Source organism: Acipenser ruthenus, chromosome 3 (assembly GCF_902713425.1).
Source record: "Acipenser ruthenus chromosome 3, fAciRut3.2 maternal haplotype, whole genome shotgun sequence".
Classification (NCBI taxonomy): Eukaryota; Metazoa; Chordata; class Actinopteri; order Acipenseriformes; family Acipenseridae; genus Acipenser; species Acipenser ruthenus.
In genome coordinates, this window is record NC_081191.1 from 50164467 (window position 1) to 50308645 (window position 144179).

At 41.2% G+C, this 144179-nt stretch overlaps 2 protein-coding genes across 5 annotated transcripts; both read right to left on the reverse strand.

Annotated features, from left to right (window-relative positions):
- Positions 1-2623: 2623 nt before the first annotated feature.
- On the reverse strand, positions 2624-102786 carry kiaa0319 (KIAA0319 ortholog). Of its 3 annotated transcripts, none has more exons than XM_034058904.3 (21): positions 101732-102784; positions 88717-88868; positions 76882-77612; positions 76503-76686; positions 76296-76394; positions 75614-75711; positions 74733-74820; positions 72967-73059; positions 71010-71142; positions 69693-69921; positions 65386-65509; positions 60589-60721; positions 55594-55742; positions 52960-53111; positions 52537-52675; positions 39080-39239; positions 37638-37774; positions 23974-24096; positions 5165-5255; positions 4185-4276; positions 2624-3677 (listed from the first exon to the last, which is right to left on the reverse strand). In XM_034058904.3, the coding sequence occupies exons 2-21, from the start codon at positions 88766-88768 to the stop codon at positions 3499-3501; spliced, it is 3186 nt and encodes a 1061-aa protein (XP_033914795.3). In that variant the 5' UTR covers positions 88769-88868; positions 101732-102784; the 3' UTR covers positions 2624-3498. The 3 variants fall into 3 exon arrangements, with proteins under 3 accessions (XP_033914795.3, XP_033914794.3, XP_058869408.1); XM_034058903.3 differs by having other exon boundaries at positions 76864-77612; positions 101732-102783; XM_059013425.1 differs by lacking the exons at positions 2624-3677; positions 4185-4276; positions 5165-5255 and having other exon boundaries at positions 37638-37769; positions 76864-77612; positions 101732-102786.
- Positions 102787-118466: 15680 nt separating this feature from the next.
- On the reverse strand, positions 118467-130476 carry LOC117394911 (uncharacterized protein C6orf62 homolog). Of its 2 annotated transcripts, XM_033993633.3 has the most exons (5): positions 129110-130473; positions 128499-128675; positions 124418-124543; positions 120370-120504; positions 118467-119715 (listed from the first exon to the last, which is right to left on the reverse strand). In XM_033993633.3, the coding sequence occupies exons 1-5, from the start codon at positions 129236-129238 to the stop codon at positions 119590-119592; spliced, it is 693 nt and encodes a 230-aa protein (XP_033849524.1). In that variant the 5' UTR covers positions 129239-130473; the 3' UTR covers positions 118467-119589. The 2 variants fall into 2 exon arrangements, with proteins under 2 accessions (XP_033849524.1, XP_058869428.1); XM_059013445.1 differs by lacking the exon at positions 124418-124543 and having other exon boundaries at positions 129110-130476.
- Between the last annotated feature and the right edge of the window lie 13703 nt (positions 130477-144179).

A 144179-nucleotide genomic window follows, 5' to 3' on the forward strand; every position in this document is an offset into this window, starting at 1 on the left:
TAAATACCGTGTTTGGTTTTGATTTTACACCACATTGTTTGACGGGTGTGTAAGTGAATAAGTTCACCATCAGATAGATCTGTCAACGCATCAGCATCTTTGGGTTGGTAAGCATTCTTGATTATGTAAAAGCAATTGAGTATGCTCTCCGGTAATGCTGCGCTTTAAAATCATGGTATACGGTTATCTAAACCTAAACCTAACATACTGAAATGCTGCACCTCATAATAAAAGGTACCACTATTGGCTTGGGGCTTTAGTGAAATGCATTTTGATTGGAGAGTCATCCCTGAAGTTTATCCTACGAATATTTCATTAGTTAATATTTTGTTAATTTCTTTTTGGGTTTATGAACATTTTGGACGATTTAGTATGATTTCTGGATGCACAAAAAATAAAGTTTTAAAAAATAAAAACTCACTTGTCTAGCTTTCTGTCAATCTAACTTTAATTTAGTTTTGAAAGTATGGTTATTGAAGCCTTTGGAGATGTCAGTCATTAGGTAAGCAACCAATGGTTGTTTAAAAAGCCTTAAAATGGGTGTCTAAACATTACCATTATATCATCGTTCATATATGAACGATTTCTAGTGTCACCATAGTGGAAGGGTTAAACAAACACATTTACTGTATCTCAACCAATAATCTTAGTTTCAATTGCTAGTAAATAGCAGAAGGATTAAACATGTAGGATTTTATGAAAGTTGCCAGTATTGACCAAACTAAATCAGGAATAAGCACAGCCTTTGTTGTATTTAAATTCTGCTGACAACTTTGTTTATTGTATTTTTGATAGTTCTTTATTTTAAAACTAAGATCATAGTGGACAAAGAATGTGTTACAGAATATGACAAATAAGGGTAAAATCTTTTTGTGAATCTTCACTAGGTACCTTTTAATGATGACTTGAATTATGTCAAAATTAAAGTAAATGTTAAATGAAACTTCCAGAATTCTTCTGAATAAATTTAAACCATAACCCCCCCCCCCCTCACCCCCCCCGATCTTCTCATCAATAGTATTGCTATTTCAGAATAAAACACCATAACTGACATGTATGTATGAAGGATAAAAAAAAGGTTAAGAGTGTTGTCTACAGCATGTGCTACATCTGAACTGCAGTGTTGCCAAATTAAATTAGTTGTTGTTTTGAAAAGATGCCCTACAGAGATTTTGTGGCAATAATGATGTTATTCTTGACTATCATAGTGTTTGCTGTTTTTATGTTGTAAAGAGATTTTACGTGAAACAAAAATAAATATTAGTTTTAAGAGGAGAGTACAGTCTTCATTGAAAGACCTGACATTCATTGGCTGCAGAGATATAACTATGAGAACATTCCCTGAGCCATATACTGTATTTCACCATTACAGAATGCAAGTGGAATGGGGCAAATTGGATTCCACTGTATAAAGGGCCCCTAAAAACAAGGGAACACTGGCTTTTGAGAGGTAACTTTGCAGTAGAGTCAAAATAAGACATGGGCAGCACATGACTAGTCCTCTTTTAATAACTGAACTCCAACATGTATTGCTAATTAGGAACTAATGCTAACAGAAAGAATATCCAAATAATTGTGTTAGCACTGTAAATGGAAACCTTTGTCAGTCACCTTCTGCATCTTAACGCTTTTGTGTTATGGCACTTTTGCATGCGTGTTGGAGACTGGTAAAGTAGAAACAAACGTCTTATTTAATACTGTTTTTATCCGATCTCAGTGTTTACCTTCCAACTGATTTTCTCATTGTTTTTGTGTTGCAAATGGTTTACGTCTGATCTTAGGTTCACAATTTTCAATAAGGATGAAATTTGAGCATGTACATTTCCTACCGGTCCAAGCAATTGCTATAAAAGCAGATGCACAGTATGGGAGTTTCCTGTGCATTTAGCTTAAGGCTGTACCAAATCCACTAACATTGATATTGGGATACAGGATGAATACTGTAAGTGGTTGAAAGTGTAAAGTTTACTAAAGGAGTCATGGACTTGGGTATGGAATTTATTTAATGTTTTTTTTTGTTGTTGTTAATTTCATAAACATTCTCATACAGCATAGTCTTCTTATAATTTCAAACTTTCTAACACACAATTAAATGAAGACTGTTCAATGAAGACATGGATTTTAATTCCAACTAGAAGCATGAAACAATTTTAAATAGCTGTATAAGAGTGATACCATTGCATACATAACCCAGCTACCTAAACCCCTCCCCATCTAGTATCATGATGGATTAGGTATTTATTTTACCAAGTAATTAAATAGACCATCTATTTAAATAGTAGAATAAACTCTTGCTAACCCAGACCTCAAATTGAAATGCATGCTGATCAATTAAAATATTACTGCAAACATCAACCCAACACACACATGCACAGTATACTGTATGTCAGCATTTCAAGGTTAAATAGCTAAGAGCATGTTAAAGTTACAAATAACACTTACATACTCCCCCAAAGGTCTATTGCTGATTTTTGATCAAATATAAATTGGGAAATTCTAAAAACAAACTAGAAAATGCATTTTTAAACTGGTACAGATTATAATTAGTACTCTGAACAAGTGTCCAGTCCCAAGTGGTTTAGATTAGCGAGAGTCTACTGTAATATAATAAATGTACAATGCATACATCACCAACAGGTATTTTACTGATGCAGGAGTTTCACAGGAAAACAAGACAAAAGTTTTCTGCAGAGAAATATAACAAGTCATGGCTTACAAGTGTGCAGTGCTCCAAAGACTTATTTAGTTTGTCACAAAAATGCAGCATTTCAATAACCTATGCCAATGCATCAACTGCCAAATCATGGAGTTAAAGAATTATGAATGATTCTAATGATAAGGCAATTTCATTTTTAGCTGCTATAGAGTAATATGAAGTACATTGATAGGACAGGTCCATTCCTGTTCATGCTTGTCAAGAGAATGCTTCTACAACCAAGCCCTCTTCAAATAACATTTTCTAAGTATGGATTCATATGCTATAAAAATGCAGATGACTGTTCAAATGTTTACAGAAACTTAAAACTATAAACCACATCTACTGATGAGTTACAACTCAGGCTACTCTAAGGGAAGTCATTGTCGAAGTTGCTGCGGTGCCTTGTTTACAGAACATTCTGCCTTTGCTTGCCTGAGTGGTACCACTTTACAATCATGAGATCCACCACTTGATAATAAACATCTCAATTAGCAGATCTTTAAAATATGGTAAGCGAGGTGTCCATGGTTGACAAAATAATAAGAATTGTATCTACATTCCCGTTTATGTGCTGTGTAATAAAAGTGGTCTGTTCATTTAAATGATTGGCTTGGCAGTTTGCTAATTAGGGGAGCCATTTCAATCAAGACATACAAACCTTTTTTTCTGATATCGAAAACCCTTTTAGAACTAATCCAGTGACTCATTAACCAAATTGCTGGGAAAAAAACCAAAATGACATCTAAAATACATTTCCCCTCATTCAGAACTGCATCTTTGTAACATGGTGGTACATCTATCTATCTATCTTTGGGACGGTAACTGAAGGCATCTCCATTTTTGACAGGGCTATTCACACGGTTCTTGGGGTTTCCCTTGCTGGTCTTCTCCCGGGTGAAGATGGTGTCCTGCTCACTTTCAAACTCAGACTCCGACATCATCAGGCTAGAGTTGTGATCTGTGCTTCTGTGCTTTATACCTGACGACAGCATAACAGCACAATCAGAACATCAATTGGTTGCCATTTAGATTAGGGGTGTATAATGATTTTTTTATTTTTTTATTTTATTCGCTGGTGCGCAATTCTAGTCCTCGAGGTCCAGAACCCTTCCTGGTCATTTTTCTACCAGTACTAAATTACTCTGTTGATCCAATTTAACCTCCTTCCAGGCCTTAGTCAGTTATTTATTGAATGATACCTATTAAACCTCGAGGACTGGATTTGTGCATTCATAAGTTAAAGGTTTGTGAATTGGGCCCACAATATAACATAACAGTGAACACACTGACTGGGCAGTCAATTGTATTGCCATGGTCAAAATGTTGTATAAATGCATTATATCTTAGGTTTTGTAACAGTATCTGAGAAAGTACAAACACTCTTGTATGAGAGGCAGGGCAGTCTGTTTATTATATCTGAAAATTACTGGCCAATAAAATCACCAACAGTCAAAACCAGAACAAAAAACAAAATGGTTTAACTTGCCATATTTAGGCCTCGGCTCCATTCTTTCCTGTTCATCGATGTTGTCAAGAATTGTGTATTTGTTTTTCTTCTTTACTTTCGTTCGCCTCTTCCTTGAAATACAACCCCACCAAAACATTAAATAATAAGAAAAAAAAAACAGTATATACATTATAAAGTCACTTGGGCACTTCTTATTGCTGTAGTAAAAAGCATTCATCGCCTAACTATAACAGTTGACAGGTGGAGGCACCTGATAGTAGGATTACCACCATAGCTCCTAGCTTACTGGCTGATATGAAATGGCATAAACTGCTTGGTGCAGCTCACAATAGAGACAGCACAATCCTTTCAAACTCATATATTTTTGCTTTACCATTTTACATCTAACAACTAAATGTTCTAGACTGTATAAGAGCTTGTGGCAATGTGCCCCGCCCCTGTGTGCATGTGTGTGTTATGTGTTGTATGTTGCGTGTGTTAATGTTGGTGTATAGACATTGGTACACGGAATATCAACACGGAATGTCTGTGTTTCACGTGTGATTTAAATTGTATATTTGTATTTAGGCACGGGATTGCACATCACTGCACGTGCATACAACACATAACACACACATGCACACAGGGGCGGGGCACATTGCCACAGAGTTTTACACAGTTCAGCTCATTTGCATGCCATTGCCTCATGATGTGCCTTTGTAACAGTTACTGTAATACTTCAATAATAACCCTAATCTCCAGTGACTAAGTCTTCAGTAGACAACACCACAAGAAGTGGGAAAAAAAGGTTCATGTTTTACACTAAAAATAAACATTACGATTTGGGAATGATCAGTTTTTATTTCAATTAATAGTTTTTATGCTTTGAAATGTCTAAATACACATTAAACATGTAAATCTGTATTGATCACATTTTTGCCATAAAACAAAACTCATAACATACATTTTCTTACAATGCTAAAAATTGATATGTGTGTGATGAAGTGTAAGAAAGGTACCTTTTGCAGCAGCAGATGTAGACCCAGCCAATTGCTATTATGAGTACAAGTACAACAAAAGTAGCAACGACAACGTACAGCACACTCCATTCTAAAGATCAGGAGACAGGAAAGGACATTTAAAATAGGATTCATTTAAAGATGAAGAAATATGTTAATGAATACACTGGCAATCAAAGCATTTATTCTGAAGTACAGCATGAATAATTGTTGGTATTTGCTCCAATTACTGAAGCTATTATTGCTTGTATATCATGTTATTTCAAGTCATCTGGTAGTGTAACTAAGAGGCTTACATTGTAGGCACATTGTAGTAACCCCTGTCACTGTCAATACATCAAACCCCTCATGTCTGTGGTATCTTCTCAGAGCAAGAACCTGTTAATTCCTATTGAAGTAACAAAATGTCAGAAACATCACAAAATTTGCTAGGATGTCTTGCAGTTGTTACAAAAATATGGGACTGACTGTTAAAAAATCTGTGCCTGGAGGGCGCTGTTGAGCATGCCAGCCGAGTAGTCATGCTTTGAGGAGCTCCTGCACATCTACTCATTTAACTCACCTAAACTGCCATTTTTATTTCTTTGTAAACGTAAAATTTGCTTTATACTTGTTTCCGAAAGTATATCGCTATGTCCAAGCCAAAAAGTAAACGACTGCAACAGACAGACTCTTCACTCGAATCAACCCTGTCAGCTGCAGAAAATGGCAAAGGCCAGAGCATGGCCTCTTTCATATCAGCAATCACGAAGATTTCACTCCACTATCGAGTCATTCAGAACCGAAACTCAATCATCAATCTGCACTCTGCAAGCTACACTTGAGACATACAACAATCATCTTCGGGAGGTGGAAATGTCTGTAAAGGATATAGATGCCAGGGTCTTGGCGCTAGAATCTCTATGCACAAATTTATCTTCTGAAAACAATACACTGAAACACAAAGTTGATGACTTAGAATGCAGAAGTCTGAGACAGAACCTCTGTATAACTGGAATTGCAGAAGGGGCTGAGGCACCGAAACCCACAGTCTTTATCTCAGAGTTCTTTCTCGAAGTTCTTGGGAAAGAAAAGTCAGACTCGCCCCTCGTGATTGACAGAGTGCACCGCTCCTAAACCTTGACCCGGAGAAAGACTGTGGCCCATGATCGTCAGGCTTCATCACTACCAAACCGAGGAGCAGATACTACGTCTTGCCAGAGAGAAGGAGCCTCTTACTTTCCAGGGGAAACGAGTCTACATATTCCCTGACTTCAGTGTGAAAGTATCAAGACGTCGGGCTGCTTATGGCAATGTAAAGGCACAGCTACGGGAGGCGGGTCTGTTACACCCTGTCAGGCTTCAGATCACTTTTAACAGTGTCTGGCAGAGCTTCAAGACCCCGGAAGATGCAGCCGCTTTCTTCAGAGACCGTATTGCCACTCCTCAGCAAAATCCCAGGCCATCCAACGATGACTGAGGCAGATAAGTTTGCTTTACTGGTCAACAATTGCTTTTCTTTTTGCTCTTTAATTCCGACTTGAGAAAAGGCTAAGTTTTCTGATGTTACAGTTATAATGCAATGTTTTATACTGAACACTGACATATTTTCTTATTTTACTCCAGTAAATTTAATTTTACTATTCGACATGCTGGGAGAAGAACTTGCCTCAAAGTAATATACATTGGTCTTGTCTTTTCTATTTGCATTGCTTGACTAAAATTTTTAAGTTTGTATTTTTATTTTTTTAATTTTTTGCTATGGTTACTATTATTGTTGATAGACACCTGGCTGTGCTTATATACCCGATCAGTTAGAATTTTAATGCTTTTAAAAAAAATATACAGACCAATGTGTGCCATTGCAGTGCGTGCGTAATAACAGAAAGTATGCACTATCAGAGTACATACTAAAAGGAGAATTTAAACAGGACTTAATACAATTTTATTCGGTTCAATGGTACTGGTTTTTTTATATCAGTGTGTACGTTATATCCCAGGTTCATTGTAAATGGGTTTGACTGTAGTTGTAAATTCTGTAACTGTGTGTGTGCAGGGCTGCAAGGTGCGTGCTGTGTGTGTGTGCAGGGCTGCAAGGTGCCTGCTGTGTGTGTGTGCAGGGCTGCAAGGTCTTGCTGTGTGTGTCTGCAGGGCTGCAAGGTGCATGCTTTGTGTGTGTTCAGGGCTGCAAGGTGCGTGCTGTGTGTGTGTGCAGGGCTGCAAGGTGTGTGCTGTGTGTGTGTGCAGGGCTGCAAGGTGCGTGCTGTGTGTGTGCAGGGCTGCAAGGTGCGTGCTGTGTGTGTGCAGGGCTGCAAGGTGCATGCTGTGTGTGTAGGGGTATGGGCTGCAGGAGTGCCGCGAAAGACGTGGGGAGCAGGGGTCTAGCATAAGGGGTGGGGCCGAGGGGATATAAGGGTGTGCGTGAAAATAACAGGGAGCGTGAAGAGAGTGCGTGGATGGAGAGGGAGAGTGGGAAAGAGAGAAATAATTGAAAGAAATAATCATTTTATTTTCATTTTTTCGACTCCCAGTTCCCCCTTCCCCCTTCTCCCACTTAATGTTTTTTTATTTTCATTACCACTGTTGTAAAGAAATAAATGACTTAATCCTTTCCATTCAATTCAGCCTCCATCTGATTTCTATCCCAAGAACCCAAAATGTTACAATCTGTTAGTTTAATTCCATTTTATACTAAGAATTAGATAAAAGCAAACATTTTAGCAACCTGTGAAACTACCAAAGCCTGAATGCTTATATAGTGTAGTTACAAATAAATGAAATGTCACTTTTTGATTGTTTAAGAAGTACTTAAGTTAAAATACCGAATAGTAAATAATTTTTGATTGTGGGTTCATTATTTCTGTGTTCATTTGGGTCGTCAATCAAAAGGTTTGGGAAACACTGCTCTATTGGATACATTGAAAGCCTATCTGTGAGGGCAGATAATCTCTTATACAGCCCAAATTAATAAGAGTCGCACTGAGAGGCTGTCTAAACTGTGAGACCTCATTTTGCAATTGGATCAAAGATATGCTGTTTCTCCCACCCGATTTATACAAGGAGTGTGACGTTACAGACTGAATTTGACCTTTATCCTTAAGACAGAACAACTAGGGCTAGTGGCACATCCGGTAAAGGTGCTCCACGTGGAGTGCAGGATGTGCTTTATAGTCTGGACGTCGCGAGTTCGAGTCCAGGCTATTCCACAGCCGACCGTGGACGGGAGCTCCCAGGGGGCGGTGCACAATTGGCCAAGCATCGCCCGGGGGCGGGGGAGGGTTTAGGTCGGCCAGGGTGTCCTTGGCTCAGTGCGCACCAGCGACCCCTGTAGTCTGTCCAGGCGCCTGCGGGCTTGCCTCTAAGCTGCCTGAGAGCTGCGTTGTCCTCCAACGCTGTAGCTCTTGGGTGGCTGCATGGTGAGTCCACAGTGTGAAAAAAAACAGTCGGCTGACGGCACACGCTTCAGAGGACAGCGTGTGTTCGTCTTCGCCCTTCCGAGTCAGCGCAGGGGTGGTAGGGGTGGTAGCGGCGAACTGAGCTTCAAAATAATAATTGGCCATTCCAAATTGGGAGAAAATAATAAAAAAATAATTGGCAACGACTAAATTTATAAAAAAAATTAAAAAAAAGACAGAACTGTTATTAAAATCACGACAAAGTATGAATATGGTGACAGAGCCCATAAGATCCTAGCTTACCAGCTTTGCCAGTCCTCTGCCTCTCATCTGATTCCTCAAATACATACTCAGTCAGGTGAGGTAACTTCAGACCATTTTGAAATTAATGAAGAGTTCAACATTTTTTATGCAAACTTCTATAGATCAGAATCTTTAGCTAAACCCTCACTTGCAGATAATTTCTTTGATAAATTTGATACCCCAACAATCGATTCTGAATCGAAGGCACACCTGGAAGAACCCTTCTCTCTAGATGAGATATCCAGAGCAATCAGCTTGTTACAAAGTGGCAAGTCTCCTGGGCTGGATGGGTTTCCCATCAAATTCTACAAGACATTTTATGCTTAACTCTCCCCTATACTAAGCTCAATGTTCTCTGAATCATTAACATCTCGCTCTCTTCCTCCAACACTTTGTCAGGCATCAATATCTTTGATTTAAAAAAAAAGAATAAGGATCCTTTGGAATGTGGAGCTTATCGCCCAATTTCCTTCCTAAATGTGGATGTAAAAATCCTTGCCATGGTATTAGACATCACCTTGAAGCTGTAGCTCCTCTTTAATTTCCATTTTATACATGATTTTATACAGGATAGACATTCCCTTTCTAACCACAGAAACCTTTTCAATATCATTTATACACAGTCAACCTCTCCCACTCCAGAGGTGGTTATTTCTCTCGACGATGAGAAAGCATTTGACCATGTTGAACGGGACTATCTGTTTACTACTCTTCAGATGTTTGGATTTGGCCCCAACTTCATTGCCTGGATCAAACTGCTACATACATCTCCATTAGCTTCAGTTCGTACAAACACCTCCAGTTCTACTTACTTCCCTCACATCGTGGCACTCGGCAGGGCTGCTTTTATTTGCTATCATTATTGAACCACTCGCAATTTGCTTACGCAATGACCAGACAGTCCAGGGTGTGGTTCGGGAAGGCCGGGAACAGAAGATTTCTCTGTATGCAGATGACCACCTTCTTTACATATCTGACCCCAACTCATCCATCCCTCAGGTTCTTTCAATCCTCAATGAATTTGGCAATTTTTCTAGCTATAAACTAAACCTCAATAAAAGTTAATTATTTCCTGTTAATTCTGCTGCCCAACAATATCCTCTCTAACTTCCAGTTTAAGGTTGCTACGGACGGCTTCACATACTTAGGCGTCTCAGTCACGCGGTCGTATACTAATCTCTTCAAATCCAACTTTTTCCCTTTAGTGGAGCGCTCAAAACAAGACTTGACACAGTGGTCTGCTCTGCCTCTCTCCCTCATTGGACGTATAAATTCAGTAAAAATGATTATACTACCCTGTGGCAATGAGCCCCGCCCCTGTGTGCATTTATGTGTTGTATGTTGCGTGTGTAAATGTTGGTGTATAGATTGGTACACGGGATATAAACGGGTCTGTGTTTCACGTGTATTTAAAAAGTGTAGATTTGTATTTAGGCACGAGGAGAGCACAAATCACTTCACGTGCTGGTTAAATGTAATATGTGAGCATGGGGTTGCACAGAATTAATTCACGTGCTGGGATTCAAGTGAATAATTAATTAGTAATTGAATCCCAGCACAATAGTATATATAGACGCACATTTCTTGCACTCAGGGTTGGGTGTTCGAGAGTGGAGAACGGGTGAGAGAGAAGGAGAACGTAAAGTAGTAAAGTAAAAATAATATCTAGAAGTGTTTGTACTCACCGTGTTTGTTTGTCTTTCCGTGCACCGTTTGTTTAGTGTTTAGTCCGTTTTGTATGTCTATTTATTTTGGCGTGTAGTGCCGTGTCCAGTGTTTTGTGCTGTTTTCAACCCTTTTATTTGTTATTAAACGCTGAGTGCAGCCATTGCACTCAGCTCATCACAACCACCGTCTCTGTCTGTTTACTCCCTGCTTCTGGTCTGACGCCACCCACTCTGGCCGTCTTTGTGACACGTGGTGTCATCGTGGGATAGCCGCGCCTCCAAGCGTCAGACCAGGAGGGGTTTTGTTTAAAAAAAAAAAAAAATATATATATATATATATATAATGGCAGAAGACGCCACAAAATGGCGGGACTGGTTCCTGGAGAATGCTGGGCTGGAGGCCCAGGCTCTGCCCATAGTCGTTCGGGCCCTGTGGATGATGGACAGTGAGAGATGGGAGGCCTATCAGCAGGAACACACCCCAAACACCTTGGAGGAAGGTGTGGAGTTTCTCCTCAGCTACCTGGAGGCAACGATAAACGGAACAGCAGCCCAGGTAACAGGACCACCAGCAGAGGAGTACCTGCTGTCCCCATCTCCACCAGCAGAGGGTGAATGCCTGCTGGTTTTGCCTCCACAGCCCAAGCGGGAGGCAGAGACAGATAAAGAGGTGAAGGACAGGGAGGAGGAGTGCCGCCTAAGGGCCAGGCATCCACGGCGATGTAACAAGCCATCGCCGGGGTGCCTCCTCTGCGACCAGGATCACCTGTTCGCCCACTGTCCCTTCCGCAGTTATGGGGAGGAGCCTGAGCGTCCACAGCCCAAGCGGGAGGAGCCTGAGCATCCACAGCCCAAGCGGGAGGAGCCTGAGCGTCCACAGCCCGAGCGGGAGGAGCCTGAGCGTCCACAGCCCGAGCGGGAGGAGCCTGAGCGTCCACAGCCCAAATGGGAGGAGCCTGAGCGTCCACAGCCCAAGCGGGAGGAGCCCGAACGTCCTACGCCTGAGTGGGAGGAGCCCGAACGTCCTACGCCTGAGTGGGAGGAGCCCGAACGTCCTACGCCTGAGTGGGAGGAGCCCGAACGTCCTACGCCTGAGTGGGAGGAGCCCGAACGTCCTACGCCTGAGTGGGAGGAGCCCGAACGTCCTACGCCTGAGTGGGAGGAGCCCGAACGTCCTACGCCTGAGTGGGAGGAGCCCGAACGTCCTACGCCTGAGTGGGAGGAGCCCGAACGTCCTACGCCTGAGTGGGAGGAGCCCGAACGTCCTACGCCTGAGTGGGAGGAGCCCGAACGTCCACAGCCCAAAAGGGAGGAGTCGGTGCGTCCACAGCCCAAAAGGGAGGAGTCGGTGCGTCCACAGCCCAAAAGGGAGGAGTCGGTGCGTCCACAGCCCAAAAGGGAGGAGTCGGTGCGTCCACAGCCCAAAAAGAGGGAAGTCGGGGCTTCCACAGCCGTAGGACCCAAGCTGCCAGCAGAGGGAGAATGCCTGCTGGTCCCACCTCCACCAGCAGAGGGTGAATACCTGCTGGTGCCGTCCCAAGAGCCAGAAGGGGAGGAGTTACAGGCTCAACCCCCTGAAAATTTTTGGGGGGGAGAAGGGCAGGATGCTGGTGTCCCCCAGCAGCCTCTAGATATGCTGTCGAAGGCAGCACGGCGCGCACATGCCCAGCCGCCACAGCAGAGGGAGCCAGCACCGCCACAGCCTCCCTCTGAGTGGCCAGCATCAGCCCCATCGCCTCTACCTCCGCCACCTCCACCAGCAGAGGGTGAATACCTGCTGGTTCCACCTCCACCAGCAGAGGGTGAATACCTGCTGGTTCCACCACCGCCAGGAGCAGAGGAGCTGGAGCTGCCTCTGCCTCCACCACCGCCAGGAGCAGAGGAGCTGGAGCTGCCTCTGCCTCCACCACCGCCAGGAGCAGAGGAGCAGGAGCTGCCTCTGCTGCCCGTACCTCCACAGGGAGTACGGTGGCCGGAGCCCCAGAAAGGGGAGCTGCCGGCCACGAAGAAGGGGGACGAGGTCTGGAGACCACTTTCCCCCGCAGCTTTTTCGCTGCAGGACGGGACCAACAGGCTGTCAGCCGTGCCACTACCGGCAGGGGTGCTGACAGCATGGCCAGCCATGGGCCCACTGAAGCCTCCCTTCCCAGCCCGAGACTTTGTCCTGGACTGCTGGATTTTTAAGGGGGGAGGTGGCCGTTGAGGCCATGTGTGCTGCGCACAAGGGGGGGTATATGTGGCAATGCGCCCCGCCCCTGTGTGCATTTATGTGTTGTATGTTGCGTGTGTAAATGTTGGTGTATAGATTGGTACACGGGATATAAACGGGTCTGTGTTTCACGTGTATTTAAAAAGTGTAGATTTGTATTTAGGCACGAGGAGAGCACAAATCACTTCACGTGCTGGTTAAATGTAATATGTGAGCATGGGGTTGCACAGAATTAATTCACGTGCTGGGATTCAAGTGAATAATTAATTAGTAATTGAATCCCAGCACAATAGTATATATAGACGCACATTTCTTGCACTCAGGGTTGGGTGTTCGAGAGTGGAGAACGGGTGAGAGAGAAGGAGAACGTAAAGTAGTAAAGTAAAAATAATATCTAGAAGTGTTTGTACTCACCGTGTTTGTTTGTCTCTCCGTGCACCGTTTGTTTAGTGTTTAGTCCGTTTTGTATGTCTATTTATTTTGGCGTGTAGTGCCGTGTCCAGTGTTTTGTGCTGTTTTCAACCCTTTTATTTGTTATTAAACGCTGAGTGCAGCCATTGCACTCAGCTCATCACAACCACCATCTCTGTCTGTTTACTCCCTGCTTCTGGTCTGACGCCACCCACTCCGGCCGTCTTTGTGACATACCCCCATTTTTTATTTTTTTCACTGCATCCCAATCTGCATCCCCAAATCCTTCTTTTATATCCTAGATGAATTAATTTCTTTCTTCATTTGGAATAATAAAAAAAAAAACCTTGCACATGGATGGCTTACCTCCAGAGATCAGGCCCAGACTGGCCATCTGGCACTACTGGCAAATTCTAGAGGGGCCGGTGCATTAGTGAGCCGGTGATTATGAAGAAAAAAATAAATAAAAAGTAAACCTAATTTTTTTATTTTTTTTTGCTTTTGCTATTGTGTACGTGTAGATTAATCAAACAGAAAAGACTTCAAATGACTTACTATATTAAGAACTCACCTAAAATAATGTAATTAAATACAAATTGAGGGAACTTCCCTCTCAGCAACTTTATTTAAAAAACACTGCGATACACACACACACACACACACTCACGCATGGCTTCTCCCTAATCCTGAGCCAATCAGTGCAGAATGTTGGGTCATCATGGGTTGATGGGAGGGGGGGGGGAACAGAGACATCTAAAATTAGTAGGTCTGCACTCCCTGCTAGAAAGATGGATAAATCAAATAAACGAAAAGTCGGAGCTGAGAAAATTAGAGAAAAAAGCAGAAGATTCTAGAAGCTGAAGAACAAAAATGTGTTCAAATAACTGATTTGTTTAGTCATCCCGGCCCTTCTCGACCACCGTCATCAACTTCAACCTGGAAATCATGATCGTGGTGCGAATGAAATGCTAGTAAATTATATTCTTCATCCTGGGGCAGATATTCTTGATCCTGTGGCAGCTATTCCTGTTATTGAGCAACAATTTGTAGAATTAGGCGATTCAGCATCTAATGTAACTGCCGATCGAGGAGAGCCAGCAGTAGGTTGATCCATAGTTCCTCTTTAATATTATTATTTAGCCTGGGCCAGTAGACATAACTACACATTTACAACTGCTTATTATTTGAGGGTAGCCCTTTTATTTCATGAAACAGAAAGTTAGTAGAAAGAAGAGTAGTGAAGGTAGAAAATAAGTTTATCTGTATGTTCATCGCGAGAGGAGAGAGGAGTAACTGTTCAATTGTATTGCTGTGCAGGTGTTGGCCTTTAGCATTTCAACCAATTGTCACTAAGCAATAATGTGGAAGGGCGGGCGTTGTTTTCAAACTATCAGTGATCGTATCAGCACCAGGCGCTGTGAGAGACAGTGTTTACTGTACTTGATGCTTTTGCAAAGTGTGATGTAGGATGGCAAACTTTAAAAGTAAATGTCTAACTTACAGAACGCCATATTTAAAACAATCGCACACGTGCATAAACTCTAGGTCGGAGTACGCAGCACTTCGGGTGAGATTTTGTACAAACAGCTGATCCCTACAAGAAAATAGTTTGAACACTAATTTGAAGAAAGTATAGTAATGCATGTTTTTATTTATTCCACACCTAATTAATGCAGTGGTTTCATTTGCATGGTAGTTTCTATACTGTCATTTATAAATTATGTGACATGAATAGAAAATATGTTTTAACATTGAAGCTACGTATTTGTCCCAGAGTTAAACCAAACAATTTTGTTGCATGTTCGGTTTTGCCAAGATCGTAATATTGCTACTGCATCATAAAGAAAATACAGCTGCATAAGATTATACTTTTCTACCACAGAATATGTTAATTAAAATTGCGTGAGAGAAGTGGCTTATGAACAGTAAGTACACAAGTTTCTTATTATGTATATTATTTAAGTCAAAGCTGCCAATTGTCCTGGGAAAATATAAACCAAATTCTGTTTTTACATAGCAAACTGTACCATATTAATGTATTACTGAGGGCTAAATATGAATTCATTTAACTGATTGAAGTGTTTCATATGCAATATTAAGCAGTGTACATTTTAAAACAAACTATTAAGTTCATTTTAGAATGGATGTCACCAAGGACCAAAGATGAGAGTCCCTGTCTTAAGCAATGACCTAACACACCACCTGGAAAGCCTCTCTTTGGCCTTGAATCTCACTCTTTAGGACAGCCAACCCTTGGCATCTCTGTCTTGCAAAAGCGTGTTAATATTACCTTGGATATTACCTCCTAAATGTCTGCAATAATAACATATTAGGCTACCGAAATACATAAGCAAACCCATTGTACACTTCCAAATGTGGTTTATGTATATTTACAGCAAAAGGTAAAACAGTCCCGTCACAAGATAGTCTGTTTTTAGTTCAGTAATAGAAATTTGCTAAACGTCGTATGTAATTCTCTGTCAGAATGCAAATCCTGCATTTTATTCTTACTAAGTATCGTCACAGCCTCAACGTGGGCCTGTGCACTTTAAAATGCTAGGGCTGATTTTTAGTCCCAGTCCGTCGCTGCCAGAGATCCAAGCCTCAAGGTAGTTTAGCATTATTATTATTATTATTATTATTATTATTATTATTATTATTATTTATTTCTTAGCAGACGCCCTTATCCAGGGCGACTTACAATTGTTACAAGATATCAGATTAAACATTATTTCACATTATACAGATATCACATTATTTTACATACAATTACCCATTTTTACAGTTGGGTTTTTACTGGAGCAATCTAGGTAAAGTACCTTGCTCAAGGGTACAACAGCAGTGTCCCCCACTGGGGATTGAACCCACAACCCTCCGGTCAAGAGTCTAGAGCCCTAACCACTACTCCACACTGCTGCCCTGCATTACCACATTTTATTTTCTATTATTGGTCGGCTAATATTCGCAACCTTTCCATCTGGTTACATTCTCACCTTCAACAAAGTGGCCCTCAATGGCTCTATATGGAGGCAGCCTCCTGTAGGTCTACTTCCTTACCGGCCTTGTTATGTTCCGGCCTCCCTCTCTCTACATCCCGCTTCAGTTCTAACATTCTAGTCCTTAGGATTTGGGGTCAATTTAGGCTTCACTTTGACTTCCAAAATCTGCTTATGCTTGCCCCTATTGACACAAATCATCTCCCCCCCATATAAGAGGAGCATATAAGAGGCTTGTAAATTGCCCAAACCCTCACAAGAAATTGTTCTGACCAACACAAAAAAAATTTGTGAGAAGATTGATTATTTTTTTTTTCCCACAAGCGCGCAAAGCATGTCTAACAAACATATTTCTCATTTTCCTACTGCGCAACCACCAGACCGCTGGGGCAGCTGGGATATCAAAATCAACACTGTAGACTGAGATACATGATTTACTTGCATTTCGATGTCACTGGAGGAGACAATGCTTGGCTTGTTAATGTCACAGGGTGACGAGTTTAAGTGTTGTTTAAGCCCTTTATTATTATAATAATTATTTATTGGTATTTGCACTTTATCTTTTATTATTTTCACGATTTGAGTTTTGAATTGCACATTTTATTTGATTTATATTTATTTTGTGTATTTTTTATATATGGATTTATTTGTATGCACTGTTTGTGTAGCACAAGATTGTTTTGTTGATGTACACTCTCTCTCCGCCAACCCAGACTGACAGTTATGGCAGAACCTTGATTCCAGGAACTGTAGCGGTGGATGGGGCGAGGCAGTGTTTTTTCCCGCCCTCCAAGCTATTTGAGTGGACCCTTAACATCCTTAACATGGGGAAGAGGGAGCAGAGCAGAGCAGAGCAGAGCAGCAGGAGCGACAGAGAATATAGACAGAGGACGCAGCCAAGAGCGGAGGCAGGAACCAGGAGTAGAAAGAAGCTGTGGCGGATCGGGTGAATTGGGCGCGGTGTCTGAGCGAGTGTAATGAGTATTTGAGAAGAGCTGACTGGAGGATTCAGCTGGTGTGGTGAAGCGGCGGATTTGAGAGGAAGGCGAGAAACTACAATAGGAAGGGTGGGTCGACTAGCCCTTCCGGAGAGTTAAGTGCCTCTCAGATTTCTAACCTTTGTTTTGGTGTTTTGCACCATAGAGGAACACTGAAAAGAGAAACCACTGTGAATTAGTATTTTAGATACCCACTGCATCTGGTTTTAGTGTGCTGTGCACTTACTCTCGTACCCAATTTTATACTCTGGTCCCGCCTCTGCTGTAGTCGTAATATATGCATTGATTTGCTGCTGTAGTTGTAATATGTGTATTGTATTGATGCTGTAGTTAATATATTTATTGATTGGCTGCTAGTAGTTATCTATTTTGGTCTGAATGTTTTAGCTTTGTATAAATATACTACCGCAATTCTGTCCTGAACTTCTTTTTTTAAACAGTACTTGCCTGGGTTTTTATTCTTTTAAGAAAGATTGACTGTGTGTTTTGTTTTATTTGTTAGTTTATTGCAAGTTTGCATAGACAAGATCCTTTGGATTCTGACGTGACCGGCAGCTATTCAAGTCGATTGGAACCAGTGGCTTGCAGAACCACGCAACATACCGACTCTCTGATCCTAACAAATGGTCCTGGCCTTGTAACTGACGTTTCGTCATTTGGACTGTGTGGTCTTACTGGATAGTGTGTCTAATTATTGTAATAACCCTGTTGTATTTTGTGTGTTTGATTTAAATAGTTTGTTTTGTTCAGATTTTTTCTTTTGTTATCTTGCTGTTTTGTTTTTGGTTTTATTAAATCGCTTCTCTTGCTGTTAGTGGGTTTTAATAATTGTTGCATATAACAAAATAAAACTGCTGTCCACTAATTACAGTTTTTGGTATGCTGTACATTCCTGGGTATTGGTTGGTCGGTGATGTGGCTCCCCTCCAGAATATAATTGAACCTGTGTTGCTCTCTTTAGCCTGAATTGTTTAGATATTCAAATATACTTCTGGGGTGCAAATCCCCAGTGGCGTAGTCGGAACCTGTACAATAGCGTGCCCTGTGACATTAACGTCAATTCTTCCCGTCTGAGCCCCCCATACCGGTGCAGGAGGCATTCGATGAAAACTCAGAATCCTTTTCGCTCATTCCCTTGCCTGGAACATCCTCTTAACAATTTCTACATTTATTCGAATTGCTGTTATTTATACAAACAGCTTGATCCGAATCTGATTTTACAGAACTTGTGAAAAAATATTTTCGTAGCATACTGTCCGTTTTCACGCACCATCGTTTTGAGAGAATTTGTTAACTGTGACGCTACAGTCAGAACAGTCTAAATATTAAAACTTATTTTAATATTCTGATGAAAATTTATGGTTTTGCTTACCAAAGACAGTTTTCGGATAAACAGGTAAACAAGGCTATGACGGTCCTGTTGCAGTATCACCAAGGTCCAAAATACAGGATTTCGTTGCATTTCAATGAAGACAATGCTTGGCAGGTTTAACGTCCATTCCGAGCCCCATATAGATTACGGTAAGAGTGCAGTTATTTTTTTGCAAATATACCTTATGAAATACGTTGAATGCCCCTTGATTATAAGTATGATAGTCAGTATTAATAATTGATTTAAATTGGTGTGAAGTGATGGAAATGGTGTTTGAAATTGGTGTAGGTACGTAGGACTGCAGAACAGGTTAACGGATTTAAAGGTTTTTAAAAAAAAAAACAGTGCAGCTTGTTATCCTGACTTTTTCTAATTTGCTTAAATAGGTATAACATGTTTTAAAGTACAAGCTAGTGCTATGTTAAACTTTATTTATTTGGCCGCCTTATGTTGGTGGGGGGAGGGTCAAATATATATATATATATATATATATATGTGTAGCGTCCCTGAGTGGTTTCGGGGTCTGTTTTGTGCTATAAATTATTATACAGTACAAGTTCTCAAAAAGACACAGGAGAATGAATCCGGTTTACAGCTTTTATTTGTGTCAGTCTGACTATTTTTCAAACTGAACACAATGAATGATACTTAGTATTCAGACTCACTTGTAACAGAGTAATAAAAAAAAAGAATGCAAGTCTTAATTTATATATATATATATATATATATGTGTGTGTGCGTGTGTATATCTTACTGTACATCGTTGGGTTCAATAAATGCAAGGGGAAAAGTGTGGAATAGCCTCCCCAGACGAAAGACTCACGCGCCACCTATGGTCTTACCACTCTCAAGGATTTATACATCGATAAAATGTTTTGCTTCCTTTGAGCAACTCTCGAATAAATTTAAATTTACCCAGATCTCATTTTTTTGTTATCTACAGGTCAGGGACTTCATGCGTACTAGACACCCAGTTCCCAATCTTGCCCCCTGATCCTTCTGTGGAGCCCGTCTTTAACTCCAACCCTGGGTGTAAGGGCTTAATCTCCAACATTTCTAATCATATTTTATCTCTCTCTTGTCCCTCCCTGACTCCACTGAAATCTGCTTAGGAACAGGATTTGGGCCTGGCTATTTCTGAAAATGACTGGAATTCCATTCTTTTGAGTCCATTCTTCCTCCGTCTGCACCCAGCATGGGTTAATTCAGTTCAAAGTTTTACATCATATTCACCTATCTAAACTGAAATTGGCTAAGATCTATCCAGACTTAGACCCGACCTGTGACCGACGCAAACAAGCTCCAGCATCCCTCTTGTCCCAGGCTGGGTCCCCTATGGACTTCTATTTTTAAGACATTCTCTAACATTGTGCAGACACATATTGAGCCTACCCCCCTGAGTGCACTCTTTGGTGTAATGGCTAATGATGTCCCCCTGTCCAATTTGCAGAGAAACACGCTGGCCTTTGCGTCCTTGCTGGCTAGATGCAGGATACTATTGAACACACACACTCACTGGATTAGAGATCTAATGTACTTTCTAAAACTGGAGAAAATTAAGTATATACTGCGCGGATCCACTGGCTCCTTTTACAAAGCCTGGCAGCTCTTTCTGTCATATGTTCATGACCTGGAGCTGTTTTCTTTACCTTGATCTCTCTTTTCCTATACTGATGACTCTGTGACCTACATAGTTATTCTTCTGGTTGCTTACCTATTATATTTTCTTTCTTTATTTTTTATTATTATATTATTTTTATTTTTATTTATTTATTATTTCACCCCTCTCTCTAGGTGTTCTTATTTGTTGTGTGGGGGAGTAGGGATAAAAAAAAAAAAGGAATGCAAAATATGCTGTATTGTTCAGTCCCACTCAGTACATTGTTTCCTGCTTACATGTATTATGATCTCTGTAAACAATTTCTTTCCCAATAAAACAAAGTTTAAAAAAATCTGTGCCTAATGAGATTCATTTCCATGAACTTCAAGCGAATAAATCTGAAATGTAAGTGTGGAGGAAAGGGAGGGGTTTTTACTTAGTTTTTTTTTTTTTTTAACACCCTGTCGAAAGTACTATACAAGGAAGTTGGCAAAGTAAACTCTACACGCAACCAAACTGATATTGTGGTTATGTATTTAAAGTGGGGTGAGTGTGCTTTGGTCATGTGTTTACTTCACAAACGCGTTTAGTAACCATTCCATTGTATGTGGGTCAGCATTATTGGGTCTTTTCAATTGATCTGAAAACAGTTGCTGCTTAAATAATCAATACAAGGTCCTTTTGAGTACTATAATCATAAAAACAAAAGGGTCTATTAAAATTATCTAAACAGTGGTAAAGCTATATAATGCCACTAGTGCACTCCAGGGAAGTATGCAAGCAAAAAATAAAAATGATGCAAAATATCTTGTATTTGTTAACATTTAAAATGGAGGATTATACAATGTAACCTATTTAGAAAGATATGGAGGCCAGTTTTCATTAATTTTGTATTGATATAGCACATTTTATCAAAAAAGCTATCAAAGTGCTTTGTCATGACATGTGTGATTTATAAAACTAAATATAGTTGTAAAATATTGACTACTTAAATGAAGACTATTTTTATAATGAATTAGTACCCAAAAATAGTTTTTTCTACAGTGTTGCTACAGCTGTTTAAATAACGTACCTGTAATTTTTCTTTTCATTGTTAACATCCTGACAACTTTTTACACTTAAAACTTTAACGTTGGTTTCAATGCTCTTTTCAAAATATCTGCTCCAGTACACTGATAGTGTAAGGATTATTGCCCACACTGTAACACAGGAATAACAATCCATGATGTGGTACGGAACAGAAAAGCCAGAGCACTTGTTTTTATTTTCTTCTTCCTGCAGTGATTTAGAGGACAGTTTTTAAAATGCAGTGATTTAGAGGACAGTTTTTAAAAGATCGCTGGACGTGCATGCGCGATATTTCTGTGCCCGAGCCCCATTGTGTTCTCCATTGAGTTCTATTGTAGGTTGCAACAAACATTGTAAACAAGACAAAACTAATTCTGCGATAACATAAAACAGCACATTTAACACCACTGGTTTTCTAGACATACAGTACGTTCAGCCTCCTGCGTTGCTCAATACACAAAACCTTTGATTAAAGTAAACTTATACAACTTTTTTTTTTTCTTTTAAAACACATTTTCACTGTATTACATGTAAATACTGTTCAGAAACATCAAGCTTTCAATGCATCAATGCAGCTGTGTTGGCGTGGAATCATTAAGGGTACAGAATTCTGTAGGGTACAGACATCTACCATATGTAACACCTAAATTTACTTGTATGCCAAAACATCGGCGATTTCTCTGCTCTTGAGAAAAGGGCATTTTTTTTAATGAAGCAAGTCAAAACCCTCCCAATCAACAAAAAAACAAGGAAACATTACTGACGATGCAGTAAACTGTAACGTATTTGACTACAAAACAGTGTAAAGGCATGTTTGTTTTTTACTATTTATTTTCGTGGACTATTGTGGAGCTACCGTTAGTGAAAAAACTTTGAGCACCCTTCTATATATTACCTTTTTCAACTTCATATGGTGTTCCTTGTTTGTTTGAACTGTTGCCTTTTTATTCAGTAAATCAGGAAAGGTCGTTGTCGAGCTGTGCTACAGGATTTAACGTAGGCTTCAGTTTTTCTGGTTTTATTCTTAAATGTATTTATACCCCCTACAGTTTAATTTTCTGTCAGATTCATTCAGTCGTTCATAATAACTTCAAACTGAGAATTCTATCTGTTGTAAAAGGGTTAATTATAAAGGCTATAATGTATATAGAGGTGTGTGTATGTATGTGTGTGTGTGGCTATTTCTTCAGGGGTAAGGGGCCTGCAAGTGTATACTTGCCTAGGGCCCAATGATGGGTTAATCCGGCCCTGGTTGTTCCGATGAAGGAGAGAAAAAAGGGGATAAATGTGGGTTCACTATAATAAAATACCACTGACCTGTGTTAAAAATACCAGTATGTAAAATTATAAATAATAAAATTAAAGCAGAGGTAGCCAATTTGACCTAATTTCATTAAACCACAATACTTCACACTGCAGTTTACGTCGTTTCTGAGCTGCAGTGTTTACTGAAAGCGGATGGATTTATAGTACCCTTCCCAGCAGAGTATCTGCTGCCTCTGCAATCAGAGCACTATCAAAGACCAGGCAATTGTGCTCTTAACAGCAAAACCTGGCCAATGGCCAATTTACTTCATTTCAACCCATTGGTGGTAATTCTGCTGATAGAAAACACAATATACAAGTAGGTGTTTTGTTTCAACAGTAAAACTTATATATATATGTATTTTTTATTGATGGTATGTCATACCTGCTATTTGTTTTTACCGCTACTCAAACCGCCACACTTTAACCTGTTTGTATTTAATAATACAACGCATTTTCACAGGTAAAGCAATTTATTTATTTTAAAATTAAAATAGTGTTAACTGTAATTTCGATTTCCTCACACATTTTCCCTTATTTTCTGTTTGTTTTGCATATCAAGATGTGTATTGTGCTGCTTATAAAGAACAATGCACTGCTAGAACCAGGCAATCCAATGGTCAGTTGAAGAAGAGAAAAACACTCATGTGAATACAAAAATCACCGCGAATCAACTGGCGTAAAAAACACAGCGAATAAAACGCTGTAGTGTGTTTAGCCCTTTACTCTATATTTTTCAGAACCCCGATACTTAACTCTAAGTCCTTGCAATACCTCTATTCAAATATATGCAACACGGTATTGAAATGACAGACACATAGTGCCTTTCTTTCATACCAGATATCAAAACACTTACAAGCAGAACTACTTCTTACTGCAGCACAGAAAGTAAAAACCAGAAAAACTTCTTCTGAACCCTCCTTACACTTGCTCAAGACAGAAGCAGACTTGCCTCTGTTACAAAACGAGATGCTGCACTCAACCTGAGACAAAAAGAATAAACAGCCACACAAATACAAACAGAACTGGCTATTACAATCTTTAAAATCTTTTGCTGATATATTTGCAAGGTGAGACCTTTGTCGTCGTGTTTCTTGGCAAAATTGTTTAATGCTACCTCTATCCCCAGCTACCTCTATCCGTAATTTTACTATCTCCTTACGGTTGACAGCCATACTATGCATAGTAAAACGTATTGGGTGTGTAATTGCATAATTCACTGGGGTGTACACTGGCTATGAAAACCAATAGATCCAACCATGAATTTGGACTTCTAGTTTATTTCCATATGTACAAATATGTAAAAACACCAGGGCTATTTTAATGATTTAAACAAAGGTTTAGTAGATCAAGTGAATTATCCTTATATATCTAACAGTACACAGGAGTTAGTACATGTGAGGTCCCCAATTTATATATTTTTTAACAGAACCCTAGGGAGGATTTTGGACTTCCAAATACGCTAAAAAATATATAAATGTTACACCTGTTACACGTGAGACTCACCACAGTTACTCGCCCCATCACCAAAGTAGCGCCGAATCAGATTCTCCATCCAGAAAGGGTAGCACACACATCGCTTGGTGACGGGATCACAGTGCCCGTGATCTGAACACACAAGCAGACAAACTACAGGAAGAAAGAAGACATATGAGCTGCAATTCTACACCAAGAATCAACCTACGGATCTACCAGAAACGTCTTGTAACCATCTGATGTTTTCTCTATAGCTGTGGATCCATGTGAGCAAAAGGTACATTTAAAGCAAGTTTAACAAAAAAAAAATAAATAATAATCATTGTAAAAGTAGAACTACCTGGAGTCAACAGAGTTGAAAAATCACTATCACATGCTTTCTAAAACCCAGGAAATCGCCATTTTGAACTGTGGGGTCCTTCTCTAGAGAGGTCTGCCGTCCAGTTCCTCACCTCTGGCAGATGAACTGCTTTTACTGAAAGCAAGTGGTCGTGAGCCCATAGCAAAAGCTCCTGGGCAACACGATTGAGAACGGAATACCGGAGACCCCCCCTGTTCGTTAATGTCTCTGTAAGTTGCCTTGGATAAAGGTGTCTGCTAAATAAACATAATGCAAGACACCACTATTGTGTTGTCTGTACAGATCGACAAGTGTCTCGCTTGTATCTCTTGAAAAAAATGCTGCACGGCCAGATTAACTGCCCATAGCACATATTTATGTGGAGACCTACCCGGGTTTTCCCACACTCCCTGTACCCCCAAGCCGTTCCAGACAGCGGCCCAACCAAGGTTGGAAGCATATGTGGTCTCCACACCTGTCCTCGTGACACTGCCCAGAGCTGTGCCCAAGCAGATGAGCTGGTTGTTTCCACCACAAGAGAGCCTCCATACAGTGATGAGACACTGTGAGTAAGCGGTGGCATTCTAAGATGGTGCCGGACCCTGTGGTTGAACCAGGCTTGGAGAGGGCACATGTGTAAGCTCTAAGGGGAGGATCTGGGATGCTGCTGCTGCCATCAGGCCCAGAAGTCTCTGGAAGGCCACTAACCTCACCGCTGCGTTCAACTGAAACAGCTCCAAGCAGACAGTTAGCCTCTGGATTCTGTTGTCCGACAGACTGGCGATCATGTTTCCGGAATTAAGGCTTACGCGATAGACAGCCCTTTGAGAGGACGTCAGCTGGCTTTTTTGGCACATATCAGCCAGTCGTCCAGGTAATTGAGCACTCTGATGCCTTTGAGTCTCAAAGGGGCCAATACAGCATCCATGCTAGGGATGTGGATTTTGGTACATTTTTATGAACATTTAAATGCTATGCAGTGTCAGCGTTTAAACCATATCTACACACACACACACTCTTTATTACATTCTGATGTGTACTGACAGGCCTGGTTAGTATTTTCTAAGCAAATGAACCCTAAATAAGCAAATAATGTTTAACATTGCAAAGACTTAACTACAAAGTAAGTAAATAAATAAATAAACAAATAAATGTACTCACCAAAGTATATATTGAAATGATTACATTTAAATGTCCAATTTCATCAAACAATGGCTGTAATTAAAATTGTCAGTGGAGATTGAACTATATACACGTTTGGATAGTATAATGTTTTTAGAACAGTTTGTTTCTTAAAGGTTCATTTAAAAACGTGTTAGAACCGACTTTATGGTAAAGAATGTTTTATGTTTAGACACTAGTATGGTGATTAGTTAGCTAGTATTGGGTAAGTCTGGGATGTTAGCAGTATGTAATAGGCTATTGCCTGTATAAAAAATAAACTGCTTTGGGAAGGCCCTTTGTAATCCTCAGTGCTGTTGGAGAGTTCCCCAGTACTGTATGTTTCATTGTACTGTAATGCTGTGAAGACTTCTACTTTTTGGAGGAGGGGAGGCCTGCGCCGAGATGCTGTTGGAAAAGATCCGAACCTAGCAGCGCTCTGGAAGACGCCATCTACTAGCCAGGTCTGTACCCCCCCCCCCCCCCCCCACTGCTCCTACTCCCACTGTGCCTATTTGTCTTGCCTGTCCGCCTAGGACTGTCTCTCACGTCCCTGTTCTGTCCTCTCACTCTCGTCCTCTGCCCTCTCTCCGCTGCTGCTCCTCCAACCCCTCTAACCTCATCCCTCTGCCTCTCCCCCCCTCTAACTCTCTCTGGTGCACTCTGGAACTGTCACTCTTCTGCTAACAAAGCTGATTTCATCTCTGCCTTTGCCTCCCACCTCTCTCTCGATTTCCTTGCTCTCACTGAAACCTGGCTGTCCCCTGATAACACTGTAGCTCCTGCCGCCCTGTCCTCTCTCTACGTCCTATCCCATACCCTGCGTCTCACTGGACGGGGAGGTGGGACTGGTCTTCTCTCCCTCCTTACTCTTTTCTGTCCCCTCCGACCTCTCCTCACTCTCTGTTTACACCTTTGAATTTCATGCTGTCCAACTAACCTCTCCCTGTCAACTGCTAATTGTAGTGTACCGTCTCCCTGGACCTCTCGCTCACTTTCTCGATGAACTCGACTATCTACTCTCCTCCCTCCCCTCTCTGTCTACCCCAACTGTCCTGTTAGGTGATATCAATATCCATCTCTCCAACCCCAGCCACTCTGCCAGATTCCATTCTCTCCTTCACTTCTTCGACTTCTGTCTCTCTCCACCCCCCCTACCCACAAAGCTGGCCGTCAACTGGACCTTACCTTCTACAGGGCCTGCTGCCCCTCCACCCTCTCTGTCACCCGCTGGACCTCTCTAAATCACTATTTCATCTCTTTTTCTCTGTCTCTCCGGTCTCCCTGCGCCTCCTACCCCCACTGTCAACTCTCGCCGTAACCTCCGCTCTCTCTCCCCCTCTGTCCTTGCCTCCACCGCTCTCTCTCACCTCCCTCCTATCGACTCCTTTTCACAACTCTCTGTAGACTGCTACCTCCACCCTCTTCTCCTCCCTCTGTCCCCTCACCTCCCGACCTGCTCAACCCCATCTCCCCCAAGAGCTACCGTCCTGTCTCCCTCCTACCCTTCGCATCACCTCAAACTCAACCTCTCTAAATCTAACCTCCTTTTCTTTCCCTCCTCCTCCTCCTCCCCCTCCTCTGATCTCTCTATATACATTCCTCTGGAATCTACCACACTCTCTCCCTCCTCCTCAGCTAAAAACATTGGAGTCACCCTGGACCCCTGCCTCTCTTATTCCCTCTGGCATCTCCACTCTGGCGCGCACTTGCCGATTCTTCCTGAGCAACATACGAAGACTCCGACCCTTCGTCACAAACTACGCAACCCAGTTCCTGGTCCAGGCCCTGGTACTCTCCCGCCTAGACTACTGCAACTCCCTCCTGGCTGGCCTCCCTGCGTTGGGTGAAATTTTATCTTGCTCTTAATTGTATTAATACTTGTACTGTGATTCTTGAAATGTATTTTTGTTCACAACTGTAAGTAGCCCTGGATAAGAGGGGGACTGCTAATAAATAAATAATAATAATAATAATAATAAAACTACTCAAACATACTTCCATATTTTAAGACAGACATGTAGTGGACAAAAACTTGTATTAAAAATATATTTATTTTGCAATTGATGATTATTGGGATAATCTTACATCGATTTCAAAACTGCTGCATTCTTGATTCACACACACTGTCCTCCTAGCCCTGTTCCGCCCATTCTATAGCAAATGTTGTGATGGACGTTTGTTTTTTACTGCCATCAGTAGCTCCATCCACAGTAATGCAGCAGAGGGAACCCTATCAAATAAAGAGCGTTTGGTCTCATCTTCCGTTGGCCAAGGCACCTGCAGCCCATGGTAGCCATCTGATAAGGACGGTGAGCTCCTCTGACAAGGAGGAGCTTACCGTGGGAGCCAAGATATCAGTTTCCACGTCCTCAGAAGGGAAGATTAATTCTTCGGTGTCCATGTCCTCAGATACAGCAAGGGAAAAGGGACAGGGTGTCCTCCTGCGCTGATTCTAGGTCATACAATGGTGCCTGAACTGTGGGGATTGAGACAACGGAGGGCCTTGCAGACTCTTGACTGCACTGCAGGGGACGAATGGGGCGAGTCTGGATGAAGCACTGCTGTCCTCTTTACAAAAATGAGCACAAGACGGGCAACACTGCTCCCTCTGCATGCTCCCGGCCCAGGAAGTGGGTGTACCTGTTGTGCTTATCCTTTACTGTAATGTTTCTCTTGCAAGCAGCACAAGGGTGAAAAGGGTGAAGGCATGGTGCAAGGTTGTATAAACAGTTCAGCTGTGCAATGTATGCACACAAAAACAGACAGCTGACTGGTTCTGAGAACTGTACACAGAGTGCACACGAATGGAGCACTGGTAACCGTCTTGGTGCCGAACCACACCGAACCGAGTCACTGGTACTGATTCTGGTATGAACCAGATGATTGGTACCAACCACGGTACCAATAAATGCAACTCGTACCGGCCAGGTCAATGGTACCGGCTCTGGTACTGCGCAGGTCAATGTCACAGGGTCTGGTACCAGTTCTGGTACTGACTGGTACCGACTCTGGTACTGAGCGGTCACTGGTACCGACTCTGGTACCATAGGATTGCCCTGGTACTGACCTTGTTACCAAATGGGTCACTGGTACCCACCGCTGTACCGAAACGAGTCACTGGTACTGGCCCTGTACCGAACGGTATTACTGGTACCAACCTTGGTGCCGAGCAAGGTGCTTGGTACCAACTCTAGAACCAAACCAGGTCACTGGTACTGGCTCTGGTACCGAGTGGTACTGGCTGTGTACCACAAGAAGTGGCGTGCAGGTGAAGACCTGAAAGAGCCACTGCAACTGCTGGCATGCACTGTTAAACAGACAGGGGCTGCAGATCGCCTGCTAACTAGAAAAATCTAGAAATATCAACTGATCTTCGTGATTCTGACTGAAAAGTCAGAGCTCACTCCTTACTCAGGCAAGCTGGAAGAAAAACGGCACTGATCCCGGTGCAACAGCTGTTGATATCTCCTGTGGCGGAGTCAACACCTGACACAGACTGGGCTCTTAAAGGAGCAGCTTTGATATAACTGAGCAGGTCATATAAGAGAGACATCTTGCTCGGTTCCATTTGGTAATGGTTACATTTCGTACTTGAAAGGGAACGATGACTAATTCTCTGTTGAAGGAATGGAAAGTAAAAGATGTTTTTTTATACATCTGAAGTAAGTTTACTATTATGACATGTTTAATTTAATCTCCTGATATATATATATATATATATATATATATATATATATATATATATATATATATATATATATATATATATATATATATATATATTTGTGAACCGTCTGCACTCTCTGCGGTTTGTTGCCCCTTTAAAAAGCAGACCCAATACACAGGAATGGAGGTTTTAAAGCGCTATTACACTATTTTTTTAATAACAAAAATAAAAAACACCTAGCTCTAATGAGCACTAACTAAACACAACACAAGAACCTAACTATAAAACAGGACAGCTAAGCTGTTTACCTGTAACACAAAACAAAATAAACACTATATCAGGTTGCACACTACCTTTCTTTTTTTTGTCTTTATGATTGAACACACTCCCAACAGGACTCTTCACTCTTCAGCAGCCTGGCTGCTTTCTTTAAATACCCTGCACCTGGCTCTAATTTACAATGATAGCCAGGTGCAGGGGGATAATTACTAATACAACAATTAACAAATGTAATTAAACAATTAAAGACATTAAGGCTTTTCATCCGTGACCTTCTGGGAGGTGTAGTCTTTTGCTACCCAGGACTACTGGTGACCAAATAATAAACTCCAGTTATACACAGAGATGCGTAAAACACAGAGAACAGTAACAGGGATTGCAGCCCTAAACAATAAACATATTATCTCTCCCACAATATACAACCACGGTCACCAGCCCTGGGTGCGTGCTGTAGTGGTCATGGTGGGTGATACAGTTTAAAGAGTGACAAATAGTGCAGTGCTGTTCCGGGTTCAGTGCTGGCTCTTAGCAACAGCTCCAGAATGTGTTAGCTGTCTACAAGTAACAATTATAAACAAGACAAACAAACAAACACTCATGATACTCTTAATACACAGTGCATGGGTCCTTCCAGGTCTATTTCGAAACCAAAAGCGAAGGAAAAGATTTACAATTCTCCAGCCCCTTTCATGTGATTATGCATGACCCCTTGGTAAATGATTGCAGCTGATTCTATTGCCTGCAGCTGCTACCTCGTTTACCTTCCAGGTCAATACATTCCCGCACTGGAGTCTTGTCTTTTTCCAGGCTGACTGACTTCCCAACCCAGGGAACGAACTGTCAGGACAACCTGTCCAAAGCCTTTCCCTTTCGCTACTTAGTACCCTCACAGGTCGAGAGGAGGATTTACAACCAGAACTCATTATATTTCCGTCACATATCCCACCCTCCCCATCGTTTTAATCTTCGCCGTCTTCCACGGGCAGGATTGAGGGTAGGTGGGACGGCTTGCCATGGGCGATTGTAGCGCAGGCCGGTGACCGGGAGCGAGGAATGGCAGGCAGAGGTGTGTGGCTGTGGACCGGCGCAGCGACATCTGCAGCCTCAGGGTGAACACAGTGGGAGGAAGGGGGAGTACATGTGCCGTCTGACTCCCATGATGTGATGTCTGCAGCTTCAGGGGGAGCGGAGCAAGGGACCAGGCAGGCAACTGTGCCTGGCAGTGCTGCGACCTGGGAGCAAGGTCAAGTGGAGGGAGGTCCGGGCATTCCGGCAAAGTGTCCACGATGCCGGGACAAGGAACCGCACCGCAGGGGTGGTGTCTGGGGCTGTGATGGAGGTGGGTGTCTCACCTCCTCCCCCTTGCTTGCAGCGCGTGGCTCCAGAGACGGCCATAACTCCACTTCCTCTGGCTCCGGGAAGGACTCCTCCTCCCGTCCTTGATTCAGCACCAGCTCCTCTGGTGCAGGAGACTGTTGGGCTTCTCTCGCGGACTCCAGCTCCCACTTTTGGAGCAGCAGCTCCAGCTCTGTAGGCTTCCGGTCTGGCAGCCCTAACCACTCTCCACCACTTGTTCTGCTCTAACAGAGCAGCAGTGTTCTTGTTGATCCTGGTGATCAACTCTTCTATGTTTTCCATTCTCTCTTGGTCTTTAGGGGCGCCCACACACGCTGCCACCATATGTGAACCATCTGCACTCTCCGTGGTTCGTTGCCCCTTTAAAAAGCAAACCCGGTATTCCTGAGTGGCGCATCCAGTAAAAGGCGCTCCACGTGGAGTGCAGGATACACTCTACAGTCTGGATGTCGCAAGTTCGAGTCCAGGCTATTCCTTTGCCGACCGAGGACGGGAGCCTCCAGGGGGGGCGGCTCTCAATTGGCCAAGGACCGCCCGGGGGGAGGGAGGGTTAGGTCGGCCAGGGTGTCCTCGGTTCACTGCGCACCTGCAACCCCTATAGTCTGGCCGGGCGCCTGTGGGCTTGCCTGTAAGCTGCCCCGGAGCTGCGTTGTCCTCCGACGCTGTAGCTCTTGGGTGGCTGCATGGTGAGTCCCGCAGTGTGAAAAAAAAGCGGTCGACTGACGGCACACACTTCGGAGGACAGCGTGTGTTCATCTTCGCCGTCCCGAGTCAGCGCAGGGGTGGTAGTGGTGAGCTGAGCCTAAAAATAATTGACCATTTCCAAATTGGGGTGAAAATAATAAAAATAATTGGCAACGGCTAAAAATTAAAATAAATAAATAAATAAATAAATAAATAAACAAATTGAAAAACCCAGCAGCGTTGCAGTTCTTGACACACTCAAACCGGCACGCCTGGCACCTACTACCATACCCCGTTCAAAGGCACTTAAATCTTTTGTCTTGCCCATTTACCCTCTGAATGGCACACATACACAATCCATGTCTCAAATGTGTCAAGGCTTAAAAACCCTTCTTTAACCTGTCTCCCCTTCATCTACACTGATTGAAGTGGATTTAACAGGTTACATCAATAAGGGATCATAGCTTTCACCTGGATTCACCACGTCAGTCTATTTCATGGAAAGAGCATGTGTTCCAAATTTTTTGCACACTCAGTATATACAGTGCCTTGCATAAGTATTCACCCCCCTTAAACTTTTCCACATTTTGTAGTGTTACAACCTGGAATTAAAATGGATTTAATTGGGATTTTTACCATTTGATTTACACAACATACTTAACACTTTGAAGGTGCAAAATATTTTTTATTGTGACACAAAAGTTAATTAAAACAAAAAAAAGACATTTGTTGGTTGCATAAGTATTTACCCCCGAGTCAATACTTGGTAGAACCACCTTTGGCAGCAATTACAGCTGTGAGTCTTTTTGGGTAAGTCTCTACCAGCTTTGCACATCTGGATCCTGCAATGTTTGCCCATTCTTATTGGCAAAATTGCTCAAGCTCTGTCAAGTTGGAAGGGGACCGTTGGTGAACAGCAATTTTCAAGTCTTGCCACAGATTCTCAATCGGATTGAGGTCTGGGCTTTGACTGGGCCATTCTAAGACATTCGGGTTCTTGTTTTTAAACCATTCCAGTGTAGCTTTGGCTGTGTGTTTAGGGTCATTGTCCTGCTGGAAGGTGAACCTCCGCCCCAGTCCCAGGTCTCTTGCAGACTGAAACAGGTTTTCCTCTAGAATTTCCCTGTATTTGGCTCCATCCATCTTGCCCTCAATCCTGACCAGTTTCCCAGCCCCTGCCGATGAAAAGCATCCCCATTACATGATGCTGCCACCACCATGCTTCACCATGGGGATGGTGTTCTCAGGGTGATGAGCAGTGTTGGCTTTGCGCCACACATAGCGTTTTGTGCTAAGGCCAAAAAGTTCAATTTTGGTCTCATCAGACCAGAGAACCTTTTTCCACATGTTTGCTGTGTCTCCCATATACCTTTTGGCAAAATCCAAACGGGATTTGATATGTGGTTTTTTCAGCAATGGCTTTCTTCTCGCCACTCTTCCATAAAGCCCAGCTTTGTGGAGTGTCCGGGTTATAGTTGTCCCATGGACGGTTTCTCCCATCTCAGCTGTGGATCTCTCCAGCTCCTTCAGAGTTACCATTGGCCTCTTGGTTGCTTCTCTGACTAATGCCCTCCTTACCAGGTCAATGAGTTTTGGTGGACGACCTTCTCTAGGCAGAGTTGCGGTTGTGCCATATTCTTTCCATTTTTTAATAATGGATTTAACGGTGCTCTGGGGGATGTTCAAAGTTTGGGATATTTTTTTATAACCCAACCCTGATTGGAGCTTCTCCAGAACTTTATCCCGGACTTGTTTTGATAGCTCCTTGGTCTTCATGATGCTGTTTGTTTAGATATCCTCTCTAACAAACTCTGGGGCCTTCCAGAAACAGGTGTATTTGATCTGCGATCATGTGACACTTTAATTGCACACAGGTGGACTCCATTCAACTAATTATGTGACTTCTGAAGGCAATTGGTTGCACCAGAGCTTATTTAGGGGTGTCACAGCAAAGGGGGTAAATACTTATGCAATCAAGACTTTTCAGTTTTTTATTTGTAAATAATTTTGAAAAATATGTAGATTTTTTTACCCACTTCGACATTATGGATTATTTTGTGTAGATCAGTGACAAAAAATCCTAATTAAATCCATTTTTAATTCCAGGTTGTAACACTACCGGTCAAAAGTTTTAGAACACCCCCATTTTTCCAGTTTTTATAAAAATTTAAGCAGTTCAAGTCCAGTGAATAACCTGAAATGGCACAAAGGTATGCAGTAAACTGCCAGAGGTTAAAAAAAAAAAAGTTTAGGTTACCAAAAACTGAAAAATAATGTACATTTCAGAGTTATACAAAAAGGCCTTTTTCAGGGAACAAGTAATGGGTTAACAACTTACAGCTGTTCTGCAGCAATGGAAGTAAATTAAGCCTTGAAAGTTGGTGCTAACAATTCCTACAGGTGTCCCAACTTTTGTTGATTACTTACAAACCCTCTGTCTGTATAAAAGCAGTGTTGGAACAGACGGTGTTACTACACCCTCTTAAGCATTATTTGGACAGTATTGTACTGCAGGAAGTAGTATATTGCTCTCATAATGGCGAGAAAAAGGCAATTAACAAAGGAAGACAGACAGACCATTATAACCCTTAAAAGTGTAGGTCTTTCCTTTGAGAAATTGCAAAGAAAGCCAAGGTGTCAGTGAGTAGTTTCCTACACCATCAAAAGGCACTTGGAAACTGGAGAAAACTCTGACAGGAAGAGGTCTGGCAGACCCAAAGCAGCGCGTGAATCAGAAGACAAGTTTCTGAGAGTCAACAGCTTGTGTGATAGGCGGCTCACAGGACAACAGCTTCAAGCACAGCTTAACACTGGTCGAAGTAAGCAAGTCTCAGTTTCAACTGCAAGTTTGACAGGTCGAGTGGCAGTAAGAAAGCCATTGCTAAGATGGCAAAATAAGAGGCTTGCCTGGGCCATGAAGCACCGCCAGTGGACTACTAAAGACTGGAAGAAGGTCTTATGGACCGATGAATCAAAATTTGAAATCTTCGGTTCATCACGCAGGGTTTTTGTACGCCGTCGAGTAGACGAAAGGATGGTTCCTCGGTGTGTGACACCAACTGTCAAACATGGAGGAGGAAGTGTGATGGTCTGGGGCTCTTTTGCTGGATCCAGAGTCGGCGACTTGCACAGAGTGAGTGGCACCCTGAACCAAAACTGCTACCACAGCATTTTGCAGCGCCATGCAATACCCTCTGGTATACGCCTAGTTGGTCAGGGGTTCATCCTACAGCAAGATAATGACCCAAAACATACCTCCAGGCTATGTCAGAACTACCTTAGAAGAAAAGAACAAGACGGTAGGCTTCAAATCATGGAATGGCCAGCACAGTCTCCAGACTTAAACCCCATCGAGCTGGTTTGGGATGAACTGGACAGAAGGGTGAAAGCAAAGCAACCTACAAGTGCAACACATTTGTGGGAACTTCTGCAACAGTGTTGGGAAGAACTTTCCGAACAATATTTGATTTCCATTGTAGAAAGAATGCCACGAGTGTGTTCTGCTGTTATATCTGCAAAAGGTGGCTACTTTGATGAGTCAAAAATTTAGATTAAATTTTGTTAAACAAAACAATTCCATGATTTCTTTTTTATCTCCAATTGTTTATTTGTTTTATGCTTTAATTTCAGAGTACATTGAGACATTAAACTGCGTAAATTTCAATAAAAACTGGAAAAATGGAGGTGTTCTAAAACTTTTGACCGGTAGTGTGTGTGTATATATATATATATATATATATATATATATATATATATATATATATATATATACACATATATACACACGTGCTCAAATTTGTTGGTATCCTTACAGCTCATTGAAATAATGCTTCATTCCTCCTGAAGAGTGATGAAATTAAAAGCTATTTTATCATGTATACTTGGATGCCTTTGGTATGTCATAGAATAAAGCAAAGCTGTGAAAAGAGATGAATTATTGCTTATTCTACAAAGATATTCTAAAATGGCCTGGACACATTTGTTGGTACCCCTTAGAAAAGATAATAAATAATTGGATTATAGTGATATTACAAACCAATTAGTTTCTTTAATTAGTATCACACATGTCTCCAATCTTGTAATCAGTCATTCAGCCTATTTAAATGGAGAAAAGTAGTCACTGTGCTGTTTGGTATCATTGTGTGCACCACACTGAACATGGACCAGAGAAAGCAAAGGAGAGAGTTGTCTGAGGAGATCAGAAAGAAAATAATAGACGAGCATGGTAAAGGTAAAGGCTACAAGACCATCTCCAAGCAGCTTGATGTTCCTGTGACAACAGTTGCAAATATTATTAAGAAGTTTAAGGTCCATTGAACTGTAGCCAACCTCCCTGGGCGCGGCCGCAAGAGGAAAATCGACCCCAGATTGAACAGAAGGATAGTGCGAATGGTAGAAAAGAACCAAGGATAACTGCCAAAGAGATACAAGCTTTACTCCAAGGTGAAGGTACGTCAGTTTCTGATTGCACCATCCGTCGCTTTTTGAGCAAAAGTGGGCTCCATAGAAGAAGACCCAGGAGGACTCCACTTTTGACAGAAAAACATAAAAAAGCTAGACTGGAATTTGCTAAAATGCATATTGACAAGCCACAATCCTTCTGGGAGAATGTCCTTTGGACAGATGAGTCAAAACTGGAGCTTTTTGGCAAGTCACATCAGCTCTATGTTCACAGACGAAAAAATGAAGCTTTCAAAGAAAAGAACACCATACCTACAGTGAAACATGGAGGAGGCTCGGTTATGTTTTGGGGCTGCTTTGCTGTGCCTGGCACAGGGTGCCTTGAATCTGTGCAGGGCACAATGAAATCTCAAGACTATCAAGGCATTCTGGAGCAAAACGTACTGCCCAGTGTCAGAACGCTCTGTCTCAGTCGCAGGTCATGGGTCCTCCAACAGGATAATCACCCAAAACACACAGCTAAAAGCACCCAAGAATGGATAAGAACAAAACATTGGACTATTCTGAAGTGGCCTTCTATGAGTCCTGATCTGAATCCTATCGAACATCTATGGAAAGAGCTGAAACTTGCAGTCTGGAGAAGGCACCCATCAAACCTGAGACAGCTGGATCAGTTTGCTCAGGAAGAGTGGGCCAAACTACCTGTTAACAGGTGCAGAAGTCTCATTGAGAGCTACAGAAAACGTTTGATTGCAGTGATTGCCTCTAAAGGTTGTGCAACAAAATATTAGGTTAGCGGTCCCATCATTTTTGTCCATGCCATTTTCATTTGTTTTCTTATTTACAATATTATGTTGAATAAAAAATCAAAAGCAAAGTCTGATTTCTATTAAGTATGGAATAAACAATGGTGGATGCCAATTACTTTTGTCAGTTTCAAGTTATTTCAGAGAAAATTGTGCATTCTTCGTTTTTTGTGGAGGGGTACCAACAAATTTGAGCATGTCTGTGTATATATATATATATATATATATATATATATATATATATATATATATATATATATATATAAGGATGGAAATAGGGGACGGGGACTTTGAACTGAGTATCTTTTGAACATCATTAAGAGTATCTCGTCAATGCGGTCAGGCAATTAAAAAGGCAAACAGAATGTTAGGCTATGTTGCAAAAAGCGTGGAATATAAGTCTAGGGAGGTTATGATAAGATTATATAATGCCCTAGTTAGACCCCACCTAGAATACTGTGTGCAGTTTTGGTCACTACAAAAAATACATCATTGCACTCGAGAAGGTACAAAGAATGGCAACTAGGCTGATCCCAGGACAAAGACATGAGCTATGAGGACAGGTTACAATAATTAAATCTCTTAGACTAGAAAAAAGGAGGGAAAGAGGGGACTTGATTGAAGTCTTTAAAATCATAAATGGCATAGATAAAGTTAACGAAGACACTACTTTAAATTTAGCACAGAGAGGAGAACAAGAGGGCATAAGTGGAAGCTGAGTAAAAGTACGTTTTGAACAGAAGGTAGGAAGCACTTTTTTACACAGAGAGTTACACATGTTTGGAATAACCTACCAGGTGAAGTTGTAGGATCTAAAACTGGGAACATTTAAAAAAGGACTAGATTATGTGCTTTTAAATTAGTTCCCCCCCCAAGTAGGGGAAATGGTGTGGTAACAAAGGATGGGCTCAATGGCCTTTTCTCGTTCTCAAACGTTTCTTATGTTCTTATGTTTCCTGGGAACACTTAAAGCAAGATGTCACAATACATTACTTACGGACAGTGTCAACCCTCAGGACTCTGCACATAAGAAAGTCTGCCTTCTCCTTCATGAGCTGTCCCCGGAGCGTGTGTGCCAGCTCCATGCCCTTTAACACCTGCTGTCCACTCAGCACGTAGAAAGTCATGACTGTACTGCAGCAACACAGGAAAGAAGCACAACACTCAGAACAATACAGTGCTCCTCCTTTATAGTGCTATAATCGGAAGCCATGTTTATGTGACTGTGCTATGTGTGTTATACCTTAGAACGAGAATGAAGGTGGTAATGGAAGGGCATTATGTGGTAAATGGGAGCCACAGCCATACCGTCTTCTTCCGTGGTACAAAGGGTTGCCTTATCTATGTTTAAGTGACCGGTGCACAAGATGTTGCAGTGCAAGAGGAAGCAGAGCCAGGAATTGCTTTTCTGCCAAGTTGGCAATAGTTTTATTTGTCAGGAACTTAAAGAACAGTTAAGAACTGAAACTGAACTTTTTACAGTAAGCTTGGATCCAAAACAATAACAAAATAAACAAAAACAACAAATCAAAACCTCACTTTTAACAAATACTTGCAAAATAGAACAGAAATGTCCACAAGCTAGCAACTGCTATAAGTAACACTAATTACCCCAGTCCCACACTACTTTTTTTTTTCAAGTGAGGTCTAGTACCATATGTAAATACACACACACCACCTGGCCCCTCCCCCAGAATATACCTTTACTTATCAATTCCTAGAAGAGATTACAACAATAAGTTAACATCATTAAAACAACGGGCTATTTACTTCAACAATGTATAAATATACATTTAATTTAAGTACTATTGTGGCATTACAATTAACATATTTACCACTTCTACTTCCCCCTTACATAAAGCAACATTAGGCACCTAATACTTTTTAAAACCAAACGCTAAACAAATATTATTTGCCTATACCCATTTAACAAATAACTATTTACTTTGTTTTTTATTTTACTTTAACCAGAGATGCTACGTATTTACTGAGTGTGTGCACAACAAATGCGTCTCCCTCTGCATTAACTGGGAACAATACTCTCATCACATTATTAATTCTTTTTTTCTCTTTTATTTTATTAGGTACCCATCTCTCACGCCACACAGACCCCGGACCCCAACCAACACCCCGGTAAGCATTTTGTATTACGTTTCAATATTAGTTTGTTTACATTACAGATTAACGTCCATTGCTGTAATTTAGTAAGGGAGGGATTTCACTGTTACACTATGTTTCAAATCATGTTCTGACCGCATCTTTTATTAAAGGGGAACAATCGCCTTTTAAAAAATAGTACCACAGTTAACTATAGACTGGAGTAATCATACCCGTAGTTTTTTACAAACTGCAATTAATGTATTAAAAAATGCAATCTATAATAGACTTGTTTAACAAAGAGATATCACATGTTTTTTAAAACTTCTATCGTCTTTGTACCTTAAATCGGAATGTGCTTGTATTTTTTGCACTTTGATGTCTGAATCCAAGACGTTGAGCAGCACCGCCAGCTGCCTCACCAGAGTGTCTTTCTGCTGTTCAGTCAGCTGGCTGGCCCCAACTTGAAGTTCCATCTCCACCAGATCCTTCTTCCGAGGGTCTGCAGGACACAGCAGATGAAGACAGTTAGTATGATGCCTTCTCCACATCTACAATACAGATTTCTCACTGATAACGGTCTAAAAGCCAAGGGGACACTAGTCAACATGTTGCTAGAAAATGTAGAATGAAAGCTGTTGCTTCTACATTGTTGCTTCAAATTTCAGGGGACACTATTCTACAGTTTGTAGAAATTGTATATAGAATGTTGATGGACAGCACTGAGAAGACAATACATAGATGATATTTCCTATCAAAGTTTATTGGTGTTTTTTAGTGTCCAAATAACTGACCAGCTTTTTTTTTTCCAATATAATAATCTTTATTCTTAAATATGTACTGTACATATAGGATTGTATAAGTAATATTTACCATTACCTCATCATTTTCATTTTGAATGTGTTATTTTTGGCTTGAAAGTTTTGCTTGAATGTTTTTCATTTTTTTGTGTAAATAAAACAACAGGTTACGGATGTAACCCTGGTTCCCTGAAAGAGAAGATGACCGGCAATTATACTTTTGGGATATGCCTGCTTGTCACGTATTCGCTGAGCATTTTATATCAAAGCTGCCGATAGGCCCCTCCACAGAGTGACATCCTCGGTCCCGCCTCACCGAGTTAATAAATAGTCACTGCGCAGAGACGTCAGTCTCTTTTGAATTGAACCCGCGAATGTGAGTGATGCAACCCCATAAGGTTGGCGGTCACCTTCTCTTTCAGGGAACCAGGGTTACATCCATAACCGTTCCCTTTCAATTAGGGAGGAAAGCAGGGTTCGTGCACAACGATACTGTTTCCATCGTCCTAAACACGCATATAGGAACTGTGCATGGACAATGCCTGTAGCTCACTTAGCGGAGGTGATAGCTAACAGAAAGGCTGTCTTCATAGAGAGATATTTCAACTCTATGGTATCTATGGGCTCAAACAGGGCCGTAGTGAGAGCCTCCAGTACCATGTCTAGACTCTATTTGGGGAAAACAGGCTGCCAGTATATGAGTGCCCGGGGATCGATGGGAACATGGCAAGCAGATATGGCTGCTAGGTACACTTTCAACATAGAGGGGGTTTACCCGCCTCTAGTAGATCTTGCAGAAACTGTAAAATAACTGCTATAGGGCAATATACGGGATCATGGCCTCCCGCCATGCACCAGTTTTTTTTATTATATTATTTTGAACAGAATTGTTAATTATGCCAGGTGAGGATTTTTTCTTCTACAAATCAGATATCGGTAACTGTGTAACAATATTTGCAAGTTGCGTCTGATGAACTGCAATGTTCAAACGGCTTTAAACAAAAAGTATAAATTACTATGAAGTTGTATCAAACGAAAGCCTTTACTTGAGACAAAATGTCGACTGAAAACACAACTTAGGAACTTAAACGTAACATACCGTTACACTGTTAACATACCATTACACCATTAACATACCGTTACAAAGTTACACCGTTAACATACCGTTACACAGTTAACATTCCGTTAACATACCGTTACACCGTTAACATTCCGTTAACATACCGTTACACTGTTAACATACCGTTACACAGTTACACCGTTAACATACCGTTAACATACCGTTACACTGTTAACATACCGCTACACAGTTAACATTCCGTTAACATACCGTTACACCGTTAACATTCCGTTAACATACCGTTACACTGTTAACATACCGTTACACTGTTACACCGTTAACATACCGTTACACAGTTACACCGTTAACATTCCGTTAACATACCGTTACACCGTTAACATACCGTTACACCGTTAACATTCCGTTAACATACTGTTACACTGTTAACATACCGTTACACAGTTACACCGTTAACATACCGTTACACAGTTAACATTCCGTTAACATACCGTTACACTGTTAACATACCGTTACACAGTTACACCGTTAACATACCGTTACACAGTTACACCGTTAACATTCCGTTAACATACCGTTACACCGTTAACATACCGTTACACAGTTAACATTCCATTAACATACCGTTACATCGTTAACATACCGTTACACGGTTACACCGTTAACATACCATTACACAGTTAACATTCCGTTAACATACCGTTACACAGTTACACCGTTAACATTCCGTTAACATACCATTACACCGTTAACATACCGTTACACTGTTAACATACTGTTACACCATTAACATACCGTTAACATATTGTTATTATTATTATTATTATTATTATTATTATTATTATTTGTTTATTTAGCAGACGCCTTTATCCAAGGCGACTTACAGAGACTAGGGTGTGTGAACTATGCATCAGCTGCAGAGTCACTTACAACTACGTCTCACCTGAAAGACGAAGCACAAGGAGGTTAAGTGACTTGCTCAGGATCACACAATGAGTCAGTGACTGAGGTGGGATTTGAACCGGGGACCTCCTGGTTACAAGCCCCTTTCTTTAACCACTGGACCACACAGCCTTAACATACCGTTACACCGTTAACATACTGTTACACTGTTAACATACCGTTACACAGTTACACCGTTAACATACCGTTACACAGTTAACATTCCGTTAACATACCGTTACACTGTTAACATACCGTTACACAGTTACACCGTTAACATACCGTTACACAGTTACACCGTTAACATTCCGTTAACATACCGTTACACCGTTAACATACCGTTACACGGTTACACCGTTAACATACCATTACACAGTTAACATTCCGTTAACATACCGTTACACAGTTACACCGTTAACATTCCGTTAACATACCGTTACACTGTTAACATACTGTTACACCATTAACATACCGTTAAACCGTTAACATATTGTTATTATTATTATTATTATTATTATTATTATTATTATTATTTGTTTATTTAGCAGACGCCTTTATCCAAGGCGACTTACAGAGACTAGGGTGTGTGAACTATGCATCAGCTGCAGAGTCACTTACAACTACGTCTCACCTGAAAGACGAAGCACAAGGAGGTTAAGTGACTTGCTCAGGATCACACAATGAGTCAGTGACTGAGGTGGGATTTGAACCGGGGACCTCCTGGTTACAAGCCCCTTTCTTTAACCACTGGACCACACAGCCTTAACATACCGTTACACCGTTAACATACTGTTACACTGTTAACATTCCGTTAACATACCGTTACACTGTTAACATACCGTTACACAGTTACACCGTTAACATACCGTTACACAGTTACACCGTTAACATTCCGTTAACATACCGTTACACCGTTAACATACCGTTACACAGTTAACATTCCATTAACATACCGTTACACCGTTAACATACCGTTACACGGTTACACCGTTAACATACCATTACACAGTTAACATTCCGTTAACATACCGTTACACAGTTACACCGTTAACATTCCGTTAACATACCATTACACCGTTAACATACCGTTACACTGTTAACATACTGTTACACCATTAACATACCGTTAAACCGTTAACATATTGTTATTATTATTATTATTATTATTATTATTATTATTATTATTATTTGTTTATTTAGCAGACGCCTTTATCCAAGGCGACTTACAGAGACTAGGGTGTGTGAACTATGCATCAGCTGCAGAGTCACTTACAACTACGTCTCACCTGAAAGACGAAGCACAAGGAGGTTAAGTGACTTGCTCAGGATCACACAATGAGTCAGTGAGTGAGGTGGGATTTGAACCGGGGACCTCCTGGTTACAAGCCCCTTTCTTTAACCACTGGACCACACAGCCTTAACATACCGTTACACCGTTAACATACTGTTACACCGCTACCATACTGTTACACCGCTAACATACCGTTACACCGTTAACATACCGTTACACCGTTAACATACCGTTACACCGTTAACATACAGTTACATCGCTAACATACCGTTACATCGTTAACATACCGTTACACCGTTAACATACCGTTACATACCGAACAAGAGGTGGGAATACTGGAGATGCAGTACTGAGTGTCCTGTTGATATGCAGTGCCTTTTAAACCTGTTTTACTGTGAAAAAAATACTTTTAAACAGCACGTCTAAAATAAACTGCACATGTGAAAATAAATTGGACCTGACGCGCCTGAGACGCGCTGAATAAATGGACCGCAAAGAGTTAAAATGGTTCAAATAGTAAACGTTTTGTTTTTTTTTCCAAGGAATATAATATTCATAATTTTGTCGACTTTAATGCTAATCCACTACATCTCGTGGCATTAACTGACAAATTGGTCGTTAACTACCAGGAATTGACCGATTAACACTTATTTACTTGCCTATACCACCTGTAAAAGAGAAAAAAATAACATAATTGTTAAGTTGGATTGATTGTTCTGTAAAACAGTTTTTGGTACTCGTTCATTTATATCCTGACCACAGCTTATGCAATCTTAAACTGATGACCGCTCTGCAAGTGCTCAAGACTTAAAACAAAGCTTCTTGCTTATTTAACATTCACTCTTATTGATCAATTCTGTTGTTACTCTTCTGTGATATATAATGTAATAATCAAATGTAGAAAGTAGGGAATGATTTTGTTTTATATATATATGCATATGTAGTGAATTTATTTAAATATAAATTAGTCTCTAGTCACCCACTCGTCAAAATGTGATAAATGAGATATACCTTATTTAAGTTTGGGATCATGTAGAACTCGGATTCCCTTGACAATAATAATCGACATTCACACAACATGTCAGAAAGATAAAACAATATTTTATTTAAGAATAAAAAGGATGGGAGCTCCTGAGTGGCACATCCAGTAAAGGCACTCTCCGTGGAGTGCAGGATGCGCCCTATAGCCTGGAGATTGCCGGTTTGAATCCAGGCTATGTCATTGCCGACTGTGACCGGGAGTTCCCTGGGGGCGGCGCACAACTGGCCGAGGAATTAAGTTGTCAGAGCAATCCACGGTTCATCGCGTACCAGCGACTCCTGTGGCTGATAGGGCGCCTGCGGGTCTGATGTGGAGCCATTCAGATCTGTTCTGTCCTCCGGCACTACAGGTACTTTACAACACGATATGATACAAGCTTGAAATGAGTAGCTTACAACGGACAAAAATGGGAAATAAATGACAGTAATAAAAAGTTAAACAAAATTTAAAGAAAAAACGAAACTTAGATAAAAACATTGATAATAATAATAATAATAATAATAATAATAATAATAATAATAATAATAATAACAACAACAACAAGAAGAATGTTTTTTCTGTATTCCATTGCTAGCAAGACAGGGAATACTGACACTGTACTAAAGGCTTCAGAAAAGGCAGCAGAAACGCCGCCTGGCCAATGGTAGTTGAGACAGAGGTGATTCTGGCCAATGGGAGTGTAGAAGAGGCGGAGACAGCCTGCCTTGTTTGTTGTGGCCAGAGAGGAATCAGGAAGCGAGCAGTGTCTGTAGAAACTCCCTGCTATGACTGTCATTTTACTAAAGTTACAAGTTTTTGTATTCAAATGCTATATATTTTTTGTCTCCTTTTGTGAGAAAACATTTCATTTCATATAAATAGATCGCTATATGTTTTTCTTTTTCATTTTACCAGTTTTAATGTATTGCTCTCCTTTTAATGCATCCTAATCACAATCCAGTGTAAATGATTTGTTAATATATATACGAGGAAAGTCATTTGTGAGGCAGGTCAGGCTGTAAGAATTTTTTGCAGCAAGAACGTTTCATGTTTCCTATAAAGCTGTTTATTATAGATGACAAAACTGCTTTTCTTACAAGTTTTATTTTATATTTGCTCACCTTTCAGTGCGCCCTAATAATGGTTTTCATTTGGTTGAATGATCCTTAAACTTTGATTTGGTTGAATATGTTACATTCTTTAAAGAAATGTGTTAATCATGACGAAAATAACTTATTTAATGCTAATTTTATCATTAATTTTAATCTAATAATTACAATTATTTCTAACCACATTTAAAAACACCACAGTATAGAATAGTATATTAAACAAAATAATATATTCAACCTTAACTTCAAAGATACAAATACTTAGTGATAAAATGTATGGTATAACAACAACAACAACAACAACAACAACAACACATTGAGTTAAAGTTAAGTATGATTCAAGCAAAAACGCTGATGTATTTTTTTTTTTTTTTAATATTGAAATTCTTATTGATTAGACATCACAACTTAATGCTGAAAAACTTCATATTTAGATTTTTCTAAAGAAACACATGACCAAAGTTTGCACTTTAATAGTTATCAAACACATTGCTTAGTATTTTTTTCCTTTCTCAGAAATGTGGGAAGAAGATTTGGTTAATTCAGCTAAAATGGATATCCCAAGAACTCTATTTGACATACTGCTTTGTATTTAAATTCAAACTAGTGGTTTACTGCTTTGTGGGAAATAAATATAACTTATTTTGAACTGAATTATTTTCAAGTCCGTCAAGTAGAGATGAGTTTTTCATTAGTATCGCGATACGTATCATATCGTGGCTTGTGTATCATGATACGTATCGTATCGTGACCTTGGAGTATTGTCTCATCCCTAGTGAATAATATTCAGTTCATTGATTTCTTAGTTAAATGATTACAACAAACACAACATTATTAGCATACATGGTTAATATACTAATATTAATTATGGCTGATCACACAAAGTGTCTACTTTGCATTAGTATTTTCAATACTCGTTTCTCGTTGATCATGTTTCATATCAAATGCACGAGAATTAATTCAACCTCCCATTCAGAATGGAATCCAACATTTCAATAAATAATTTATGAAAATAGTTTTACCGTGTTAATTTAGTTTTGACGTGATCTACCAAACTAAACAATATGTTATTAATCTCAATTGATTACTGTGATAGAGATCGAATGATTCTTGGTGTTAGATCTCCCCTCCGACCTGTGACAGCGCTGTGTAAAGGGAACAGAGTACCTTGGACTAGTTGGCCCGACAATTTATTCCTATGGTTCAGTGGAAGTCGGCCATCTAGAAAGGGGGCAGAGCTACGGTACACAAATTCAATGACCCAGAAGGTTAACAGCGTGGCATCTGCGAATTGTAGGAGCGGCTGTGCTAGTTAACCAAGGGTCAATGGTTACGCTGAAAACTAAAATGACAACGGCTAACACGATCCGGTGCTGTCGCCCACAGCCAGCACTAAAACCCGGACAACATTTCACCACTTGTTCACCAGTAATAGCATGTATTGTCTTGTAATTCACCACATACACTAAGAGCACTCACTTTGGACTTATGAATGTTTGTGTGTCGATTTGTGTGTTTAGTACTGTTATTATTATTTACGGGACTGCAAACCCTGCTTTCATTATCATTCAAACTCTGTGTTATTTTCTGCTTGGTCAACAGACCCTTGGATTACAAAATAAAAACAAACCATTTCACCCGTACTTTGTTGACAGTTCAAGCAAATTTCCTTTGTCTTGTCAAAGTTAATTTACGGTTCCCCGGGGGGGGGGGGGGGGGGGGGGGTTCGTCAAAGTCTGCCAGAATGCGCATGAGATGCGAAAGGATAGAGTGTGGCCGGGGGTACCCTCTGACTCATGTGGTGAGAACCTCCCTTTAACTAAGGTAGAGGAAGCATAGCTTAACCTAAGGTTGAGGAAGCGAGACTCACTTATCCCCAAAGGATGGACCCCTGGCTCCCCAAAGAACCTCACCGTGAGACAAACAACAGAACCCGTGCCAATGCATAACATAAATGCAAGGAAGAAAGGGACATACAAGACAAACAAGGAGAGAGGTTTAGAAAGGGTTAGTGTGGGATTTATGTGTTTACCTGCCGCTCAGTGTAGAGGAAAAAAACCCTTTGATTAGCAGGGGAAAACCTCTGGCAATCAGGTAGCCCCCACTCCGGGCATGCTAGCTATATATGTATCGACTGCTGAGGAAGTACAGCTCCCCATATTTTTAATTAGGTGGAGATTAATGTTGGCCTGTTCTGGAGACGAGGGTAGTTAAAAGGGATGAGAACCAGTGTCGAGACATGATTGTGCGGAACAGCGGATCTGACGGGAGAAAGGGCTTCTTTAGGGAAATGTACTTTGTCATGGAAGAGTAGGGGCATACTGGAGAGTCAATTTTTGGTAGTTGTGTAAAGTGTCTGTGATGAAATCGGTCAGTTTTGGAGGTGCAGAGCCAGATGCAGGAAACAGGAAAAGGTTGCAGGAACGGATGCCAGATGTAGCAAAGCTGGAAGCTGATGTGACGGTAAACTCTGAGCATCTGAGAAAGCCGAAGAATGCTGTTAAGCAGTTAACCAGGTCATCGAAGGGAGAAAAACAGCCTTTCCAGAGGGTTGAGATTAGAGAATGTAGAATGTCTGTTGATATGGGTAGGCGAAAGTGTGAAGCGGGAACAGGGGGGATCCCTTGAGGATCCCTCAGCGTGTCAAACAAACTGCTGGAATGGATAGGAGAGTTGGGGAAGGCACATACATGAGGTGGTAAAAGTACTGGATTCCAGAGATATATGATTTAATGGTAGCAGGAGCCAGATTAAGAGAATCTCTTGCGTGGACGATGAAGGCTAAGATCCATTCTTGATTAAACGGGATAGGCTGGATATGGTTTTGAGCACAAAAGGTTGCAAATATTGTCCAGCCAGTAGTGTAGGATGATTTAGTAGCAGGAGATGAGCCGTGGCCATGTAGCGTCGGGCAGATTGCAGGAGGTTGGAGACTGTTGAATTCAGTTGAACAGCAGATTGGAGTTTGAGGAGGGGATGGGGATGCTGAAGGGACCAGTTGATGAAAATTGTATTATAAAATTGTGAGAGACAGAGATCCAGACTAGACATCAAAGCATTTGCATAATAAGGGGGGAGGAATAGCGCCCTCTATTAATGATGTTAACGGTGTCACTGAAAAAGAGGATTGATTTCCTTGTCCATTGCTGACCCCAGAGGTGAGCAGCTGTGACGATGGGGTATATTTCCAGAAGAGCTGTAGATTTTAGATGAGTGGATAGGCTCTGGGTTTTGGTGGGCCATTTGCTGGAGAACCATTGTGATCCGAGAAACCACCAATAATCCTAAAGAGAGCGATATTGTGGGGAGCTGAGATTAAGTCTTTGTAGAAATGAGAGAGGCCATTCCAGTGGATGATCAGTGTGGCCCACATCTTTATATCCTTCCTGGCTTCTGAAGATATATTGATGATGGAATTTAGGTTTGTTGCTGTAGTGGAGTGTGACAGAAGACGAGAAATGAATGTCCTACCCTGTGGGGATAATGCGTAAAGCAAAATTGGAATGTCCAAGAAGAGATAGTAGATTGTGTTTCTTGATGGACGCGGAAACTTGGAAGCTGTTGATGCGGGAGCGAATACGTTCTAGTTTAGCAGAAGGGAGACTGGCTTTGCATTTTACTGCATCAAGTGTTATTCCTAGAAATTCCAGTGAATTAATTGGGCCGATGGTTTTGTCTTGGGAGAGTGGAATGGCGACTGAAGAGAAGAGTGTTTTTAAATGATTCATTGCTTAAGCTGGAAGGTCTGAGGGAGGGGATATGAGGAGGAAGTCATCCATCAAGTTGAGGAGAAATGGAATGATCCAGCAAAGTGCTTCAGAGAGTGTAAAATACTTTTGGGCAGCTGCGGCAGCCAAAGGTACGCTGAATAGCGAAGGGAAGGATGGATGGGCATGACTTTAAAAGCATCTGAGATATCGGCTTTAGCCAACCATGAACTGTGACCTGCTATTTGAATGGATTTAATAGCGTCTGATATCTTGATGTAAAGAGGACTGATCGTGTGGAATGAGGAAATTTATACTGGATGCATGGCTTCCTCGAGATGTTGATAGATCAATGATGAGGCGCTTCTTTCCTGAATACTTGCAGGTAGCAATGAGGTGTGGAGATTTGACCAGGTTTAAATGAACTTGCAGCTGCTTTTGGACAGAGGGAGGTAGAATGCGCTGTGGAAGTGCAAACGCCGCAGGCATTAGCAAAGATGCGGTTAAAGAGGTCTAAGTCAGGGGAAGACCAGTCGATTATATGGTTGTCTGATGATAAAATGGAAGCTGATTTAGCTGAGAATGCTTTGTGGTACTTATAGAACATAGTACCACCGTATCTAACTTTATTTAACTAAGTCAAATAAATATTGATCCATCTTGTGGCGGCGGTGTGGATAGACTGAGCAGAGAACTCACCCAGGGTTAAATTCTTAAGAAGGCGTGGGTCACAGGAATTAAGGGTGACTAAAAGGTCCCTGCAAATCAACTACACGGTGGTTCAGAAACTCAGAAGTGGAGATAAGTATGGAAACTAAGTTGATATTTTTACCTTCCAGTATTTGTTTTCGAATATTAGGTGTAAGAGAATGACGCCTAATGGTAGAGGCTGAGTGGGAACCAGATGCAATTGCTGATGCGAGGTTGTATTCCGGAATGTCAATAGTAGGGACCGAAGATGAAGTACCAGAAGCGGAAGCTACTGCAGGATTAGAGGCTGAAGAGAAGGTAATAATGGCCACTGATGTTGATGGTTGAAGTAGAGTTTGCATGGGCTGGATGAGGTCTTTTAAATCGTTGAAGTTGCTCTGATGGAGGTGGAGGATGGGATCTCCAGATGGAATGGAGATCTGAGAAGGCTCTGTGGGAGCGTGTGCGGTGTATGGAGTGGGGGAGGAGCATCTGCTTGAAGTTGCTTGCAGACAAGGAGGAAAGCGGACAAAGCATTGCAGTAGAAGTTAAAAAGAGGTAGGCGATCACTGCCGGTTTAAGCACGATTGAGTCTAAACGTTTGCAGAAAACAAAAACACTTAACATGGAAGGTGTGTGTGATTGGGGTTTAAATAAGAAATTGGTAATGATAGACTGCAATGAAGGACTAAACTCTCTATCATATATATGGTTTTGGAATGTCTATGTATTCTTTACTAGTGAGTTTTCGTGTATTGCGCTCAGGTGCACTCAACACAGCAGCGACAGGGCACGCGTTGTGTTGCATTAACACAGTGGTGCACAAACATGGACTATGACTAAAGGGGCAGGGCCATTGACAATCACTTTAGAACTTGTAGAACCGGAGAAATTATGTTTGAAGTGGTGAGTGTGTCAGTGAAACTGCAGTGAACAGGTGCGACAAGTGTAAAAAAAAAGCACTAATGTTCTAAAAGGCATTTTTTCCCAGATTTAATGTAAATAGCGTATTTTTTTCCCCAAGATTTAACAAAAAAAGTCCAGATTTAGCTAAATACATGAATGTTAACAAACACATTCTTGTGTAAGCACAGCTCTGCAGCATACAAAGCCAAATCAAACGCATCAATGGGCATGGGCTTGCATTCTAAAGGGCAATGCACACCGGACGCGAGCAAATCAAAAATAATTAAAACTATTAAAGCAGTAAGGAGAAATTACATCTCTAATTGCTTTAATCAGAAAACAGTGCAGCTTAAAGTCTAACAGCTGTGTGCCTTTTTCTGATAAGCTGAATTTCAGAGCAGCTGATTCAAATTCCACGCCGTTCTGAGACACGGGGGAGGGGCGGAGCCAGCAGCACAACAGATAGACAAAAGCCAGGCGGTCTTCCCAGCGACAGCGTGTGGAAGCGACAGTGTGGGACAAGTACAGTCGTGAAAAAGTACAGTCGTGGAAAAAATGTATGCTAAAAAAGTGGTGTGGCATTTAAAAAGTTTGCGCACCACTGCACTAACATACGTTAATGTATGTTAATGCAACACAACGCACAAGCCCTGGAGTGTTATTAAAATGGATACAAAAAAGACATATCCTTCCACTTTGGAGAAAAAATAGTGCCTCAAACAAGGTTATATTACTTATTGTAAACATTAAACTGGAGGTTTTTAAAGTTTCCACTTATTGTAATTAATTTAAATGAATGAAGCCTCCCTGCTGGTCTCAAGCGCTCTGTAAACAAAGCTGACATAACCCGCAATGTTAGCCTTTTTAGTGACCAAGCATTTAAAAATACCAATCATGTATTTTTGTTGATAAAAGACAAAGTTCACTATCCACGCATTACTACCACTGACCTCAAGAAGCTGATACAAAAACACATTATTGGCTTGGTCACTAGCAGGTTACCATTGTGGTTTATGTCAGCACTGTTTACGGAGTGATTGAGACCAGCACCGAGGCTAACATAACAAAATCAGTACGCTTGAGCAGCAGAATTACATATTGAAGCATAGCATTATCGTAGCAGACCGTTTTGATTTTCAAGACAAACTGTTTAAGCCGATTACCATTTCTTTATGTTTCATCAAATCAATATAAACATCACCTGCCAAAGTATTTTTGTTTTTCTTCGATGTCATGAAGTTGTTGACTTGTTAAATCTTTGTGTCTTGCTTTTTTTTTTTTTTTCTCCCCCCAACAGAGGTTTTGCTTCTTGTAATTCTATGCACTTGTACACTGTCATACCTCCGAAATGATCAAATGTGACGAAAGGAATGTCACTCATTTCTAAAAACTCTCACAACAATGTGTATATTTATTGAGAGTTTTTTATGTTGTGTATTGATAATTTATTAATTGAACTGCTTCGGCTAAAATTAATTCTGCCGTGCATTGTGCTATTCTGCACAGTAAAAAAAAAAAAAAAATCCTCAACAGCCAATCAGCATACAACATCCAAACATTCCTTTTTATAAATAATGATTCTAGCTGGAGATTCATAGCTCAGACTGTGCTGGTACCTCATGGGTGTATTGTAAGTTCACATTGTATTACTTCACATAAATCCATTTCTGCTGTAAATATTAATTTAAAAATAAAATAATCTGTTTTTTTTCCTCTCTGTAAATTCATGTTAATGAAAAGTAAACTGGAAAGGTTCTTTAAAACTCCAATTTTAAAATACTTTTGCTCACAGAAACAGGCCCGTCCATCGCATTGAAACAAAGAAAGGTAAATCTATGTTTAGTATTATAGTGATTTTTTTTTTTATGTGCTTATTTTACAGTGACTATACTGTTTATTGTGTAGTCCGCTGAGATAAAAAAAAAATATATATTCTGGTGGTCCGTGAACAAAAAAGTCGAGAACCACTGTATTAAATAAAAATTAAAGATCTTGTTCAATGCAGATACTAATTTTGTGTTACTCCAAAGTGTAAAACTCCAGTTACTGTCACTTGTCTTACCACCACCCCTAACTTTTAAAAATATTAATTTCAGGTACATTACATGAAACACAGTCTGTGTTTTTTATTTTACCAGATTGCCAATGACGTACCCACCTTAGGCGGATGTATGAGGAGTTTGTCCTGAAAAAGTTACTAAGAAATGGCATCTCTTATCAGGTAATAACGTATAACTAAGTGTTTTTTTCCATACCAGGACGCACTTCTACCGTAGCAGTGTCAGTGCTGGAATCACCCTTGGCATCAGTCACTCGCAATTGGAAAATGTAAGTTCCTTCCACCAGATTGATAAGATATAGCAATGCTTCATGGTCTGAACCGTACAAGACATCCTAAAAAAGAAAAAAAACAAAACTGTAACAAATGTCAGCAGCAACAGTCCTACCGATGATTTGTAGTAAATAACTTTAATAATCTAGCCCATTGTTTTTTGTGAGGTACCATGAAGCATGTATTTGTTAACCCTAAGCATTTTCTTAGATCTTTTCCTACTCTACTCTACTCTACTCTACTCTACTCTACTCTACTCTACTCTACTCTGAATTTTGTACTTTTACTATTACTTTCAGTAGAAAAAAAAACTGCACACAATCAATTTATATGCTGAAGCGCTCACCCCAGCTGCAGGACTTTGGCCATCTCTGATCCACAAGTAGGATACGATGCCCTGGTCATCTGTAGACTTGTACCCATTGAGTATGACAGAGTTATTGGGGAGGACAACAATAGTGCTTCCACCAGCATGGGCTACAGGGGGAATGTTTCTTTCTGTAACGAAATTAAAAGACATCAGACATCCTCTACTAACAATATAATAGTGAGATAAAACTAAAGGCAAAATGTTGAACACTTAACTTGGGGTCAGAGCTTAATGAACTCCTGTTTAAAAGAAGAAAAAAAAAAAACACCCAAGACTCCTAAATTGCTTGTTTCTCAATGTATAAAATATACATAGGAGTGAATTAAATACGGAGGTAAAAAATGAGCAGACTGTAGGGTTTACAACAACAACAAAAAACATTGCTTACCAATGCTACCTGATGTATTGCACATCTACTAGGGGTTTTAATCTTGACATTTTCTATTGAACGATTAATCATCCGATCAATTAAATCGATTAATCACACAGGTTTGCTAGTGATATGAAATTGTATTGAAAGACAATTACAAGTAATACAAAGTATTAACATAATGCTATTTACTGCAAATGTATCATAATGCCAGCTAATGTTTAGTATACATATATTTGACCGTTTGAAAATATTTGCTTACACGCAATTGGAAGTTAGCCAAAGTGAGTCATTTAAAATATTAATTTTGTTTTTAATTGCTGTTTGTGGTGTTTTATGGGGTGGGAAGGCTCACACCTGGCTCCTTTTAATTTGAATGTTTTAGGAGTGGGAGGAGGGTGGTTTCCGTATTTCAATCAATGGTGCTGAGGATGGGTTAAAAAGCAATAAAAGGTGAAGATGCGGGTCTGATTGCGGTTAAATCAGTGTCCTATTGTAAGTGACTCTGCATATAATGCACAGTTCACAGCCTACCTTTGTAAATCGCTTTGTGATGGTGGTCCACTATGAAAGGCGCTATATAATATTATTATTATTATTATTATTATTATTATTATTATTATTAATAATAATAATAATAATAATAATAATAATAATAATAATAATAATAATAATAATATGTTTGAACACTCAACCCTGTCCAGCATTGGAAATTTCTTTAGCTTGTCTGAACGCTCAACAGCAAACACTGACTATATCACTGTAGTTAAAGCACTTAAGCCAGACGGTTTTTCAGACAAACAAGCTTTTCAATATACATTTTCTGATACCGTTTGAAAGAAATACGTTGAATCAAAAGAGAAATCAACTTACTTGCAACAATGATGATATTATAAACTGTCATGAAAGGAAAACACAGATGAGTAAGTACTGTGGTAAAGTAATTCAAGGAAGGTTCATAAGTTTGAGAATAAAAAGAGCATTATTCCCTGCCATGGTGCATTTTGACCACTAGATGTCTCCTGAAACACGCTGAAATAGAATCATTAACGTTCCATTCACTGTTTATTGGGTAATTGGTGGTTTCATTTTCTAATTAAATCCACTTGTACAAAAAGACTCTGTGTGTCCAGCTTGCGGAGGGTGTGTAGGAGCGCTTCCGAGCCGAATTGGTGAGAAGACAGAAGAGAGTGAGAAAAACAAAAAAAAAGATTTGTTGTAACTCCAGTGACTCAAACATCTGTCCCATGTATACTGTGTGTATCTTGGTGAACTACGATCCCCTAGTTTGGTATATGGTTGGGGAACTGGCTTATCCGTCCAGATGACAGTCACGGAAACAAAACACTACTTTGTAATTATTGCTCTGAAAAAGGAGTTAGCATTTTCTTTGTTTATTTTGGTTTTGTGCACAAGTTTGTTTAAACCTTTTTATTTGTATTTAATAAAAGTGCACTGAAGTGCTTAAACTGACAATTTCTGAGTCTGGCTCAAGTATTTCTAGAGACAGAACACCAGTGACCAGGGCATAATACCAGTTTTCAAGATCCAGCATTTTTCAAGATTTATTTTTCGTGCACCGTTATTTGATACCACGCTCAGGTAGACAAGATTAATTGATCAATTATTGTTTAAATTGATCAAAGCCCACAGGTGTGATTATTTGATTAATCATTAATTGATTAAAACCCCTAATTCCCACAACATACTTATTAAAATAATCATAATTATTTGGATATTTTTAAAACACATGGCTTTAGTCATAAATCAGTTTTCATTTCACTTTGGATCTTGCATCAAACCCAATCAGAAACGTGGTTCTTAACGTTTTTCTTAGTGTCCTCTTATGGAGTTCAATGTTTATTTATGTATTTATTTATTCTTTAACCAGGAATAAACCCATTGAGAGAGGTCTCATTTACAAGTCCTGCAAGATGACCAGAAACAGACAGCAGACACTAAAAACTGTTTTGATTGGTTTGTCTGTCTTTATCCTTTGCCAAGATCCTTACAACATTTGCTTAGGCTATCTTTTTTTTTTATGGTTGTCAATAGTTTACATTGCACTGGGTGTCGTCAGACACCTCAGTATTCTCTGTGTTATCTATGGAGGACATCCTCAGATCTCAGTTCTAAGCCATTTTTCCATAGAACCAATGTTAAAGCTGGGTTGCCTAGCCAAATTCAAGTAGACTTAGTACAATAGCTACCATTTCAGCCCTTAATCCTGCATCTCTCACCCTTCTTGACTGTGACAGCAGCCACAGCCGTGCTGGTCAGTCCCTGCTGGTCCTTCACAGTCAATCTAAACCGGTAAGTACCGATTCGAAGCCCTGTCACAGTGGCTAGCTGTGTGTTACCATTTTCAATCTTTACACCACTTGGACCACTGAAACAGAAGGAACACAACAATAATGATCATCAACATGCTATAAAAGTAATACCAAAATATATATTGTTCCAGCTATGTGTCTACAAAATGTGACACCATCCAGCACAGGCTACGACTCAGGGTGCTCAGAGGCTCACGCACCGCAGGAATTTTATATAAGTGAAGTAGGAATTGATTCAGCTAAAGTGTTGCCACATAGTAAAAAACAAACAAACAAACAAAATCAGTCACATATAGTTAACTATCATTGTGGAATAAAAAGATTGTAACTAATTTAGTAGTTTAAATATGAAACTAGTGTATAACACACACATATCTACATTATATAATGCAATATTTTGAACAACCAAGAGCATACAACCACAAATGTTTTGTAAGAATTGCATTTACTTTGCATTTTTTTGATCAGTTTCACTCACTATCTGACCTGAAAGCTCATCAGAATCAGCTAAGATTGAAAAGAATCCTCTACGCTTCTTCACTGCTGTTTTTTTTATTTTTAAGAGAGTGTGTCAGGGCAGAAGACCCTGCTGATAAATGTATTATTGTGAGTGTATTGAAAGGTATTGTTTAGTGTATATTTGGGGGTGAATTATTGTATAGTTAAATGTGGTCTGGCAGGGGCGATTGTTAGTGACAGTTAGTGATTATTGATAAATTGGCTGTCGGTCGTGCAGAGTAAAATTCTCATGTAGAATGTGACCAACTCCGGATTGATTAATTTATTGCTAATGGGAGATGGTCACTGTGACAGGCTGGACGAGTCTGTGACGTCAGACAGAAGCAGGAACGTAAATGGACACCAAATACTGCAGATTTCCAAACAAAAAGACGCGGCTGGCTGCTGTTTTTATTAACAAATAACAAAAAGAAATAAAATATTTTAACAAAAAGAAACTTGCTCACAGAGCGAAAATAAAACAGGTAAACAAAACAAAATCACAAACACAAATATAACACAACACAGGTCAGTCTGGGCAGATTGCCTTCACTGTTCCTATGTCTTTTAAATAAAGTTTCGTTTTTTTTTTTTCTCACGCTCCTCTCGCTCTCTCCTCTCTAACACCCACCCCGAGTGCCGAGAGCTGCAGGCTTTTATATTAGTGACCGAGGGATTACCTATCTATTATTTAATAATCCCCCGGTCACATTCTGCACAGGTTTTCTAATTATTCCTGGCAGAGGACGAGCACCAATCTCGCCTCTGCCAGAATACGTTTACATAAAACAAAACAAAATAATAACAAAACCCACGGCGCTCGCCGTCATTTAAACATTTAACAAATACAATAATAATAATAATAATAATAATAATAATAATAATAATAATAATACAAAATAACACAGGGGCGGAGGGGGACCTCGTTCTAAAATAAAATAAACAAATCAACGTACAGGGCACCTCGCCCCGTTACATATCCCCCCCTTGTGCAACGTACACTTGTCCCCAACGGCCACCTCCCCCCTCAATCTCAAAGTCCCGGAAGAGGGGGAAGCACAGTGTCCATGGGGGTGGCCATGGTGGGAGGTCCGGCACCCCCCAATTCTTCGTGGCTGGCAGCTCCCTCTTCCGGGGCTCCCACCACACACTATCCTGCTGCGAAAATGCGGCTGGGGTAGTTGGTCTCCTGACCTCCCCCCCTTTCTTCATGGCCGGCAGCTCCCCTTCATGGGGCTCCGGCCACAGTGTAGCGACCCCAGGCGAAGCACAGCCCACGGCGACCCCAGGTGACGGCAGCAGCAGCGGACCCTCGGGAGGCGACGGCAGCAGCAGCGGGCCCACGGGAGGCGACGGCAGCAGCAGCGGACCCTCGGGAGGCGACGGCAGCAGCAGCGGACCCTCGGGAGGCGACGGCAGCAGCAGTGGACCCTCGGGAGGCGACGGCAGCAGCAGCGGACCCTCGGGAGGGGAGCCCCTGGCCATGGAGGCGGCAGCGGGAGCTCCACTTCTCCCTCGTACCCTGTACCCTGTGTGGAGCAAAAGGCAGCCCCAGGCGATGCGGAGCAACAGGCAGCCCCAGGCGATGCGGAGCAACAGGCAGTCCCAGGCGATGCGGAGCAACAGCAGCCCCAGGTGATCCAGGCGTGTCATCCCTGAGCGGAGAGGGCGTGGCATCCCTGAGCGGTGCGAGGCAGGCATCCTTGGGCGGTGCGAGGCAGGCATCCTTGGGCGGTGCGAGGCAGGCATCCTTGGGCGGTGCGAGGCAGGCATCCTTGGGCGGTGCGAGGCAGGCATCCTTGGGCGGTGCACGACAGGGCGGCAGCGGTCCCTCAGGAGGCGACGACGACAGCGGACCCTCAGGCGGCGACTGCAGGAGGGGAGCCAGGACCAGCGGTGGTGCTGGGGTTGGCCCTCTTCTCAGCCACTGCGACCCAGCGGATTTCCCCCTTGCTCTGCTCAGCAGCCTATGCAAGGGGGCTGCAGACCGCCAGCCTTCTGTTCCGGTCCATCCTGTCGTAAAGGGAGAGGCAGCTCCTGCTCCTCTCCCTCGGGTGGTGGTGATGGAGGCAGAGGCAGCTCCTGCTGCTCTCCCTCAAGTGGTGGTGGTGGAGGCAGAGGCAGCTCCTGCTCCTCTCCCTCAGGTGGTGATGGTGGAGGCAGAGGCAGCTCCTGCGGCTCCCCTTCTGGCTGCGAAGGCGGCAGGGGCTCCTCCCCTTCTGGCTGCGAAGGTGGCAGGGGCTCCTCTCCTTCTGGCTGCGAATAATACAAAATAACACAGGGGCGGATGGGGACCCCGTTCTAAAATAAAATAAACAAATCAATGTACAGGGCACCTCGCCCTGTTACAGTCACATATATAAAAACCCACAGCTTTTGCTGGTCGGGTGCGGTGTTCAGGGAGTAAGAATGAGACGTAAGTGAATATACAAAGAAAGATTACTACAACTGCTACTCGTGCTGGATGCATGGTACTTGTTTGTTTTGTGTGTCTGTTTCTTTTGGCCATCGTGCCCTTTATTTTGTTTCTGTTAAAACTATTTATTTTCAATAAATACATGCATCTGCCCTTCATACCCCACAGTACTGCCTGTTGTGTACCCATCATTTCCTGTTCTGACATCACCGCTAAGCCATCCTGTTCACAGTCTCTCTCTTTTTTTTTTTTTTTTTTTTTAATTTTAGTAGTCAGCAATTATTTTTTATTATTTTCTCCCAATTCAGAATATCCAATTATTATTTAAGCTCAGCTCACTGCTACCACACCTGTGCTGACTCGGGAGTGGCGAAGATGAACACACACTGTCCTCCAAAGCTGACCACTTCTTTTCACACTACAGACTCACCATGCAGCCACCTCGGAGCTACAGTGTCAGAGGACAACTCAGCTCCGGGCAGCTTACAGGCAAGCCCGTAGGCGCCCTAGCCGACCTAACCCCCCCTCCCCCCTCAGGGCGGCGCTCGGCCAATTGTGTGCTGCCGCCTGGGAACGCCCGTCCACGGTCAGCAGTGGAATAGCCTGGACTCGAACCGGCGACGTCCAGGCTCTAGGACGCATCCTGCACTCCACGCGGAGCGCCTTTACCGGATGCGCCACTCGGGAGCCCTGAGAGTCTCTTTCTAAGTCTGCATTGCCCTGTAGCATAGAACTAGCATTGACATAACCAAACACTCCCCATCCTGCAACCCTCCACTTACTTTACAACTATCCATACACATTTTTACCACATTGGATAAGCTGTTCTGAAAATGCCCAAAACTCAATCATTCGTTTTAAGTGATTTGTTTAAAAAACAAACAAACAAAAAAAAGATTTTCAACAGGTAAAAAAAAACAAACAAACAAACAAACAAAAAAAAAACATTGAGGCTGGATTCATAAAGGATGTTTACCAGGCATTTAACTTTAGACGTGGCTAAGTGTTACATGCGTGCAAACTGGAGTTTAGCGGTTCTGGCTAAAAATGTCTTTCAACTAAACTTTAACCAGAAAAAAAACGTTTTAAACAACCATTTATCTTAGCGTGTCTAAATGTCAGCAAGGCACTGGTTAGCTACGTTCTTGCAACTGCCCACTGGTGGATTAGCCAGTGGTGTAAAGGGTAATATGCATTCAATCGCATTATGCGTAAAATAACAGCAAAAAATAGTGCACAAAGAGAACATGCATAGGTAACAAAAAAATAAAACGTATAAAGAGACGGCGACCCTCGAAAAATCAAAAAGAATGCCAACACAACTAACGTTGTTATTAGAGTCCTGTAGATCAGGGCACATTTACTTCAAATTGCCTCTTGCCTCTCACAGCCATCAGTTCAGCAAGTCAAAAGGGGTGGTGCTTTTTTTTTGCAACAGATAAAAGGGGGAAAATATAAAATAATATTTTTCCAATACTGTACTGATTGTACACACATAGTGCCTCTCAGTTTTCATATTAATTACAATTTTGAATACTGTACTGCAGCTGGTAATACATTAACGAATGCAGTTATTAAATACAGTTAGATTATCACAGGGACAGGTTAATACATTATTAAATTGCAGCAAAAAATAAATAAAATGAATGCACTTTTTCATAATAGTCAATTTGATGATTGAAATTAGTAGTAATGTAAAGTAAAAAAGGAATGAGTGAGTATTTATTTTAGCTCTGCATAAATGTGACAAAGAGCTTGAAACAAGACTTAAACAAGTTCTACCCTTGTTTAACACATTCTATTGTATTCTGGTTAACTACGTCTAAACCTTGGAACAGACTTAAGTGCTTGCAGAGATAAACAGGCTTTATGAATAAATGACTAAAAATAACCGCAGGATTTAAGTGCAGCTACATTTTTTACGTGTCTAAGAGATAAACATGCTTTATGAATATGGCCCCATATGTTTAACAGGTGAAAATGAATACCTGATATTCTGCCACTGATACAACACAATGCCTTGGTCATCTGTGCTCTTGCTGCCATCCAGTGTAGTGCTTTCTACTGGAAACGTTAACTCTTTATCAGGGCCAACCACTGCTACTGGTGGACTGTTATTCTCTAGAAATACATAGAAAAGGAGTTTAAACATAAAGTCACCCCTGCACATATACACCTTTGCATTGGTTCCTAAGCTCAGACATTTACTATTGCCCTCAAGGTTAACCCTTTGGCAGGAAGCCGATTTGATAATTTAGGTAGTCAGCATATGGTTATTCAACCTCACTGAGCTTTAGCAATATAATTAAAATTATATTTATAGAAGGGGTTATTACATGTAAAGGGGACTGGGAATCTCTTCATACTGCTTCATGTTATCCCTAAAGACAAATATAATTAAAGCCTGCTGTAAAGTCTGTGGAAATTGAAAACAAACTAGCTATCTACAAAAACATGAGCAAACAAATCTTTACAAGGTGCGAGTTGATTGCTGCCCTATTTTCAACTGTGCTGTAATAAAGGCATGACATTTAATTTAGTAAGTCAAGCTACAATCACACTTCCTAATAATTTCAGTGGTTTCATATTTTTCTTTTACTCTTAAGTTACATTTATTTCCACTGGGATATTTAACTGCATTGAAGGTGATTTTTCAAAACAATTACCCCTTGATCTACAGGTAACCAGGGACAGGGACAGAGGCAGATAGATAAGTTCCTGCTTCTAGTAATTTTAACTAACTACATTTGGTGACATTGTAAGGTGGTGTTTGAATTGGCTGAGTTAGTGTGTGAGTAGTACCAGGTGAGTGGCTAAATTTATTAGCAGTTGATTTTGCTATTTGATTGGTTTCCACACAGTTTAGTTGATTCTTTTGCCAAGCAGGTGTAACATTTAATCAAGCAGCTTATTTCGGCGCCAGCACGAAGCGCCAGCAAACCGAAGAGCCTCAACAAAAGAGCCAGGAGTCTAGCTGTGGGAGTCTAGCGAGGGGAGGCCTGCGCTGAGACGCTGTTTGACTAGATCCGAACCTAACGGGCCTCTAGAAGAAGCTATCTACTAGTCAGGTCTGTACCCTCCACCCTATTGCTCCTACTGTGCCTTTTGTCTTGCTTGTCCTTCTATGACTGTCTCTCACATCCCTGTTCTGTCCTCCCGTCCTCGTCCTCTGCCCTCCCTCCGCTGCTGCTCCTCCAACCCCTCTAACCTCATTTCTCTGCCTCTCCCCCCCTCCCGCACACTCTCTGGTACACTCTGGAACTGTCACTCTTCTGCTAAAAAGCTGATTTCATCTCTGCCTTTGCCTCCCACCTCTCGCTCGATTTCCTTGCTCTCACTGAAACCTGGCTGTCCCCTGATAACACTGTTACTCCTGCTGCCCTGTCCTCTCTCTACGTCCTGTCCCATACCCCGCGTCTCACTGGACGGGGAGGTGGGACGGGTCTTCTCCTCTCTCCCTCCTTACTCTTTTCTGTCCCCTCCGATCTCACCTCACTCTCTGTCAATACCTTTGAATTTCATGCAGTCCAACTAACCTCTCCCTGTCAACTCCTGCTCATTGTTCTGTACCGCCCCCCTGGGCCTCTCACTCACTTTCTGGATGAACTCGACTATCTACTCTCCTCCCTCCCCTCTCTGTCTACCCCGACTGTCCTGTTGGGTGACTTCAACATCCATCTCTCCAACCCCAGCCACTCTGCTGGATTCCTCCCTCTCCTTCACTCCTTCGACTTCTGTCTCTCTCCGTCCCCTCCTACCCACAAAGCTGGCCGTCAACTGGACCTCACCTTCTCCAGGGCCTGCTGCCCCTCCACCCTCTCTGTCACCCCCCTGGACCTCTCTGATCACTATTTCATCTCTTTTTCTCTGTCTCTCCCCCCTCTCCCTGCTACTCCTACCCCCACTATCACCTCTCGCCGTAACCTCCGCTCTCTCTCCCCCTCTGTCCTTGCCTCCACTGCTCTCTCTCACCTCCCTCCTATCGACTCCTTTTCACAACTCTCCGTAGACTCTGCTACCTCCACCCTCTTCTCCTCACTCACCTCCTCCCTCGACTCCCTCTGTCCCCTCACCTCCCGACCTGCTCGCCCCTCCCCTCCCCATCCCTGGCTCTCCTCTGCGCTCCGCTCGGCAAGAATCACACTGCGATCTGCTGAAAAGAAGAGAACCAAACTCCCTGCTGCCCTAGACCTTTACCGCACTCTCCTCTCCTCCTTCTCCTCTACTCTCTCCTCTGCTAAATGTGCTTATTTCCAATCTGTAATCCAAGCCTCCACTAACAACCCACGTAAACTATTCTCTACCTTCTCCTCCCTCCTAAACCCTCCCCCCCTCCTCCTCCCTCCTCTATCTCCCCTGATGACTTTGCTTCCTCCTTCTCTTCTAAAATCTCAGATATCCGCAAACTCTTTAACACCTCTCCCTCCCCCGCACCCCCTCCCGCTCCAACCCCTACACCCACTACATCCCCTACTTACTCGCCCTCCTTCTCCACCTTCTTGCCCCTCTCAGACTCTGACCTCTCCTCCCTGCTCCAGGGTCACAAACCCGTGTGCCTTGGACCCCCTCCCCACTCACCTCTTTCAAGCTGCTGCTTCTGCTCTACTCCCCTTCATCTCCTCCCTCCTCAACACCTCTCTACTTTCTGGTATCCTTCCCTCTGCCTTCAAAAAAGCCTCTATCACTCCCCTCCTCAAAAAACCTACTCTCGACCCCACCTCCCTCCAGAGCTACCGTCCTGTCTCCCTCCTACCCTTCCTCTCCAAATCCCTCGAGCGGACTGTACACCACCAGCTCTCTGCTTTCCTGTCCAACCACTCTCTGCCTGACCCTCTCCAATCTGGCTTCCGCTCTGCTCACTCCACTGAAACCGCCCTCCTGTCTGTCACCAACTCACTTAAGTGTGCCCGAGCTGCCTCTCTCTCCTCTGTCCTAATTCACCTCGACCTCTCTGCTGCCTTTGACACTGTTGATCACTCTATTCTACTATCATCTCTTGCTGACCTGGGGATCTCTGGCACTGCTCTGGCCTGGTTCTCCTCCTACCTCTCCAACCGCACTTACCAGGTAACCTGGCGTGGAGCAACCTCCACACCTCACCCTCTCTTAACTGGAGTCCCCCAAGGGTCAGTCTTGGGTCCTCTCCTGTTCTCTCTCTACACCCGCTCCCTGGGCCCCCTCATCGCATCCTATGGTTTCTCATACCATTTCTATGCTGATGATGCTCAGATTTTCCTCTCCTTCCCCACCTCTGACTCCACCATCTCCTCCTGTATCTCTACCTGTCTGTCTGCTATTTCCTCCTGGATGCACTCGCATCACCTCAAACTCAACCTCTCTAAATCTGACCTCCTTTTCTTTCCCTCCTCCTCCCCCTCCTCTGATCTCTCCATCTCTGTTCCTCTGGAATCTACCACACTCTCTCCCTCTTCCTCAGCTAAGAACCTTGGAGTCACCCTGGACCCCTGCCTCTCTTATTCCCAGCAAATCTCCACTCTGGCACGCACTTGCCGATTCTTCCTGAGCAACATCCGAAGAATCCAACCCTGCCTCACCAACTATGCTACCCAGCTCCTGGTCCAGGCCCTGGTACTCTCCCGCCTACTACTGCAACTCCCTCCTGGCTGGCCTCCCTGCGTCCGCCACCCGTCTGCTCCAGCTCATCCAGAACTCTGCTGCCCGCCTGGTGTTCTCTCTGCCTCGCTTCGCCCACGCTACTCCACTACTCCGCTCGCTCCACTGGCTCCCGATCACCGCTCACATCCAGTTCAAGACTCTTGTACTCGCCTACAGATGCCTTGACCAGACTGCATCCAGCTACCTCCAGACCCTCATCTCTCCATACACCCCCACTCGACCTCTCCGCTCCGCCTGCACTAGAAGACTAGCTCTACCTCCGCTACGCTCCCCTGCCTCCAGAGCCCGCTCCTTCTCCACCCTTGCTTCGCAGTGGTGGAATGACCTTCCTACAGATGTCAGGACTGCCCAGTCCCTGACCACATTCCGACGCCTCCTTAAGACTCGCCTCTTCAAACAGCACCTGTAGAACTCCTCTGTTTGTATCCTGGGACACTATCACCCTTCATGTAAATGTGCTTTATTTTGCTCTTATCTGCCCCCTATTTTACTGCATTTAATCCTGTACTTCAGAATACTGTAATCTGCCAAGTGTTTAACCTGTAGTACTTTGTATCTAATCATATCCTGATGTAACTATCACTATTTAATCATATCCTGATGTAACTATCACTATTATCTGCTGTATTATTGAATTGTGGTTTGTCACACTTGTACTTTGCTTGAACAAAAGTTATTGTATTTCTTGCTGTTATTGTATTACTTGTATTGTAACACTTGAAATGTATTTGCTTACGATTAAGGGCGTCTGCTAAGAAATAAATAAATAAAATAAAATAAATAAAATATAAGATCAGAACACAACCTAATACAAGTCTTTTCTCTGTGCAAAATGGTTCCAAAATGTATTATAAATCAGTCCAGTGCATCTTATTTTGCAGAAGTGTTTTGCATCCAGTGACAAAAAACAACATAATTGCTAAATAAGATGCCTTTACTATTATTATTATTATTATTATTATTATTATTATTATTATTATTATAATGATTTATAAATAAGGTATTATTTACAGTTGACTCTTGTAGTATACACATCTCACTTCACCTGATAGTACTGTACAGTCAAAATCCTTATTTGATCTTATCTTATACAGTTTAGTCTAACTAACCACAATATGAAACACAGTTGCACTCTCAAAATGATTTACCAGGCTGCACAATTACTGTGACTTGTGCAGTAGCCTGCTGTCCTGCGGAGTCTGTGACTGTCAGCTGGAATGTGTAATCCCCTTCTTGCATAGCAGACAGCTGCAGGTACTGAGTCCTGACTCCCTGTGACATTATAAAGCAAACTATTACAATAAAATACTGCAGACGTGCACACACTGGGATGGCATCTGTACACAGGTGGTACTGGAATTCTGAAGACAGGAAGAGAGTTCCAGAATTCATCACTACATTAATTTATGAATGCATTGATTTTTGTATTTTCATTGACTAGGTTTTGCGAATTAGGACTCCATCTCCAAGAAGACAATTCCTACACTCATCTTCAGTAACTAACTGTCTCTTTTTCTTATGACATGTATTTTCAATGTTCCCTTTCAAGTAGGGAATATTAACCATTACAAAATGGTTGTTTCCCCTTTAAGACACCCGAGCCTGAAAAACTTTATACCAAAGACACTCGTCAGAGGAGAGTGACGTAGTGCTGCTCCACCCCCGCGAGCATAAACTCACTACTCACCCTGACAGTGTCGTCATGTTCCTTTTCAACCTAACCTGATTAACATCAGAGAGTTGATAAGTAAATCATCCTGTGTATTTTCGCACCCTTTTTTTTTTAGCAAATTGCTTTAAAAAGTAATAAATAATATTATTTATTATTTCTTGCCATGTTCCATGTGTTTCTGATATTTTCAGCTAGTGCTGGTTAAGTCCCTCGCGGCCTTGTGTGCCGTGGGAAGCCTGCGGCTCTCCTGCTGTCCTCCCCGGGATCTTAGCGCACCAAGTCACTGACTTGTTAGCGGAAATTATTAGTATTAAGAATATTACTATTATAATATTATTGTTAATAATTGTTTAATTATTAATTACTAGTACTGTTTACCGTGTGTTTCGCGTTGCGTTAGCTATTGGTTGTTTTACATACTGTGGTTTCATTTTCTCACAGGAAAGGTAAGTACATGAAACACAAGCAGCTACTGTAGGCGTTCCTACTTTAGCAGCTAGTTGCTGTTTTAGTGCAGCTATCCAGCAGCACTATTACAAAGACTTGTTTGGAAGCAGGCTATTTCTAGTCTTGTGCTTGTACCGACTAAGAAATTGGCATCCTTGTTACTCGTTACAAAACCAGTAACTGTGACCTGTCGCCCCCGATCTTAAGGGACTGAGGTGACTGTTCCGGTGCAGGCTACTGCTAGTCTCGTTTTTGTACTGACTAGTAGTTTAGCCAGTGGCTGACTTGCAGGTGGGCATCCCAGCTAACGTGCCACTAGCAGTAACTGCATTTATCACCCCCGTTCTCACTTGAGAGCTTGAGGTTACTGCTTCAGTAACGAGTGTCGGTACCGAGTGCAGAGTCAGTACCGAGTGTCAGCTCCGTGTTGGTACCGAGTGAACCGGGTCGGAAAACTGGGTCAGTACCAAGTATTGGTCCTGAGTCCCATGTTGATACCGAGTGTTGGTACCAAGTGCACTCAGTGTCAGTACTTGGTGTCGGTTCTCACCACATAAAGTGTTAATATTCCACTGTGTGGTCTAAACACTGCTTGTTGTGAACACAGCACTATTAAAATGTCTGGGTTCCATACGTGTGTCTCTTGCAAAGCTAAACTGCCTGCAAGTGATGGACACGAAAAATGCATTGTCTGTTTGGGCCCCGACCATGCACATAATTGACAGATGTCACATTTTGTGATTTGTGCGCTCCCTTCTCCAAGCGTATGCTAGAGAACTGGGTAGCACGTCACTCAAAGGAGTGTTCCTCCACGCCTCCGCGGCATTCAGCATCACCAATCAGTGAGGCTGGACCCTCCCCCCGAGGTTCTGTGCCAAGGGGTGGGGGGGGCAGCATTAGGAAGAGTAGAGCCGAGATATCTACATCCTCGTCTTCTTCCAAATCCCCTTCACCTTCCCCCTCCTCCAAAATGGAGAAGGAAGAAAAGCCGCCGCTCACGTTTAGCAAACAGGACAGATGGATAAGATGTGGGAGGTTGTGTCACGCCAGCAGACAATTTTAACTGAGCTGCTGCAAGAGCGCTCAGTCCCACCGGTAATACCGGATCCTCCAGCACCTACTCCCCCTGCACCCTTACAGGAAGTCGCTTGTGGGCTAGAAAATTACATACTTTCTATCGCCACCTCCGAGGAGGTTGATGATCAAGACATGGGGCTCCCTTTGGATGCCCTTAACACAGCGAACTACTGCAGCGTTACAGGTTCTTTGGCCTGAAACAAAAGGACAAGAGGCACTCAATTTATGACGAACAGCCCTCTATCACCCCTGCCCCGTGGCCAGCGCATCTACTTTATGCATTTCATTCACTGGCCCTGCTACCGCTGTGTTTGTAGAAGGTCAGACATGACCAGGCCAGGGTGCTCTTTATAGCCCCATACTGGCCCAGGAGAGTTTGGTTCTCCCCTCTGGTACAGCTCCTGAGCAGTCAGCCATGGGAGCTGCAGATCCGTCATGACCTGCTCAGTCAGGTGCAGGGTACTGTGGAACCCCAACCCATGGAGCCTCAGCTCTGGGTCTGCCCCTGAACGGCTGCATTTGAGCCATCTGGGGTTATCAAACAGGGTGATCAACACCCTACAAAATGCAAGGGCAGCCTCTACTCGTTCCCAGTATGGTTACAAGTGGGGCGTGTTTCAGACGTGGTGTTTGGTCCTATGGCAGTTTTTGAGGAGGGGAAATCTCCCTCTACTCTAAAGGTCTATTTGGCAGCCATCTCAGTGTGCCATGTAAAAATCGATTCAGTCTCCCCAGGAGCTCACTTCCAGGCGGGGCAATGTTTGAAAGACACCCGACGGCTTAGGCCACCGGTGAAGGATATAGTCCCTCGCTGGAGGTTAAATGTAGTGCTTTATGCACTGACAAAACCTCCATTTGAGCCCATGCACTCAGCAAATTTTTGTCTTTCAAGACAGTTTTCTTGCTTGCAATCACCTCCGCTAAGCTGGTGAGTGAATTGCAAGCATTTTCAATATCGAAAGCCTGTCTAATTTTTTCAGATGCCAGAACGAAGGGCTCACTTCATACTAACCCGGCTTTCCATCCCCCTCCTTTTCAATCTGACAGGGAGCGCCAGCTCCATGCGCTTTGCCCAGTGCAGATATTAGCGTATTATGTGAACAGAACTAAAAGCTGGAGACAGAACCATTTTTTGTCTGTTACGGAGCTAAGAATCAGAGACAGGCTCGGTCTAAACAGCGTCTATCCAAATGGATAACAGTTGCAATACAGGCTGCTTATGAACTGGACAATCTGCCCCCACCCGAGCAACTCACTGGCCATTCCATCAGGGGTCAGGCGACTGCATGAGCTTTGTTCCAGGGTGCATCTATTCAGGAGATATGCAGTGCAGCGGTTTGGGCTTCTTCCCATACGTTCGGTTGAACGTCATGGACCCGCAGAATCCTGGATTTGGAATGAAAGTATTGAGGGCGGCTTCCCAGTCCATCCTCACGATAGAACATTAATCATTCTAATGTTTTTCAGTTACTGGAATATTGTTGTAGCACAAGCGGTTTTGCTTGGCTTTTAACTCAGTGTTGTATACCATGTTTTTGTGACAGTTAGGTATACTCGTATACAGTAAGGTGGTTCCTTACTTGTTTTATTCCAGCTATGCTGGGAATTGATTCAGGCACAAGGAGGTTTGTCTTGTCCTCTGAAGTTCTTTTTATGCATGCTCCATGTCCTTGTGACAGCTTGTAATGGTTTATATTCCCTACTTGAAAGGGAATGTTAGGTTATTATCATAACCCTGGTTCCCTGAAATAGGAATATTAACCATTAACTTTGAGGTCACGGCGTTCTGATCGCAGTTCTTGAAGGAACATGACAATACTGTCAGGGTGAGTAGTAAGTTTATGCTCTTGGCGGTGGAGCAGCACTACGTCTCCCTGCTCTGACGAGTGTCTTTGGTATAAAGTTTTTCAGGTTCAGGTGTCTTAAAGGGAAACACCCATTTTGTAATGGTTAATATTCCTATTTCATGGAACCAGGGTTATGATAATAACCCAACGTTTTTGCATTCCTTGTCGTGAATCTCCCATAAATGCTGAACTGGTAAAAGTATGCTGTATGAGATGTAGGCAAATGTGACAATTACAAAGTGATGCTTCATGCTTTAATGCTGACAATTTCAAACCCACACTAAGCAAACACAATAACAGAATTTCAAATCTTATAAGCCTCAGATCCTATGGTGACCTTACGCGCACCTGAAAGTGTGTTTATAATTTGTATGTCAATCTCTGTACAATGAAGTGTGTAAGATGGCCTTACCTGCATTGCCACCACCTTGTCTTTGCTGTTGGGGCTCAGTGACCACTCGTAGCTGGCAATCTGGTGGTCGTCGCTGCTCTGGTTCCCATTGAGTGTGATGTAATTATGCGGCAGGGTAATGGCTTGATTCGGACCTGCGTTGGCCACTGGCGGGTAATCCACAGGCTTGTTCACTGTGACCATCGCAGTGGTGGAGTTTGCAGCCCCGTCAGAATCAATTACTGTCAGTCTGCCATGATTAGGATAGTTTTTTAAAAAAAACACTTCTCAATCTTAATAAAAAAACTATAATATATAACATATATACAAGCCTAAGAATAGTTTTTTGAACAACCACTTTTTTCCCCAACCATCAACAGAGCGAACAAGCGATAACCAAGGCTTTTAGATATTATGCATATGTAACTATAATTCAAATCTTAATACATGATACAGGCCCACTTTATGTGTATCAGATTAACTCCAATGGTCTAACTGCAATAAGACTATGTGACCTAAAATGCTCTGTATTTGAAATATCAACATTTCCCCCCAAAAATAAATAAAGCAAGCAAAAGGGGTCCCTGTTAATGTTGCTAATGCTGGCATGATGAGAAAAATAAATTTCAGAGCCTTGGCAATCACTTCATATTTTGCACTTGATTAGTCTGAATTGTCAAAAAAAATTATATATATTTAGTTCATGACATTGATGCTGGGAAACAAAGTGGAGGCATGTATCTCTGATCTGTTATCTCCTCTAATTAATCCTTTCACTAAGCTATTTTTAAACTTTTAAACACAGCTTGTATTCCATCTTTTCCAGAAATTACAGTGACAATCATCCCATTCTAGTGGGATTAAATATCTATGTACAATGCAAATATTCTTTTACATATTTAAGACTGCTGTTAAATGTCCAACCACCTTGAAAATATCAGCTCTATATGTTATGAGTAGACCAAAAACACCATTTGGAAAACTGTACTGACTTATTAACGTGAGACTGTCAACAAGGTGGGAAAATGCAGTTATCACAAAGAAATTATACAAAAGTGAAACAGACCGCAGCTTTAAAATGGACCCTGAAAATATTTGATTGTACAGTACTGTTCAAAAACGTCTATCCTTTTAAAGAAACTGCATGCAAAAATTACAAAATTATTAAAACATACAGAGAACAAACTTGCGGTACAAATGCAAATCTAAGAAAGAATATAAAACAGGGTGTTTTGAAAGCCTACATAAATGAGACTGTCAGCCAGCTTGTGCAACAAAGCTTTTCGATGGCTACCTACCTAACCTGGCAGCCTGTGTGTCAATGCCACTGTGACATACCTGAAGGTATAGTTTCCAGGCACTAAGTCTGACAGGTGCAGGACAGGAGAGTCAGCTGAGGCTTTGTGTTCACGAAGTGGCCCCTTGATCTCCTCCCAATGATAGCTCACAATTTTATCATCATCAGTGCTTTCTGTAAAGAACCAATAGTGTGATCCATTAAGATTTTAAGTTAGTTGTGCATTTGCTTCTTTTGCTCTTTTCTTCTACATCTGTGGGTGTTGTTAATTATTATTATTATGATGATGATGCTGCTGCTGCTGCTGATGATGATGTATTTATTTATTTGGCAGACCTCTTTATCCAATAGATTCCCAAGAAGAGATAGTAAACCATTGTTCTTATTTTGACACTTATACATTTAATCACCATTTAAGAATGTTCTGTTTCTCATATTAGAAAATGACATGGGAATGGAAGGGTTTAATATATTTATAACAACTTTAATTTATATTAATAGCAAAAACAAGTATGTCAGTAAAAAAAACCTGCAACAGTAGAGCTATCAGTATGATGACTACACTGATGACCATAGTCTGTATCAACAGTTTGTACAGAATATTAATTAGCAATGACATTTTTAATCCAAATTTGATAAACTATTTTCCAGATATATGAAAAAGCGTGGCATAGGCCTACATACTCTCAACAACTCATGCTAAATAATGTTTATACCAAATATGATGACAATTGGATAATGATATTCTCCAGATATATGAACAAATGTAGGTGTGACAGACAGACAGATGAGTATCTCCCACATCTTTCAATGTCATAACTTAATGGCAATAGCAAATTCACTTAACAACTGGAGAAATGGTTCACCGGATATATGCAGACATGTGAAGCATGACTGCCTCCACTACATCCCTAGAGGAGGGATAAGAATGTTTACAAGTTGTTTTCTTTTAGCCATTAGCAACCTTGTGCCAAATACTAGAACTCTATTATCTCACTCCCTTCAAGTTCAACATTCGTTATCATCATACCATTTTTTGTTGTTGTTAAATCTCCTTGACCAACATAGTATATTATGCCTTCTTATAAGTGACAAGGGATGCCACAATGAACTTCAATTCATGGTTGAAATTAACATTGTTATTTGTTATTTTAGACAGTGTCAATATGTAAAAACGCAGCCTTGGCCTGCGTGTGTAAACAAGTACCACATCTCCATAAGGGGAGCATCCCTTCTGCCTTGTTACTACGGTAACTTGTTACGTGTCCTATTGGGGATTCTAAATGTGAAGTGTGATTATCTGTTGTGATGCTGGTAAATTTAGGCAGCATAGGATGATAATGCTTTTGCTTCTGGCTTTAAATAATACAGGTGTCAACTACTGTTGGAAATTTTGTAAAGCTAAGGTTCTATTTGGTAAGGAACAGAAAAGTAACTGAAATTTCATATTGCAGAGGAGAAAACAGAAAGTGTGCAATGCAGCTTTAAGTTATTCTAACAAAGAAGTTGACTTTTGGCACATAATGATTACAATATTTTACTGAAAACTTTGCATCTATCATTATGAAATATTAAAGTCAATGCAAACATAAAATGAAAGTGCAATTAGAACAATAATTATCTCAATTAATCCTAAATGTAACAGTTTTGGGATTTATTTTGTGATATTACATTTGACTGTGATTAGTAAGTATAAAAACAAGATGTTGTATTTGTTTACATTTTTTTGATAATATTTTCTTAATAAATTGTCTGATTTATGATTTATATCAAAACCAAGCAATGTCTCTGGTCCTGAATTTAGAGCTGAGTTATTTTGTATCATTCACTAGACAACTACTAGGGTGGATTTTAAAATATTTATAGTTTCTTTTGTTTCTTTTGGTATGTACTTTGATTCTAAGCGATCAATAATGCTGGAGTTTCTTTGACATTAACTTCTAATTTTCTAATCTATTTTAGTAATTATTTAAAAGCATATGATGGCGAGTAACTTACGACTGCCATCAATGAACGTGGATGAGGTAGGCAGGGAAACGTCCTGTGTCCTGGGAGAAGCAATGGCAGTAGGTGGCTTGTTGACTCTCGCTGCTGCAGGTGGAGACAACAGAAAACTAAACAACAGCCACTAAAGGTACCATGGAAAATATATTTGATTAGAGTACGTTTAAAAATGTATCACCACTTTATATGGTGAAAAGTGTGTATTTATACAGCAAACTAAACATACTTGTTTACTCTGGATTACAGCATTTAAAGTAACACTAGCTAGGGCTTCTGATTTTTGGTTTTAACTGATAAAACCCAATAAAACACCCCCAATACAAAAAAATTAAATCAGTGGATAGCCAATAAACACTGTAAAACACCAGAAAAACTGTGGAAATGGTTAATCAATGCATGTTGACTTTACCCTATTCCCATTAAAAAAATAAAACCTACTACAAAAATAATAATAAATACATTTCCCAGTGCTGCTGGGCAATGTCCCACCTTCCTGACTTGTATCTGTCATTGATTTGTTCTCAATACTTTAAACCTGCCAACTACTGAGTGACAGCACATTCCTACATTTCTATTGGAGACAACGCTTGTGAGATTTAAAACAAGATTACAATCAGGATGGAGGCTTGTTAGCGGGATTTCAAGCTGTTTTACTGCTAAGATACAGAGGATCTGAAACAGAATTGTGGCGAAATGTACAAAAATGCCTACACACAAAAACCCCAGAAGAATGTGCCCGTGACCATACGGATTTCGTTGTGGAAGACAGCAATGGAAAGAAGGTACAACTTAAGAGTGCAAGTACTGTTGAGTTACTATACATATTTTGACAGGAAAAAAAAAAAACACACCTCAAGCATTTTGGAAAGTATCCGAAAACACTTATTTCATACAGTATATCAAAAACGAAAGCCCCGAAAAAAACAATTTACATAAAACTCGTAGTTAAAAATAAGCACCGAAAAATACAATTAATAAAACCCAAAAAACAGGATTTCCATTACACGAGAGTAGATGTTAAAACTTCATGCTGATTTGAACTCGGCTCTCGCCAAGATAAGCACCCTAATTATAGCTAACAAAATTGTTCCATGTGTCTCAAATGTACAGTTTTAAAAGTAACACATGTTATAGCAAACATGTACCGGTATGTTCCTTTTCAAACATGACATCCGGTACTTCACTAGGTTAAAGAAATCGGTTTAGAATTCATGCTTTTAGACTGTCTTACACTTCATGGGACATTTCACCAAGAGAGTGGGGGTGGGGGTGGGAGGAGTTGTCTGTCATGTTAATAACCAATCAGCTGCTTTCCTTATTGACAGACATGTTTTCAGCCAGTAACATGTTTTGACCCAGAAGATACTGCTGGTGTGAAATGACCAAGGAAGGCAAGGCAAGCAGATTGAGAACTTCCTTTAACCTAGTGTAGTACCAGATGTCTGCTTTTAAAATGAAATACATGTTTTTCTTAATAAACTGCACATTCAAGACCTCTGTATTTAATTGAAGTGCATTAAATGGGGAAGATTTAAGGAATTATTTTATAAGATTCAATTACTTTAAGTCAGAGGCTTCACTATATAAATGAATATCAAATGAGGAACTAGACTGTTAAGTGAACAGAGCATAGTGGAAGGAAAGAAAATGTCAACTGAAAACTGTAGCAGCTGGTCATACTGTAGCTTAAATAAAGTTAATGACTCAAAGTTAATGCTCCCTCAGAAGAAGTTACACTTATTTAAGATAATTACACTTACCAGGTTTTACAGTGACATTAACAAAGCTTTCTCCATAGGAGTTATCCCCGTTCACTGTAACTTTAAAGATATAAAGACCTGGTGAGAGCTAAAGTAAAAGACAAAAGACAATGTAGTTAAATTGAAATAGACAGTAGATATGGTATATTTAAAATCAATAAATTACATTGATTGGCAAAATAAATACAAAATGGTTTCAATACTGCTCAGGACCATGTTTTTCCTGGCACAATGTTCATAAATAGGTGTATGTCTTCTTCAGTTCTGATGACTGAAGCACATCTCTTGCTTGACACTATATGTTACACACACCTGCAAGAGCGATCCATCATGACCCACTTACAACTGGTGGTGGTTTTCAGAGAATGTTGACATTCTAGGAACAACCAGGACACTAACATGCCTTTTGCAAAATCAGTAATATCCATCTGCTTGCCTATTGGCTGTCTATTTTCACGCAACTCCCACACAGCTTAGATCTAGTGAATCACATGACATGCTACATGACCACATATATTTGCAGACTAGTGGATTTTCTCATCCTTACATTCTCTTGTTTTTTTTTGGCCAGTCAGTGTTAAGCATTTGAACAATCAATCGATCGATCTTATAAGTACTAAACAGTAAGTAAAAGACAATTACAGTTCTCGGGATATAGACTTCCAATTATAGAGAATGGCAGACAGATTCTACTTTTCATATAATTTACAATGAGTGGAAAATCATATGATTTTAATCCAAGTGTTGGAAATTTAAAAAAATAAACAAATTAATAATGATTTAACCTGAATTACATTACCTTTTCAATCCACAGCAAGGACTTTACATATACCCAGACCTCTTACTGAAACAGGCTTACAAAAGGTCCTTGGCTTTCTTACCCGAGAGAGCTTCAGAGACTTGGTGTGCTTGCTCTCCATTTCACCCTCATAGTCAGCCGGGTGGCTGATCAAACTCCATTCGTAGCTGTAGAATGTTTCTATTATATGTAGAACCATTATTAAGAGAAGTCAGTAAAGCACTGTACACATTAAAACTGACTGGGCTAAATTCCCAGAGCGATTTACTCAAATCTTCATTACTGCATTTTTTGTCTAAAAGAAAAAAATAATAATAAATTTGTGTGTCTAAAATAATTAATAATAAACTATTATGGACTAGACTAGTCCCTAAATTAAATGTCACAGTTGTTTATTTCTGGGTTGGTAACTTGGTGTGTTTCTACTATCTGAAAAAAAAACATGCTAATGACAATTTGTAGTAAATGGCTTTGAGAATCTATTACATTGTTGTAGGCAACATTGAAGTAATTAGATTTTGTCCAATTTCCATTGTAAACACTGTTAAGCATAAATACAGGAATAAAAACAGCATCATAAGTATCCAGTAGTGTGCATTGCTGTTGGTTTGGAAGTTGTGACCAACTCCTGTATTGCTCCAATTTTCTCACACAAAACACAAATGCAACATGTAATGCATGATCCTATTGTTACACACATGCGATGATTGGGAATAAATACATTTTCTGAGCTTCATTATAAGGCCTACTATTATAAGGTGTACCTTTTGGTGGGGAAGGGACTACAAAGGCATTCAGCTCCACTTCATTCTTGGGAAGAATCACCTCTACATTGTCTCCAGCTGACACAACAAGCCCCTTCACTGTAACAAAAAATTATCAATTCAGTATAGAGTTTGCAGGGGGCCCCATGATTGTACAGCTATGTACACAAGATATTCTCGCCTCTGGGGATGAACAAACAGAATTACCTGGTTGAAGAGTGCTGGTGGTGGCTATGGTTGGTTTTGTGGTAGTAGGCTGAGCAGGCATGGTGCTTGTAGGCAGTGTAGTAGCCAAGTCTTTTTTCTGGGTGGTATATGATACTTGGCTTGCCTTGGTTGTGGGTGTAATTTCTGTGCTTGTCAATGAGATATTATGCAAAGGGACAGAATCCTACAAATTAATTAAAACTGTGTGTCAGTAACAGTGTGTCAGCAACAGGGTTATTGTGTCACTAAGACATTACACATAACCATGCAGAACTGATTTTACTTAACATTACTCAGAAAGGATAATGGCCTAAGACTTTTATAAAAACATTTCAAATCATTACAATGATACAAAACAAACCTTTTTGTCTGTTCTTACGTTTACAATTCCAGGCAAAGACATAGTGTTGCTCTTCTCCAAGAAAACCGAGGCAGCCTCAGTGGGTGTTACTTGTTTCCCCTCAATCCCTTCCTGCTCCCTCATCTGTGAGCTGTTCTGAAGGATGTTTCCATTCTGGTCTAACGATTCCTCCTCGCTCCCTCCAGTCTCCCCCGACAAGAGACTGAACTTATCCTTACCGGTCACCAACTGCCAGTGCAGAAACCCAGAACTCTCCTTCTGTTCCGGTTTGGGGTTCAGAAAGCTGCCCTCTGACTCTAAGGGCCTGTAGTCCTCTGGGTATTCTCCCACCAGCGAAGGCTGCTCAAAACTCTGATCCCTGGCAAACAAGTTGTAGTCTTTCAGGTTGCTTATGTCCTCCACTGAAGCAGAGGGATCTTCTTGACTACCATGCTGGGAGTGAAGCCTTCCACGCACCAGAGACTGCAATGCCAGTGTCTGAGGAGAGGCCCGCTGCACAAAGGTCAGGTAGGAATCCACAGAGGTCCTCTTCTTGGGCTCACAGCTATCCTTGTGCTGGCAATTAACTATGTAGCAGTGGTTTTCAAACAGCCAGGCCAAATCACAGCCGGGAAGGTTGCAGCATGCAGCAGTGCAGTCCAACATAGAGAGAGCATGGGGAACCCTCAGGATTTGAGTGGTCTTCAAGTTAGGGGAAATTATGGCGTCAGGGAAGGTGGCTCCCTCCCTGCACTGCTCCACCAACCCTCCTGCAACAAAGTGGTTATATTTTTTAAGTAATTCAATTAACACCCATGATAACCATCACTTCATAGGATTTTACATGAAAAATAGAAATCTAAATGACCAAAATCCAAGTAAAAAAATAAGGCTTAAGTCTAGATATATAAACATCCCAAATACACTGACGAAAAGAACACCAAAGCCAAGAAGCACTAAACGGAAAGCATTGGCTCCAGTCAACTTCAACTGGAAACTAGGGGCTACATGGAGATCGTAAACATAACTGTCAACATCAGTTCATCATAAGGTGGAAAAGAAAATAATCTGATGGAAAAAAGATAAGATGATAACAGTGCTTTCAGACAACTCATTAATATATTTATAAATGTGTCATCTCCTTCTAGGAATGATATCCCCTACAAAGGGGATATAGTGGAAGTATGTACGACTGCATGTCACGCATCAGAGATTTCCCCATAACTGGGAAACTGCTTATCCAACTGTCATTGGTATTAACATTATTTGTCAGATTATGGGTGTATATATATATTTATATATATAAATAAAATACATGGATAAAAGGCTATATTTGCATCCTGAGCCATTCGTAAAAAAAAAGGCATAATACCACAGTAGTGACGACAAAAGTGATAAAGGAAAATATACTTGAACTTTGACCCACTTGATTCCTCGAGACCATCACTTTCAAGTCAAACACAAAATGTCTCATTTTCAATCACTTGACAACACCCACAGTACAGAAATGTTCATTAATGATCAACAAAATGAGAATACGTTAAAAAAAATGATGTAAAGCTGGTACATTCGTATCTCAGAGAAACTGGAGAGGAACAGGAAATTAAAACAAGGTAAAGGTAATCATCCAAATAAAGCTGAAGCACTAACGGACAACAACATAGAACGTCTGTACAGCACTGAAACACTACGTTTAAAAACGGTACTGTACTGCTGAACCTCGTCTTCTTTAATATTAGCATCACAAGGGTATCCATGTATTATAAAAAATAATAGATGAGCCTCTTCAGTGAGTTAAAGGAAAATAATTCCATCTCGGGTTTCTGTGACAGTCCATAAACTACTAGACCTTCAGTCTCGTAATTTATGACGTCACAGAAACCCTAGATGGAATTAATTTCCTGTAACTCACTGAAGCTCATCTATATATATCTGGATGTCACACTTACATTTTTGCATATGTAACTGCTAACTCAGTGGCCATTTAAACTCAGACAATGCAACTGTGGATTTAATGTGCATGAAAATACTCAGCCCCTCTGCATTCTTTTTAAAATACCTCCCTATTAGACAAGGAGCTTTTTTTAGGAATGTAATCCCACATGTATATAAACAGGAACATCATATGTCATTTGAAAGCTTATTTTCTCAGCGTTAATGCTAGAAATGGCCAGTAAACAAAACAATTCTTGTAATTAATACATGTAATGAGTACTGCAGTTTTCCACAGTAAGGCTAAAAAGTAGAAAAAAAGCATTAAAAAGCCATTAATCACTGTCAATCTCAAGTTTCATGACAACTGGATAAGCGAGTCCACAAATATAAGCAAAAATGTGCTAGTGATGTATGTACAGACACACACCTCCCTATATCCCAGAACCTGATATTCTCAATAACGTAAGCTAAATAATGGTTAGGGTAACTTAATTTAGGGTTAGGGTTAGGGTAACTTAACTTAGTACTTCAGTAAAATGTTTACATATACAGTATTTCATTCAGTCAACAAAAATACTGTACACATAGAGAGACATGTACACATACACACAATGCTATGCTTAATTTTTAGGTGCCATAGTCATTGTTTTTAGTGCTGGTTTACCCTGTGACACTGACATTGCATATATTGGGCCCGATTTTTATAACATGGGGGCAAGCGCAAGGGCAATGCTCGAGGTCATTGCGCTGCCGCTGCAGGGAGTGGTCTGTCGCAAGAGAGTGAGTTTAATTAGATGTGGCACCCGGCGCAAGCATAATCCTACACAATGTCTTTGCTCTACGTCAATCACTGCCGAGTGGGAGGTAAAATTGTATATCCAATTGTGAGTCAGTAACATTTCCTTTAAGAAGCTGTCTGCAATAACTTGACTGAAGCTGCTATGATGACCTACGGTGTTCACTTACAGAAAAGACCCAATTAAGTTGTTTTTCAAAATAGTCTTCATATCCATTGTGGTATGTACTCCGTGCACTACCATTGCTGGTAGTGTTATATGAGTGGTCTGTGAATATGTAAATAAAACCTGCCCAGCCATCCAGTTACCAGCCTGCGCTCTGGTCGCCTTATCAACGCAACCTGGGTCCCCTGTCACTGGTTCTTTAAGGGGTGCGCCAGGGTCGAAAGAGCGGCCCACACAAATACCCAACGTTGCCTCCCAACAAGCTGTAACTCCCACCCACGCAGAGTTGCGTCATTCAAGGGGGGAGGTGGTCGGTGGCAGCCATGTGTGCTTTGCACAAGGGGAGAGGTATGTGGCAGGGCAGAAGCCTGCGCATGAAGAGAGGGTTTTGTGTGTAAATATTGTAAATAGTATTGTGTGCATTTATTGTAATTATTGTAATTAATTAATGAAGTACCTGAAGCTCCTGGGAGAGCCTGTCTGCTGTGTGCGATTACCAGGTGTGGAATCTAATCAGCAGGTAGGTGTGTTCCAGCGGGGCGTCAGGTATAAAAAGGTCCCATTTATTCACATCAGGGCTGCTGCAAAGCCAAAGCCAACAGACTGAACGTCATCCACACTACCTGGACAAACAGACGTAAACAACTGTAATCCTATGATCACCGTGAGAGTGGCCTGGGATCAGAATGTAAAGGTGAAATTCACCAACGGCTGTGTGTGTGAACCAGGGTTGGATACCTAAGAGTAAGCAAGTCGAAACCGCCGACGGTCGGGCGAGTAGTCAGAGTTTGTTTATTATTGAACAGAGAAGATTAGTTCAGGGATTGCAGATCCCACCAACGTATAGAGAGCGAGGTGATAAGCAGGACCTCAGTGTATTAAGGAGTAGCGCATGCTGTTTTCAAGGCACCTTTTATTTTACAGTTTTTTACAGTGTTTTATTTTTATTTACATACATTCCCCTGTATGTCCTCAGTGCTGGTAGTGTCACGTGAGCTCGATCCCTTGCTTGTCACTCAGCAGCAAATGTACACGGCAGAGGACCCTGTCACACACTCCCTGATAGTTTTATTTTTTCATACGACGTTACTGACACAGGCATTTCATTTTTAAAAGGGTGGAGACAGTTTACAGCAGGACGCAGAAGCAAAACATCACAGGAACTTGTTTAGCAATCAGAAAGAAATGGAAAAACACAGAAAATCTGATGTATTTGACTTCTAATTATATTAGAACATTTATTCTGTCTCGTGTTTTTACAACATTTATAAATATCAAGAAACTAACTAGTGGATATAAGCAGATAATGTTTCAGGAACTAAATTGATATATGGCAAGTTTTTTTTTCCCTTATTACTGTTAATAATGGAATGAAGAACTATTACTTTACTATATATATATATATATATATATATATATATATAATTTATTTTGATAAAACAAATCAAGAGTAGTGTCCATTATTGCTTATAAAGATGCTGAAAATACACATTTATTATGGCACTGCAATTCCAGGGGCGGTTCTGCCATAAGACTTGGGGGGGCTTATTATGTTTGCTTATAGTAGCGTTTTGCACTATTTATTCTGTTGTTCTTGCTGTTTGTAAAATACTGCTTTGATAATAGAATATTCTGTTTGTGTACATAAATTGATATGCACACAATAATATAAATGTTTCAACAATAACAATAATCGTGTTTTTACACACTAAACAATACATTAAAATCATAATAATACATAAAAATACAAAATAAACCAAAATACACACAAGGGTGGGGTGTACCCCGCCACAACAGAATATAAAACGTTTCCACTACAGAGTTTAATTTCAAGATGGCAAGACGATTAGATCATTGTTGGCAGACATACTGTCGTCTGATTCTGGTGAATCCGAATTTTCTGACAGTGACAAAAGCTCTAAATTCATAAAATCACTTAGGTGAAAGAATGTCTTGTATTTTGCCCATATTTTAAAAAATTCCATGACACTTTCAGGGAGTGTTACAAGGTCCTTCAGGTAACAGAATAAAATGTTTTTGTACCTGTGACAGGGTGGCTAAGTGGTGACGTCAGGCCAGAAGCAGGAAGGAAAAACTGACACCAGGTAAGTACTGCAGTTTCAAAACAAACGCGGCGTGCGCCGTTTATTTTAAATAACAAAAATAAAATAAAATGTTTAAACAGAAAACATTGCTCACAGAGCAAAATAAATATTTAAACAAAAAAACAAAATCTCGAACACAAAACAATACAGATCAGGCTGGGTAAATGCTGTCACTGTTCCTGTATATTTAATTACACTCGTTTTAAGCTCCTCTCTCGCTCCCGTTCCTCCTCCGAACACCCACACTGAGGGTAGAGCTGCAGGTTTATATACAGGTGATCATCTCCCGATTAGCAACAATTGATCAATGAATTAACTCGGGAGATGGCCACCTTCTGCACGAGGTTTTTAATTATTCCTGGCAGAGGAAGAGTAGAGTACTCAGCCTCGCCTCTGCCAGAACACATTTTAAATAAAAACAAAACAATAGCAAACACAGGTGGTCCTTCACCATCATATATACAATACAATAAACCATAACAATAATACTACTACAACAACAATAATCATAATAATAACAACTAAAACAAAACAAATGCAAAATAACAAACTGCACAGGGGCGGAAAGGGAGACCCCATTCTAAAAATAAATAAACAAATAAAACGTACAGGGCTCCTCCCCTCCTTGTGCGAAGCACACCTGGCCCAACGGCCACCTCCCCCCTTAGTTCCAAAGTCCCGACTGACAGTCTTGGCCCAGGAACAGGAGCAGCAATGGTGGGAGGTTCTCCTCCCATCCCAACAGCTGTAACGGCTAGGCTGACTGCACACAGGCCGGCTTCTCCGGCCAAAGAAATCTTGTCAGCCACCTGGCTGCCCGTGGGGGTGATCTCCTGACCTCCCCCTCCTTCTTCATGGCCGGCAGCTCCCCTCTATGGGGCTCCAGCCACAGTTTCTCCTGGCGCGAAAGTGCGGCTGGGGGAGCTGGTATCCTGACCTTCCCCCTCTTCTTCATGGCCGGCAGGTCCCCTTTGTGGGGCTCCGGCCACCATACTTCCTGCTGCATGGCAGGACTGGCAGCGACCCCAGGCGAAGCAGGACAGGCAGCAAGCCTAGGAGAAGCAAAAGACACAGCAACCCCAGGTGAAGCGGGACCTTCAGCAACCCCAGGTGATGCGGAGCAGCAGGCAGCCCCAGGCGATGCGGAGCAGCAGGCAGCCCCAGGCGATGCGGAGCAGCAGGCAGCCCCAGGCGATGCGGAGCAGCAGGCAGCCCCAGGCGATGCGGAGCAGCAGGCAGCCCCAGGCGATGCGGAGCAGCAGGCAGCCCCGCCCGGCGGCAGCGGTCCCTCGGGAGGCGACGGCGGAAGCGGACCCTCAGGAGGCGACGGCAGCAGCGGACCCCCAGGAGGCGACGGCGGCAGTGGAGCCAGGACCAGCGGTGGTGCTGGGGTTGGCCCTCTTCTCAGCCGCTGCGACCCGGCGGTTTTCCCCCCTTGCTTTGCTCAGCAGCCTATGCAAGGGCGGCTACGGACCGCCAGCATCTTGTCCCGATCCGTCCTGTCTTGAAGGGAGAGGCTCCTGCTCCTCTCCCTCGGGTGGTGGTGAAGGCGACAGGGGCTCCTCCCCTTCTGGCAGCGAAGGTGGCAGGGGCTCCTGCCCTTCTCCCCCTGTTGGTGGTGCTCGGAGTGGCAGGTAGTCCTCCCATAGCGGTGAGGTGGGAGCGGCAAGTCGTCCTCCCACGACGGTGGAGGTGGAAGCGGCTAGTCGTCCTCCCACAGCGGTGGAGGCGGAACCAGCTGGTATTCTCCCTCTGCAGGTGGAGGTGGGAGCGGCACTCAGTCCTCCCACTGCGGCTGAGGCGGAGGCGGAACCAGCAGGTACTCTCCCTCTGCTGGTGGGTACCTGGGCTGTGAACGTTCGGCCTTCCCCCTCTTGGGCTGTGGACGCACCAACTTCCCCCTCTTGGGTTGTGGACGCACCGACTCCCCCCTCTTGGGCTGTGGACGTTCATGCGCAGGACGTTTGGGCTCCTCCCACTCCAGGTCTATGTCTCCTCTCTCCCGCTCCTGGTAGACCCAGTCAACCATCTGGGTCATCCACTCCAAGGCCTCTATGAGCCTTGGATATCCTCTGGTGATGGACTTCTGGCTCCAGCCTGATGAAGTCCAAGAGGATATCCAGGTTGTTGTCCCCCAGCAGATGTCTCCCCTCTGTTTTTAGCCACAGGGGGACGCTGGGGTCCCTCAGCCAGCTCTCGTACCTCTCCATTCCTTTTTGGAGCGGTGGCCTTTCCTTTCCCCTCAGGACACCGCCTTCTCCCTTGTAGTGCCTCACTGTGGTAAAGTGCAGGCACCACAAAGCTTCCTCCATCCTCTTTCCTCACTCCACACGTAATAATAATAAAAAAAAAAAAAACTGCATTACCCTACTCTGACCTGAGTCCCGGAGGCGCTGCGATCGCACGCAGGACACCACGTGTGACAGGGTGGCTAAGTGGTGACATCAGGCCAAACGCAGGAAGGAAAAACTGACACCAGGCAAGTACTGCAGTTTCAAAACAAACGTGGTGTGTGCCGTTTATTTTAAATAACAAAAATAAAATAAATATTTAATAAACAGAGAAAAATAAATATTTAAACAAAAAAACAAAATCTCGGACACAAAACAATACAGGTCAGGTTGGGCAAATGATGTCACTGTTCCTGTACATTTAATTACACTCGTTTTAAGCTCCTCTCTCGCTCCCGTTCCTCCTCCGAACACCCACACTGAGGGTAGAGAGCTGCAGGTTTATATAATTAAGGAATCACTTAATTAACTCGGGAGATGGCAACCTTCTGCACAAGGTTTTTAATTATTCCTGGCAGAGGACGAGTACTCAACCTCACCTCTGGCAGAACACATTTTAAGAGTTAAGACATTTTACCGTCGACTTGAGAAAACAGCAATGTTTATTGTAGAACGAATTTGTTTAGTTGTATTCTCAATCATTTAACGATTCATGATTTAATTGTTCAGTGTTTCATTTTCATTGTTATATCCAAAAGAAGTATGTAGAAAGGTTGCACGTGTGTACATGTTACAATGTTCCCCTTAGTGCTTAATAAGAGAGTTCTTATGTACACTGGCGACTCGTGGCTTGAAAAACTGGTGGGGCACATAGTTCATGGTAATTAAGCTAGATAGAAACATAACAGAGAAGCACACATAATATATGTTTGTAGGATAAGTAATAATAATAATAATAATAATAATAATAATAATAATAATAATAATAATAATAATAATAATAAAGAAATGACAGGGATATATGTTCTATTCCAAGGCTATCAATGTAGCATGGCCTGTTGTAGGTGGAGTACCCAGGGTCTGGAAAGTATGGAGATGATTTCAGAGAATTCTATGGAGATTAAAATGGCCAAGTCAAGTACATCTTTTTTATTATTATTAGTATTATTATTATTTATTTCTTAGCAGACGCCCTTATCCAGGGCGACTTACAGTCGTAAACAAATACAAATATTTTTAAGAGTAATGCCTGCTTCATTAAAAATTAGAGTATTTCAGCCCCTATTGTGCATTATTTGACTTAGACCTTTTTGTATAATTTTTTTATACCATTTTTTAGAACATCACCCTTTTTTGGGTTTTTGAAACAAAACTCCCTCTCTACAGCAGTTATTGCATGGCGTAATATTTCTTAATACTTATCATTCATGGTTTAAGTGTTATATTATAGTACATGACTGAGTGATACATGCAGAGGTTACAAAGCTTTCAGTATTTTCAGCTTTAATTTTTGGTTATAATTTATCAGTTATTTGTTATGGTTTTTGTATTAAAAATGTATTTATTCATAGGCACTCAAATTGTCCCAATTTTTTTTAAATGTTTACGGGTAAGAAAAAAAAACTGAACCACAGGTCTGCTCTACCCGGCTGCGAGTACCTGTACTTTGTTGAGAATTTCACCCGATGGCACAACTGAAATTATAGACTGTCTCTATATTTCTTGCAGGTGTAAAATGTCTGTAAGCAAAGAGGAATGAATTCAGACCATTTCAGCATAAACAGAGGATACACAATGAACGTTTGTGGAGTACTGTAGAATGAGGATGGTAATATAATCCACAAGACCCCAGATCTTTCCTGTATAATTGCAGTGGCAAATAATATCCTGTACATTTAACACTCAGAGCACCAACCACTATCCAGCCTTTGTAGTCCCAAGGAAAGAAAAATATCCTTTAAAATGTACAAAAAACCTTAACCCCAACCACAAACACCTGGATCTTTCGTATGCTCTTTTGATGGAACTTTTGAAGCAGGTGTAAGGTACAGTATGCTTGTTTTGGATGGTTGCTATATAAAACAATCCACACTGCACAAACACAAAATGTATATTATGCATATTATTATCTTTACCCAAGATGAAATACCATATTGCTTCAAATTTAGGACGCAGCCCAAATTTCCCACCAAATTTCCTTTTTGTGAACTGTGGTATTGCTTGGCATGTCAAAGTACAGGGGTCTGATCAGCATTTCCAATCTGTCCAAGCTGGTACTGTTTGTTAGAACTGAGCCTCATAATGAAACGCTGAAATTGTAAAAGCTTCTTTTCAAACTCCTCAGGAAGCTAATGCTGCTTCTTTGAAAATGGCTGCCTTTATGTCATGGATGATTCGAGATCGGGCAGGGACGACTTTGTTTGTCTTTTCTCAGCAGTCAGTCACGTTGCTGTTTGTGTACTCAGGCAGTCACGTCTTTTGCTGGAGATTTTAATACGCACATTACTATATTATACGTAAGGTATAAACCACTATGGGCCGTGCGGTTCCCATGATATATACCACGCCACAAGTAGTATTTATCATGGAAACCGCACGGCCCGAAGTGGTTTATACCGCTTACAACATGGCTACCTGTCATTTGTGGGAAGAAAAATAATTAAAATAATTAAAACACATTTTAAATTAAGACAAAACCAGAAACTTTTATTATGTATACATCCGCAGTGTAATATAGTCCCAAATATAATTAAATTTAATTTAATGTATTGTTCACTTATTAAAAATAAATTGCACATGTCAGTTTATTGTGAATTTCTGCATCGAAAGTGGAATCTCACTAGAAACTAGAGGACTAATCACAAGCTAATGATGGGCAGGAGCAGCTGCGCTAAAGCCAGATTTTGAGGTGAGTTTGTGTCCTCGTTATATGCAAGGCACACGTATTCAAGTCTGTTTTCATGCTTTTGGATCTCAAAAGATGTTTTTGTTAGTTGTCGGACACCCTCGCGTCCTAGTCGTGCCAGATTAAGCTGACGATCGAACCAGACTTTATGCACCAATCCAACCGCTGTGTCAGGGGACAATGCCTCAGTTTCCCACAGACGCTTCAAATCTAGGCCGGTAATTTGGGGGATGGTTCTGACCTTGTCCAGAAAATAAGTTTTCATGACTATCATGTTGGTTTTAAACTCACTGACAGCAGAGATGTTAAAACTTCTACTGTTAAAATATATATTTAGTCCAGCTCAGCATTATAAAACTGGAGACTGAATACTGGTCCCCAGTTGAACTTCTTGCACTGGCATAAAATTCCCTTAATGTTGTTGAGATGTTTGGACTTATTTCCATAAAATGAATGGCCATATTTTTTTCTTTAAGTACATTAACCAGCCCATGCTGTAGTATTTTTTTGTGTGTGTGTGTGTTTTTCAATCTTTGTTTTCTTCCATTTCATTTAGCTGTTCCTCATCTACTGTTATGTGTCTACTCTTGCTGGTGCACTTATTTTACTTATTTATTTTTTTCAGATGGACTGCTGTCTTCACTCAGAAAGCTGGTGTTGTACAAGTTACCTGGAGTTTCATCCCCAAATATAGTAAAGAAAATAGGTGAAATGTCACTAATTTTTTGGCTGTGGTTTTGTAACTAATAACATATAAAATGGCAGTTTGTCATGGAATTTAGAATGTAGTGGTGCATAGTGGTTTATTCAGTGTGAAGCGGCTCATTAGTATGCAAGCCGTGCTATGCGCTATATATACGCACGGTCATGTGATGCTGCTTAACCAATCTGAGGTTGTTATTTTTCCAAGCCGTGTTATAATCAAATTTAAAACGCAGGCCATTTTTGAGAAGAAAAAATTGGTTGAAAAACTGTGTATTAAATTCAAAGGACTACGGTAACCCCGTTATGTAACCTGTGAATTATGATCAGTTTCAGCTCTTGACAATTCTCAAGTAGGGTGGTTGGATACCAGCCAAGAGGGACATCACCTCCAGGGTTCAGTAGCCTTGCATGATCCGCTGTTAACATTCATTGGGTGAAAAGAGGAGATGGCTGAACTCTTTCTGAGCTGGTCGGACAGTGAGATATCATTTGACTGGGCACTCTAATTAAAGTTAATATTTACCATCATGTGTGTGCCTTTCTATTTAGAAAATTAAATGGTAATACATATTAGGTAACATTTTGTTCGTCACCTCTACAGTATATATGGGCTCTGTAATTTTTGTGACCAAGCAGGGACTATTCAGTGCTCAGGGACGCATTTGCTGGTATCAGCTACTTTACTACAGGACCGTACTTATAGTGTCCTTTCTGGTACTGAATATCTTTTAAAGATTTTTCTCCTTCATATTGTAATGTATTGTAGAATGGTAATAAAACCCCAAGCCCCCGAATATTCTTCCTGTCTAATCACAGTGGCAGGTAATAATGTCCTGTAGATTTAACATTCAGAGCTCTAACCACTTTACTCTCTGTGTTCAGTACCCAGGGACAGCTATATGCAACTTATTTTGTATTCTGCTCAAACTTGTCATGGTTTTATAAATTGTGAGCAGGTGTCTTAAAATAAATCAGAAAAAAAAATGATTTAGCAATCCCATGATTCTTATATGTGTATTAAAAGCACCTACCAGTTATTGTTGACAGCAACATAAGATAGAGAGGACACAGGACCAGAGCCATGCTGTGCTTAGTTTACACCCAGCCTTCTACACCACAAAGGAAGCGCCTCCCAACAGCTAGTCTATATATCCGGTTCTTCAGCCAGTGCAGTAAATTACACCTAAAATAGAGCACACAGAAAATCAGGCCACCTCAGAGTTAGATTACCTCCGGACAAGAGTCCTAAGAGTGTCCTTAGTATAATGAACGTAATCTTAAATTTCCAATGTTGTATCTCCAATGCTATAGTTCAGGTTCTAATAAATAAATAGGTTTGTTTCAGAAAATGAAAAAAAAAAAAATGTGTTCCTCTTCATCAGATACATTTTTTTTTAAATTTACAGATATGAACAGAACACATTCAAGAAAATAGAATATACACATTTATCATGGTTTAAAAACAAAAACAAGTACAGCATTAAACACAGCAAGTTGCATGGAGTATAAAACCTACTGCCATGCCTGTCAATTAAACCAGCTTGAGTCACTTTCAATGGTTTTTCAGCTATTTAAGTAACATTTTAATTTACCAATAACATACCACAGGCTGATGCCAAGACTTTCAGAGTGAAGGTGTTTTAATTTGCCACAGGGATACACATTTATAGTTTTGGACCACAAACCAAAAAGTGGTTTCAGAAACTAACCAGCACACTTAATTCATCCATTGATCCACTTCATTTTTTATTGAAGTTTATTATAAAAAAAAAAATACCTTTGAAGATAGTTCCATTGTTAAGTACATGTTCAATAAAACAATAACATCCAATAGTCACTATAGATGTAATTCTACAATCGTTTAATTTGTAAATTAAGAGTATTACAAAATGTATAGGAGTTTCACAAAAACTTGTACAACAACCAAGATCCAACCTGATTTAGAGAATCACAGAATACACCTACCGAATACTGGAAGTGATAAGTCTTTATCATCTGAAAGTTTCCACAACACTGAAAATCTGTCCCAATTTTTTAAATGTTTACAGGCAGGAAAAAAAAGAAAACTGAACCACAGGTCTGCTCCGCCCGGCTGCGATTACCTGCAGTTTTTTGCTGACAATTTCACCCCTGATAGGCGCAATTGAAATTACAGTTTGTCTCTATATTTCTTTCAGTTGCCAGATGAAATGGTTTATGAGATGTTAGCAGTACCAGGGGTCACGGCAGTGAGGATACTTAATAATGCAAACAACAATGCCTGGCAATCGGTAACCATCTCTGACTTTTTAATTATTTTTATTTTTTTTGCAATTTCTAATTTTTGTTAGGCCAGAATATTGTATGGTACTGACATGCTTGTTACCATGGTAAGGACTAACAAACAGTGCTTATTCACACACTGTAAAAAGCAATGGGAATAGAAAACAGAATTTTGGATTGTGTCTGGAATATTATTAAACACACATAACATTAATCTGTAATCCTGGCATTTATTCAATGCTAAATTAAACTAGAAATGAGTGTTAATTGCCTCACAGAAGTAAGAAACAAATGCAGCTCTCCAGTCAAATCCATACAGCAACAACAGTCTTAATAATAGAAACTAGAATTTGAATATTCATTTGTTTTATCTGGTTTGCTTGGACAGCAGGGTTTTCCCTTACAAGGACTGATTATTTTCTATTGCTGTCAGAGGTCTAATTAAAGAGTCATTATCACATCTAGCCTGCATAAGTTATAATAATGCCTCGAAGATGTACTGGACCTTGCTGTTTGGTTTCTTATTTTCCTTGATCTCTTGAAATAACTTATGAACTGCTTCAGGCAACTCTGATATATCCCGAAGCTTGGTGGCATTGTTTACGATTTTGGCTGCAGTCCGAGATTTAGCATCTTCATTCTATCCAGTCAGGTAGCAGCATGGTGCACCCTGATTAAAGTCAGCGGATGCAGTGAATTCTCACTTGAGAGCTCCTCTAAACTAACTTTTACAAACAGTACACTGCTCAAGTTGCTAGGCAGCAGTATGCCTCATAAGAAAGCCTAATGCAACAGTAATCAAATCAAATACCAAGACCAGAGGTGAATGTTCAAGGCAGCTGTGGCTGTGAGCCAAGACCAGAACCACAGTCTTCAGTTGTCATCTTGTGCTGTTCCTAACCAGAAGCCTGCTGATTCCGATTTCTATAGTAATGACCATGCTTTCTTTATGGTAACGTTACTGAAATAATAGAAAACAAAAAGACTTACAAATGCATATCTGAATTATTCAAAAATCAACCAACCAACCAATGTATATTGTGGCAACAAGAAATAAAACAGCATTTCACTTTTCTTTTTTTTTGTATAAATGTGTACTGATATTAATGTTATTAGGGCTACAGCATTTTATAGCTGTCACTTTGACTAGCATATGTGCAGACAAGACATAATCTTTCATATTTTATTTTGCCTATATTTATACTTTTATTCTCAACTGTGGTCTAGACCACAGGTCTGGAAAACACAAAGAAAATAAATTACAATATCATCACTATTCATTTTAGAAAAGCCTAATTTGAGTGTCGTTCTCCTCCACTGACAAGGTGGCAGTATTTGATTAACTCTGGCACTGGAGATGGCAGTGACTCTTCCTTCTATGTTCGTAAGCTGTGTGGTCCAGTGGTTAAAGAAAAGGGCTTGTAACCAGGAGGTCCCCGGTTAAAATCCCACCTCAGCCACTGACTCACTGTGTGACCCTGAGCAAGTCACTTAACCTCCTTGCGCTCCGTCTTTCGGGTGAGACGTAATTGTAAGTGACTCTGCAGCTGATGTACAGTTCACACACCCTAGTCTCTGTAAGTCGTCTGATAAATAAACAAAGAATACTACTACTACTACTAATAATAATAATAATAATAATAATAATAATAATAATAATAATAATAATAATAATAATAATAATAATAATAATAATAATAACAACAACAACAACAACTAGTTAAGTAGGTAAATATTGATTCCTGGATTCATTACTTTGATGACTGGATTCTGTCTTTTTAACTGAAAATGCCCAAAAGGATTCGCTAGAGGATTCGTTAGAGGTGGATCTCTCAGAAATGGGAAAACGAGAGAATGGAAAACATAGCAATTTTTTTTATTGTATAGAATTGAAAAATAATGCCTGTACAACACTATTAATGGTTAAACTATGATACTGGGTCTTGGTTCTGGTTACCATATACTGTATACAGGGATAGATACGCTCCTTAGGTCTATAATCATATTTTAGTTGAAACAGTGAACTTTTATGGCAATTCTCTGTGTAAAAAAGTGCCTCCTATTTTCTGTTCTGAATGCCCATTTATCTAATCTCCATTTGTGACCCCTGGTCCTTGTTTCTTTTTTCAGGTCAAAAAAGTCGCCTGGGTCGACAATGTCTATACCTTTTAGGATTTTGAATGTTTGAATCAGATCGCCGCGTAGTCTTCTTTGTTCAAGACTGAATAGATTCAATTATTTTAGCCTGTCTGCATACGACATGCCTTTTAAACCCGGGATAATTCTGGTTGCTCTTCTTTGCACTCTTTCTAGAGCAGCAATATCCTTTTTGTAATGAGGTGACCAGAACTGAACACAGTATTCTAGGTGAGGTCTTACTAATGCATTGTAAAGTTTTAACATTACTTCCCTTGATTTAAATTCAACACTTCTCACAATATATCCGAGCATCTTGTTGGCCTTTTTATAGCTTCCCCACATTGTCTAGATGAAGACATTTCTGAGTCAACATAAACTCCTAGGTCTTTTTCATAGTTCCCTTCTTCAATTTCAGTATCTCCCATATGATATTTATAATGCACATTTTTATTGCCTGCATGCAATACTTTACACTTTTCTCTATTCACTGGATGCCTACGAGCGCTTGAGAGGAGGCGAAATTGGGAGTGAGATATTAAGAATGAGACAAGATGAGAGGATTTCTCCGGTTGTTTAGGAGGCTTGAGAGGGGCAAGGCATTTGAGAGTTTAAGAGTGAGACGAGTTTGAGAGGGATGGCGAGATTGGGGATGGAGTTTGGGAATGGTGCTTAGTAACATTGAGGTTAGATACTGATAGCAGGACGAGATAGGGGACGAAGAGTTTTCCCTTCTCGTCGGGTCAGGCAGCATCCTCTGGTTGCTGGGCAACGTAGAGAGGGAGACACGAGAAGAGCAAAGGATTAGATATAAACACTTTCCGCCAGGTCAGGCGGCATCCTCCGACTGCTGGGTGATGTAAAAGTGAGAGAGAGAGAGCAAAGTTTAAACACATAACATACAACAATCTGACTCTTGCTCTCGACGGGTCAGGCAGCTTCCTCTGGCTGCTGGGCGTTTAGTGGAGCAAGAGACAGGAAGGGGACGAACAGGACAAAAGGACAGATCCTTCGCAACTCAGTGCAGCATCCTCAGGCAGCTAAGCTGGCAGCTGGGCGGCGTGCAGAGCTTCGGGTCCGTTTAGGAGAGATGAAAACAGATAAACCCCCCCCCCCTCGGTCGGGGCCCGCTCGGGGGAGTGAGACTCACTTCCCCCCAAAAGAGGACCCCCGGCTCCCCGCAAGAACCACACCGTGGGATAGAAAAGAGATCGCAGAGCCACACACATAGACAAAAGCTAGAAGAAATGAGAAAAGACAAGAGATGTTAGTTGACAACCTATGCCTATAAGCCGTCCGCACTGTGGAGAGGAAAACCCACCCCCAGGAAACCTCTGGTGGGCCTGGCGGAGAGGGCGCCCCCCACTCCGGGCAAGCTAACGAGTGCTTGGTGAGCTGTGGCGATGTCTGCAGAGGATGATCTAATATAAAGTTCAACAGCTGAAGAGATCCAGCGCCCCATAGACTTAATCAAGTGTTGATTGATTCCTGCCGTGGCCGCAGAGGCAGCTGCTCCGATCCGGAATGAATGGGGGGAGAAATAGTTTGAAGCCCGATCCGTGACAAGAGGCTGCATAAACGGGATGAGAACCAGTGTCTCGTAAGTATAGATCTGGAGCTGTCGATGAAGAGGGGATCCGACGGAAGACACGGAATCCTTGGCTTAATTGGACCGTTTTTTTTTTAAGATCTGATGTGTAGGATAAAGTGGTTTCCGGGGATTTGAGAGAGATCAGAGCGTTTGAGGCCTAGAGCTGGGAAGCTGGAAGTTGATGGAGTTGAGAATTCTGCACAGCGGAAAAATCCAAAGGCGGCGGTCAGGCACAGGGTTTCCATGACAATGTCATTGAATAGGTTGAAGCATCCTTGCCGGAGAGCAGTGATGATACAAAGGAGAAGGTCTGTAGAGATTGGTTAACTTGATGGAAAGGAGGGGAGCAGGCTTTTCTCCATGCCTCTGAGCGTTCTCTCTAGAGATCTGCCATCTCTAGAACGGACGAGAGGAGATAGATTGAAGGCGAAATTGATACTGAATGCCCGCTAGGTAGCATCTAAATAGAGGAGGGGGCTAAACGTAGAGACAGCCCGAGGTGAGTGATGAAGGCGAGGAGGTGCTGTAGGTTGAAAGAAGTATGAGTAAATGAAGACCAGGCAGTCGAGTAGGAGGAACGGGTAGATGGGGAGAGAGCGTGCTCCATGAATCCACGTGCGGAGGAGGAACTGGTGCTGGATACCTGAGAGATAATTCCTGATGGAGGAAGGGGCCAGGTTGAGGGATAGCCTGAGTTCTGTCATAAAGGCAAGGAGGTGCTGAAGGTTATAGGTGGTGAGAGAGATACGAATCTGGGCACAGAATGTGGTGAAGGAAGACCAGGCAGTAGAATAAGATGAGCAAGTGGAAGGGGCGAAGGCAATTCTCCCTGAAGCTGCAGGCCGACTGGGGGAGGCTGGAGTGTGGAGTTTAGTGGAACACCAGCTGATTGAAAGGAGGAACTTGTCACGGGTTGGGGTCTGCTTCTGGGACCGGGCTGTGAAACTTGCGGACCATCACACAACCTCCACCATGTTTAACACTGGGCATGGTTAACTTTTTTCTTTTTTTACTGCAAGGTGTAGTATTCTGTAGTAAAATTACTACAGCTGGCCAAAGTCCAGTATCTGGGTGCACGGAATGGTTCACAAGACCTCATGGCTGAAATGGCTTAATGCTCCGAGTCTATCCATTGTATTCCCCTTGATGTCCTGGTAACTCTTGCTTTTTTTTTTTTTTTTTAACCGGTAAATCAGCTGATGCTGTCTTGGTAAATTCACAGGGTGCACTCTGTTCCTTCAGGAGTCCTGCAGAGGAAGTGCTTCACAAGAGCAGTTAGACATAATACTTCCATGGTCAGGTCATTGAATAGACAGAGAAGCTTTTTCTGAGGGTAGAGATTAAAGAGTGAAGGATGTCTATTGATATAGGGAGCCAGGAGGGAGCAGCGGGGGGGAGGGGGGGGCGGCTCTTGAGGATCTCTCCGAGTGTCAAGCGGACTGATAGGATGGATAGGAGTGTTGGAGAAGGGACGGAGATGAGGCGGCAGAAATACTGAATTCCAGAGATATAGGCTTTAACGGTAGTGGGGGCTAAGTGAAGAGAATCCCTTGCATGGGCGATGGAGGCTAGAATCCGTTGCTCATTAAATCGGAATGGGATGTATTTTGTTTTGAGTGCAGAAAGTTGCAAATGTTTTCCATCCAGTGGTAAATGAAAATTTGGTCGCTGGGGCTAAGGGTGTGGCCATGTAGTGATGAGCAGATTGCAGACGGTTGGAGAGTGTTGTATTTAGTTGAACAGCAGATGTTGGTGTTGCAGAGTTTGATGAGGGCTGAGGTGGCAGCTGGACCTGAACAAATAAATGAAATCGATTGCCGAGTTGTTTCTAAAAACGAAGGCAGAGAGATGAGATGCCAACCATCCTGTGTTAGTTAATACGGGATTGATCAGCGGTTTGCTACCATCATGTCTGTTTGGAATGGAAAAGAGATTTGGGTTTCACAACTCCAGTCATTCTCCAAATAGTGGAACTCCTTAATTCATAAATCAAACAGATTTTCAGTCTTGTACCATGTATTAAAGCTTGTAGTATCTGAGAGGATGAGCGGACATAAGACTATATATAGTATATATATATATATTTTAGATCCAGGTATTGGAGGAAAGCTGGAGCGTTGGAAGCTCTAGAGGAGAGCAGTTGCAGATTTAAACAGTAAACTAAAGCCACTTTTGTATGCTGCAATAGTGAGCAGATCTGAAGAGGAAGCCGAGATTTGCTGTAATGAGGAGATATTAACAATAGAGGCAAGATCTGCTGAACGGGCAGAGATCTGAGGGAGTAGACGATGGAATGCTGTCAGTAGTGTGCAGTGGCTTGCTGTAGAGAGCAGAGCTGCTGAATGCGGTGGAAATTGGTATTTGAGAGTTAAGGCGTTTTTAGATGATGTCGGCGATGGGGCTGCCTTTGGGCAGAGATGAAGAATGCATAGATCTGAGGCCGCTGCAGAACCTGAGAGGATGGGAATGCGTTGCTCGGAGGCTGCTGCAAAACCTATTGATTTGATCAGGAGCAGTCTAAGACTGCATTGTCTATTGCAGGGTAGGAGGACGCTTGACTGAAATGTTGATAATCGTAGTACATAGTTTCCGTATGTGACTGTGTGGCGGAGTGTCCCGCCCCTATTTATTATTATTTGTATTATTGTTTGCGGCGCGGAATACCTGCTGGTTCCACATCCACCATCATGGGAAGGACTGCTCCTGCCCTGCCTCGTACCGCCCAAGGATGCCTGCCTCGCACCGCCCAAGGATGCCTGCTTCGCACCGCCCAAGGATGCCTGTGGATACTGTGGCTGGAACCCCATGAAGGGGAGCTGCAGGCCACGAAGAAGGGGGGGGAGGTCAGGAGACCAGCTCCCCCAGCCGCACTTTCGCGGCAGGAAATACTGTGGCTGGAGCACCATGAAGGGCAGCTGCCAGCCATGAAGGGGGGGGAGGTCAGGAGACCAGCTTCCCCCGCAGCAATTTCGCTGCAGGAGAAAGGGTGGCCGGAGCCCCACGGAGGGGAGCTGCCGGCCATGAAGAAGGGGGAGCAGGTCTGGAGACCACCCCCAAAATTTTTTTGGCCTGTGCGCGGGCCATCGGAACGCTACGGCTGTTTGGGTGGGAGGAGGACATCCCACCGTGGCCGCCACCTTTGGCCCGTTGCTGCCCCTGTTCCTGGGCCGGGACTGCTAGCTGGGACTTTAGGGAATAAGGGGGGGAGGTGGCCGAAAAGGCCATGTGTGTTGCGCACAAGGGGGGGCATGTGTGGCGGAGTGTCCTGCCCCTATTTATTATTGTATTATGGTTTGCGGCGCGGATAACAGCGCCGCGTATTTCTTATTATTTATAATTTAAAACCTGTGAGGATGCGTGACTGATCAGCTACTGATTATTTAACTAGCTGACAGTCACGCATCCTTACCAAACGCGTGCAGACTGTGGCCGAGGGGTAATAAGATAATTAACAGTTAGTTAACTCCTCGGCCAGAGTATAAGAACCTGCAGCTGTCCGTGCTGCGAATGTGTACAGAGGAGAGTGTACAGAGGAGAGTACGGGGAGCGGAGAGAGAGAGCGAGGAGAATATAAAAAGAACAATTGCTATATTTAAAAATATACTTGTTTCTGTTTGTTTGGCCATCGCACCTTTTGTTTTGTGTTTTGTTATTGTTTAAGTCTTTTGTTTTTGGTTTGTTTATTTAATAAATCCACGCTGAGTGCCGTTGCATTCAGCTTTACCCGCCCATCCACTGTTTTGGTTCAGTTACTTCCTGGTCCATGACGTCACCACACCTCACCACTGCAAGCCATCCTGCCACAGACTGGTAGCTCAAATTGAATTAAATGGACTTTGAAAGTTATATTAAGTGCCTTGATAAAGTTGGGTGCAAATGAGGAAGTGCAAATCCGGGAACAAGAAGGTTGCAGGAATGGCCTGATGCAGGGAAGCTGGAAATTAATGTGACAATGGATTCTTAACATCTCAGAAAGCTGATAAGCTTGGCTTCAGGGGAGGGGTTTGGATTTTAAAAATTCAAGTTAATATAATGTAGCAAAAGAGGTTGAGGCAGGAGGGTACTGAGAATCCCTGGGAATGACAACGAACTGCAGGAATTGATAGAAAGTTTGGAGTGTGCGAGATTCACAGCAATAGCAAATCAGCTCAAATGATATAGAGCTTGTGGTGTTATGCTGCCATCTAGAGGTTGCGATTGGAATTAAAACTATTGGCTTCAGTGAAGCAGGGTAGCATATATTTGGTTAATGCGATTAAAATCCTCGTCTATGTATAAAACATTTGCTTTAGAACAGTTAGTGATGATATAAGTAAGTTAACGTATGTCTAGAAGAGGAGCCTGCAGTATTTAGATGTCACAATTCGGCGAATTGAAGCTCTCATGTTGCAAAAGCGCAGCAACAGGAGCCAGAAGATTGCAGTAGTGAGGCACAGGCTCGCATTGCCTGTTAAAGCTGCCTGGTCGCCATGGCAACTTACCACTCCCAGTAGTCACTTGATGAGGCGTTGCCATGATAACCATGGTCTGTGAGGCGCCAGTGGGAGAGTTGCAGTACAGCAGTGATGATGGAACAGTCTTTCTGATGAAAACGCAGACCGTTGAGAATGTCACTGTGCTTTGAACGGCGCAGACTGAGCAGGTAGGAAAATAGCAGATACTATCTTGCGAGCGCTGAGCAGAGAAATGGCCTGCAGTGAAAGGAGCGAACAACAAAACACAAAACACAGACAAGGAAGCGGAAATAGTGCTGAGTTAAAGTAGAAAAAGAGAGAGATAGACAGGAGGGGCAGCCAATAACATACGTGGAGCAGCGCTGGCCATGCCCTAATAATTGACGAGGCGAGCGCTGCATTGTGTGATTGGCTGGAAATACTAAATGAGGCTGAACTGGGATCAGCTTCCACCCGGAAGAGATCGGCGGACGTTACCGGGCAGGACGCCACGGAGGGAAGGTAAGACAGGCTAAAGAAAAGGATATAGGATAAGAAAAAGCAGCGCAAGGTGGGAGAGAGCCCTCTACATCATCCCCCGAATTACGCCTAAAGGCTAACATTTAAATTTAATTTGCCGTGTGTCTTCCCAGTTCTGAATGCTGTCTAGATCATTTTGAATGACCTTTGCTGCTGCAACAGTGTTTGCCACTCCTCCTATTTTTCTGTCGTCTGCAAATTTAACAAGTTTGCTTACTATACCAGAATCTAAATCATTAATGTAGATTAGGAATAGCAGAGGACCTAATACTGATCCCTGTGGTACACCACTGGTTACCTCGCTCCATTTTGAGGTTTCTCCTGTAATCAGTACTTTCTGTTTTCTACATGTTAACCACTCCCTAATCCATGTGCATGCGTTTCCTTGAATCCCTACTGCGTTCAGTTTGAGAATTAATCTTTTATGTGGGACTTTGTCAAAAGCTTTCTGGAAATCTAAATAAACCATGTCATATGCTTTGCAATTATCCATTGTCAATGTTGCATCCTCAAAAAAGTCAAGCAGGTTAGTTAGACACTATCTCCCTTTCCTAAAACCATGCTGACTGTCTCCCAGGATACTGTTACCATGCGTTCTGAGCAATATAATGGCTTTTATTACTTTTTGAAAACAAACGAACATCCGAACATGGAAATCCTGTGTTCATCCCAGCACTAATGATATTGTTCATGCACCAGGTCATTTCAAACATTTCCATATTATGCACTGCCTTTTAAAAGCTAAAACCTTGATATCACAAGCAAGACTTAATTGTATTTTTCTGTGTATTTAAACAGTGCTAGCTTGATCTGTCCTAAAAGAAAATTGGCTAGCTGGGTACTTTTCATTTTATAATACTAACCCCACAAATAAACATTGCTTCAGTTAACTAATATTTCAGACCATCAAACTGTACTTTAAAAAAATGATCATCAAATTAATTCTTGTGCAGAATAAAAGTATACAATAGTAGTGATACTGCCCTCGCTCTGAGCAGGAGGAATAGGTGTCTGTCATCTCACGGTTTATGATGCTCACAAAGGAATTGATGGCAATCATGGTATACAGGATCCTTCACTCCAATCATCTGCCCTCTTTGGTAAAGATGGCTTGTACAGGGCTCACCAGGCTGGTTGTACCTGCTCCACCACTTGCAGCCTCTCTCCAATAATGGTCTGGAGCTGTTTCTGGAGTCGTGCTTTCACACATACTCTATAGACCTGCTTTCCCACCACAGTAGACAGAGAGCTCACTCAGACCCTCTATATACAACAGGCTCCCAGACACTTCAAAAACTTGACTAACAGCATGTAACACAGGGACAGAAAGGGGACTCCACATGAGATACATACTGTTTCCTAAACAGCTGCTTGAATTCAGATTGCAAAATGCAGAGTTCTACTGTTAGAGACTGAATGGCTCTTATAAAAACCAATACAAAGTGAGGTTCTCTTTGTTTCTTTTTAAAGTTACGCACTGCCAAGGCTTCAGTTCACCAAAGCTACATTGCAGTTTAATAAAAAGCATCGAGACCCAGTCCACAAACCTAGCGAAAGAAATAAAAGGCAAACTGTCTTTCTTTGAGACCTCTCTAAGAATACAGCAGCCTCTGCATGGCCTGCAGCTGGAAAGCAGCTGTCCTGCTAGACATCTATCAGCCCCAACACCCCCCTCTTCCAAAGGCAGGTCCTCTCTGAACTGGGAAAGGAGCATTGAAATCGACCATTCTTTTTTTTTTTAAAAACACCAAAAACGCCACGATTGAGTAAATTAATTTTCCTTTTCTTTTTTTAAAGCAGTCCAAAAACCGAAAGCTTTTATTTATTTTCATAAATACAGATGGTCTACCCCATAGAAAGCTAAATCACATTGTTCCAACCAATGGACAGTCCCAAAAAGCCTGTATCTGTATGAAGAGTGTGGGGGCTCCAAACAAATTAAGAGGATGCACAATCCTGCCTCTCTATAACATTTTTTGGCAGCAGCCAACACCAGCTCTGCAATCAAGCTTTAATTATTTGTGGTACTCATTAGCATTATATCAAAACCATTTTTGCAGGAATCATGTGGTTCTTAATACTTTTCATTGACGATAATTACAGTGACGTCATCTGCAGAAGTACTGTGTGGTCATTTTTATGGCCTCATCTATACAACCGTGAATGTAAAGCCAGTCAAGACCCTCCTCAGCTCTTAAGGGACAGAGAAGTCATTCCTGCCTGATTCCTCTCTGAACTGGGAAAGCAGCACTCAATCCACTATTCATTTTTTAACACACCAAAAATGTCACTAGACTACATTTTCTTTAATAAATACACACACACACACACATTATATATATATATATATATATATATATATATATATATATATATATATATATATATATATATAGAGAGAGAGAGAGAGAGAGAGAGAGAGAGAGAGAGAGAGAGAGAGAGAGAGAGAGAGAGAGAGAGAGAGAGAGAGAGAGAGAGGGAGATATATATATATATATATATATATATATATATGTATATGTGTATATATGTGTGTGTGTGTATATATATATATATATATATATATATATATATATAATATTTTTAAAGCAGTCCCAAAACCGAAGTATTACTTTTCACAGGTGGTCTAGCCTGTCGAAAGCTTTCTACTGATCTAAAGAAATAAGACCAGCATTAATACCAAAAAGCTTAGAGGCGTCGAAATATGTCTCGAATATTTTTATTATTTTAAATATCGAAAATTAATCTGTTAGAGACACAAACCGTGTGGATACTGCAGGACATCACCTAGGGATTCGCTATTGACATTGTAAGGCACTAGTTTCTAACGTATCAATGTAAATTCATTAAACAAAACCAAACGAATAGATATTAGGATCTGCAATTTCGGATAGTATAGTATACCAAACTGCATGCTAGCGGTAGTCAAATCGTGTTATTCAATATTAAATGGCAACACTGATCTAAGGTTTAACAAATAAACAATATCACATACATGCAGTTTAAACTAACAACGCATACATACACCGCAGATTGCCAATCAGCACCATTAAATATTTTAAAGTAGAATAAGCGAATGTTTACCTTGGTTAACGTACACACCACAACACCGTGACTGGCTTTTGTTTTCCTCAGACACGTAGAATCCACTTGTTTTAGGAGTGGTCGGTTATCCTTCTGATCCCCTTGGTTATAGCGACTGCTCTCGGCTGACGTTCATTTTGGAGAGTGGAGCAGGGAGTCGACTGGTGTCTCTGGTGATGCGGACAACTGCAGGTCGTTTGTCTGTTGTGTTAGTGCAGACGAATAGCTTTGGAGCGCCACACTACAGAGGCTCTTTACCCAAACCGAATACAAATCAAATCAAAACTTGCTGGGCCACGAGGCTGGACGAACTTGGAACTCGAACAACAGCAGAAATCTACTGTATTATCGAGCACAGTGGTACAGTAACAAGTGCATTACAAAATAAATCATTACACGTACGGTAATGGTTGATATTCGAGTGCAGGGATTGGTCTTTTTTCTGGTTAAAATGTATTAATTATTTTTAAGTTATTTACATATCACTTGGTAAAAACCTATTTTGAACTGGAAATTACATACAATAATTATTTTAAAATACATTTCTATTGGTATTAGTTATTAGGTATTAGGAGGCTGTGTGGTCCAGTGGTTAAAGAAAATGGCTTGTAACCAGCATAGTTCACTTGTCCTAGTCGCCTTGGATAAAGGTGTCTGCTAAATCAATAATAATACTTATAGTTATTAGACATCTATAATACCAACAATTGCTCCATTCATAAACAGATGAACGTTTCCTCTTGAATAAATGGTTTTAAGGAAGAAAACAAAAATAAAACACATGAATGGAAGAGCTGCATGTGTTTGTAAAATCCAAAAAGCAGGAGTATTTCCTTAATGTGTTCATTATTAAATCTGCTATGTAGCTTCCAAAAGACTAATTTTTCTGTGGCACTAAATTAACAAAGCTGTCCTGTCAAAAACTAATACGCAGTACATGAGGTCACTTAAGGGTTTCATACAGTGTTTGCAGGGTGTATAAACAATGCAAGCTAAATGCATTATTAATTTGATATGGCTGTGACAGAGAGCTATGGAGCGCCATTTTGTGCTAAAACTATCGAGCCGTTATCAATTTGTTTGTCAATTCGTTTGTCAATTTGCGAATTGGTCAATTTGTCCAGCAATTAGTCGATAAATTTGTCAATTTACAGTAATTTATAAACGTATTTGTTAATTCATCTAATAATTAATTAATTAATTTGTAAATTCATTAATACGAAAGGCTTACGGACCTGCAAATATCCAAACCTTTCTAGCCAATGGGAACACACACTAATATTTTAATCAACGAAAATCCAGCCTCACTCAAAACTTTTTCAGCCAATAATATTTAGAAGGGCGTTTCTATTTCTACTTAACAAGATACTCGCCTCCGCTGATTTTCAATGGAGACTTCCGTCTCACTGCGCACAAAGCATTGTGGTATATAGAGAGTTGGGCAAAAAAACTATATGGAGAGTTAATGCAGGCGTACGAAATGTTTCTGGTTTTCGCCATGTTAAAAAAAAATGCATACAACTTTTGAAGTAGATTACACATTTGCCCAAGCCCTTTTGAAGAAAATGGCAACATTATCAAATTATAACAATACGTAGTTATTATGAAAAATGCTATTTTCTGAGCACTGACCCGTTCGTTGGCGCATGCGCAGAAACATCGCTCTAAAGAAGCGTATTGATTAAATCATTTAACAGTCCGGTAACACCGGTTACTTTAGAAATACATTACAACATAAAATATTATCAAGACACAGCAATATAGTACAGTAAACAAACTACAGATTTTTTTTTTTAACATTGCGAAAAACCAGCAACATTTCATACGCTTGCATTTACTCTCCATAGAAACTCTCTATATACAAAATTACCTATATGGTAACAATATCCTGGGAGACAGTCAGCATGGTTTTAGGAAAGGGAGATCGTGTCTAACTAACCTGCTTGACTTTTTTGAGGATGCAACATTGACAATGGATAATTGCAAAGCATATGACATGGTTTATTTATTATTATTATTATTATTATTATTATTTATTTCTTAGCAGACGCCCTTATCCAGGGCGACTTACAATTGTTACAAGATATCACATTATACATTGTTTCACATTATACAGATATCACATTATTTTACATACAATTACCCACATATATACAGTTGGGTTTTTACTGGAGCAATCTAGGTAAAGTACCTTGCTCAAGGGTACAGATTTCTAGAAAGCTTTTGACAAAGTCCCGCATAAAAGATTAATTCTCCAACTGAACGCAGTAGGGATTCAAGGAAATGTATGCACATGGATTAGGGAGTGGTTAACATGTAGAAAACAGAAAGTACTGATTAGAGGAGAAACCTCAAAATGGAGCGAGGTAACCAGTGGTGTACCATAGGGATCAGTATTAGGTCCTCTGCTCAAGAAGCTGCTTGATGAGATTCTGGGATCAATAAGCTACTAACAACCAAACTTGCAAGATGGGCTGAATGGCCTCCTCTTGTTTGTAAACTTTCTTATGTTCTTATACCACAATGCTTTGCACGCAGTGAGACAGAAGTCTTCATTGAAAATCAGTGGAGGCGAGTATCTTGTTAAATAGAATATCTTTTGAAACGCCCTTCTAAATATTATTGGCTGAAGCAGTTTTGAGTGAGGTTGGATTTTCGTTAATTAAAATATTAGTGTGTGCTCCCATTGGCTAGAAAGGTTGCATTTTTTTCACACAGTGCGAGATTGACAGTTGGAAGTTTGTCTGGTCGTTGGGAAGTTTGTCTGGTTGATTGGAAATTTGCAGGTCCATACAGCCTTTCGTATTAATGAATTTACAAATTAATTAATTAATTATTAGATGAATTAACAAATATGTTTATGAATTACTGTATGAATTGACAAATTTATGGACTAATTGCTGGACAAATTGACCAATTCACAAACTGACAAACAAATTGACAAACAAATTGACAAACTAACGGCCCGATAGTTTTGGCACAAATGGCGCTCCATAGAGAGCTAATGAATCTGAATCAACAATCTCCCTCCCGACCTGTGAGGGCGCTGTACAACAGGAACTGTGTGCTTCGTACTGAATGGTTGGGCAGTTCATTCCAGGGTCAGTCGGAAGCCAGCCATTCAGGAAGGGGGCGGCGTCACGGTACCTGGAGTCCTCGCCCTAGTACGGTGAGCGAAGTTTCAGTTATGAATTGGAGGAGACGTGATTGAACTAGCTATCAGAGGGCTGAGGGTACTTTAGGGGGATGTGACGCCGTAATCGGTTCCTTTGTTGTGGTTAATGGGAGGAAACGAGGACCATGAGTGTTTTTGTTTGTTTTAGTAACTGTGTACATTTGTATTTGCCAGACGGCCAGCAATAAGCCCGGACTTCGCTGCACCAACAAGCAAGCACCACTGTTTAAAGCACCGCACCTGCACCTAGAGCACGCACTGTCCGGAGACGTGTCTGTATCTGTGTTTTCAGGACTACAACCCCTTGGTTTATACGCTGACAATACCCATAGTTGGTAAGTGTGTTATTTATATGACCGGGACTGGTTAAGACACTGTTTGGTTACTAGCTGCAGGAGCAGCGAACTGCACATCGGTGTGGGAAGCGTTTATAGTACAAGAAATTGAAACACAACACCATGGTTTTGGAATATTGTTTATTACTGCCTGAACTTGACTCTTTTAAAACCCAGTCACTGTGGTGGGAGTACCAGTATCTCGCCATTCCTCTTAAGGGAATTCAGTATCCATCCGTACGCATCCTGGGACCCAGCTGTAGTAGGAACGCTTCCACATATCCTGGACTTCACTTGCTTGTGTTCCTGGCTCACTCCAGCAGAGGGTGCTGCTGTTCTCTGTTTCTCTGTGTTCCAGGAGATAATCAACAGAAGGAGCCCAACCTCTACTTACCTGTGTTCCTGGCTCACCCCACCAGAGGGAGCCCAACCTCTACTCACCTGTTTTTCTGGCTCACTCCACCAGAGGGAGCCCAACCTCTACTTACCTGTGTTGCAGAGTCTGGACATTCTACAGGCAAAGCTTGTAACAGCTTGGTCGTCTCGCAGTAGCATTGAGAGGGGATAAGAAGTGAGGTAGTTGGTGGCCCGTACACGGCAAATAATGCTTTTGATTAAGTGTAAACTTGTGTAAATATTGTAAATAAAATTACTCACCTGAATACGCAACGAGTTCACTCCAGTCTGTGGGGAAGAAAGCACCGGTGTCCAGTAGCACCACACTACCACTCTTTTACAATATATATATATATATATATATATATATATATATATATATATATATACAGTACTGTGCAAAAGTTTTAGGCAGGTGTGAAAAAATGCTGTAAAGTAAGAATGCTTTCAAAAATAGACATGTTAATAGATTATATTTATCAATTAACTAAATGCAAAGTGAGTGAACAGAAGAAAAATCTAAATCAAATCCATATTTGGTGTGACCACCCTTTGCCTTCAAAACAGCATCAATTCTTCTAGGTACACTTGCACAAAGTCAGGGATTTTGTAGGCATATAGTCAGGTGTATGATTAAACAATTATACCAAACAGGTGCTAATGATCATCAATTCCATATGTAGGTTGAAACACAATCATTAACTGAAACAGAAACAGCTGTGTAGGAGGAATAAAACTGGATGAGGAACAGCCAAACTCAGCTAACAAGGTGAGGTTGCTGAAGACAGTTTACTGTCAAAAGTCATACACCATGGCAAGACTGAGCACAGCAACAAGACACAAGGTATTTATACTGCATCAGCAAGGTCTCTCCCAGGCAGAAATGTCAAGGCAGACAGGGGTTTCCAGATGTGCTGTCCAAGCTCTTTTGAAGAAGCACAAAGAAACGGGCAGACGCAGTGGTCGGCCAAGGAAACTTACTGCAGCAGATGAAAGACACATCATGCTTACTTCCCTTCGCAATCGGAAGATGTCCAGCAGTGCCATCAGCTCAGAATTGGCAGAAAACAGTGGGACCCTGGTACACCCATCTACTTTCTCTGGTCAGAAGTGGCCTTCATGGAAGACTTGCGGCCAAAAAGCCATACCTCCGACGTGGAAACAAGGCCAAGCGACTCAACTATGCACGAAAACACAGGAACTGGGGTGCAGAAAAATGGCAGCAGGTGCTCTGGACTGATGAGTCAAAATTTGAAATATTTGGCTGTAGCAGAAGGCAGTTTGTTCGCCGAAGGGCTGGAGAGCGGTACACGAATGAGTGTCTGCAGGCAACAGTGAAGCATGGTGGAGGTTCCTTGCAAGTTTGGGGCTACATTTCTGCCAATGGAGTTGGGGATTTGGTCAGAATTAATGGTCTCCTCAATGCTGAGAAGTACAGGCAGATACTTATCCATCATGCAATACCATCAAGGAGGCATCTGATTGGCCCCAAATTTATTCTGCAGCATGACAACGACCCCAAACATACAGCGAAAGTCATTAAGAACTATCTTCAGCGTAAAGAAAAACAAGGAGTCCTGGAAGTGATGGTATGGCCCCCACAGAGCCCTGATCTCAACATCATCGAGTCTGTCTGGGATTACATGAAGAGAGAGAAGCAACTGAGGCTGCCTAAATCCACAGAAGAACTGTGGTTAGTTCTCCAAGATGTTTGGGCCAACCTACCTGCCGAGTTCCTTCAAAAACTGTGTGCAAGTGTACCTAGAAGAATTGATGCTGTTTTGAAGGCAAAGGGTGGTCACACCAAATATTGATGTGATGTAGATTTTTCTTCTGTTCACTCACTTTGCATTTTGTTAATTGATAAATATAAACTATTAACATGTCTATTTTTGAAAGCATTCTTACTTTACAGCATTTTTTCACACCTGCCTAAAACTTTTGCACAGTACTGTATATATATATATATATATATATATATATATATATATATATATATATATATATATATTAATTTAGTAGTCGCCAATTGATTTTACCCTGTTTTTCCCCCCAATTTGAAATAGCCAATTGTATTTTAGGCTCAGCTCACTGCTACCACCCCTGCGCTGACTCAGTGTGCCGTCAGACGACTGCTTCTTTTCGTTCTGCAGGCCCATCATGCAGCCAACCCAGAGCTACAGCGTCGGAGAACAACGCAGCTCTGGGCAGCTTACAGGCAAGCCCACAGGCGCTCAGCCAGTCTACAGGGGTCGCTGATGCGCGGTGAGCCAAGGACACCCCCCTAGCCACCCCGCCCTGCCTTTACCAGATGCGCCACTTGGGAGCCCCCTGAGATAGACTCTTAACATTTGCCACACATGTTATGATTTTCTTGATCAAGTTTTATAATGCTTATCTAAAAAAAATTACCAAATTACCATTTTGCAGCCATTTGAGATTCAGACTTCTGACACTTTGATCAGTGTTCTTTGATGTATTCACATTTAGTGCCAACACTAACTTTATTACAGTCACATACATATATATGTGTGCTGTACATGTACTGGTTGTTTATATAAGGTTATATTGAGTAGCTTTGGAATAATAGGCTACAGAAAGACTGCTTTAAAATGTTAGCCTGCGTGGTTCGGGGGCATGGAGCTGGGGGCTTCTAATTTCCTGTTAATTAGTATCTATTTTCTATTTAAGCCCTGATCACTTGCACCTTTGCTGTCTAGTGTTTCGTTTTGTAGCAAATGCTCAGACGCTGTCATTTCGTGCTTCACCACTAATATCTAAACTTTGTTGCCTCGCTCATTGCAGGTCATTTCTCTGCACATCGCTGCCAAGATATTATCAATCATTTTTCCTACCTGCTCAGGTGATCTTTCTTTTCATTCAGCTTCTCTTTTCGGCTCCAAGAGCTCCAACATTAGTCTTTCCTGCTCCAAAGCGCAGCTTAATTATTCCAACCTGTCCGCAACTTTATCAGAAAGACTGGTCCTCCGCTAAACTTTCAAAGCTCCTTCGACAAGACATTGACATTCCTGTTGTCAGTGATTGCCTTACTTTAGCTCTATTTAAATCCACCACGAAGCTTTGTCTGCGGAATCTCTCTTTACTCCTCGCCTGCAATCAGACGCCCCTCCCCGCTCCTCCCCCGCTCTCACAGAGCCAGCACCCCCGATCCCACAGAGCCAGCACAATTACCATTCCATCAGAAGATCCTGCTCTGGGCCACCATCAGCTACGTTCAACGTTTTAAAGACGTATCCAGCCCATTACAAACTCCATTTCAACCAGTGGTGGGTCGTGATTTGACTGGTCACAACATGCTCCAATGACACTGCTGTACTGCAACTTTTCCACCGGCACCTCACAGACCATGGTTACCAGGCACTGCATGCTCTGTGTCTCAGTACTGCAATTTTCTGGCTTCCTGTTGCTGCGCTTTCACAACTTTCAAAACATGTATTGAATATTTATTATTCAAATCTAAAGGAATACGCAAATGTTGTTCTACATAGACAAGTATTTTAATCACAATAACCTCATATATTCTACCCAGCTTCACTCAAGCCAATGGTTTAATTCCAATCATAACCTCTAGATGGCAGTATAATACCACAAGTTCTATATATATTTTAAGCCGGTTTGCTTCACTCATGCCAATGGTTTAATTCCAGTCATAACCCTAGATGGCAGTATAATACCCCAAGTTCTATATATATATATTTTAAGCTCAGACACTCCAGCTTTTCAATCCATTCCTGCAGTTTGTTGTCCCCACCCCATCCACCCCCCCCCCCCCCCCCCCCCCCCACCTCGAGGACCTGATCATGAAGCCACGCACTTATCTGCTTTCTGAGATGCTCAGAATCTACCATCACATTAACGTTCAACTTCTCTGCATCAGGCTTCCATTCCAGCAACCTCTTCCTGTTCCCGGATTCGTGCTTCCTCATCTGACTCTGCTCCTCCAAACCGACCAACTTCATCAAGGCACTTTATTCAACTTTCAAAGTCATCATTTCATCAATGTGAGCCGCCAGTCAGATACGGAAACCATGTCCTATGACTATCAACATTTCAGTCAAAGTGTCCTCCTACCCTGCAATAGACAATACACTCATAGACTGCTCCCGACCAAATCAATAGGTTTTGCAGCAGCCTCAGATCTATGCATTCTTCATCTCTGCCCCATCTCCGGTTTCATCTAAATCACCCTAACACTCAAAGACCAATATCCACCGCATTCAGCAGATCTCTGCTGTTTGCAGCAGACCACCACACTCTACCGATGGCAGTCCACCATTCACTATTACGGATCATTGCTTCCGCAGATCTCTGCTCTCTACAGCAGGCCACTGCTCACTATTGACTACAGCACTCCATTGTTTACTTCCTCAGATCTCTGCACTGTTCAGCAGATCCCATCCTCTACTGTTAATTGCTCTTCACTACAGCAGATCTCTGCTCCCTCTTCAGATATCTCACTATTGCAGCATGCAAAGTTGCTTTAGTTTACAGTTTAAATCTGTAACTGCACTTCTCCAGAGCTTCCAGCGCTCCAGCTTTCCTCCAATATGCAGATCGTGGCAGCATTCCGCAATCAAGGCTAACGCTAATCTCCATCTAATCAAATACAGGGCGCCTTGACTTTCTCAGCAATCTATTCATATGTCCGCACATCCTCTCAAATATTACAGCATTAATACATGGTGAGAGGCGTGGTATGAGACTGGAAATCTGTCTTTATGAGTTAAGGAGTTCCACTACTAGGAGAATGACTGGAGTTGTGAAACCCAAATCTCTGAATGTGAGTTCACCTTTTCCATTCCAAGCAGACATGATAATAGCAAACCGCTGATCAATCCTGTATTAACCAAAACATAGGATGGTCGACATCTCGTCTCTGCCCTCGTTTCCAGAAAATGGAGTGCAAAGGGTGCTGAGCTTCCTCAGCAGTCGATTCATATGTTCGTTCAGTTCCAGCTGCCACCTCAACCCTCAGTTCCAGCTCCCCTTCTGCCTCTACTTTCGGTAACCAAGTTCCGTCAGTTGGTCCGGTCTGCTTCCCCAATGCCCCCTCCAGACTCCCCAGCTTCACCAGCTGCTATTTGACTGAATCCTACTCTCAGTAACCTCCTTCAATCTGCTCAGCATTTCATGTCTGCAGCCCTCGCCTCTTCTTCGAGAGCTTCATATTCTACAGCTTGGTCAGTGTTTTCAACCTTCTGTGCCCAGAATAGGATTTCATTGTCTAAGCTAGGGATTCTCTCCATCTCCCCCCATTCTCTCCATCCTCCGCCTCATCCTCTGTGGAATCTTTAAAAGCTTCCCCCCTGCCGTACCTTCCCGCCTGCCTATATCAACAGACATTCTCCATTCACTCATCTCTGCTCTTCGGAAAGGTTGCTTCTCCCCCTACAAGGATCAACTCATGGAGACCATCTGCCTAACAGCCTTCTTCGGTTGCCTCAGAAGCTCAGAATTCACAGTTCCTTCAGCTTCTAGTTTCCCCACAGCGGGTATTCATTTATGCGACCTCTCTTCTATTTCAACTCCTACTTCATAATTCAGCTGATCAACTCCGGTGCGGTCAGTTCATTCAGCTCTCAAGGATTGAATCTTCTATCTGCCCCTGGGATGTGTCGGCATCGTCGCCCTTAGTCAGTGACCACGTTCTATCCTACTTACTGCTCCTTTCTGCTTCTTCTGCCTTATCCTTACACTCCCCATAATATATTTATATTGAATATATTATTTATTACAATGAAATCATGCAGCTTATGTTTGTTTTTCAAATGTTATAATGTTTTATCCCAAAGCGGAACCAAATATTCAAACAGTGGTTACATTAAGTATTAAATGTATTTATTCTTGTAGGTCACCATTGATATTCATGATTTCCATGCATGTTTTTTTTTAGCTCGAGACATTTGCTCAAGAAAAATGTCTCGTGTAAAATGCTTTTTTGGGTTTCCATTCGCTCAGTTTATTTTACTCAAGTAAACCGGCCTTTTTACCCGACGTTATGCAAATGAATGGGAAAGGTGGGGGTTGATATGTAAATTAGCTATGAGTAAAGTTCTGGTGCTGTTTTTGAAGATCACTAGTGAGATTTTGTGAAAATGTGGTTTCCATGTGCAGAGAACTGGTACACGAGTGAATCTAAGCTGCTGTAATAAAGCAAAATACCTCATGCTTGGTTGGTTAATAATGTGCTTTACTGCTCTTTCCCACATTGTTTTTGAATGTCATTGGCGGGGTAGCATGTCGCTAGTATTGAATTCAGTTTCAACTAATTTATCTTACGACTTATTCATTAAAAATTAACTCAGAGGTATAAAATGAAACTGACCAACACAGGTATTACAGAGCACCGTGGCTGAACTGACGGAGACATAAGATTCTAAAGCTCTGTGCCAGACATCTTCCATGTGTGCTCCCAACGCTGTCTGGATTGGGAACAGTGGATGTTTTCCCGTTGTTTCGGAAGCTTGAACCTCCAAACATCCTCTACCAGCAAATCCTTAGGCCTTGCTATTTAATGCCAATGGCTAGCGAAAGGACAGTTTGGACACGTAATCGTCTGTCTTGCTGGTGGGAAGAGGTTGTGCTGCATTACTCTTTCACAGATCTGCAGTGGACAGAGTCATTTCGCGTCACCAGGGCAACATTCAGCATTATAGTGGAAATGGTAAAGGAAGATATGCAGCCAAAAAGGAATTATGTACGGCCTCCTGTGCCAGTGGAAAAAAGAGTGGTGATTGATCTGTATAGGCTGGCATCCTCAGCTGAGTACAGGGTTAGGGTTACTTACCTGAATACAGTTGGCAATGTGTTTGGGGTGCATAAAACCACAGTTCATCGCAGTCTTAACAAGTTTGTCAACTCCCTTGTTCAGAGGCACTGCAACACGTACATAGCTATGCCAGATGTAATGGAAGCAAAAAGCATTGCTCTGCGGCACCGTCCCTCTTCTCCCGAACGGCACCTCCTTGCTCGTTCCTGCAGGTAGGACTCTTTCAATTTTTTTAATTTGTCCCTAGCTTGTGGGACTGTGCGCTCTATTCCTCTTTCTGAGAGGGCATCAACCACTTGTTGGTACACATGCTTGTTACGCTGTTTCGGGCGATTGAGCTGGCTCAACACATCCAAGTCACTAACTATACTTATTAATGCCTGGGTTTCCTCCTCGCTCCTACGATTTTGTGTGGAGGGCGGACACGCGTTGTCTTTGGACATAGCTGGGATCAAAAGCAAGGAAATTCAGGTAGACATTTAGTAAGCAGCTTGCTCTTCGTGTTTAACTTTAGCGTAGTTTTCACAGGAAGGGTACTCTCAACCTGCTGCTTTAATACTATAACAAGGGCATAACACAGTTCATGGTAAGTGGTTTTATACAGAACTCTAAACCCACAAGAGATATACAACATGACAGGCCAGACACAGCAAAAAACAATAATAAAAAAGCCGCCCGCATTATCATTAAGGTGAACTACACCACTGCTAACCATTAAACCGCCCATCAGCCACTTTCTGCCGTTTTGGAATCCACAGTAACAACTGACTTGCTCCCTTATAATATTTATAGTGATGTCACTTAAGGGTAACCAAGCTCATTCACATTTACAAGTGAAATGCAGGTTTCCATGTGAAACTGAGCGTGGATTTCCCGTGTGTTCCGTCATTTACACAAGTAAATAAGATTTACCCTATCCCTGTCTTTGGCCGTTTTTTTCAGCCACAAACCTGATTTACACGAGTAAAGGCCTTTGCACACCGGATCCGATAACGTATCAGAATTTAACGTGCGTCTAAACAGAAAAAACAATCATGTGCATTCCTTATTGCACCTTGCACACTGAGTCCGTAATTGTCGTACGACGGTGATGCGTCAATTTTGGAATCGAAACAAGTTCGATTTGATCTGATTTGACGTGCGTTACAAAATGACATTGACCAATGAAAAACGACTGGGAAGACATGTGGGTTCTTGCAGTACCCTGAAGAAAATGGAAAACCTAATTGCGTATACCGCCAAAAAAAAAAAAAAAAAACTTCATGATAAATCCAGCAAAGATTACAAAGACTTTGTAAAAAAAATAACACATATGGAAAGACATTGCCGTGGACTAGGGCATGAATGATATGTATTATAAAACATGAAAACGTGGATTTTGTGCAGTATAGGTTATTACAAGCATATACTTTTTATTTCAATTGTTGTCAAGGAAGTAAAGAAACAATGGCCTAACCTGGAGACACATATAGAGAAAGAAGCGTGACAGGGCAAGAGCGGTCAGGGCTTAACTGTCAGAAAAGAGAGGCAGTACATGAAAGTGATAGAAAGTATTTTCGGTAGCTCATTGCTAGCTTCCCAACTTTTAGATATATATTTATTACAGGAGCGAGTGTAAAAATTAAATATTGGTCATATGGTTCCTGATGCTATGACAACCTTTTTTTAATGTATTTTTTTATGTATTGCATAATATATTATTGTAGTCTAGTAGAAACGTAATTAGCAAACGTTTTCCATCAGCGTTTGCTTGATCATTAAGTTCATAGGAGGCTGTGTGGTCCAGTTGTTAAAGAAAAGGGCTTGTCACCAGGAGGTCCCGGGTTCAAATCCCACTTCAGCCATTGACTCATTGTGTGACCCTGAACAAGTCACTTAACCTCCTTGTGCTCCGTCTTTCAGGTGAGACGTAATTGTAAGTGACTGCAGCTGATGCATAGTTCACACACCCTAGTCTCTGTTTGTAAGTCTGCTAAATAAACAAATAATAATAATATACTACATTTAACATTTTTTTTTATGTTTAAAGTTATGTAAGAATTAACAGAATTGTATTTATTTGTTATTAAAATACTGAAACTAGGTATATTTACTATAAAGCCTCTGCACATCAGCGCTCTAAATGAAGTACGATATTACGCATCTAGTGTGCAATGGATTGACAGACGACTTTTTTGGATGACAGATTCTAAATGACTGAACGGATCCAGTGTGCAAAGGCCTTAATTCTCCAAAACATTGCACGCGTATCGCCAATTCACGTGTAAATTGCCCCGCATGGAAATCCCATGATTGTGAACAGAGCCTTCTTCACAGGCTATCAGTAAAGTCATAATTCCATGATACTGAAAATCTATTTTATCTGGCTTTTAAAAATCCCCGATCCCTGCTTCTGAATTTCGATTGCCGATTGCTAGGTTCTAACTTCCACGCAGTTATATTTTCAAACTGTAAAAAGTTACTTTCATGGTTTCAGACATGGTATTAACTTGGGTTTTGTCGCATGGCGTCTTACCTGTGCTATTCTGTATGATCTCCAAATAGTTTGGCAGGCTGCAGTCAGCAGTGTTGTTTAAAAGAGGTTCAGTGTACTGATTTGATGTGACCTGTCTACAAGGCTTTTAAATTGTTCTGGAGGGACATGGCACTATTCACCAATGATTTCCACCTTCAATCAATCCATCTTTATTTCTTATATAGCGCTTTTCGTGATACATTGCCTCAAAGTGCTTTTAGATACAAATAACAAAATGTAATAATATACAAAACAATTTAGAGAAATAGTAAAATAATAAGATGATAAAATACCTTTAAATTACATACTTAAAATAAGTCATTTTAATTCTTACTTTAAAAAGCAGTGACAAAAATAAGTAGTATAAAATAGGATGATACGTTTTCCCTTTAAAATACATATGCTAATATATAAAAATGTGTTTTTAATCTTACTTTAAAAGCAGCAAGAGATTGTGCCTCCCTTAAAAATCATGGCACTCACGTAATAGAACTAAAACATTATAAATTCATGGTTGGACCAATACAGTATTATATGGCATAAATTAAAATACATTATTTTGGTTGTGTTGATGTGTATCTGCCAAGAAACTGGTTAACATTTCCCAAGGAAATATCTGTATTTACAGATCTTTGTTTTATATGTTTTGTTCTGGTGTATCAACAAATAATTTGTATCCCGTCTCCTGGGTATCTACAAGACTTCTACATTGTATACTGTTACTTTAAAATGGTGTATTCATCAAAATATATCATTGATGTGATCAGGGACGGCCCTGCAGAACAGAAGTAAATGTATAATTGCTTAAGAGCTAAATGTAAGGGATAATGGCACTGGTGTGGTGTTACAAGGATATACAGTGCCTTGCGAAAGTATTCGGCCCCCTTGAACTTTGCGACCTTTTGCCACATTTCAGGCTTCAAACATAAAGATATGAAACTGTAATTTTTTGTGAAGAATCAACAACAAGTGGGACACAATCATGAAGTGGATGAAATTTATTGGATATTTCAAACTTTTTTAACAAATAAAAAACTGAAAAATTGGGCGTGCAAAATTATTCAGCCCCTTTACTTTCAGTGCAGCAAACTCTCTCCAGAAGTTCAGTGAGGATCTCTGAATGATCCAATGTTGACCTAAATGACTAATGGTGATAAATAGAATCCACCTGTGTGTAATCAAGTCTCCGTATAAATGCACCTGCACTGTGATAGTCTCAGAGGTCCGTTTAAAGCGCAGAGAGCATCATGAAGAACAAGGAACACACCAGGCAGGTCCGAGATACTGTTGTGGAGAAGTTTAAAGCCGGATTTGGATACAAAAAGATATCCCAAGCTTTAAACATCCCAAGGAGCACTGTGCAAGCGATAATATTGAAATGGAAGGAGTATCAGACCACTGCAAATCTACCAAGACCTGGCCGTCCCTCTAAACTTTCAGCTCATACAAGGAGAAGACTGATCAGAGATGCAGCCAAGAGGCCCATGATCACTCTGGATGAACTGCAGAGATCTACAGCTGAGGTGGGAGACTCTGTCCATAGGACAACAATCAGTCGTATACTGCACAAATCTGGCCTTTATGGAAGAGTGGCAAGAAGAAAGCCATTTCTTAAAGATATCCATAAAAAGTGTCGTTTACAGTTTGCCACAAGCCACCTGGGAGACACACCAAACATGTGGAAGAAGGTGCTCTGGTCAGATGAAACCAAGATCGAACTTTTTGGCAACAATGCAAAACGTTATGTTTGGCGTAAAAGCAACACAGCTCATCACCCTGAACACACCATCCCCACTGTCAAACATGGTGGTGGCAGCATCATGGTTTGGGCCTGCTTTTCTTCAGCAGGGACAGGGAAGATGGTTAAAATTGATGGGAAGATGGATGGAGCCAAATACAGGACCATTCTGGAAGAAAACCTGATGGAGTCTGCAAAAGACCTGAGACTGGGATGGAGATGTGTCTTCCAACAAGACAATGATCCAAAACATAAAGCAAAATCTACAATGGAATGGTTCACAAATAAACATATCCAGGTGTTAGAATGGCCAAGTCAAAGTCCAGACCTGAATCCAATCGAGAATCTGTGGAAAGAACTGAAAACTGCTGTTCACAAATGCTCTCCATCCAACCTCACTGAGCTCGAGCTGTTTTGCAAGGAGGAATGTGCAAAACTGATAGAGGCATACCCCAAGCGAGTTACAGCTGTAATCGCAGCAAAAGGTGGCGCTACAAAGTATTAACTTAAGGGGGCTGAATAATTTTGCACGACCAATTTTTCAGTTTTTTATTTGTTAAAAAAGTTTGAAATATCCAATAAATTTCGTTCCACTTCATGATTGTGTCCCACTTGTTGTTGATTCTTCACAAAAAATTACAGTTTCATATCTTTATGTTTGAAGCCTGAAATGTGGCAAAAGGTCGCAAGGGGGCCGAATACTTTCGCAAGGCACTGTAATGTAACTCCCAAGTCAATAAAGCCTGAAACTGGAGGTCAAGAGCATTATTTGAAAGAGGGCCAAAGAACACACCACAGCAATTCCATTATTACTATTATACTACAAAGTAAACAAATAAATACTACATTATTTATTTACCTGTTTGTACACTTTAAAGAGTTAACCTTTTCTTAGAGCAGGGCTTGAGCATCCCTGTGAAGTGTCATCAGTAAGCAGTGCTTTTAGAACATCTGTTATTAATTAGTGTGATATTTTCTTATTAGACCATTTTCACTACTTGGCAGTCTCTCAAATCTAGCTCCATCTTTACATACAACACGGTACTCCAGATTTTTCAACTACCCCAGATGGCATATTTGATGCTGCAATAAGGGTGACACTTGATTGTCCTATTTTATAATGCCAAGCAGGTGTAAATATGATATTACTAAAAATAACTTATTTACATGATGCAATAAATGTCATCAGGGATAACTGTATGTATCACATTTGTCTGTCTTTCACATGAATGATTAATTTGTAAATGCAAATGTGGTTTATTATATTCAACTCTTCTCCCAGTCAGGAATGGTTATTCACAGAAACATCATCGTTTCACAAAATGTTGCCAACAAACATTGCAACCAGAGTCAGACTTTACTAATCAGCAGCAGTCGGTTGCTTCCATATTTAAGACTGCATGAATGACTCATTTTCACCTTTTCCTCCAACGACTATCACTTTGACTGCAGGGGGAAGCCAAATCATCTTATCACAATACAAACAATTGAGTTTCCTGCACTTGTTCGCCTCCTGCAGAAGCCATTATGCCCCTATTCAAACCTCTTTCTTTGTTGCTTCATCCATAAACCTTCTGCCCAAGAAACAGTTTTCATTAAAACAATATTTTAACTAAATAGGTAATCTTCTGCCAAATGTAAGTGGATATGAGATCACCTACATAAACAGAAATAAGAACTTGACTTTTTTTTGTGGAACAAGAGACAAGTTATTAAACTATTTGTAATCCCTTGCTACTGTCCCTTGGTTAATAACATAGGAAATAAATGTACAGAACCACTTAGAAACACATTATTTTCACCCTTTATTTCAAATTACTTTATTTTCAAATTTATAACAGAAGGCAAATTTAAATTTGCTAATGATTCATGCTTTTATTACCAGTAAAGCCATCTTACAAATACCTATCCCAATAAAGCACTGCAACAATTAACACTCTGTTAGAGCTCTGCATGTCAAAATATAATGCTTAAATCTAAACACTCCCATTTTTTTGACCACAGTTTATAATTGCTCGGTACCTCAGCTTTTTTGTAAATGCATTTCCCCCACATATTAATCTGTACATATTATGTTTTCAGTAGCTAGAATGTTATGCATATCTTTCTTTCAAGGTAACAATTAATGTGACCCTATGCATTGAAAACATTTTTTATCTTAAGCTCAGTTTTGCAGTTAGAACTTTGCATTTCAATAATATTGCACCAGAATTCTGATCTGCACTACCTTTTTTTAAGTTTCTTACATCTCTGGTCTTTTCTATGGTCTGCCTTTCGATAACCTGTGTAAGTCTTAAAACAATCTTTTAGACACTTCTACAGCAATTCAGGGAAAGAGATCTTAAAAAAAAAAAAAAAAAAGCCACAATGCCTACATTGAAGAAAAATCTCTGAACCCAAAATATCACCCACCCCATTTTAGCTGCTTGTGTTTCTCTGCATTTTCAGGATTTATAATAGGCTATAGTTATACACCTGTTTTGCTTGTATGCCTTCACTCACTTCTATGATATTTCTCTGCTATGATTCATCCATCATCCTGTATTGCTTTTGACAAGGGTACATGACCAGCAGAAATTGAGAAGACCACTAAGATTTGACGTTCCTGTTGTGTGTATAATTCTTATTTCTGCGAAAATAACACTACTGCAAAAAGCAAACCACAATGTTCATGCAGAGAAACAAAATGAACAAAAGTTCAGCAATACAAATGGGTTTAAAAAACTAAACAAATAGCAAAATACAAATAAAATGAATCATAAAATGTTAGATCCAAGATGAATGAGAATTGTTAACATGCATGTTCCAAGCACGAGTTCACTTGTCTTCTGAAAACTCTGTGGAGATGAGAAAGTGAGAATTTGCTGTTGTAATTTTCTGTGTTCTTCCCTGTTTTGCTGGCCCAGATCCTAGTCTGGCATGTATGGATGGAGGTGGTCCTCAATACTTCCCATCCCCCACTGGGTCAGCTGGTCCTGTGGCAGGTACAGGCAGATGCTGCATAACTTGAAAACTGTGGCCTTGTTTTTTGGAGTCTGTGAGGCAAAAACAGAAGACAGCCTTACCTACTATTGGTACAACAAAACAAATGTGGCACACAGGACTTTGGGCCCAAGCACTATCATATAATTGGGGAAAATGGCTTTTATGGAGGACTATTTTAATATGAAGAAATAGATCAACAAGGCTTTTATACTTTTTACTGAAGACATTTCACCCTTCAATACAATGATATCGTATTGTACTGCAAGGCCAAAATATGAAACCAAAGTAACTGCACAGAACATATGTATAAACCCATGTGCCTATTAGAGCTAAATACATCTCCCAAGTAATAACATACAAAACAGAAATCATATGAGCTGGTCAGAAAAATAATCAATTTCTGTATTTTATCAAAACTGGATCACTTGCTCTCCCCTTATATCCAAGCATGCAGTGGTTCCATTGATGTGACCTCTACACCAAGAGTCCCCCATTACAAAAATACTTTGAGGGAACAAAAGTAGTGAGGGAAATTTCAAGGAAACATCCCATGCAAAACTGCAATAGTGCTTGCAATACCTATGCTGTAGGCACAAACTGAATAAGCTGAACTAAATCTTTGGTGAGGGAGGCATCCTTTATGTAAATCATTAATTTCATATTGGGAATGCTCTATTTAGTTGTGTTGGGGGTTATCCGTTTACCTGCAAGTGCTGTCTGTCGATAAAGAGGAACAGCGAATGGCTAGGGTTGTTCATGACAATTCCTGCCTTGTCCTTCCGGCTTAGTGCATGCAGAAACTGCTTTTCATAGTCTCCATGATGAAATTCAAACTTGGCCTATGAAATAAAATACATAAAATAAAAAAATAAATAAATAAAATAAAAAGTCCAAAAGTAAAATTCTAAAAAGTTTTAAAAAAATAATAAATAAAATAAAAAGAAAGAAAAATCAAGCATCAAAATCTGTAAAACTACAATTTAAAAAGGTGGGGTGCAATGATTTTTCTTTTTTTTTCAGAATTCACTTGTATGGTACTGTTGGTAGGTCAATAAAACTATCTGTGTAGTTTTAAGGTATAGGTTTTAACGCCAAGTGTATAAAAAACTACTCTGAAGTTGACACCTCTATGAAAAGTCAAGCTCACTCGAAGCTGCGGCTAACTTATGTGTGACATCACACCAAGACAAGCTCGCCACCCCGCCCTCTCACCAAAACCCAGGGTTCTCCTCAGAAATTGTGTACAGCTGGGCGGCAGAACATTCTAGCCAGGAGTACTTTTAATGGAAAAATAAACTTGCCTTACCTTAAATATATAATACGACAAAGAATTTGAATAATGTGTTGTCTTTCATTGACTATCTGGTTGCTCTTTCCTATGTTCTACATTTTCTTTTTCATTACTTATTATGGTAAATTACCGTGTTTATTTAGGCACTCTACAATTTGACTGGGTAAAGAGAACGTAGGTTTATTGGAGTTCACAAAAAAATATAAAACTGTAACCTTTTCACTTCCTTTTTAGCTTAATTATTGAGCTTATTGCTTCATTTAAATTGTTTTCTTTATGTTAAGTTTTCAGGGCATTTTGTTAATGCATGTCTATTTTAGTTTTTTGCTGTTCTACATTTTTTGAATGCAACTGTTCATTAACCATTTTTTTTTACACAACAGTACTCACACACCATTCGTCACCATCATAACTGTTGCATGAAACCAGAGTGTAATAATACCCGAAAATAATCTTAATATTTTTAAAGACATTTTAGCCTCTCAAAGTGCTTAACACAGAAAACCCGCCCCTTCAACACCGACTGGTTAAATGTTGTGGTGTCAAGACGCAACACAGTTGTCATGTGGTTCCAGGATTTTGACCCAAAAACGTGCAAGTGGTCAAGTCTGCTAGAAGAGCAATCAACCCTTATTGTTAAAGGCACAGTAGCATCTGCAAAGCACAACGCACCCAGGGGAGAGACACCATGGTAAATAGGTGTGTAATATGGTTGCTCCAACACAGCAGGGCCATTGGTATCTCTCCACAAGTTTCCTAAAGAGCTGGTATGATGCTGGCAATGGGTGGAGTTCGTGAGGAGGACCAAGGATTGGGATGCTAAGCCCAACAGCAGCTGCATCTGCAGCACCCACTTTACCAAAGACAGCTTTATTAATTTAATGATGTTCAAGACGGGTGCTGTTAAAGCTACATTAAATAAGGGTGCAGTTCCATCCATTTATCCGGATGGTACCTGCAGGACAGCAGCATCATCTCCTAGTAAAAAAAAGTAAAATCTGTATAAAGTGACGCGATTATATAGCCAACATCCTCCCATGTACATTATTAATAAATAATGTGATAAAATGATCACGTTATGTCACGTTCTCGTATACATCATGTGAAGTCTCTCGATTTTGTCGGGACACTCCCACGTAAGATCTTCTGCCTCCGGATTATTTAGATTGCCAATCTTAAACTTCAACTTTATTTATTATTATTTTCCCCATTTGACCTGCGAAAATGTCTTGGGCTACTTTATGATGTTCATGTAGGCTATATCAGATTCTAATAGGCTACAAGTTAAGAATAAAGTTATTTACTGTATATATAAGAATTATATTGATTTGTATGGAGAAAGTTTTGCAGTAAGTCTGAAAAAGGAGACCTCTGGTTCTCGTGTTTTCATAAGTTGACAGGTATTACTGTACTTGTTTTGCATGTTAAATTGCGGCTGATCTGTTGCCACGGAGATTCGACACACTGTCTATTGCTCGGCTTTTAACCCTTTGCGGTCCTATGTTGGACCAGGTCCGACATTACAATTATTCCTTGACGTCATCAAAAAGACGTCAAGCACAGGTCTCTAGTCGTTTTTTCTCCGGAAAAAGCTGAGAAAACCCTCCAATGGCCTAGTGAGACCGGTAGAAGCCGGGGACAAAAAAAAAAAAATAGGGGAGGAGTCGGATCTGAGCAACACACAGTCCCTTCACCACAGTCTAAACAGACAAGATAGCTGCTTCCAGCGCTCAAAGAATATCAGAGATTTGCCAAGCTTTTGAGATGTGATAGTAATAAAATAATGATTTGGATAGCCTGACAGGTGCTGAATAAATGGACCGCAAAGGGTTAAAAAGCCTACAGTGAAGAAACGAGAGACTGGCTATTTTGTACAGAGTTCCTGAGCTGGGAGAAAGCACCTTTTTTTGTTCTTTGTGTCTCAAAAACAGACGGTCTGTATTCTTTTTTGTTTATTTGTTTATGTTTAAAGGGTGTCAGCCGACCGAGTGACTAAGTACCTTTGCAGCGAGGCATAGCCTGCATAGACAGTGAAGGTTATCAGGTTGTGTGTGTGTGTGACGCTGTGTAATTGACTGTACTATTCTGTAAAGTCTGGTGTTACCTCAAGTAAATCCCTGTCACTATTGAACATCTTATTATATAAAAAAATGTAACAATAACTAAAACTTTCAGAATACTCCAGGGTCTACATCTTGTTCTGACTGTGAACCTGAACAATAAAACTCAATTTTTTTTGCTATCCACCTCCTTGTTGTTTTGTATACTTCCTGTCAGTCACTGATGTTCTGCCCAGTTAAATACCTGTGAGGGAGATAATTAGAGGTCCTTCACCTATATTGAGGGTGGCGTAGTCGAAACATACAATTGATAATTTAACCTCTTGTTTGATTAATAACTAAATTCCAGTAACGAGCTACAGCAGGGATGCAACAATCAAGTGATATTCTTCAAAATAAATTCATCGTCTGAATAAGGATGCTTGGCACAAGCTTTTCATTAAAAGCAGGCGTAAAAATACTGACAAAACAAATTCAAAATTAAAAAACCTGAAAACTGACACACAAAAAAAAACCTGTCATGTGCTACTCAACCATCAACAGACTACAACAAACCACGGAAGAGAGAGAAGTGCAAATGTAAACAAGCTTTTTTTGTTTGTTTTTTTTTTTTTAAAAACATTGTGAAGCCAATATAAATGAAGCATAAGACCAACATTTCTGATCTGTTTGATTTAAGATGCCAAAACATCCGAATCAGTAACATCGCTTTCACGTCTGTCCTCCATCTACTGCATTTGTTTAAAACACAGTCTCAAAGGTTTCTGAAAAAGGTGTAACCACAAATTAGCCTTTTTTTCCCCACTTTATAAGTAACGAATGTGAATTAAACTTTCAGGACATGTATAGAAAGTTTAGCTGCACTCAACAATCACTTCATGTCATTGCACCTCACCTTTAACAAGACATCTCAGGAATGTCTAAAAATAAAAACTAAATTAAATTCAATTGTATAGATCCTAATAGTCTAGAATACTAGACTTACCGGTTGTGTAGGACCATAATTGATAGATTTAGTGTACTCTATATTGGAGATGTTTATTCTAATTAAGGTCTCCACAGAAGAGGATCATCTGGCATTGATTGATTGGGATAATTTACCATTCCAGGTAAAAATGCATGTTCACCAGACAGTAAGAAACATAGCAATCAACACACATTCAAGATGTTTCTTTCATTGTTCCACTTGGAATGGTAAATAAGCCCAATCAACACCACTGACACTCCCCTGGGTGTCAGAACTTCAATCTGAAGAACAGACTAATCTTTCGTGCAGCTCTGCTCTGTAGAGTGCATTTATATGTTTGGAACAGGGTTAAAGTGACAGGCGGGGTATGGCAACAAGAAACCAACCAATATATTATGGTCTTTACCAAAAACCTGGACTGAAAGCAGAAGTACCTGAACAGGCCTAAAGGGCTCATCATCAGATCCCTTCCACCTGGAGAACAGGAGACAGACTATTTTCTCTATATCATTGCGAGGCCAAAGGATGAAGTCCATCTCCTGGGTGCAACCTATGACATCCTATAACAGAGAAACAATTGTATTATGAATTAAGTTGAATGTGCCATTAAATGTAGCCTTTTTATTCTTTATTAATGACAAAATACCAACTTACTTGCAAGTACCTTATACATTAATTGCTATTTTGTCAATAAAGACACAGATTATTATTATTTTATCCTTGGGATTTCCCTGAAATACAGCACTACAACATTCCACTAAAATCAGGGATCTCCAACCCTAGTCCCGTAGAGCCCAATCCTTAAGGTTTTATAGGTGTCTTTACATCATCAGTGGCTAAAGATCTGGAATACCTGTTAATCTTGACTAATTAAGCCAATAATTGGTGCAATTAAGTAATTGATAACTCTGTAGAAACAAAAAATGGTAGACCCAGTAGCTCTCCAGGACGGGGTTGGAGACCCCTGCACTAAATGATAGTCTAGGACAGGGGTGGCCAAACTTCCTGACCCTATGAGCCGCGTACCGACATTTTCATATGGCCGAGAGCCGCAAGACACATATTGTAAAACATTAAATGTTTGCGAGCAAGACATTTTAAATACAAGCACTGTTTTAAACATTTTCTTAAATTCTCTAACATAACGGAATCTTACACGTACTCTATGTAGTAGTTCTCTTTTGATGGCAGCAAAATAGATAAGGGAGAACATTGCAGAGTCTTACATAGTTTGTGTGTCATTTTTAGTGTACTGTAATTTATTGTCCCCAACATTTTTCCCCCCCATTATTTCTGTTTATACTGTATGTACAGTAGAACCTCAGAGTTAAACACCTCCTTGGGAATTGAGGTTGTTCATAAGTCAGAAATGTCCGTAACTCTGAAAATCAGTTTAGTAAAATACGTATACCTGCTATCTACAGCCTTAAACTGGTGAATAATACAAGGATACAGCACAGTAATGCAATACTCATTGTTATAACATCCTTCAAAATTGTACTATAAATGGAAAAATGTTACCTTTGAAATTGTAACTAGCAAAAACACACTTAAATGTCCAGGAAAACATGGGTTAACGTAATGCTTGTTTTTATTTTTATTTTAAACAAAATGCATTCATGCAGCTTGCTTAGTCATTCAACTTCGTTGGTACAGTAATTTTTCCTACTCCAGCACGCCACTTATATCTGGTTCCATTGTCTGCTTGGTTAAGTGATTGCATACTTACGGCTGAAAGTCGGGTGTTCGGTTGACCGGTCAGTTCCTAAGTTTGGGGTTTGTAACTCTGAAGTTCTACTGTATTATGCACTCAATAAAATATATTCAGTTATTATGAAGCAAAATATGATAACTGCCCTGATTTTCACCAAATACACCACATAAAATGTAAGGATTCTTTTTGACAAGCTCTTCCCTTGAAGATCGGAATGCTCAGTTTAACCCTTTGCGGTCCATTTATTCAGCGCATCTCAGGTGCGTCGGGTCCAATTTATTTTCACACGTGCAGTTTATTTTAGACGTGCTGTTTAAAATTATTTTTTCACAGTAAAACAGGTTTAAAAGGCACTGCATATCAACAGGACACTCAGTACTGCATCTCCAGCCCCGCCCCACCCCTCGTTTGCGGTTTTTTTCCCCCACATACCTCTTGATAGTAATGCATACCGATAAATCATCTCTTGATCACTCGTTTTATCACCAAACTCTTCAATAATGCGCTCCAAGTCATTATTTTATTACTATAACATCTAAAAAAAGCTCTGCAAATGTCTGTGATATTCTTTGAGCGCTGGATGCAGAAGCAGCTATCTTGTTTGTTTATGGCCGTGTTATCTATGTGATGCCGGGGCTATCTGTATTCATGAGATACGCCCCCCTTTTTTTTTTTGGCTTCTCTCAGCTCCTGTCGATCTCACTCAGCCATTGAATGCTTTTCTCAGAGAAAAAACGACTAGAGACTTGTTTTTTGCGTCTTTTTGATGTTGTCGGACAGGGTCCAACATTGGACCGGAAAGGGAAAATTGCGATATCAGACCAGGTCCGACATAGGACCGCAAAAGGTTAAAGGAAAAAAAAAATAATAATTATGACTGTTGCGTGTATGAACTACTTTCGAGAGCTTTGTGGATAACAAATACACTGTATTTATTTTTAAAGGGATTATAGTAAATATAATATTAATTTTAGACCTGCAATATAACATTTAAAACGTCTCTAGTTTAACGCCAATATACTCCAATTTTATAAAAGGATTCATTAATCTGAATAAGGACGTTTGGCACGAGCGATATTCCATGACATACAAAACTTGCTTGAGTCGTTACATCTGCTTCTTTACTGAACACCGAAAGGAGCATCTGCTGACTGCTGAGGCAAGCTTTTCAAGAGGCCAGCTTGTTTCTCCTGAGGATATTCAGATGAAACTTTGTTGCGATGTGTTTCATAATAACGTTAGAGGTTGCTCGCCTTGTAGACTAGACAGTCTGTAAGCAATTTGTTGCAGATGAGGCGGAGGTTCATTGTTTTCCATGAAAGCAAAATTTTCCTGTCATTCTGGCTTAAGCCTGCCTCATTCTTTTGTTTATTACTTGGAGAGTTTGCTCAATGCCATTGTCTCCACAAAACGAACGAGCACTTAATTCAATATTATAAAATTGACTTTCAACTGCATATCCGGCTTTCACTCAAGGCGATTGAAATACACCTGCGCCAGCGCACTGTGTCGAAGGTCATCAAGTGATGAAATGTCCTTGCAGTGAACATGCAGGCTCAAAGAAGAGAGAGAAGAAAGAAGAAGCACAAATTAATACAGAGAACACAAATAATAAACTTCTTGTTTATTTTTACTTTCTCTTTACTTTTCGTTTATTATTCTTTCTTCAGTTCATTCGAGCCGCAAAGTGTGCATCACCCAGTATTTCACCGGGAACCGCACATGAACTGCCTGGGAGCTGCAGTTTGGTCACCTCTGATTTAGGACACTATTTCCTCAAAAGGGGTATGTATACACAGTAAGACAACAACTTTGCTTTTGGTCAACAATAGCATCCATCTCAGGGAAATCCCATAGCACTCGTGGGTATTACCTTACAAAAACTAAAACCTTAAATTACAGTTTTGCTGTTGTATTTATGGTTTTGTATTTTAAGCACATAATCTGGGCGGTTGAGATTGCTCAAAAAGGCAAACAATATGGAAAAAATATGCTTTACTCTCTCAGAATAGTTATAAAGTGAGTTACAGTGATTACTGATTCTCCCCCCCCAAAAAAAAAAAAATATATATATATATATATATATATATATATATATATATATTTAATATGACCAAAAGTTTAAATAATTTTGCTTCTTAAAGTAGAATGAAACCTGCTTGATAATGTTATGTAAACATATTGAATTATATACTGCTTTGTAGTTTCATATACTGAACAAAAAACTGACAAATTGAAAAATGTGACAATTATAAATTTATCAGACAAAGAGGAGGAGATGCGATATCTTTTATTGGACTAAATAAACAATAATTAATCACAAGCTTTCAAGACCTCAAAAGGTCTCTTCAGGTGAACAGAAGAAATCTTTGAGGTTTTCAAAGCTTGTGATTAATTACTGTTTAGTTAGTCCAATAAAAAGGTATCACACTTCCTTCTCTTTGTCTATCATCTCTGGACTGATATAGCTACCATTTCATCTCTCAACGATCATCGGTAGACTGTAAATAAAAGGTCTAAATTTTGTTAATAGTTTATTATTATTATTTGTATTATTATTATTATTATTATTATTATTAATATTTAAATCCTAAAATTCTAGGTGATGCGAAACATTTCTTTATTTTGTGAAAGATGAGGGTTAATGGCATACATTATTGTTCTGCAAGCACACCTTTGTTTCTGGTATGAATTGTCAGCTTCATCTGTTTTTTGGGCAACACAGTAACCACAGTACATTTTCACCCGTCAGAAACAAACGATAAAAAAAAAAAAAAAAAAACAGGACAAAGTGAACTCACTCTGCGCATGGACTGGTAGCGAGGTGCGTGCAACTGCACAACATCCTTCTGCAGAAGCTCCAAGGAACTTTCCAAAGAGTAGCTGCAATCCCGCACACCCTTAAGAATATTCTCTTCATAGTTATTGGTCATAACTGGTACCACTTCAGCCACTTCAAATAGCGCAGTGTTTTTCTTCTGTAACAGAAGAAGCAAGTATGATCAGAGGAGTGTCTATCAATATGAAACAAGAACTTTGCAGCTTACAGTATTTACAGAAGCTCCACTCAAAACTAATATACTGTTTAAAACATGTTTAAGTCCTACAGTGAAACTTTAGAGATCTACACTAGAAACCCATTGGAGAATTGGGTTGTATTTGAATTATCAAAGCACAGTACCAGCAGATCAGAGTAACTTTGCCCCAAACAAGGATTGTTTATATAATGTTAGAAGGGGTAAAGCAAAGGGGAATAAACTGAAATGTAATATACGCCAGTAACGTGGATGTAGGCCCCTACTCAGTCATGGTGTATCAATGGAAAAGGGTAACACTTCATTACAACACAAATGAATCAGCATTTTTTTTTAAAAATTGTAAGGTGCCACACCTTTTCTTGTTGATTACTCACCTTATCCTTGAATACAAAGGCAATGTATATCTTAAAATCAAAGTGATCAGCTAGCGATTCCTTTTTCTTCCTAAGCTGAGCACGAAGTCTGTTCATAGTTTGTTTTTTTCGGGAGTTTGGGTCCCCCATTGTGAATTACTGGTGGTGTTACCTTTTTTTATTCATTTATTTTTTATTTGATCTAATACAGGGGGCAGGTTTCTTCTGAGAAACGGAGTAAGAATGTATCTTACACTACTTAAGTCCTACTCTACTTCTAAAGGACAGGACTGTTAAAGAATTTAAGTCATTTTTATAGTCATGATGAAAAGATACGGAGGGCTGGTTGTTTGTTTATTTATTTATATATATATATATATATATATATATAAATTTATTTTAAATTATGAAATCATACTTGCATGTAGAAAAACTACAATTTAACTCAACAGTCCACCAAAAAGATGTCACTCGTTTTAGTGTCACAACAAAGGGTCCGAAAAAACAGTAAGTGTGAAACTAACCGGAAAAAATCAAACCAAGCTGCGATATATTTTTATAAATGCAAATGACATGAACTGAAAGAATGTTGCCAAATCCATGCCTACACAAGTGCTACCAAATATAAAACAGGTAAACATTGGCTTCTCCCAACCTCATTCATGGCTGGTGTTACTTCTTTTGTTGTCTTAAGTGACTTATGAACACGTAATTAAAGGATGGGTAGAAATGACCAAGGCAGATGCAAGCACATGCCAAACATAGATGGCACCAGCAGAGTAAAAGGAAAACAACCGAGAAGTCATTACTGAATTCATTAGCATTACTATTACCTTAGTAATCGTAATTATAGCGGTGGTTGTTACGAGACCTTTGAGACTATGCAACTACATTTTATCTCCCCGTACTACGCAACGTAATCCTGGCCTGCGAGTAAATGGTTCTCTGCTTTTTACATTCTGTCTAATTCCGTTTTTTTTTTAGCTTAGGTACAGTACATTTCGACATTTTGTAACCTCTTATAGTAACGCCATGGCTACAGGTTATACATCAAGTATATCCTTCCTTAAATTATCATAGAAAAGTCGACTCAGTTCGGTTTTCACTTTCTTGTTTTTAAATAGTTTTACTTCTGTTTTTTTCTTCTTCTTTTAAACGCTGGCCCCCACCCTCCAGTAAGCCATGTCAAGATAAACTGACCAACCAGCCGAAATCCTCCATTCTTTCAAATGTTACACAGCAGTTTCTGCTCCCTGGCGGACCCATACTCTACAATGATAATAAAATTATGTTTTTGCTCGATGGTCTGTCCTCAGTTCCGACAATACGTTTCTCTCTGGTCTGAAAAAGAGAGCCTGTAAGAACAAACAACCTAAAATGGCCGATACGCGTCACACGCCACGCCTACTTATCTTTGTTTTTAATTAGAAACTTTGTAAATATAATATTTTTCTGTTTAGTCCATTGTTATATTATCCCATTGATATCAATTTATCGATTAATTGCATTAAAATGAGTTTTAAACTTTGAAAATGAATTGTAATTGTCCGAGGGCATGCGTTAACTCCTCCCACTTTGTTATGCTTGATGTGGTGGAGAGAACAGATGATGTGCATTTGAGGAGATTTTTGAAATCGGTTCCGAACCGGTTATCTGTCATTGGAACTGGATATTTTAAGTTTGATTCCACTGTAGTATCGAATTCTGTTCCCCGTAGAATTGCGCATGTGCAGAGCTATCTTTTTCCTGGCACCGCACGCGCTCTGGTGATTTTGTCAAAGCAGGTTCACGGCGATTGTGGTAACATGCAGCAGCTCTTATGCACCAAAATGCACAACGTAACATTGAAAGAGTAAGCTGAAAAGTGTGCAAGTTGAAAAGTTATAACATTAAATCGACAAGGCAGCAATGCATATTATTATTATTATTATTATTATTATTATTATTATTATAATATCTGCGCTTTCTAAATAAACGGCCAGCGCCGGCAATCCTATTATCCATGCTTGATGTTTGAATTGTTTGTATTTAAGGTATTTTTTCTTCACTTGCATGTACTCTGATGAAGGCAAAGCTGGCCAAAACATCAGAGTACATTTTTTTTATGTAGCAATTATTAAAATACTGAGTATTTTAATAAGTGTTTAATTGTTTAATTGAGTGTTGCACTTTTCTTCTGTTTTATATGAATTTCAAGCAGGCATTTATTATTATTATTATTATTATTATTATTATTGTATTGTAATAGCTGCGCTTGCTAAATAAACAATGAAATTGGAGACCAGAAGTGCTATTGTCAAGCAACAACAGCAGCAACTGAGTGGAGCATCAAACCATCCTTTGCCCCAGTTATATTGTATAATAAAATCCATGGTGCCAGATATACTTTCCCCCCCCCGAGTCATTGACAGTGACAATACTGGTGTGAATACACAAGAACCTGTCCCAGCCAGTTTCCCAGGCTATGCAAATTAGTTGCATGGCGCACAGGATCATGGGTAACTTGTAACTGGCATAAAGGGGTAATTAAATGTTGAAGAGGGGGGGGGGGGTTTAAACATAGGGGACACTGGGCGGTGGTGGTCACCATGAGAGGGGTACGCTTCTCTGTAGTGACCCCCATTGCTTTTACTGTGTTTAGGCAGATACCCTTAGGGCTCTGCATCAATAAACAGCTTGAGTATTCAATGAGTGTGTCGGTGTACATTCTTTCTGTATTGCCATATGTCATAAGTGTGATCGCTTCCAGGGAGTCCTTGTAAGGGCTGTCCACTACCCCTATCTTGTTACAAAATTCAACTCACTGCATTTGGCATATGCCACATCACATATCATGGATGTCAAGTCTCAGCTTTTTCACAATTTTGAGAGTCTCACAGCCGTGCAATGGATTCTCACGTTTGTGCATAAGTTTGTTATTGTTTGTGAGGTTGCGAAACCCTTTATACTGTACATGATACAGTGGTAAATCCAAAACAACTGTCCAAGCGTATTATTTCAAGAGGTGTACATTACCATTCTATATTCCTGTAGCTGCAGCTCAAACAGCTCAGTGAAGTTGGGCCCCCTACAAACAGCACAAACGTTGAGTCATAGATCATTAGTTTGTGCTGTTTGTGCCGATTTGTGCCGTTGAAACAAACGTTTGTGCCGCTATAGTTTTTAAGATATTAACGATTCTCTTTTTAGGGGAGTGACGTCACTCAGCCCCCCTACAATAACGGAATTGAACCAAACTTGTCACATTCGTTTGTGCTACGTTTGTGCTGTTGAAATGAACGTTTTTGCTATTATTGTTTCTGAGATATTAGCAATATTTTTTTAGGGCAGTGACGTCACTCAGCTCCCCTACAATACAGGTGTCACGCTGATATTGGTACCACATGGAATTCGGTATCCCGTGATTTCACGCCTGCGCAGATGTGTTTGTTCTCTTTTTTTCCCAAAGACGGCTGAATTGGAAAGTCAAATATATCTGTGTATACGCGCCACACTATTTTCTCCCAATAAAACTGTGATGTAGTCAGGCTTGTTGTTTTACTTAGTTACTGTGATATACTCAGGCTTATTGTTTTACTTAGTTTGAGGCACGAAAGCGTCACATTATATTTATTTTTTTAGCAATTCTATATATTGTTTTTGACATATGACATTCTGTATCTGAAATGTAAACTAATTAATGAGGTATCACTGCCCAGAAAGACTTAATATTTAATAAGCAATGAATAGAAGTCAGACCAAGTAAAACATAACACAAATACTGGGCAGCGTGTCTTTTTTAAATTTATTTTACTCTTCTGTTTGGTTACAGTTCTCTTTAGTCATCAGTGTAGACTGCAAATAAATCTTGCGTTCGCGTTACTCCTAAAAAGTCTGCGCTGCAGTCGGGAGTCATATGTTTTTGAACAGACTTTCCTGTGAGGTAGGTGTTCAATTGTAATAAACACTGGGGTCCCCCAATATTCTACATAGGTGGGGGTACAGTATGCCATAACTATTGAGAAGCCATAGAATTCCGTTTCCCCTCACATTGTAATAAAATATGAGTTTATACACACATCCATTTTTCCACAACATGCTTTCTGATTGGATCAGAGTCTGACTGCTCATGTTCACAGCCAATCAGCGTGTTTCCAGGAACCATAAGCTTGGTGGGAAAAGGAGTGTGAAAGTCATCTCCACAGTACAGGAGGCAAATTACATTTTTATTGAATGTCACTCCAGCTTCATTGGTGCCCATTGTGGAGTTTTAAAAACGGTGGATTGCATTTCCATTCCATGCTACTGGCCTGGAATGTACAATGACATAAGAAAATGGGTAAGTGCTTATTTTCTCTCAGTAGTATCGTGTTCATTTTCATTTACTTTTGAGCAAATATTAATGTAATATTTAATTTCATGTTGTTGACATTAAACACACTCATAGGGTTCTCCACCAAGCCCATATCAATATATTATTATTATTTCATTTGGTTGATGCCTTCATCCAAGGTGACTTACAGAATTATTCAACCATGTTACATAAACTTCATCTCACAAAGTAGCAATCCATACATTTACACACCTTTTACATAGATCACATTCCACAAACCGTGCTGAAAATTACAGATCTCTGAATGTCCCCAGCGTCAAAAGAGCGTAATAATAAAGGCACCAACAACATACACCCCAATAGTGGTATATATGGTTTTCATAATTCATTTTGAGATATGTCCATTTATCAAAGTATTAACTTTTGTTGTATAGACTTTTACTGGTTATGATTTGACTATACCATTTCAATTATACAGTATATATATATATATATTGTAACAGCAGGGAGGGAGTTAATTCCTCCCTGCGGAGGAATTTATGTGTGAATGCACAATTAGTGTGGGGTTTGTTTTCTTTATTGTAATTGAATGATTTGTTAATTGTTATGGCAGTTTAGCACGATCAGTGCAAATTAGTGCCAGCTGCCCACACTCGTTACTGTGGGGCATATAAGCCTCACAGTTAGTTGGTTCGTGGCTGTGGTGGAGAAGGAGGCAGAAGAGGTGCTCTGCTTCCTAGCAGTCGTGAGGTAAACAGTGTGCTGCATTAAACCTGTGTGGGTTTTGTTTGGTGGGGAAACGGCTTAGCCGTCCTGCGAGTTAGTGAGGGAATAACCTGTGTAGTCAGCGCTCCAAAATCGGAGTTAGGTGTTTATTTCGTGTTTGTTTTTATTTTGTGTGAATTAAAAAAAATAGCGTGTCAGCGTGTGGAAATCTATCTCTTGTGTCGGAGTCTGATTTTAAAGGGCTAAAAGAACCCGATCCTTTTAGTATATATACAGACGTGCTCAAATTTGTTGGTACCCCTCCACAAAAAACGAAGAATGCACAATTTTCCCTGAAATAACTTGAAACTGACAAAAGTAATTGGCACCCACCATTGTTTATTCCATATTTAATAGAAATCAGACTTTGCTTTTGATTTTTTATTCAACATAATATTGTAAATAATAAAACAAATGAAAATGGCATGGACAAAAATGATGGGACCGCTAACCTAATATTTTGTTGCACAACCTTTAGAGGCAATCACTGCAATCAAACGTTTTCTGTAGCTCTCAATGAGACTTCTGCACCTGTTAACAGGTAGTTTGGCCCACTCTTCCTGAGCAAACTGCTCCAGCTGTCTCAGGTTTGATGGGTGCCTTCTCCAGACTGCAAGTTTCAGCTCTTTCCGTAGATGTTCGATAGGATTCAGATCAGGACTCATAGAAGGCCACTTCAGAATAGTCCAATGTTTTGTTCTTATCCATTCTTGGGTGCTTTTAGCTGTGTGTTTTGGGTCATTATCCTTTTGGAGGACCCATGACCTGCGACTGAGACAGAGCGTTCTGACACTGGGCAGTACGTTTCGCTCCAGAATGCCTTGATAGTCTTGAGATTTCATTGTGCCCTGCACAGATTCAAGGTACCCTGTGCCAGGCGCAGCAAAGCAGCCCCAAAACATAACCGAGCCTCCTCCATGTTTCATTGTAGGTATGGTGTTCTTTTCTTTGAAAGCTTCATTTTTTCGTCTGTGAACATAGAGCTGATGTGATTTGCCAAAAAGCTCCAGTTTTGACTCATCTGTCCAAAGGACATTCTCCCAGAAGGATTGTGGCTTGTCAATATGCATTTTAGCAAATTCCAGTCTGGCTTTTTTATGTTTTTCTTTCAAAAGTGGAGTCCTCCTGGGTCTTCTTCCATGGAGCCCACTTTCGCGCAAAAAGCGACGGATGGTGCGATCAGAAACTGACGTACCTTCACCTTGGAGTAAAGCTTGTATCTCTTTGGCAGTTATCCTTGGTTCTTTTCTACCATTCACACTATCCTTCTGTTCAATCTGGGGTCGATTTTCCTCTTGCGGCCGCGCCCAGGGAGGTTGGCTACAGTTCAATGGACCTTAAACTTCTTAATAATATTTGCAACTGTTGTCACAGGAACATCAAGCTGCTTGGAGATGGTCTTGTAGCCTTTACCTTTACCATGCTTGTCTATTATTTTCTTTCTGATCTCCTCAGACAACTCTCTCCTTTGCTTTCTCTGGTCCATGTTCAGTGTGGTGCACACAATGATATCAAACAGCACAGTGACTACTTTTCTCCATTTAAATAGGCGGAATGACTGATTACAAGATTGGAGACATGTGTGATACTAATTAAAGAAACAAATTAGTTTGAAATATCACTATAATGCAATTATTTATTATCTTTTCTAAGGGGTACCAACAAATGTGTTCAGGCCATTTTAGAATATCTTTGTAGAATAAGCAATAATTCATCTCTTTTCACAGCTTCTTTGCTTTATTCTATGACATACCAAAGGCATGCAAGTATACATGATAAAATAGCTTTTAATTTCATCACTTTTCAGGAGGAATGAAGCATTATTTCAATGAGCTGTAAGGGTACAAATTTGAGCACGTCTGTATATATATATATATATATATATATATATATATATATATATATAGACACACACAGTGCCTTGCAAAAGTATTCAGACCCCTGACCAATTCTCTCATATTACTCAATTACAAATGGTACACTGAAATTTCGTTCTGTTTGATATTTTATTTTAAAACACTGAAACTCAAAATCAATTATTGTAAGGTGACATTGGTTTTATGTTGGGAAATATTTTTAAGAAAAATAAAAAACTGAAATATCTTGCTTGCATTAGTATTCAACCCCCACACATTAATATTTGGTAGAGCCACCTTTCACTGCAATAACAGCTTTAAGTCTTTTGGGGTAAGTATGCAGTGTTTGCTCCAGGACTTACAGAGGGTCAATGTGGCCCCCACTCTAAATTTTAGGGGGACATTCAGTGAGGGGGTCAATATGTTTGATTCAGAACCAACCACCATTTCTTATTTTTGTTTGTTTTTAAATATGCCAGCAGAGTTTACGGATCTTTTGTTTCTGAAGAACAAAAAATAAAACTGTAAAGCTGTAGATACAACCAAGGTGTCTCTACACTACTCACTGTCACTTCTGGGGAAAATATTGATAAATGTGTCACAGTGATGCTGGTGTATCACTGAGTAGAGGATATTCATTGTATCAAATCACATTAGAACAGGGGTTTTCAATCTTTTTAAGCTGTGTACCCCTTTCCAAAAAAAGTAGTCCACCACGTACCCACATCTGAGATAGTCATAATAAAATGAAAACAGAAAAAAAGGTCTGTACAATAAAATGATAGAACAAAACACACAAGCCTTGGAGTGTGTGATGGATACAGTTATAAAAGTTACAGTATTATAATGGAAAAATATATATATATTATATTTACTTTTGGATAAAAATAGTCCCTCAAACAGGTTTCTAGTTGTTGGAAACATCAACATTATTTTATTGTAATTACTAATTAATTAAAATCAATGAAGCCTCCGTGCTAGCCCCAATCACTCAGAAATGACATAGGACTATTCAGTGATAGCAAATGGCAATCATGTATTTTTATTGATAATAAAATTACAGAAAAGAAGGGAAAGAAAAGTTCACTGTCCACGCATCTCTACAGCTGACCTCATTACAAAAACATATTATTGGCATTTTTTAATTCTTGGTGACTAAAACATACAGTACTGATGCTAATTAAAAACAATAATACAACGCTTACCTAGTAGGTGACGGATGTCCCTACTTGTTACCACACAAATCACTGATGATGGCAGGGAAATTGGAGAGAGCTTCAGTCGCAAGACATTTTTGGCATTTTTAATCTCAGTATTTCGTCTTGATCGTCCTTTGCTAGTAATGTACTAGTACTGAGCCAACAATCCATATATGTTCACTGGATTGAAAACTAAAAACTCTCACACCAGACGTAATGGCTTGCCAAATTAGACAGCATGGCAAAATCTGATTGGCTATACATTATGTACAGTATTTTGAAATGAACCAATAGGTCTTAAGTTACAATAAAATTTAATCGGGACATTGAAATTTTATATATATATATATATATATATATATATATATATATATATATATATATATATATATATACAGTGCCTTGCAAAAGTATTCGGCCCCCTTGAACTTTGCGACCTTTTGCCACATTTCAGGCTTCAAACATAAAGATATGAAACTGTAATTTTTTGTGAAGAATCAACAACAAGTGGGACACAATCATGAAGTGGAACGAAATTTATTGGATATTTCAAACTTTTTTAACAAATAAAAAACTGAAAAATTGGGCGTGCAAAATTATTCAGCCCCTTTACTTTCAGTGCAGCAAACTCTCTCCAGAAGTTCAGTGAGGATCTCTGAATGATCCAATGTTGACCTAAATGACTAATGATGATAAATAGAATCCACCTGTGTGTAATCAAGTCTCCGTATAAATGCACCTGCACTGTGATAGTCTCAGAGGTCCGTTTAAAGCGCAGAGAGCATCATGAAGAACAAGGAACACACCAGGCAGGTCCGAGATACTGTTGTGGAGAAGTTTAAAGCCGGATTTGGATACAAAAAGATTTCCCAAGCTTTAAACATCCCAAGGAGCACTGTGCAAGCGATAATATTGAAATGGAAGGAGTATCAGACCACTGCAAATCTACCAAGACCTGGCCGTCCCTCTAAACTTTCAGCTCATACAAGGAGAAGACTGATCAGAGATGCAGCCAAGAGGCCCATGATCACTCTGGATGAACTGCAGAGATCTACAGCTGAGGTGGGAGACTCTGTCCATAGGACAACAATCAGTCGTATACTGCACAAATCTGGCCTTTATGGAAGAGTGGCAAGAAGAAAGCCATTTCTTAAAGATATCCATAAAAAGTGTCGTTTACAGTTTGCCACAAGCCACCTGGGAGACACACCAAACATGTGGAAGAAGGTGCTCTGGTCAGATGAAACCAAAATTGAACTTTTTGGCAACAATGCAAAACGTTATGTTTGGCGTAAAAGCAACACAGCTCATCACCCTGAACACACCATCCCCACTGTCAAACATGGTGGTGGCAGCATCATGGTTTGGGCCTGCTTTTCTTCAGCAGGGACAGGGAAGATGGTTAAAATTGATGGGAAGATGGATGGAGCCAAATACAGGACCATTCTGGAAGAAAACCTGATGGAGTCTGCAAAAGACCTGAGACTGGGACGGAGATTTGTCTTCCAACAAGACAATGATCCAAAACATAAAGCAAAATCTACAATGGAATGGTTCACAAATAAACATATCCAGGTGTTAGAATGGCCAAGTCAAAGTCCAGACCTGAATCCAATCGAGAATCTGTGGAAAGAACTGAAAACTGCTGTTCACAAATGCTCTCCATCCAACCTCACTGAGCTCGAGCTGTTTTGCAAGGAGGAATGGGCAAAAATTTCAGTCTCTCGATGTGCAAAACTGATAGAGACATACCCCAAGCGACTTACAGCTGTAATCGCAGCAAAAGGTGGCGCTACAAAGTATTAACTTAAGGGGGCTGAATAATTTTGCACGCCCAATTTTTCAGTTTTTTATTTGTTAAAAAAGTTTGAAATATCCAATAAATTTCGTTCCACTTCATGATTGTGTCCCACTTGTTGTTGATTCTTCACAAAAAATTACAGTTTCATATCTTTATGTTTGAAGCCTGAAATGTGGCAAAAGGTCGCAAAGTTCAAGGGGGCCGAATACTTTCGCAAGGCACTGTATATATCGATTTGCAGGCATGAACGCACACAGGAAATAAAATGAGTTAAAGACTAGGCTTTTAGTTTTTTTAAATATGTATTTTTTTTTATCCCAAAGACAGACTGCAGTAACCGCCCAACTGTTTATATGACATTTAAACAACAGGGTTTATTTATAACGTACATATTTAATATGTAAATAAGCCATGTGTGCACTGAACGCTCTGTCACAGCACAGCAGTCTGGTGTTAGCGATTAAACGTTGATTACATGATAAAAGTTTGCAATAGATTGGCAAGTGGTACTAAGTAAAATGCGTTGTCTGCCATTTCAGAATTTTTCTCGCGTACCCCACTTTGAAAACCGCTACATTAGAAGAAACCACATTACCGACAGATACAGTTTAATAGTCGTATTTAAATGCCATTGTCCTGACTGGTAAATTCTTACCTTCCAGCTGCCCCTTTATTTTGACAATTACCATATCAAAAATGGCATTTTTTAAAAACATTTTTCATTCTTAGCCCCAAGTAAATATTTTGAACAGTTTTCAAAGCAATTTTTTCTTTATTTTTACAACACACGTTGATGTTGTTGATATGATAAATCGACTCCTAGGGGGCTGTCGAGGTCCCTCACCGAGAACCATAGGGGGCAGTGCGTGGTCTCTCGCGAAGCGAAGAGATCTACTTGCGCTATGCCGAACCACTCCCAAACGCGCCCTACCACCTGAGGGTGGAGACGCCATTCCCCTGCAAGAGGGCCTCCTCTGGATAGGAGATCCGCTGCATAATTGACTTTGCCCGGTAGGTGAACCGCACACAGAGAGGTCAAACGTGGTTGTGCCCATAGCAACATCCGTGTTACCATCCGGTGAAGGTGAGGGGACCATAGGCCGCTCTGGCGGTTGATATACGCCACAACCGTGGTGTTGTCTGACCGCACTAACACGTGCTTGCCTAGAAACACTGGCAAGAAGTGCCGAAGGGCGAGGTCCACCACTCTGAGTTCCAGAGCATTGATGTGGGCTGACCTCCAGGGTCCTGACCACACTCCGCGGGTCCCTGAGCCGTTCCAGACTGCTCCTCAACCTTGGTTGGAAGCATCGGTTGTGACAACCTCCCTTCGGAAGATGGGACCCAAGCGTACGCCCTGGCGGATGTTTGACGGAACTTTCCACCAGCGCAGTGCTTCCCAGCAGGTTCGGGATACCGTCAACCTGCGGTGTTTGTCTCTCCGCGGATGCAACACGAAGGCACTGAACCAGGCATGCAGAGGTCTCTGGTGTAATAAGCCCAAGGGAAGGGCTTGCGAGGCAGCAGCCATCAACCCCAGCATGCGCTGACACAGCTCCATGCTGACTGTTTCTCTCAACCTGAATAGGGAGAGACACCGCTCCATCGAGGCAACTCTTTGTGTCGACAGGGTCGCTTCCATGGACACTGAGTCCAGATGCAGACCCAAGAATTCGGTCTGTTGGCTCAGCACGAGGCGGCTCTTTTCTGAATTGATCTTCAGACCCAGCACTGTGTGCTGTGCCAACTGCTCCTTCGACTGCGCGCAGACGAGCCAGTCGTCCAGATAGTTCAGCAGTCGGACGCCTTGAGCCCGCAAGGGAGCTAGAATGGCATCCATACATTTCGAAAAAGTTCGAGGAGCTAGTGACAGGCCGAATGGGAGGACACAAAACTCGTATACCCTGCTCTGAAATGCGAAACTGACCCGGGCAGATGGGAACGTGAAAGTACGCATCTGTCAGGTCCACGGTGGTGAACCAGTCGCCGTGTCGGACTGACTGGATGATGTGCCTGTGAGTAAGCATCCTGAACGATAACACCCGCAGGTATTTGTTCAGTACTCGCAGATCTAAAATAGGACGGAGCCCGCCGTCCTTTTTGGGCACCAGGAAGTATTTGGAATAGAACCCCTGGTCGATCAGAGCAGGGTCTACTTGTTGAATGGCACGCTTCCTGAGCAATGCCTGTATTTCCACATTCAAAGCTGAGGACTGAACCGAGTCCTTCATTGCAGTTACCACCACTCCCCGGAAGGGGGGAGGTTTTAACTGGAACTGAAGGGTGTACCCGGTGAATATAGTTTTGAGCACCCAGATGTCGTTGGTGCATTGTTGCCAGAACTAGAGCTGTGGGACAGTGTAGGGGTGGGTTAACAGCTGCCTGAAGTTTTCAGGGCTGTTTTGGCTGCGCTTGTTCGCAAGGGGCCTGGCCAGAGCCACAAGGGCGTGGCCTGCCACCTCCTCTAGGGCGCCACCCTCCACGCTGCAGTCTTACAAACGCGGGTTGGCCACGCGCTGATGGACCTGAAGGGGAGGTCTTACTACCCTGTGGTTGCGCCTGCTGCTCTGGCTGTGCCCAGCGCCATTGATGTTCCTGAGGCCGCTTCGGCTGGAACGGCTTATTTGGCCACATTTTCGCCATTTGCTGCGACGCCTCCCGCGCCTTGACGGAGCGTTGCAGCATCTCCTCCACCGCTGGACCAAATGTGTGTCCCGGTGTAATTGGGGCATCCAGCAGCGGGGCCTTGTCAGGTTCCTGCACTCTCGCCTGCGAGAGCCAGAGCTACCTTCTGGCCACCACCAGAGCCGCGATGCCCTGAGCCCGCGCGTTGAGCTGGGCCAGCTTCACCAGCAGCTGACTGACCGTCCCCAACTCGCTTCTGAGGGCCGCAGAAGGGCACTCAGGCAGGTCTCTAATGAGTGCCGCTTGGTAGACTGTCAGCAAGCTGGCCACATTTGACAGTCTGACCGCCTCCGTGGCCGCAGCGTACCCCTTTTTTAGGTGTACCTCTGTGGTCCTGCACTGCTTATTGGGGCATGCAGGATCTTTTGTCAGCCCCGAGAATGTTGGCGTCTTCACCAACGCGGCGAACGCAGCGTCCACCGGTGGGAAGGACGCCAACCCAGCTTCACTTGCCCCTTGCATGTTAAAGGCCGAAGCCTTGCGAGAAGTCGCAGGAGCAGAGGCCGGAGCCCCCCAGGTGGACTGCACCTCCTTAATAAAGTCTGGGAATGCCGGAAGCATCCTGGACTGATGGGGCTGGGCTGAAGGCGACTCAAACAAGGATCGCCGTGGAAGTTCCGTCATAGGCCACTCGATGCCCAAGTGGCAGGTTGCTCTCTCCACCGCAGACCACGTCGGGTCATCGGTATCCAGCACCTCAAGCTCAATGTCCTGCTCAGAGTGCTCGGAGGCTACCTCAGCCTCTACTCTTTCCCCTTCCAGGACGTCAGATGCGTCTCTGGAAACTGCATCGATATCCCACTCCCTTTGAGGTTGCACTGGAAGGGAGACGACTGGTGCAGGTTGTGGAGGAGCCACTGGCTGGCTAGCAATGGGCCCAGTCGGTTGTTCTGGGACTCAGGGCACCACATTTGCTAGGGACATGAGGATGGACTGCTGCCCCATCATAACCTCCATAAATTGAGACATTTTGGAGGTTAGCTCCGCCACCCTCGACCTGTCTCTGTATCGCCTGTCCCGACGAGTGGAGCGAGAGCGTCCTCTTCGTTGAGGCGATCTGGAGTACGACCTACTCCTGACGGGGGCGTACCCTACAAGGGGAGGGGCTGCGTTCCTGAGCGCGTCTGGTGGGATATCTCTGACCAGCTGTTAGCTGGGAGGACTGGCTCCTGGAGAGCTGCAGCCGCCCTGGCGGCGTCGCCATAGACGATGGCGGGGCAGAAATGGTGTGGGATGATCCAGAGGAAGGAGAGTGCCCACCCACTGCTTTCTGCGCCCTTTGGCAAAGGGTGCGTGCCTGAAAGCCAGCACAGAGATGGCAAAAATCCCTATCCGCCAACGCGGATGTGGCGTGCTCTGGCCCCAGACACGTCACACAATCATCGTGCGGATTGCTGGCAGGCAGCTTTGCCTGACAGGTCACGCAGCGATGAAAGCCCGAAATCTCCGTCGAGCGTGGCTCAACGAATGCCGAAGGTGCACCGAGCGTCGAGCGCCGACGCGTCTAGCACCGAGCGCTGAAGCGTCGAGCACCGAGCATCGAAGCATCGAGCACCGAGCGTCGTGCACCTAAGGTGCGTGCGTCGAGCGCCGAGCACCGACGCATCGAAGGTGCGTGTCGAGTGCCGAAGCGTCGAGCACCAAAGGGTCGAGCGTCGAGCACCGAGTCCCAAGCGTAGAAGCACTGCACCAACCGCTGAGGCGCTGACACCACGCGGAGTGCGAGTACCAAGCGTTGAGACGCTAGCACGAGACGCCTAAGCGTCAGCTGACCCGCAGAGCGGAGACGCTAGTGCTGGTACAGTGTCTGATGCTGGTTAATACTTACCTAGGTGCTTAAGGGAGTATGTGTTTGGTGGTCGTCTTCCTAATGGTGAAAAAAGGGATCTTTTTTTTTTTTTTGGGACGCTGCAGCAAGTGCTTAGTGACTGTAAGGGCAGGCCATACAGCTACCACGCGGTAGGGTGGAACACACCGCAGTGGATTATATATATATGGGGCTGCAGTGCAGGCTCCACACACAAGCGGTCTAGCCAGAGGCAAGACCGAGGCTGCAATGCACGCGTGGCCAAGAGACAGTTGGTGCTTAACACATACTGAATTATTTTGGGACATAATTTTAGCATTTTTTGTCATAGAAAAGACGTATTTCACATATTTTATAACGTTACCGTAGTTGTTTTTTTTAATCGATGCGGTATTCGTTTCACAAATCTACTGCACTTTGTCTATAAACTGTATTGCAGTACGCACAAGTTCAAATTTCTCCCATTCACTTGCTACATCACTCCATATCTCCAAACATCAGACCGATATTTTGTCTAGAAAATAGATAAGTTAACAGCGGATTAATTTCACAGTAGTTTTAAGCACAAATATAATAAAGGTCCTTTTGTTTTTGCACAGTGTTACCAGACATAAACTATCACACTTACTTTTCTTCTTTAGCGATGCCTCCACCTGATGGTCACGT

Bases quoted from the DNA above. Each gene is read 5' to 3' on its own strand.
- kiaa0319 (XM_034058903.3), bottom strand. From the start codon at position 88,768: ATGGCTCTGGTCCTGTGTCCTCTCTATCTTATGTTGCTGTCAACAATA. The intron at 76,395-76,502 runs GTAATTCTGTTT...TTTTTGTTACAG, and splicing joins CACCAGCACTCTTCAACCAG to TGAAGGGGCTTGTTGTGTCA. The intron at 73,060-74,732 runs GTAAGTGTAATT...CTCCACCTGCAG, and splicing joins TAATGTCACTGTAAAACCTG to CAGCGAGAGTCAACAAGCCA.
- LOC117394911 (XM_033993633.3), bottom strand. From the start codon at position 129,238: ATGGGGGACCCAAACTCCCGAAAAAAACAAACTATGAACAGACTTCGT. The intron at 120,505-124,417 runs GTACTTCTGCTT...TTTATTTCATAG, and splicing joins AGCCCTTTAGGCCTGTTCAG to GCCAAGTTTGAATTTCATCA. The intron at 119,716-120,369 runs GTAAACGGATAA...TTTGCCTCACAG, and splicing joins TCGACAGACAGCACTTGCAG to ACTCCAAAAAACAAGGCCAC.